Source organism: Asterias rubens, chromosome 9 (assembly GCF_902459465.1).
Source record: "Asterias rubens chromosome 9, eAstRub1.3, whole genome shotgun sequence".
NCBI lineage: Eukaryota > Metazoa > Echinodermata > Asteroidea > Forcipulatida > Asteriidae > Asterias > Asterias rubens.
Window position 1 is genome coordinate 16,077,102 of NC_047070.1, and position 144,179 is coordinate 16,221,280.

The following is a 144,179-nucleotide window of genomic DNA, read 5'->3' on the forward strand; positions in this document are numbered from 1 at the left end:
GTTAAGAAAGTTTACAATAATTAATATTCCTAAATTTTAGACAGTTTGAGTTTATTTCTCTCGTGAGCAGATCCTCGTGGTGGATTTTCGTCTTCGCCATCTTGTTTTGCTTACCGTCAGCTATTTGGTTCATCTTGGGCGCAAACGTAACATTGATGTGTACAGCTATGGTGGATTATTCCATTCTGGACAAGGTAAATCATTATGAGGGTGAAACTTGAAAGATGGTAATTTTGGTTTTTACACACATAAATGCACTTTTGTTGCACTGTGTACTCAATATTTATCGAGCTCTGTGAAAAAACTGCAAGGCATAGTACTTCAGTTGTTGAGTAGGATTCGAACCCATGACTTTGTAATTCTAAAGCAGTGTCGTACCAACAAGACCACCGAGATTGTCCGGTAGCTAGAGGGTGAAACTTTTTTCTTCAATTTAGTAAGTAGGTCTACCTGACATAAATTCTATTGGAATATTTTCATAGTGATGCCTAATGGTTGTATCTTTTCTTTCATTTTATTTGTAATAATGTAAACATGCGATCATGATCGATTTCCATAATCTTCATCGATAATCAATCAGTCGATAGTCTTAATCCCCCCCAAGTTGAAAACGTTGTTCCGTTCTATCAATGATCGAATTGCCTTATCACCTATTCTTGCAGACTCTCTTGATCGTTTGTATTGTCTATGATTGTTATCTCCTTGTCAACATTATTTTATCTTTGTTCGCGTTTTCGACAGGTTGTCGACAACCCAGTCCTCTGGGGTGGTTCTACGCTCCTAGACTCCGTAGTGCAGTTCGGCGACGCCCCGCTCAACTTAACTGCTCGACAATTCATCAAGTAAGTCTTCTCAGATCGGCGGCCCTGGTCATTTAAACAATTTCAGATTTTGTCTATACACCTTGCAAAATAACGGATAGTGTTGTTTCTAAAATAGAGGAAAACGGGCAGAAGTTATTAGAACAAAGTACCAATAGCTCAAAACACAAACGTTACAAACCAGTTTTTTCCTTCTCATCATTCTAAATTACACATGAAAAGTTTTCAAAAAATTTCCAAATATTTGAGTAAATAAACAACCATTTTTAATTTGAAGGGACTGTAAGCAGAATCAGACCGTGTATTCAGCACTTCATCTCTCATCGGCCGGACTCCTCGATGGGGTTGACGACATCGACATAAATGAGGTTCGTTAACCATCGATAGGGAGGTTTAAAACCCTCAAGTAATATCCTCATATTTTCTTTTAATATTAGGGTGTCTTCAGGTACTAGTCTTGCATTTTTAGAAAATAGAATTATCTGTTGCAAACTGCTTACCAACCAAAAGAAAATGCACCCATAGTGGCCTGGCATTTCGACCCTATAGCAGAGTGTTCCACGAAGGTCAAGTTTCGTTCACAAGTTGTTCGACTCTTCCGTAACCGGTGAACGTACCCGTAAAGTAGGATCTTCAGTCTGTTTATTTGAACTCACTATTTTCTTAAAGAATATAATCACATGTGTTTTTCTTATGAACGGAAGTTACAACATATTGAAATCGTTCAGGTTTTTAGTAGAATTTTTACCCGTTCTTAGATCATGCCTTTTGTCGACACCTTCACGAGCAACATGACCGATGTCATTTCAGGAATGACTCTACTCGGACCTGTCGACCTAGACCTGCTGATTGACGCTATCAAACCGCCTGCCTTTCCGATCCACTCGCTAGTCTATTCTACCGAGATCGTATGTGGTTTATATTTTACAAATCAGTAATGCAATTTCTCGTCAAGTTTCTCTATATTTTTAAGGCGCATTCAAGTCAGTAGTGTTAAGGCTTACTTACTTGCACCTTTGAATGTTTTTGAAATATAAATATGGCGCCATACAAATGCTGTGAATCATCATAATAGGGTGATACAAAATAAGTTAAGTTTGAAAGACACAAAACCAACGAAACAAAAGCTGTACAACTTTGGAAAGACCACTCATAAGACAGGGCCTGTATCACTAATAGGGCAATGTAAAGATGCCCAATACAAAAGGGTGCAGTGGCAATGATGATCTTTACAATCATTATGATGTAGTAGGTCTTATGTCCCAATTCCTTTCAAAATGAGAGGCCCGTGGAAAAAAAACAATTATAACTGTTGATAATTAATACACCCCATTAGTTGAAGGAAACTACGGAGGCCTTGCCAATACAAGAAACCATCAACGAATTGAATATTTTCATCAACAAGACCTGGGAAGGTTATCAAGACCATGGGGCTTCGGAACCAGACTTCCAGGTACAGTCAAACAATGATCCCTCGGCTATATTTCATGAAAGTTCATGCTTAGCATAAAACTTGCCATGTTTACTGTGTTCTTATGAGATTAGGCAAGTTTGTGCTTAGCAATGAGGAGAAACACATTTTCTGTCAACTAATTTTCATAAGTTGAAAAATTGAATTATAGCAGTTGTAAAAAGATGTGATTTGATAAAAAAAACAATGAACAATTAAGTTCAGATTGAAAGAAACAAAACCGACAAAATATAACAGTATAATTTAGAAAGATCACTTAAGGGAGGGCTTGTATCACTAAGTAACAAAGCAACGTAAAACATTTCTTCAGCCCAAAACGGGCTATATGCAATATTATTTTCCCATCAGCTGTTGAGATATTTGCTAAATAATGTCTCGTATTGTACATGTTATCAAGATATTAATGCATTGTTTTCAAAGTATAACTATTTGAATTGTCTGCGATATTAGGCACAAGTTGACTTTGCGAATGACGTCATCAACGAGTTAAACACGCTGGAATCCACACGAACTGCTTTGCTAGCTGTACTGGTAAGTGCCCCAAACCCCTTGACTTGCTGAGACAAACTTACAAAACTGCCGACTGCATTTGTAACTAGCGAATTTGATTCAATCATTCCCAATTACTTTCCGATTTCTTTACAAATCTAGACCAGCTATGGAACAGTGGCAGATTTCTTTGTCGCCTCTTACTACGAAATCGGGGTAAGAAATTTATTGAATGATTTATTTCCATAACTTACATTTTTCATTCTGTATCATCATTCTATTCTGTATCCTTTCTTTGTATAGTGATTTGAGGGCGTCCTTCGCAGCAGGGTGCATTTCGTTTAATCTTGTTGACTGCGTTCAGTTAAAACATGACTAAAAAGAAGATACAAGATGTTTGGGTTAATTCAAAAGCGGCTGAAACATATGTGTAGTCTACTATAGCTCACTTTGCCCTGTCATGATAAGGAGCGAATTCCACTATAGGTGTTACCACTTGTGGTGTGAATTCTTTATCACTGTGTTTTAGAACCCGAAAATAAACAAACAAAAATTGTGTTGGAACATTTCCCCTCTCGTCAGTGGGTCCGTGATCGTCAGTCAAGGATCAAGAGAGGGCGACATTTTGGTGCTGAAGATATGATTCTCATCAATTTTATTTTTAACAGAATTTGACTACTGGTGCTTTGATCATCATCTCAAGTGGATCACATGACCTTCAGGCCATCTCAGCAGATGCTAGCAACATCATCACCTTGGTAACGGGATGTTTACTATTCACAAAGAGCAAATGAAGCAAAGTCAATGTTCTTTCTCGTTTGAAAACCAATAAGACAAACTTAAATAGGCCCAACAAGTAACAACATTATTTTATTAATTACTTTACAGTCTCTTGGCTCGTACGTAGGCGGCATCGTCTCGCAGGCAGAGGGCTTGATCACAGAGCCCATTAGCAAGGTAAAACAACAGTTAGTTTAGTGTTTTAGTATAGTATATATATATAGTAAATTGTTCCCAGTCTAAAATTTAACATTCATTGTTGCAATTTCACTGACAGATCGAGAATGACATCGGAAAATGTGGTGTGGTTGCCCGAGCCTACGACAATGCAGTATCAGAAGTCTGCGTACATTTCTTGATGGGATTTGTAAGTTGACAATTTACTATAAAATCACGACATTGAGTAGAGCAAAGAACATAGATTAACTCTTTCTCCTTCATCTTTTGTGCTATTAATTTTGCTGATCTATGCAACATATTGTATAGATGTTGAACTTGCATATTCATATTGGCTATACCCTTACAACGATGTCCGTTAGCACTGTACTCATATGAAAAGAGTAGTATGAAATAAATGCCGAAATGAAATTAAAGAAACTGAAAAATCTTCTCTCCCTTGTTCTTTTTTTTAAAGAACGCCCTCTGGTTTTCAACTGGCATCATCTCTTTACTGTGCCTGCCAATCTTAATCCTGAACGTGCTTCTTTCAAAGTATGTTCTACGAGCCGAGCCAGCCGCGGGAAGCAGATATGAAGCAAGCTCGCCACCACCGGAAAGGGGGGTTTAGACAAAAATAAAAACAATACTTTACGATCTGTATCAAAACATCAAAATATTTACAACTTGCTATATAATTTTTAACAATGGCGTCTGATACATTAATTGTTCACAACCATGGAATTGGATTACGTAAAAAACATTAACTAAAATGTATAGGCCTACACAGGTCAGGAATTGAAATTTTGAAAAATTTAATCAAAACTTTGTACTGGAAAAAGTTTCATTAAGCATTCACAATTTATAGTAGAACAACAGAACAAAAGTATCGAGGAGTACACCACCATTATAACACAATGTAAAAGGCCGATATGTTGAACTTATGGTGTTCTTAAGCATGACACAATAACAAATTCATAAACAGCTTTAGGAAAATGTTACTTCAATAAAACTCTTCGAAAAAATTGACATTATATAAAATGAGCATACCTCATTTCCCATCTGATGAAAGATAATAAAACTGACGACATCTTAATGAATAACGTTACCTGACCAATAAAACAATATCAAAATCAATTGCTCTGTTCCGCATTTTGGTTTCACTATGATGAAAAACAACGGTAATGGCTCAACTGAGTAATCACATTTGACAGTCTCAATGGTGATAGGGAATATCCTATAGCTCTCTACTTTGAAGGATCGGCCATTTTGTTTTTTCTTCTTATGCAAATCAATGATACCTTGTTCACTTGGCGGCACTTTCTTTTGTTCATCCCTTTGTAATAGACCTTATTGCTAAAGCACTCGGTGCGTGTACGTAATGAGTGAAATGAGGTGCATGCTGGTCTAGCTAGTTCGTCGCTAGCTAGACCAGCATGCACCCCATTCAATAGTTAGCACATGGGGCATTTCAAAAAGGTATCAAGACACAGACAACAAATACGGAACTACCAGTTCAGCCTGGACTATGGGTAGTCACAGGGCATTGTTTTCAAGAGAGACACACGCAAATACTTTGTAGACGAACATTATTTTCGTGACATTGTTTTACTCATTTCTCAAAAACTACAGCACCTCAGCAAGTAATATTTTATGGGCAGCTTTCTACCATCATTATCTTCAAACCGTGTAAGTTAAATGTAAAACTACGGATATTGTGTTTTGTGTCGTACAAAAAATACCAAACCCTTTAAACGCCGGGGCAGTGCCGCCAGTGTATGAGGTCGTATCGTGTCGTATATGGGAGAGAGCAAAGTCTAACCGGTCCAGCTGCCACGGTTTGGCTGATGCGGTCGTCAGGACCAGTTAAAACATAAAACAGAATGAGACAACAAAATAAAGCAGCTTGACATCATGCGGTTAATTATTTCACATCCCATGATGAGAGGGTAATAATACTGCATTGATGACCCTTTTGCGTCGTAAACTTTAAATTAATGAACAACCGTTGTGCTGTGCATTAAAATCTTTAGCCAGATTTGCGTGTACAGATTTTACGTGAAGCGCTTTCACGAGTTGCAGTAACGAGCTTTGAATGTGCGATGAAATTCCGAAAGACTGAAATGCAATATTTTTTAAGGTTGAACAAAACGATGAAAGCACTCAACGATAATTGGTGTCTGACGATTATCGGTCAGTAATATATCTAATGATAAGCTGACATAACAAGTAAAAGCATGTGACTGCAAATTGTCGAATTAGTATTTTGAAGAAACACACTTGAAACGCACTTTTTATGCCGAATATCACTTCCTGTTTCCATCGTTTTGCTTTCAAATTGGGGTGAATGTTTTTGTTTACGATTTTCCAAAACGCACTCAGACAGCCAATTGTACTTTATATAATCCATAATGCTCCTTTATATTTTAAATGCAGAGGTATATCCTGCTTCATAAATGCCAAACCATGTCTACCGGAGTCTCAATCCGTTCGCAGGCACCGCCGCATTTTGTATTGGTAAAGAGTTGATCTTTTTGATATTGAAACTGATGTTAAAACCAGTTGATTTACCAGCATAAAATTGCCATCAAGTTAGTGATTGGGGAAAAAACTTTTCAATATTTATTTGAAATGAGTTTCGACGTGACCAATTTATCAGAGATTTGGTGATAAAGTCTGAAGTGCCAGAGTTGCTACGTCACAAACCACAGTGAGCAACACCGACTGTGTGTTTACATGGCAAGTATTTCCTCATATATTATACAACAAGTCCATGGTCGTTGGTAGTGTCCTCTTCATTTAGTTGCGCTAACACGCTCCCCAAACAAGGCATAGTCAAGGACCCGATCCCCCTTGCCATCGCGTCAAATTAACGGCCTGGACCGTCCAGCCAACAACAGAATCTCCAGGAGATGTTTTCCGTCCAGGGAAATTAAGGAATACTATCATCTCGCTAAATCAGTGGAGTTGTATGTAGTTTTGATTGCCAGATACTGATGGTTGGAATTGCACAGCGGCAACGTAAATAATATTAGCTAGAAATGCGTACCTTATAGGCTGACATTACGATAGTTGAGTATTCACCAATGAGTGCCATCGTTTCTTCAAATAACTGATTGATCTATCAACAAAGTCTGACTTCTATAACAATGCAACGTGCCTCGTCTTGTAATGAGGTACTTCCATGGTGCAAAGTCAGCACGAACTACCGATAATGACATTGAGTGAAGTCGCTACGACATTGACCACGTCCGAAAACCACAGGTAAGATGAAATTGTCAAACTCAGTGATTGTAGCTATTTATTTTTTATTATTTTGAAAGTTTCCATTTAGCAAACCTTGTTTCATGGGAGTCTCTTATTGACAAACAGTGGTTTGTTCTGTTTTTAGTTTTCAAATGCAAACCCTGCTTTGGGCAGTGTTTAAAAAAAGTATATCTTGTTTTGGGGAAATCTTGAACTTTCGTTTTAAACATATTTTCTTGTTTTTCGAAGGTCTACGGGAACAACCCTTTTATACCATTTTGGCAGACCTTGTTGATTGGAAGTTTTTACATAGCAAAAGTTTGTACAAATCTATAAGGCTGCAAAACAAAATATTTGAAAAACCTCAGCCCGGAGTTTTGCATAGATACATGTATATAGGTCTATATTTCTACTTGTGAAAACAAATGTTTGCAAAACAATCCTAAAACTCAAAAGGGGTTAAATCATGGAACCCACCCCAAAGGATCAACAGCTATCGCATTTGAAGTTAAATATTTGAAGGGGGATTGATTGGCACACATTATTAAGGCATCATAAATATGCTGACGTCGGCAATTCACACACCCTCAGTTTTGACTAATGTAATTTTCTTCCTTCATAGTTATTGGTGTGTATCGAGCTGCTGCAAAGCTGGATAAATACGGTGGGGAAATTTTTTTAACGCAAATACACGAGGCTGAGTCTACGCTGGAAAGAGCGGGGACTATTCTCGGTGTGAGGTTGTGAGGAGCAGAGCCAAGAGAATGCTAGCTATGGATGAGAACGGGACATTGCCAGTAGATACAGGTATGTAGTGATGTGATTGTGTAACTGTATCAATTTCACTCTGGATGGATTGCAGTATATAGGCCCAAGTTTTTTGCTGATTGTTTTGTTCGAATTCCCTCATTGTTTGTTTATCGGGGGTCTTTGTTTGTGTGTTGGGATTTGTTTGTTTGTTGGTTGGGGTTTGTTTGTTTGTTGTTTGTTTTGTTCGCCATTTTGTATTTATTTGTTTATTTGTTTGTTTGTTTTTGTTTGGGGGAGCTGTTTGCATTGAGAACGCAAGGCAGACGCTATACAATTGGCTTTTCTAAGTTTTTGCTTGAACCAGAACGATTTAGTAGATTGGGATTTGAATTTGTAAACGCCGGATTAACGTGCCGGTGCTTTACCTACTGAGCTATCTAAATAGAATCACGATGTTGGCGGTCTCCCTATTTTGTCAATAGTTGTTCATGTATCTGTGTTGGGGTGCCAGTCGTTAACACAACCGTTAACCGCCGTATAGCGAGGGACCACACCCAAGTTTACGATACACCATGGGAAGCGGCACCAAGTTGTTTGTTGTCAAAATCTGCAAAAATGCGAACTGACATTTAAAACTTCACATTTCTTTTCATAGACCCAACGGATTACCACAATTGCAGCGGTGTTTCAGTCACTCTCTCCCCGTGTTTATCTGAGACAGAGTGGTACAATTCAACCTCGTGTCTATGCCAGACGTTCCCTTTGAATTATCTAGACCTTCTCGACCCGGCAGGAATAGTCTTTCTCTCCGTTGCAATCTTCAGCACCTTGCTGGATATCTTCGTTGTGGTCGTCTTCATCCGATTCAGATATACACCCATCGTCAAAGCAGCCAATCGGGAACTGAGTTTCCTATTGCTGTTTGTACTCCTAATCTCATTCATGTTTCCATTGATTCACATTGGTCTTGTTGAGCAATGGCGATGCCAGGTCCAGGCCTGGCTTGAAGGACCATTGTCTACCTGTATGTATGCCATCTTCCTGATCAAAACCCACCGAGTACTGAGCATCTTCGAAGCCCGTCTCCCTAAGGTGGTGCACCGGCAGTGGATCCTTGGGAGTAATCTCCAACTAGTCGGAGTTTTGTTACTGACACTTGTCCAGCTTATAATAGTCGCCATATTTGTAAATATCTTCAGTCCGTCGGTGGAATACATGACCGACCCAGAGTTGAAGAAAACGTACGCACAATGCAAGTCTGACGCCACTGCTGATATTATTATGTCAGCCTATCCAACACTGCTTACCATACTGTGTTTCTGTTTCGCGTTCCGTGCACGTCGCCTACCTGAGAACTACGGCGAATCACGGCACATCCTAGCTAACATGGCCGTCAATTTGACCGTGTACTTCACGTCCTTCGGTTTGAAGCAGGTCTACCAGGGCAAGGCCAAGACCATCGTGGGGAATGTGTTCCTCAGCGTGTCTCCCCTTGCTGGACTAGTGCTGTTATTTGTCCCTAAGGTGTGGATCATCCTGATCCGTCCGGAGCGTAACACGGTGCAGGAGCTTAGGCGAATGACTCTTGCTCACATGCAGAGGCAGTCCGAGTTCTCACCGGACACCGATGGCAATGTCCGAGGAGAGGAGAGGAAGAAGCCAGGGGAAGACACCCGTCCCAAGTCTCTACTACGGCGAGGAAAAAGTGGCTCCATCACCAACAAACACCCCAACGAGAACGGACTGCCCGGAAACGGCAGCAAGAAATCAATACACAGTGTTGACAATGGAAATATGAACTCAAAAAAAGGAAATTGTGAGGTGAACCCTTCTGATGACGATGGAGATAAATCACACAACAAGACTCTCAGTAAAGTCCCCGCAGTGGAAAATTCCACTGACCGTCGAAACGTAGACTTACCCCAAAGAAAGGGAACTAAACACGGCCTGCAAAAACGCTCAAGCAGTCTCTTTGTCATCCAGATATTGGATGACATCGAGGAAAAACAAAACGAGGAATCCTTGAAAGTTCGGACAGTCGCTGGCGACCATCCACTGAATTTCAGCCTCCATGAAAGCGAGAATGAAAAGGAGTTAGAGGGTGATATGTTTGTGGTATCAATGTTAGGCAGGACTCTGACTTTGAAAGTTGACGACCGGGATGCCGTGGGAATTCCTCAGACACTCGGAGGGGTGTATGTTGGATGCAAAACCAATGGGACATCTTGTGTACGAGAAACGGTAGACAGTGACCCCATTATAAACGATGAAAATGATGGCAAACAGAACCAAACTTTAGTAATTGCCAAAGAGCAAAGCGAAGGCCAGGAGGGCTATGGCGGCAAGACTTGTTCTGACGCCCAACGTGTTAACAACATCAGTGCTCCTGATGGAAAACAAGAGTTGGGTCCTGCCGTCGGATTTGTAGACGTATTTCAAGACGTCAATGACGCGAATCTCAACAAACACCTCTCCACTACAGACACTTTTGAAACATCTGATTACGTCGAAAGCCCTAGTTCGGACTGCACCTTTAATGCTGAAACCGATACCAATGGAAAACATATCGTGCCTACGATCAATCCTAGTTCCCAATCAAACCAGGAACCAAAAGTTCCCGTGATAAAAGGGGAGAAAAACGCGGTTTCTGACGATGTCTGGTTTGAAGATTACACTTCAAAAATACCACAAAGAAATTTAACTTTCCAAGTTGGAGAAGAAGACAGTAGTTCTGAATCTCAACTCCACATTCTTGAGATGAATGACATATTGATCCAAATGGAGTTAATAAATCCAAGTGGCATACACGAAGCTCGTGATCTGGCTGAAAACACAAAACCGCAATTGGGTAATTTTCTAACTGATGAAGACACAGAGCTTTAGTAGTCAGAAGTGCTCAAATTTATAGGGTTGTTCAAGCTAAAAACATTTACTGCTGTGCAAAAATTGAAAGGATACCAGTCATATAGACTGTTCATTGGAAATTGTATTTTGGCTGGTAACCGTATTCTGGTAAGCATAATTTTGCTGTACTTAGGTACTTTAAAGCTCAATAAAATTGGCCTGGTCAAATCCTTTTAAGAAAAGATAAGTAGATATCAATCTACCTGAGTATACTGTATTTATCATTCTGAGATAAGGTCACATTGTCAAGTTTCTAGATATTGGGATGTGAACGAAATCAAGTTTGGAACCTTTTGTTTTAAATGTAAATTATATGCCTTAGTATACCCTTGATTCGAAACTGTAATGTGCAATTTTGAAAAAGTATTTGTGTTACAATATGTAACCATGTCTTTCATTCCATTCAGTTACAAAGGACCAAATTATTGTATTTGACACTGAGAACAAATTGCATAAAATATATGAAGGAGTTCGTTGCCAGAATGGCTTCTAAAACTTCTGGTTCAGAGTTGATCCACCAGGGGGTCACAATAGATCCACCCGGGGGTCAGAATCAATCCACCAGGGGGTAAGAGTTGATCGGCCAGGGGTCGGAATCGATCAAACATGGGTTAAGAACCGATCCGCACCGGAGTCAGAGTTGATAAACCAGGGGTCAGAATCGATCAGCCAGGGGGTCAGAATAGACTGCCGAAGGGTCAGAATCAATCCGCCAGGGGGTCAGAGTTGATCAGCCAGGGGTCAGAATCAATCCGCCAGGGGGCCAGAGTTGATCAGCCAGGGGTCAGAATCAATCCGCCAGGGGGTCAGAGTTGATCAGCCAGGGGTCAGAATCAATTCGCCAAGTCTTGTGGGGCCTCAACAATTTCTTGTAAGAACATGTTGAACCAGGAATGCAGAATGCAAGTTCAAATCCCATTGTAACCACTTTCCGGGTCAGCTTGATCCAGAAATGAGTCAGACCCCCTGGGATCAGGGGTTGATTTCACAAAGATAGTCCCTACTTTAGGACTAGTCCTTACTTAGGGCTTGTCCTAGGACTCTTTAGGAGTTATTAATGATGATAGTCATATGTTAGTAGCTCATCCTAACTCGAGATCAAACTACTCTTTTGAAATTCATCCAAGCAGTCTTGATCTTGACCTAGACATTTTTTAGAGTGTATAGTTTATATAGTATGATAGGTACTTCAATGTGACACAGAAGCTCGATATGTCATAGAATATTTTGGAAACAATGGCTAGAGCCTCGATTTGTGCACCGCCTGTTTAAAGTACTGTAGCGAAAGTTCATGTTTTCAAATGAAGAAGCCCAAGCAAGAGCTGCAGCCAGAGTCGCAGTGTAGGTTTTGGTTTTGAAACCGCTGTGTATTATATTAGTACATATGTCTCATGTTATGACATGTTTGTACATGATAATATATTTATCAAATTTTACCAGATAACCATCAAGTATTTATGTACATTTTAACATTCACACATATTTTGTCATCGCTTTTCACAAAGCAAGAAGTAATACTCGCTTTGCTATTGAAAATCTACATACAAATTGTTTTAGTTCCGCAGTTTATATGCTTAAATACTGTATCAGTATCAAGATATAGAATAAGGAAAAAACTTACAGTAGGCTAATAATTGAAATAAAATAACGGCTGTAGAATTGTAACAACAAAACCAATATTTATTAACTTGATTAGTTGTCAGGTGTTTATATGGTGAGAAAACTTTGTTTGATTTTCAACACAAGAACATCATTGCCTGAACCAATTTTCACTCCTTCGCTCTGTGGGAGTAGTTTGTGTTTATTCCGTGTCGTGAACCAAGTTCAAAGCAATCTATGCTGCGGGATGCGCTGCCCTTTTTCACCCTGCCATTTGTTATTTAATGCAAACAGTGTAGTTGTACATTAAAGCCATTGGACCCTTTCGGTACAGAAAAAACAAATAAAGTTCACAGATTTACAAATAATTTACAGGGTTTACAGAAGGTAATGGTGAAAGACTTCTCTTGAAATATTAGTCCATGAAATGCTTTACTTTTTGAGAAAACGGTAAAACAATATAAATTCTCGTTAGCGAGAATTACGGATTTATTTTAAACACATGTCATGATACGGCGAAACGCGCGGAAACAAGAGTGGGTTTTCCAGTTATTTTCTCCCGAATCCGATGACCGATTGAGCCTAAATTTTCACAGGTATGTTGTTTTATTTATAAGTTGTGATACATAAAGTGACTTGGACAATACTGTTTACCGAAAGTGTATAATGGCTTTAATGAGGGTTATTAAATGAGGTATGCTTTACTTACCTCTAGATCTATTGATTCAATTGCGGTTCAATCGTGCAGAATGTTTTATCAAGATCCTAGATTAACACGATGCAGCATGACGAATAGTAGATTGAACATTGTGTTCATTGTATGCCTTTAGTTGTGATTAGAGGAGAAAACAAATTTTGTTTAATCGAAAAGTAAATGATGTAGCGTGTCATGGATAAGTAGACGATTTTCATGTTTCGAGAAGCCAAAACTGTCCCATGGATACACAATATTATCCCTTGGATAAGTTTTCATTAGGACAATTATTGTTATATATAGAATCAACTATAAACCAAACACTTCATTTGTAAAATTTGTTCAATCAAAAGTAAATGATGTGTGGCATTATAGGGTAGAATTACTTTACTTAAAATAAACTTTCACGTTTCGAGAAGACAAAAGTGTCCCATAGGAAACACTATATTGAACTCGGATAAGTTTTCATGCAGCGATGTTTCTCAGGATGATTGTTATAATAGTGTAAACTTTAAACCAAACATTTCACAATTTAAATTAGTGCTGGATCGCATGTCCCAATGACTCAGTATACCAACATCACAGCTGAGTCCGCTCATGAAACGGATATCCGAAGGCAATTAAGCAGTATCAGTGTTCTGTTCGACAGATCAACATGGGTGTGCACTAGATGGTCTTGAAGGGCAAATTCGAAAGAAAGAAAAAAAGTTTGAATCCAACCCAGCCGGTCAATGTCATTGTCATTAAGTCATAATTTGCTACCCTTTATCTAGGGGAACTGATGAGGACAAGTATATGGCTCAGCAATGATAAACCTGTGTACTGTTCTATGCAGATGCTTGAGGTTGTATGCTCTCTCTTGAAGTTGACAAAAGTTGCAGAGTGGAAATTTAAGTAAATGAGTAACTGCCAAGAGTTGAGAAAACAGTGTACTCATCAGTACGAGAGAAATAGATAAAATAACAAGATTTCTTTACATATTTTGATAAAATAACGGCTAACAACTTTCACCAGGCTTACTTAAAAAGTCTGAATTCAGATAAAAGTCTGAAATTTCTCATCCCTGATTTTGACAGCAAGTTCATCTCACATGGGTGGGTTAAGTAAAAATCACCCCTTCCTACAGAGAATATAATGCCACTGGTTAAACTTAAAGGTTTACATACATGTACAAGGACAATATGAAAGCAGTCGCAGGGAATATGTCAATTCATATCAAGACTTGAAGCTCGGGTCATTCCACAGATTTCCCAAAAGGGGGATTCTGACAAAGATCTACAAAGACTGCTGTGACACTTTGGCAATTCGTTTGTTCACAGCAAGCTTAAAGGGAAGGTATATGTTTGGTGATCACTCTTTAAAAAAATTGCAATAGCAGTTTACTATAGAAGTACAGCAGTTTTCAATAGTATCAAACAATTTGTGACTTATTTTAATAATCTGGTATGGAAAAAGATATGAGTTTTGATGCACCAATATTTGAACATGAGAAGTGATTCTGTCAGTAATGCTTCTCAGTTTTTGTATCACTATTTAGAATTAATCTTCCTGCTCAGACATAATCGCTCCGGGTTTATGGCGATATCTCACAGTGATGCGAGTTCACCTTTTGAAATGAAAATTTCACAGGTTAGTTACATGTATACTGTATTTTTTACATTGGATTAAAACAAACGAACTGTTCCAAAAAGCAAAGGTATACTTTGCCTTTAAATATACATGTACAACATATAAGTTCACAGAATGACATGGTTACTTGCCATTGTGGAATACTCCAGTGTTCGGGACATACCTAATTAGAGAATTGGCAATCTGTTTCATTGTCTTGGTGTTGAATGAGCTCAAAGTACAGTAATCTATCATCACAAGAATGGTTGTCACTCACAACACTTATCGTACTCTTTGTCCATCAAAATTTCAGTCTATTTTCTACTGGCATTTCGCAGAGATAATAAACAGTCAATACTTTCACTGTTTTGCATATTGACTTTAATGATTAATTATATACACTATACACACAATTAGTTTTTTCTTAAATTTAAAACCAGTGGTATAATAATAGGAACCAATACTACCAGTTATCATAAGCATCAAGATACAAACAAAGATAACCATTTATATATGAGACATGCACAAAAACAAAATGGATGTACTTTTGCCTGTTCTTAGGGTCAACCCTTTATCACCTGTAACCCCGAAGAAGAAACTGTGCCAGAGTTTCTTGTAGCAGTTCTAAAAACAAAATGGGCGTGTATTTTTGCAAAACAAATGTTTATTATTTGTATGCATTTCCTTTAGTGAAGTAACAAGGCTGGGGAAACTCATAAGCATTTTCTCCCCTATTGCCATCACTCCAAGACAAATTAGATCAAAAACATGAACACTCCACCCCCAAATGGCCATATTTTGATCCTTCATGTTACTTTTCCCCTTTTTCTTGGGGGGGGGGGGGGGGGGGGGGGAGTCTAAACAGTAATACTATGAGATTCGTATTTCAGCTCCATCATAATATTGTAAATACATGACTGTAGCCTCTCAAGAAGGAACTTAATTGGTCTTGCTGTGCCATAAAACTGTTTCAACAGGCCGAGCAAGCATTCTGGTGTAGGTCACTTTGGCCCTTGGGTGCCCTTCTTGCTGGTGAAAAACAAACACAGGTCTTACCCATTCTAATCTAGGCCTAGGCATTTAATAAGGGAATAAAAGGGTAGCCGGCAGGGTCAAATTGCCGTGTGATAAAGGCCCGAGCCGAAGGCGACGGCCTTGAGCGCACGACAGCGACCCTGCAAGGTTTTAAACGGACGTTTAAGAACGAGTCACTACTCTTTTATTCCCATTCATAAATGACCTTTTGTTAAAAAACGTAAAAAAATACAATTACAGACACTTTGACAGTTGAAAATTTGAGGTTTAAATATTTTTTGCAAATACTTTGTGAAGAGTCTGTTGCGCGTGGGTTGTGTGTACGCGTGCGTGGGTTGTGTGTACGCGCGCACGCTTCTAAATAGATTACGCGCGCTCACTCAGAACGAGATTATGCGCTATGAATTGCGTTCCGCGTGATAATATGCGCCTGACACGTGAAAGCTAGCCTGTTGTAAACACTGGTCATTATCAACCGTTTACACACCCCATGTGACGCGCTCTCTACCAATAGGAGTATACAAACTGTCTGGGACATTTATGAATATGTAGTAACGAAAGGGACGTAAACCCTGTGTACCAACTTATACACAATCTGTACATGCTACATTTTTAGTGACTGAGAGTCGTACCAGATGGTTGCAGTTTAAATTGAATCCAAATACTGGTTGTAATTCAAATAACAACCCCACTGTCATAAACACTGCACTTATTCCCTACCATAAAACAAGCACTGACGCACGCTCATCTGTTTGCTAAATCTCTGAAGAAGTCTTTGTAATTAATGCTTTTATGAGGGTCAAGTCTCTATGGATGAGAAGGCCATGGTAAATGCGAACCATAAGGCCATAAAAGTAAGATAAATATTAAGCACATTGGAACTAGGTCGAATAAGTCATTGAGGGGTTAAGTTATAATTATTGGGTAAAAAATAAATGTAACTTCTGTGGCTATACGCTACATACTAAGCACATTGCAACTGGGTTGAATAAGCCATTGGAGAGTTAAATTCTAATGATATTTGGTATGGTGATTTTTGTTTGTTTATACGCTATGCACATTGCAATTGGGTCGAATAAGCCATTTTGAGAGTTAAATTCTAATGTTTGATACGGTGACTTCTTTGGTTACAAGCTAATGTTCAATTGAGTCCTTCAGACAGCTATTCAGTGTTGCTACATATGCCATGGGTCTGGGTACACTTTGGCAAGCAACCACCAGACCAGCGTATTATTTATAGAATGTTGTTTGTGTCTGCAGTCTCTTAAATGTTACTATGCAAGAAGTTGCCCCAAACACGAACAATCTGACTGTCTTGACACAATTTTGAGGAATATTTGTGCGAACCCTTATGTTCTACATATCTTTCCAACCATATTAATTAAATAACAAACGCTTATGTTGAGAGCTCAAAGCACCCAATCTGAAAGCAAACTGTCCCTTTAACACTTACAAATGGTCAACGAATGTTAAATAAAATAAATAATAAAAACTTAAAATATGTCATCTAAAAATGAAAGATCAGGCCCCCTGTTCTCCCTTGTCCCCTCTGGCTTGTGCTCCAATAAAGACTCACCCAAGAGGCCAGTGGTAGAGTCCTTTCCTCCTATAGATGCTGCAGTGAAGCCAGCAGTTTCTGGTACTGTTGAAACTGTGTCAGGGACGATACATTGTGATTGGATGGAGGGACTTCTCAATGATTTCTGGTTTTGCTGAGGAGCTCTAGGAGTTGAAGAAGGAAAATGTTAATTGTTTGGGTACGTTTTGGATAGAGGTCGAAGGAAAATATGTCAAGAAACAATTTGTTCATTGTTACAATTACCGATCCTTGTTTTGAATTGTACGACTAGAAGAAATGGAGTAGGAAGGAAGACACTTTCTGCATGAGAAACTATCAAATCTTGCCTGAATAGACACACCTTCTTAAAGGCAATGAACACTATTGGTAATTACTATAAAAAAATTACTAACAATATTTATGCATATGTTGGGATACACCATGTGAGAATATTGGCAAAAAAATCAAGAAAAACACTAATGTAGGAAAAATATCATGCCTGTATATAATATTACCAAAAAAAAAAAAAAAAAAAAAGACAAAATACCCAGCTGGCCATACTGTGGCTGTCATCATTCCTGACTAAACTACAAAGTTGTTTGTTTTAACCATTGAAAACGACTGATGTTGGAGACCTTTGATCTAAAATATCTGGTTCATTTGCAGCACTACTTTCTCCATCAGTGTATATAAATTATAGTTTTTTTGAACATTGACTTTTCTGAATGGCCCCTAGAGTCAATACAAGTACTCTTCATTAATCTACTTCATTAATCAGGAAACAATTTGCATCATTTAGAGTAGGGGGCCAAGCAAGTCTAACCAATAACACCTCTTCCTCGTCATATTGACATTGGACTTATAAAGTCTCTTCCATTTAAAAACAAAATAAAATAACAAATCAAGACCATTACGTCTGAAGCACGATGACGGAGCTAATATTGATACTTCATACCCCGCGGAGTTGATGGCCACTGCTGTTACTATCTCAATGACACTCACGACCAGAAAATTACTCTACCTCGCCACGCTCGCAGTCCAAACGCAAACAACCCCTCAGCTCAAATTTGCACGAAATTCGGCCACAACTGTGCTATCAGGCTTTTTATGGGTCCAATTTTGGTCGCTACGATTGACTTGACATAACTTTGATTTCTTTTTAAGGATGCTAGATACATATTTCCAACGCTATGTCGGCCATTAGGAAGTAACTGAATCGCTTCCACGGAATAAAGACTCAAATTGGCCGGAAAACAAGAGTCAATATTCCCCACTCTAGCACGCTACGTATCGCGTCAATCAGCATACTGGGAAAATTGATAGATTGCCCCAGCGCTGGCGTCGGACATTAAAAACCAGAACACGTACAATAGCAGTGATTTGTTATTAGTAGAAGATAACACAGGAAGATTGGATGACGACTTTGAGTGGAATATTGTCAAGCCTTGACCAATCGGTCTATTTATACTGTGACGTCAGTGCAATTGTTGAGTAACTAAAAGCAATCTCTACTCTATTTACTTTTGAAAGTTTTGCTTTAATCCCTTCTGCAACAAATAAATGAAAATGTGTATTCGGTTTACGGTAACCCCACCATGTCCATCTGTATGTCTACTTTGCTGTGTAGATTAGTTGCAATCTGGCATCTACATAAAACAAACTACAGATAAATGCACATTATGGCAATAACTAAGACAGGAACACCTCTTAAGATAATTGGTTTATGTATCAAGTTTGTAAAAGAAAGCTTTGCGTTTTAAATTTCAGTTTAAACAACCTGAGTAGTTTTGAAGTTCAAATGTAGCATCCTTACCCAGGTTTCACCATAAAGAATGTGATCATCAACAAACCACCACATTATATCAGGATTAACCATCTAAGGATGAACTTGAATATTAATACTGAATTCAAGAAACTTGTAACAACTCCTGTGATTAGCTCCAAATTCCCCCAAACAGCCCCTCCCTGGTGCTGAGTTACTCCATTCAACACCGCGCTGCGAAACCAGTCATCATGTATTAACCTTTCCTGCACCCCCCCTCCTCCAACCCCAACCTTCTTTACAAGTACTCACTTTATTTGTTTTGGTGGCGGCTTGACCCTTGAAGATGGGCTGAAGAAGATGTCATCCAGTAACTTGGCCCGTCCTGTTCTAGTTGTTTCATCCAACTGATCCGAAATGGTGGTCTTGGGTGTTGACCCCTGGGGTGTTGACTCCTGGGGTGTTGACCTCTTGGCAGTTGACATCTGAGGAGTTGACCTCTGATGAGGTGGTGACTTCACAGGTATTGACCCTTGTGGCACTGACTCCTGGGGTGTCGACCTCTCATGGGGAGATGTCTTACCTCCCTTGGACGATGATGGGGCTACTTTCTGGGTATCTTGGTTCGAATCCTCCGCCTTAGCTTTCTAAAAAAAAAAAAAATAATAATAATAATAATAATAAAATAATAATAAGACTTGTAATGCGCACGTACCCACCCTGCTGGGTGTTCAAGGCGCAGAATAATTGCATGTTACATAAGTTACTTGTCCATATGCCATAGAAAGTGTAAATTAATGTATAATGATTTCAAGGCACTTCTTGTAATTACCTTCTCCACCTGGGAGTACCCATGGGTGCTGGCAAGAGCTGGGGAGTAACCTGCGATGGACTGGCATCCTCTCCAGGGAGAGTACAAATATTTTCAGTTGTTAAATGCCAAGAAAACTGGATAGAAACACCGGCTTGTGAGCCATATTGGCTCGGGACAGACTTTTTATCCAAGTTTTAAGCATTACGGCTGGTTACAGGCATACTTGGTCTTGGGAAAAAAGTGGGACACTTTATCAAGTATAAAGGCTGGCCTAAATTGTACACATGGTGTAGGTTCTAACAGACTGTTGAGGCCTTGCTAATGACCATATTTCCGACTTCTCTTAAGGGTATAAACAAATTGGAAAACAGACTAAAGAAGGAAGAATGTCATGCCTGTTGTTAGCAGACAAAACACTAACAACCATCGGGGCTGAATCATCACAGTGATGACATCCGACAGAAAGAAATTGAGATTGCATCTTTAAGATGACGCAAACACCTCTCATGACGTAAGCCTTCCTCGAAGTGTGTGAATCTATCACTCTTGAGCATCAACTGCCAAACACTTGACAAACTGTCTCCATATAGATTTAGATCTTAAAGGGACTGTACAACATTGGTAAGGTTGAAAATATGTTTACAGATTTGCAAACTACTGGCAGGGTATAAATAAAGATGGTTGTAAAGGAAAACTTCCCATAGAGGCCTAATACTTGTTCAGAGCCAACACTACTCAAAAGAGATATTCGCATGGTGCTACCATGGCAAATCTCACCTTAATACAAACAAAATGGTGGCCAATGAAAATGTTTTTGTCACGCCGGGGCCCAATTATAAAGCTGTTAGGCAGAAATTATTGCTTGACAAATTTCTTTGCTAAGCAACAATTGAGTCGGGCAAACTCAATGTAATTTGGATTGGTAACCTGATTCTGCTATTGCAATACTATTCTGTGTTTAGCGAGTGTTTGTGCTTTAAGTTCCAGGCTTTATGAAATTGGGCCCTGGTCAGCCCCAGGTAACACGCTCCACAAGCAGGTTACTTGGGGCTGACCCAGGCGAGTCACAACAATGACGTCAAGGCTACTCGAACATACTGGGGGTTAGACCGGGGCCCACCCAGGTATGATCTAATATATTCAAATCTTCATACCTCTTGCAAGATGAGGACTGCCGTCTCATACAACTCAGCTGGACTCATGCAATAAACAGTGGATCGTAACGAAGAGTTGACGTTCTTCCTGTTGGGAGATAAAGAAAAAAAATCAGCTGATCTGTTGCTAACTAACGATCAACTTGATTGACAAGAAGTGTCAAAAGTTATCCGCTTTATGTTTTGTAGCCAACTAGGTTCTTTCTGGAAGCACTTGACTTTCAAATAAAGCACATTAGCACCATGTGAAATAGCCCTCTATTGAAATCTGTTCCATGAACAGGACCAGGACCTGAACTTAGACAACTACACCAGGGCCCAATTTCATAGAGCTGCTAAAGCAGAAAATATTGCTCAACAATTGTCTGCTAAGCAGAAATGAGCAGGATATACCAGTCACAAATTGAATATGTGGCATGGTAATTTAGCATGTAACATTTTTTATTGTGCTTAGATTCTTTTTGTGCTTAAAGGCCCTGGACACTATTGGTAATTGTCTTCTCACTTGGTGTATCTAAACATATGCATAATAAACAAACCTGTGAAAATTTGAGCTCAATTGGTCGTCGAAGTTGCGAGATATGAATGAAATAAAAAAACACCCTTGTCACACTAAGTTGTGTGCATTTAAATGGTTGATTTCGATACCTCAAGTTCTAAACCTGAGGTCTCGAAATCAATTTCGTGGAAAAGCACTTCTTTCTCAAAAACTATGGCACTTCAGAGGGAGCCATTTCTCACAACGTTTTATACCATCAACCTCTCCCCATTACTCTTCACCAAGAAAGGTTTTATGCTAATAAATATTTTGAGTAATTACCAATAGTGTCCACTGCCTATAAGCAGCTCTATAAACTGGGCCCAGAACTTGAGTTTGGTGCACAGCCACTACATGGATGCCACATTTTGGTCATGTATCGTACCTTAACAGTTCCTGAGGACCGCCGTCTTCCAGAGATTCACTTGAGCTGAGCAATCTGTTGGCTTGTAGTTTGTTTCTCTTTAACTTCTTCGTGCTACATGGGGCAGTAAGCCATGATGGAAGCCCTCTTGTGGTCTGTTGTACTCCACTTTTGCGGACTGTTGGTTGAAGATGTGTGTTCTGTCCACCTCGGATTAAAGAGCCTGCACTGCTGGAAGTGCATAAAACAACTTTAAATAACAAAATTCACTCAATGATTGTTTGTACATACACATTTCGTTTAGAGAAAATAATGGCACATCTCTTTATAATGTATATATGCGGAAGTATATGAAGTATATAGGCATGGAATTACATAGAAGCAACTGTCTCTGCCTCCTGTTGGCTTGGACTTGGTACCAAGCTGCCAACATTTGCATCGATTTTTTAAAAACTACATTCAACATAATAGGGAAAAGTTTCCATTATCAGGGAGACTTCCAAATTTGATCCTTAGAACATGGACAGATTTGGCAGCTCCGTTATTGGCAGCTCTATATTAGTATTATATCCATTAAAAAAACAAAACTAAGAACTATTTTAAAAAAAAATAGGGAGGAATGACTCTTTTGATGTCACCATCACAGGAGCTTTGCCCTCTTGTGCATATTTTGCTTTTGATTTGTGTGTATATTTTAATGTGTGTGCATTGTATTTTATATTTTATTTTTTAGAAGGGTCAAAAGCTTAGAAAACAATTATGACATCAATGTCAAAAACAACTGTCAGCAATATTTACCTGTTCTTACTGTCATTGTCACCGCCACTGTCAGTGTCAAGCATCTTCTGCAGCTAGCAGTCATGGAAGTGCAGAACATCCAAGGCACTCTTTTATGAGCTCAATGTCTGTGAGTGTGAGTCAACAGAAACAAAAAAGATTTAATAATAATAGCTGATCATAAAAAAAGCAGGGTATACTTTGGTTAGCCCACCTAGTTTGTGTGTTTTAGTGCTCTCTTATTGTCAGTCGTATGTCACTGTTACCATGGCCGATATGTTAAAAGCGAGCCTTAACCAAAACAAGGTGGGCTAACTTTTGGTAGTATAAGTTACCTGACTTTTATTTACATTCTAATTCTACAGACTACATAGGATAGTACATAACTTAGAGCCATTGGACCCTTTCGGTAAACAGTATTGTCCAAGGCCCACACTTCGTGTATCACAACTTCTATATCAAATAACAAACCTGTGAAAATTTGGGCTTAATCGGTCATCGGAGTCGGGAGAAAATAATGGGAAAACCCACCCTTGTATCCGCGCGTTTCGCCGTGTCATGACATGTGTTTAAAATAAATCCGTAATTCTCGTTAACGAGAATTGATATTGTTTTACTGTTTTCTCAAAAAGTAAAGCATTTCATGGAATAATATTTCAAGAGAAGTATTTCACCACTACCTTCTGTAAACCCTGTAAGTTATTTGTAAATCTGTGAACTTTTTTTTTCTGTACCGAAAGGGTCCAATGGCTTTAAGCTATATGATTTTCATAAATAACATTATAAGTGTGAAGTTTTAGATGTAACTAATATTTTATTTGTTATGTATATAAATAAATACACAATAAAGACTAACCACTAAGTTGAAACCTTACATTTCACTGGTTTAGCAAGTTGCATGGTTATGGTATGGTGGTATGACGAATTTGACATGCATGTTTTTGAGGCCCTCAACAAAATGCATTGCTTGTGTGGTAAGTGGGACCAGTATCAGTAAGTGAACCGTGACCATGCCCACCCAGCGCAGTTTGTAAATTAATTATTTATTTATATTCACCTCAGCTCATGTCAATAATGGTGGCACTTTTTTTTTATTTATACCACAGTTCAGAAGCTTAACGAAGCCAATGCCATCATGCGCAATCTGTAGATTAGGCAAACCACTCAACTTTTGACAATGACACGTTCACACACGACGTCCGCTCACCCACGTGTTCACCCTGTGTTTACAATTTTTGTTTGATCTCAAACAACATAAACAAATTGAAATCAGATTCCCGCCGACTTTCTCCTATTAAAACCACGGGAAATGAGAATCTGTACACCAGACTACATTCAATGGGGTCGGCAATTAAAAAATGGTGCTGCAAGTGATATTGACAGTCAGTTCCCCTTATAAACAGGCGCCATCACTTGGCCGGAAATTTCCATGTTGGGGCCCAACTTTGCCCCACCACAAATCCTTATAATTTGATAACGTCCATTGCAATTGATTTTGAATGCGCAACTGCATAATAAACTTATCTCACATTGGCATTGTTGACAATATCAAGGGCAAAATATTCAGCCGTCGACAATTGTACACATTCACCTCGTTACAACAATCCAAAGAGCTATACATAGCTCTATGCAACAAACCAATCGATCTGTTTTTGTATACGTCCAATATACTGTGCATCACCAAATGTTGGCGCTCCATCGCGTCTCTGTTCATTGCTTTGTTCTGTGTACTGTGCGAGGGGAAAAGATTTTGTCCATTTCTGCGTAAGTTATGTGTCTTATTTACTAACTTTTGCAAATAAGAATAGGGTATTTATTGTTGATGAGAAGCAGGCTTCATGCTAAACCTGCTTGGATTTTAAAATGATTTTTTTGAATGCATGTAAACGTTATTTATAATTTTTTTCTAATATTTTTGTTACAGACTTCATTCTTCCTTCAACAATCAATGTTTGGAAAAAAAATTCGGGTTCGGTTTGTAAATTAAAAATAAATGGTAGTTTTTGAATATTTTGCAAAATGTTTTTGATTTTGTTTTGTTTGAAACTGTTGGTACTCTTTATTTTTTTTTTAATAAATAAAAGGAATTTATATTAAAACTATCAGAGCTTGTTTTGGGGTTTAGTGTTATTAATATTAGTCGTCAGACTCGGCTAGATTAGAACTTAATTATTAAAAAGCATGGAACAAAAATGCTTAATTAAATTACAAAATTCTGTTTTAGAATTAAACAACACAATTGTCAATAAATATGCTGTATAGGCTTTGACAAGTAGCTGAATAGATGAATATTTATACTTCTTTCTGTCAGAATATATCTCTTTCATAATATTGTTATTATTCCCCTTACCAATATCGACGTAATTTTGACAACAGCCATGACTGTGACAGCAAGATGTTAGATGACTATAATGAGCATAACAAATGCTAGTGCTACTGTAATCGCGTAGTAAATAATTTTCCTGGGTAAATGATAAGTAAGGATATATTTTATTTACTTTCAGTAGTCATCAACTCGTCAACCAAGACCCTTCAATATGCCGAAACGCAAGGCAGACGTAGCCCAGGCTGAGGAGAATGATAGCAATGAAGAAGCACCCCAAGCTGACTCTCCTGCTCCAGTCAAGAGGGGCAGAGGACGACCCAAAGGCACAGGTAAACCCAAAAAGATAGTCGACCCAAACGCCCCAAAGCGATCCCGCGGAAGACCACGTCTCAACCCACCAGCGGATCCAGACACACCCAAGAAGTCCAAAGTTATACCTCCAGCAGAGTCAAGCCCCGCTAAAAAGGCTAAGGCTAGCCCTGGGAAGAGAGGCAGACCAGCAGGCTCAACGAAACAGAAGAAGAGGGGACGGCCAAGCAAGGCGGCAAAGCCACAGGATGAAGATGAGGAAACAGCCGAGCTGTCAGATGAGTAAAGAAAGCCCTCCAAACCTTTCAGCATTGAAAGAAGTTAACATGTCTTCTGTGGACATCTTCACAGTGGTTATCTTCACAGGGAGGAAGTCGATCCAAAGAAAAAGAACAATAAAAAGTCAAGAGTTTGTTGCATACATGTGAGGTCGGTCCGACACAAATCTCTCCTACAATGTACTTGAGGATCATACTAGGTGGTTAATGTAATTACTACATGAATGGGAAGTATATTGTGATTTACTTTTTTTTTCTGTTTTAAAAATATTCAACCCAGAAACAGTAAATGCTGCAAGGTTTTTTGATACATTACAAGACCCTTTGGTGACAGCCACCTGAAACTGAAATTTGAAAACAAAATTAAGAAATACCGGCTTGCGTTTTTTCCCCTCTACCAATCTTGTTGTGCTTCATTTTAGAAAACAACTCAACAACAAGAAGAACAATGTGGTTTTTCATGTTGCACAAGAGGAAGTACAACAATTTGGAATGTTACAATGCAAACAAATTCTAAGCATAGATTTGTGAAAAAAATGTGCAGGATTCATTAAGATACATTTATCTGTTAATAGTCTTTATATCAGTAAGGATTTTTCAGGCATCGTTGTTCACTTATTGAAACTGTAATCTAATTTCAAGTTTGTATCATCTTGCCTTTCAAGATGCCAGTCAGATTTATTTCCCTATTGACCCCAAAAGTTGTTAAATCTATCTATTTTTTTTATAGATTCAAGAGAGTTGTAACTATGTCGGGATGCAGGCATTAAATCAAGTTTGTCAGACATCACATATAGTACAAACAGCTTTTCATGTTACATTATGCTATTTTTCTTTCGATACAAAACCGCATCAGCTATACAAAAAATTGTATCAAAAATATTTAGGCAAAAATCAGGCCCTGCAACTTTTAAACTCTTTTTTTTGGGTCTAAATTGAAGTTGATTGTCAAAAGAGGGCACTAGTTACCCACCAACTATTTTGTTTTTTATCGCTTAAGTTTAAGAAACTAAAATTTAAGAAATAATTTTTTGTTGTCTTAAACAACTTTTTCATGTATTTTGATGCACTTTAAATTTTTAAACAATTTCATGTATTGTTGAACACTTTTTTATAAAGTCCAGTCAAATGATTACAAATAAACATTTAAAAACAAATAGCATAAACCAGAAATGAACTTATTGTGAATTTAACTTTGTCACTTTTTAAAGAGACTTATCTCAATAAACTGAATTTTGTCACAACTTTCTAGTTTGTCTTTCAAGAAGGACATTTCAGCAATGATCAGCTGGTGACGATAATCAAAAGTCATCTAAAATATTGATTATGATACGTTCTGAAGAAAAAAAATTAGGAACTCACTGCCAAGCTGATGATGAAAGGTTGTTGCTGTGAATTACAAAAGTAGACAAGTTATTGTTTACCTCTTTCAAGATGTCGCAAGGTCAAGCAAGTCCATCCCGAGGTCAACAAAATCCACGTCATTGTTCACTAATCCAGTCCTGTCTTTGTTTTCTGTCATTCAGGATCAAGCCAGGCTTTTGTACAAATTCATTAAAACAGTTTTTACTTTATTTTATACAGCTGGTACTCGATTGTACAATGGTAATTTACAAAACTAACCTGTGGAAATAGGACCATCGCTTTGGTACATCTCGAGGTCCTCTGTGGTATTTCATGGGCCTCAAACTGACACCACAGCCCAATTTCATGACTGCTTACCGTAAGCCAAACTTAAGCTCTTAGGGTAGCTGAAAAGTCCATGATTGAGGTCGACAGATAAGCAAGGAAACTTTGCTTTGTGTGTGTGGATTCTTTATGTTGCTGTTCATTCTTAAATTTCACAGCAAGCACATAAATTTTACCCTAACAAATGTAAGTAGAGTCATGAAGTTGGGCCCTGTTACACAATCGGGTAGTTCCATTGTATGACCTTAGCAATGACTGTAAATTCTACAAGGTACCGTGTGCAAAAGAAAGGACCATCCAATTTTCATAGAGCTGCTAAAGCAACAATAATTGCTTCACAATTTTCTGCAAAGCAAAAATCAGCAGGATACCAGTCACAGTTAGTACAGTTGGAATGTTCTTTTGACTGGTAACCTTATTCTGGTAATCATAAATTATGAGGAGCTCTATGAAAATGGGCAGTGGTCTCCCAAAACTTTCTGCCAGTAATAAAGTGTACATTTTCATTGCATTTCCAGCAAACGCTACCACTGAAACATTAAGTTAAAGTAAATTTTCTTGTAGCATGCCACAATTCTCATCTGTTCTCAGTTCTGGCATATACTGGACATGTTAACATTTCTTGCTTCTATTATAAAAGCTTTGCTTCAGTATTGTTAGCTTGTTAGTCAATTGCGGAACTTAAAAAAGTTGTTCCTAAATTAGAATCGATGGTCATATTCATCTCTGTGTTTTGTGTTTAGCTGGCATCATTTTCATGTTTTTAAAAATTTACTGTACATTTTTAATTATCAAAAGTTTTCTGCCACTGTTTTTAATGTTGTTTAAATAGCTGATGGCCAGTTTCTTGGAAGAATGAGACAGTGCATCTATCTGACATTTAACAATTTAGAATGAAAGTAAAACAGGGAGGAAATCAAGAAACTGTTTTGCAGAAAATGGAAAATGAACAGTTAGAGAGATTCAACTCGGCTTCAACCTCATGTATTTGATTCAGGATTTTTTGAACGTTGAAGATTCCATGTTGGACATTATAACAGAAAACAAAATATTGGGAGAAAATAGTATTGTTTTCTGTACCTTTTTATTATGCACTGTTTTTAATGTTTTAGTTTATGTAAATTAGCATTTAAATATGTTTGACAAAAAAGTAACCTGTTGTGATGTTGACTCCTAATGTTTTGCCATATGACTATTTTGATGTTCTTAAATTTGTCCTGCACAAATATAAATTAACAGTCAACCATGACACAATTCTAGACTGATTTTGTTTTGCCAATCATGCCACTGTGGGAACAAAATCAAAACATTTTGGAGGAGTAGTTTGTTAAAAATAAAACACAGTTTGAGGCCAGTGTGCCTGGGCCCTGGTAAAAAAAAAAAAAGCATTACAACAATTTTTGAAAAAAACCCAAGCATTACAACCATTTGACCTTAATTTGCTCACTGAAAGGACAGTTTGGTGTATTTGTCAGCGTATCAGTAAGTTGTACTCGTGTTTGTGGATTTACTCATTTTCACCACATGCTTCTGTGGTAGTTGATTGTCATGGTTAACGACAAACTTTTTGTTTTGTCTCAATCATGTTTCAAAAACCTTTGTTCTGGCAAGAAGTGTTGTGAATTCTTAGTTCTTGAAAATAATGTACCAATTTTAATTAGTTTTTTTTTTTATACATGTACGTAGATCTGAGAATCAGTTTAGAACAATTGAATGTGTGAGAGAAGTCCAGAGGATTGTACATGTAGATTTAACAAACCTGTATTTTTCTGTGGAGAATTAAATCTCATAGTATTACTAGAGAAAGTGGTGTCATGTTTCTATGTTTCTTCTTTAGAGTGTTTTCTCATGGAAGATGTGTGTAATAGACCTGCTTGCATTGGAGCCATCTTTGATGACCAATAATGGAAACCTGCAATAGACCTTATGCATTGATGCATCCAGCCGCCATCTTTGAGGTCAAACGGTGACGAAACAATCGAAACGCACATAGATTGGCCAATGAACAACCTCCTTTTGACTTCAAGGCGAGGGCGCCGTACTGGAATGACGTCATGTGCATAAGGTCTATGGGAACATGTATGCGCTGCGCACAACTCTAGCCAATGATAGCTCTTCACCCAATGATAGCTCTTCACCCGTACACGTTTCATCAGTGACATGGTGTCCAATGCAAGGCGGTCTATGTCCTTACTCTATGTTCAAACTTTGGTAGTCATTTACATTTGCCAAAGTATTTGAGAATACATGTCTTTGACGACAACCAACCCCTGGGTGATTTATTGGGATCATTACTCAACAAAACCCAACATTTATATTAACTCAATACCCAAACTGTTGGACTCTCAGGCCTGACTATTCCCAAAAGGCCTCCATGCCCCCTGATTGCCTTGGAGCCCTTGAAATGCTCCAGAATAAATGAACAATTTCCTCATAGGGTGCCCTTTACCAAGGAGAAATGCCTTGGTGCCCTTGCTCTGTCAAAGTCGAGGGCATACAGAACAGGGTTGATTTAACAAAGCTTGGGACTAGTCCTAAGTTAAGATGAGTAACTCGTTAGGATGAGTAACTCGTCCCAACTTGAGTTGGTCTTAACTCTTTGTAAAATCCACCCCTGGACTCTGAATATGGTGGTGTGGCTGATCATGTAAAGCATAAACTGTTTAACTGGTGCAGTCCAACAGGACTAAACAAAGCGTGCTGTTTGAATATGATGGGTTAGGGATGGTTGGGTTAAATCATGATTGAAACAATGATCAAAATAATGATAAATTTGTTGATTTATTTAAAGTGTTAATGCGGTTAACATGTACCTCAGACACTGGTTTCCACCTTGGTTTTGGTCTCCTTCTAGAGCACTTGAATAATACACTCACAATGCTGAAAAATATAACTTTGAAAAATCAGTTCCGATATTTTTTATTGTGACTGTTTATACATCATAATTATTAATATCACATTCCAGTGACACCTTCAATTTGAGTACAGTGGTGTTGTTATTTAGTACAAAATATTTACATACATGTTTATTCCTTTCTTCCTAAAACGTGGCAAGCAGTCGTATCTTCCGAATAAAATTACTTTATAGAGAAGGAAGGGGCATGAAGCAAGGGTGGGTTTCCACCTTGTTCTTCAAAATAGAGAAACTACATCAATGAGAAGATTGAACAAAGCTGGTGCAGTTCATTCAGCTGGGCCTAATGTCATGCTCTAAAACAAAAAGTAAAGAATTGAATCTAACAGAAGCAGGGAATTCTCTGCGTTACTAGGTATATTTTGCTTACACGTCTAGTGCAAAAAATTTCGCAGAGCCATGAAATTGGTCCCTGGTCAGCTAAGCGACTCAAAAAAGAAAAACGCATTAAAAAGTTTTTGCTGTGTTAAGAACTTTCCTTTTTTTTTCCTTCTTCTTCTCAAATACAATGGCAAACCTGTGTACCGCCAGTACAACTTTGTTTGCTTGGTGTAGGAAAATGTTGCTCATTATAAAAGATATAATGTTGCACATTTTGTTGTTTAAAAGCAGGTCACCAGCTCAAACGCAAGAAAATGGATCGTCCAACACTTACACACATACATTACGGCTGAATGAAATTAATACCATTAATTTCATGGCTTATCTTCACAACTTCGTTTTCGTGCATGTAACTGAGATGGTTGTTCTATGCGAAAGCAGTTTCCTTTCTGTTTTGGCCCTTTTGATTGTTTCAGCGATAATGCAGAGATACTGGATGGGGTAGGAAGTCCAATTCTGTTGAGGTTTTAAACATTTGAGATATAGTTAAACTGCACGACGAGTGGATAGTATGCACAAAATGTCTCAGCCAAAATGAACAGGGGGCTGTGGTAAAACAATCTTGAATAAAATAAAACATCCCATAGAAATGTAAACAACAAAAATGCTCTTATACATTCATCAACACCAATATTTGGTTGGGTGATACAATTAATTAACTAAGCTTGCCTTAGTATACATTAATAATATTTATTTAAACAAATAGCGAACAGAAGCATAATTATTCATTGTGATTGTGAAGTGGAAAATCCTTGAGAACTTCATTGCTGAATCTTGAAATGTGTGCAAACAACTAACTTCACAATGGCAGAAAAATCCATAGTAAGTTGTTTGAAGGAGTATAAAATAACTTTTGTGATAACAATGAAAAATATATATCTATTTAGAATCCTTTCAAAGAACAACAAAGCAGCCAGAAACCTTGATAAAGAACATCAGAGGTAAGGATAATGAATATCGGGTGCTCAAATTTCTTTTCTATCCAAGTTTTGTTTTGTGAGTGTCTTTACAGGACTGGCGTGACTGGTGAAACCAGCATCGTTTAGTTCGAGTCTGAAAGCTTACTGATTGTGAAGTTCATACTAAAACCATTTTGTTTTGTGAAGTATCTCCCTCTGAAATGAATTCATATTTTGAGTAAACTGTAACTCAAAACCTGAACAAAATGCAACAGCTGATTTCGGATGTGACAACCTAAATGAAGGACCTGTATTACTTGCTTAAAATTATGCATGGTTTGAAACCATGGACAATTTTAAGCAAGAAACACAAGTCCTTATTTTGAGTTGTCATACCCGCCCATTGGCTTCTCACTATTTTCTCCTGACCCATACAAAGGATTTTGCCCAATTTTTCACAGATTTGTTATTTCATGTATTAATATGATTAATCACCCAAAACATGCACATTGTCTAAGGCCGTGTCCGAATTGGTGGCTACGGCTGCGGCTACGACCGTTGCCAGGGGTGTTGCTAAGGGCGTCCTATACTTGAATGCATGATGACGCGGCGATCCGGCCATAGCCGTAGCTGTAGCCGCCCATTTGGATCCGGCCTAAGACTGTGTCAGCTCTACCAATCCTGTATAATGTCTTCAAAACAATTGCCTGTGTAATAATGCCATCTGAAAACAAGTTTCAAAGTACACTGGTAAGTGCAACTAACGTCTTTGAGGGGATATAAGTGTGAACTCAGCAGCACTTTATAAAAAATAACCACATGATTCTTAAAGTGAGTGTCAGGCAATAGCCCAAAATATGAGTGAAACATAACAACCCAAAATACACAGACCATGGTTCAATATTTTACAATGTTAAAATATATTATTATTTACAGACTAACAATAACAAATAGATAGAATAGAATAGCAGCCCATTAATCAGGAAGAAATATTTTCTCAAGCAGTTTACAAAAACAATCACAGAACGAAATGAAAGGTCTAAGATATGAAAAGAGCATTCCGCTTCAATTACTTGTTCATGTACTCATGCGTACCCGGCACTTGACTGACTCAATTGACTAACTCAAGTACTTGAACGACTTCTAGTTACATTACCTTTGATGATACTAACGGAAATCTAGAACAAACATTTGTCAATAGGCAATTAATTTGTAGCTCTAATGATTGTTGCAATGAAATGTTCATCCTTCGTCTGTGATATTAAACAAAAAAATGTGAGTGCCCTGAAATCATTCATTTAAGTTGACAGATTCTTCCCATCTGATCCTGCTTCTGCCACTACATGGGCATTCCACCTTAAGCAAAGTTTGTTCAAACAGACATTAAATGTGCATCTCAGTATTTACACATTGCAGCATAACAATGATACAAATTTAAGTTAAAAACTAACCAGAGAGTGTACCAGAACCAATTGCAACATTATTTGTGTGAATGAAGTAAGGGCAACAGGATCAAACTCCCATAATCGGCCTTTTCAGGTCATTTCTGAATATTGCACCTCTAAGCATTTCAGAAAAATGCTGATAAATCACAATTAACCAGGTGAAGTGTTCTTCTGATCCTATGAGGATGGCCCAAGAAAACTTTTAAGCAAGTGTTTGTTCATCGGTTAACCAGTGAAGAAATTTGAACCCTTCCTGGTTAAACACTCTGTTAAGACACCCCTACAAATGTATGTTCCTAATCCTAATCCCCACCCTAACAGATCAGGAGGGATTATTGGAACACAGGGGTATCAGCCCAGGTAAAAATTCCAGTTGACCCCCTGGGGTCAACTGGTTCAATTGGATAGTAACCAAACTCGTTCATTTTCCATATTAACCAACTGGTTTGGACTAGGTTTAACTGTGTTCAACTAGGGTTAAATTTTAAACCAGTTTCTATTCATTTTCCATATTAAACCAACTGGTTTTAACTTTGTTTAACTAGTTTATCAACTGGTTTTCAAATAGTTCCAGTTAAACCCAGTTTAACTAGGTTCAACTGGAATTTTGACCTGGGAGAACATAGAGTAGTCACCTCCTTCCCTGATTGTAACATGGTGACTGAGTGTACTCATGCAACACAGGTTATAATGGAACATATATATGTTGGCTGGCAACTTTTAAAAACCTTCAACAGTCTTACTTCGCTATCTATAGGCACAAGAGTTGCTGTGCCTGAAAAACTCTTGCTTAGCAGCACACATCACCAGTCAAAAACAAACTATCCACTCCATTGCTTGACACTTTTTCCCTGCTAATAGATGATAACCAAACAAATTTGATTAGCGTTTAAACAACATCTCTTACAAAGTGTGCCATAACAAACAAGCTGCAAACAGTAACACATAGAATGTTCTTAAACACAGCTATAACTCAACTTCAAGGAAAAGCTGACTTGCACGATGAGGATTTTGAAGAAAAAATGAGAGATGTTATATTTTGTTTGTATTGGCTTAAATATGTATGGCATTGTTTAAGTAATAAAGGGCAGTTAGGAGTTTATGTTGAACGCCCAAGCAGATAGAAGGGAAGATTTTGTTGTTTCTACAAAGATAATAATAAAGTTGCACATCTACACTATAATGAGTACTACATTTTATTGCATTGTGCGATCTTTAGAAGGATACAAAATACACAGATTGACAAAAATCGCTTCCATACAACTCATAAATGAGTCGTTTAAGAGACAATAGTAAATGATAAATACACAAAAGAAGATACTGTGTCGGTATATATACATGTACACACCTATTGTATAATTATATGAGTATATAATTGATGTAGGCACGTCAGAATTGTCGCATTTGTATAATAATCCATGATAAGTGAAAATCTTTGCATTATAAGTATAACATGATAATTGAATAGTATTTTGAATGTACTTTTTTTTATAGATCTATACGAGGTTATAGCAACACAATATCAGAGAGTAAGTTACAACTGGCCATAAATTGTAAATGCACACAAATTGAACTTATAACTGATTATAATACTTCAAGAGAACATTCAACCAAAACAACAACAATAATAATCAAAATCAACACAAAAACAACACCTCCCTGAATGACATCCTTAAATAAAAACAACCCACAATTTGAAATCAATTGTTGAATAGAATGTTTCTATATTTCTCAAATCAATTCCCCGAATATTCCTTTTTATCCAGTTGAAATACCCAAAAGTATAAGTCAGGTATTTCGAATAGCAAGATATAGTTAATTCTGTACAGAACAAATTAATTATGCCATCTTATTCACAAGGCACAAGATCATTTTGTTGCTCTTTTTTTTTAGACACATATTTTTTTCTTAAAAGCATGAGTTTCTATACAAGCCTGTCGTCCGCATTAAAGAAAAAACAAAATGTACGTAATGTGAACTTTCCCTTATGTTAATTCTTCTCGTTTGTTTCTCCTATGATTTTTGTTTCGTTTTACAATTCACAATCTTGTTTTTCTTGGGTACACAATTATCTCTCCAAGAAAGAATGATGTCGGCTTGGAAAAGAGCCAGTTACGAAAAACTAATTTTTCAAAGCCAACACCTCTTCCTATTGAACCCCTGCAGATGGAACACACCTCCTCAAAACGCATCATGCCAGGGGTCAATAAAGGAGAGAAAAAGTAACCTTGTACCGAAAAAAAATTCAAAATGGATAGATATCCTACAAAACCTCAACCTCTTAATCCAAAACCATAGATGAACATGTTTAACAAACCTTGCAGTCAAAAAAGTCTACAAGTCATGACTATTGAAGTCTCTCACTTTCTCAGTGTGATACTTGTTACTTGATGACGATGATGATGGCAACATATCACTCATTACTCACATCCTCAAGACACGGACCAATCATCTGAAGAGATAGGGAGAAACTGGATGGGTGACTTCTTTCTTGGTGACTCTAAAAGCAGAACCAGCACTGAAGTTATGCCGCAACAGCAGGAACTTTTCTTAAAGTTATTCCGTCGTTGCAGGAGATTCTGTGTCCCCCCCCCCCATACGGAGAACTGTGTACAAACTACTTCTGATAGCGCCCTCTTTTGATACATCCTCCTTCAGCTCACGTTAATTTCCTATATGGGGGACAGAATCTCTGGCGGACAGATTTCCCTGGACACCAGAAAACTTGAACCCATTTACCGAAGATCCGATCCCTTTAATAGACACAGCAGGTCTTTTGTTTGAGAAACCACTTGACTGTAAGAGCTCAGTAGAATTGAACAGCAGCATACCTCCTCGCAACACATAGAGATCTCCTCTAAAAACTAGGCCTCCATATAAAAAAAAAACACTTGTAGGATGGCATAGATTTATAGCACGCAAAAGTAGGTCCCTGCAGATAAAAAGTGTCTGGTTTCACATCTCTTCTTTTTTTGTTTTCTTCAAATGTTTCGTTTGCTGGTAATATATAAAAAAAGGATCTCCTTGCGGTACTGTTTACAGGTTTCATAATATCGTATCAAAGACGTGCATGGACTTGGTGATAGTCTCGTCCTGAAAATGAGAAACAAAGAGAGAAGAAGACAAATAAATCATTGCAAGAAATACTTCATTTTACAGGCATTGGATATTTGGTTCTTATAAAAATGTAGGAAAACATATATATATATTATATGGTATAGGGTTGACAACAACAACAAAATCCCCCAGAAAACTTCCAGGCCTGTATGTTTTGTTTTTGAAAGGGCAAGGGCACCAAGGCATTTTCTCCTTTGTAAAAAGGCACCCTATGAGAAAACTCTTTTCTACTGGAGCGTTTCAAGGGCACAAAGGCAATGACCAGGGGGCATGGAGGCAATAGCATTTGTTGCCTCTGTGAAGTATCAACCCTGCACTTCCTCCCTGTCAGTTTACAACATTTACATGTGATTTTAAGGGGAAAGTTACGACACCTACTCAAAAGTCAAAAATTTTGTACGGACGATTTCTTACCTACATTTCACATCACACTTGGTGTACAGTAAGTTCAGGGCTCAATTTTATAGAGCTGTATCAGCACAAAAAGTAGCCAAGCATAATATAACTTGCTTGTCAAATAAGATTACCAACCAAATTACCATTCCACACTAACCATTAATGAGTGGTATCCTGCTTCTTTTTGGTTAGCAGAAAAGTTCTAAGCAAAATGTTCTGCTCAAGTAGCTCAATGAAATTCGGCCCTGGTACTAATTTTCTTGAAAACAATTCTGCCTTTTAAGTTTAATTAGTGGGGATTCTATTTTATAAATGTCAAAATAAAATATCAAAAATAATAGGAAAGTGTGACATCATACTTACAGTTCTGCACGAGTCAATAAACTCATCTATTGTTACAACACCATCCTTGTTCAGATCCATTTTCTGGAAGAAAAAGAGCAAGCGTTCAGAAAATACTTCATTAAAAAACAGCTGGACTATAAGATCTATTTGACCTAGCTTCCCTGGGTCGACCCCGCAGTGCTCATCACTCGGGTGATCCCCTGACAAGAGTTAAACGAACGATCACACTCGCCCTCTCGTGGTAACATTATGCACCCCGGGTCACCCCCAAGTGACCCAAGTGACCCACTCCACAAGCAGGGCACTGGGGGCTGTCCTAGGTTAGCCCCGTCAAAGCTATTCGAATGTACCGGTGCAGACCGGGGTCGATCCAGGGAAGCTAAACAAACACACCCACAGTATAACCTGCAAGGTATGTGGGACTCATAATAGTGGCTTTGAAACAACGCACATCCGTCACTCAGTGACTCTCCTCGCGCTGTAACATCAGTATAACCCGCAAGGAATGTGGGACTCGTATAAATAATAACAGTGGCTTCGATACAACGCGCATATCAGTCACTCAGTGACACTCATGGCAGGTAACATACAGTATTTCCTGTAAGGTTAGTGAGACTACGCTTTGAATTATGAGATTTAATCCTATGTATCGCAGTATTTCAGGAGACTGGACCTACAGGTGTTTCTGCCTGGACAGTATTTCTGATGTATGGCTTGGGGGGGGGGGGGGGGAGAGATCTGTATACCTGGAAGACTCTTTCAACATGTTCGCCCGGGGTGATATCCTCTGACGTAGGTTCTGAATACTTGCCCATCATGTCATATATCGATTGGATGATACTCAGCATCTCCTGTAACAATCAGTCAAGAAGAAGAGACAGGTTAATAAACTTGGTTTGTGTTGTTGTAGAGAGACTGCTAGTTTTTGTTTGGTAAATTGTCTGGTCTTCAATTAACTAAAGCCTGCCCCAAAATGAGTTTGATTGGTGATTTTAACTGAAAAATCTTATTGCATTTCAAGCTATGTCAGATGCAAAATGTCACTACAGGAGCTTACCCAAATATGCTGGGCCCAATTTCATAAAGCCTGTAAGCACAAAAACTTGCTTAGTGCAAACAAACTTTGCTTAGTGAAAACATGTGACCAGCCAATTCACCATACAGTTACAATTGCTGCGATATCGGTAATTTCTTGCTAAGCCGAGAAACTTGCCAAGCAGAATTTTCTGCTTAACAGCCTGGACTGGTACATCGGTCATTTCTTGCCTAGCCAAGATATTTGCTGAGCAGAACTTTCTGCTTAACAGCTTAAAGTCAGTGGACACTATTGGTATTTGTCAAAGACCAGTCTTCTCACTTGATGTATCTCAACATATGCATAAAATAACAAACCTGTGAAAATTTGAGCTCAAACGGTCATCGAAGTTGCGAGATAACAATGAAAGAAAAAACACCTTGTCACACGAAGTTGTGTGCTTTCACATGCTTGATTTCGAGACCTCAATTTCTAAATCTGAGGTCTCGAAATCAAATTCGTGGAAAATTACTTCTTTCTCGAAAACTACGTTACTTCAGAGGGAGCCTTTTCTCACAATGTTTTGTACTACCAACCTCTCCCCATTACTTGTGACCAAGTAAGGTTTTATGCTAATAATTGTTTTGAGTAATTACCAATAGTGTCCTCTGCCTTTAATGAAGCTGGCCCCAGTAAGTGCTCCTTGCTCTATGGTCAGTGTAAAACACCATTGACTGAGCCAAAAGGGTACCAAAAAAAGCAGATCGTTGCAGGGTATGTGGATCTCAATGAATAGCCCCCTCTGCTGGTGGAGTAACTCACTACAAGCTTTGTAAACCCACAGGTTAATTGCTTTCCGTAGACGCTACCAAAGCATGAGCCATTAATTGTGCACTTAATGTGACCCTGTCTTACGACTAAATTGACCCAAATGCAACTCCGAGTAGCTGATCGGGTTTAGAGGACTGATCATCAGAGTTACCGAATATACTTTACACGATACAATCTGCAAAACCATTAGTCTCGTTCTTAAAAACCTTTACGTCATTGTCATTCCATTATATCCGACCCTCAACTCAATTATGATGGAAAGACTTTCTCCTTCTAGAATCATGATGCACTCATTTCATGCCGTTCCAGTTTTTTTGTTTGCCGCCAATGTTTTTTTTTTTTTTTCGCTCTCCGTAAGATTGCACTGAAGGACGTTTTGATACTGTTAATAAGCGATCAATAAGGACACTATTAATAGGAGGTTTTTATAGAATAAGTAGCAGAGGAAAGTAATGCAACTGAGGGAAGTGCTGCTGATGAGTACCTCCTGCCAAGGTTCCCCTCTAAACCTGAAACCTCTTAGATGCTCAGGGACCAATTTCATGCCTTTGCTTCCTCCGAATTCTGCACTTCTGATCATCATTCTTTGCTTATACATGGCAAGTGATGAGTTTCTGTGTTAGTTGTGTAAGCGAAGAATGCTTTAGTAATGTTAAGTATGCAAGCTAACTTAAGAAAACTGCTTGATGTAAGCAGGGAATTCCCTGCTTTCTTAATTGCTGATGATTACCAGAGCCGTGAAATTAAGCCCAGATGATTAACAGATTGTATATCATTGGAAATACAAAACTACAGGTTTGAATGTGGACTATTTCTGTCTTCCTTTGGTGCCTACTTCTTAAAACAAAATTTTAAGGCTCAAGAAGCTTTTGAGAAAATCATGATGATCAGGAAAGTTCCTTGAAACCAGACGACTGTCCTACTTACTTCTCTCGTTATGTACCCATCTCCGTTGATGTCATACAAGTTGAAAGCCCAATTAAGTTTGTCATTCAATGAACCTCTTGATAGTACTGACAAACCTGTAACAAATTCCTGTATGGAGGAAAAACAAGAAAAGAAAAATGAAGCTATTGGGTATTTACAATTACTTTTTTTATCAAGTATTACTATAATTATTATCTATTTCTGGAAACGAATGAAGGATGCCTTATAAGTGAACTTAATCGCTGTAGCTAACAAGCTTGAGGAAACCTGTTAACAAGTTTTGTTTTGTTTAACAAGACACTAGGGTTAACCCCTTCTCTTCTGTGATAAGTGTTCTGGGATCATTTACATCCACTGCCAATCTTAGTACACAGGACCTTCAGCTCAACATCCCGTCCGAAAGACAAAGCAATTACACGACCAGGACTCGAAACCACACTCTCTGCTGGTATAAGAAACACCATATATTGAGTCTGGTGCTTTTAACCGCTCAGCCACAACATCCTACAGGTTTGTTTCAAACACCATCTACATATTTGTTTTTATTCTTGACAATTTCAATTCTTTTATTTAGCAGGAACAATGGAACACTAATTGCTGTCTGAATGGTTTTCCCTTCTTAGCTTTATAACTTGGGCCTAAAACAGTAGAGGGTAATGAACACAAACTGTTTTATTCAATTTTTTAAAGCCTATCCTTGAACAACTTGCTTATACACCGACTCCCTCAGTTCTTTTCTTCAAGTTCTGTATGGAAAGCTCTTCATAGAACTAAGCGTAAATCCGAATCCAAATGATAGACGCAGTGATCCTAATCGAAATTGATTCTTTGTATACAATGTTTCCCCAAAGTATAGAATCTCTACTCTCTCGGCTATTACAAGTAACTCCCTCAATAGGCTACAACATTCAAACTATAATTGGATATATATAGAGGATGGATGAACGAGTCATTTTATGAGTAAACCACAAAGTATTGATGCAAGAATAGAATCTGACAGCGGAGGACAGACCAGAGGAGTACATCCAATTTCTGGGTCTATAAAGTAATGTGAGTTGCCATCAATTCATCAATTGCAGGCCCTGCAGCAATTCACAAGTTAATAGAGACAGAAAATAATTGTTCATTTTAGCTTTGTCGGAATTGGTGCCGGGGGTGTTAGACAACCTGTGCGTTCCAAAATTGAGTTTCAGTTTCTTTATTAAAGGCAATGTTACCTTTGGTTTTTGGCAGCATTTGATTGTTTTACACCTATCTAAACGTGGATTTATACATCTTTTTTCTCTCAAGGTGGTCATGTTTTTGAGATATCGGCCACCAAAGAATAATAATAATTTGTAATTGGAATTTAAAATCTGAGAGATGTAGCTGACAGTTAACACTTCCCTGATTCGATGGTATCTTTTAACATCCCCACATTACTCCGAAGTAAAATGTTTCTCAAAATGCTTTATACTATATTGAACGCTGCTGCTGGCTTCTTTACCAAAAGTTTACATTGCCATTCATTTTGAGAGTGATAGCCAAACAAATACCTTCCCTTTAAGTATGTCAATGTGTTTCAAGGATTCTGAGGATTATTAAATATTTGAAATACTTTTTTAAAATAAAGTGCAGTATAACTGCTAGCATATAAAAATAAAATTGCAATCATGGATTTAAGCAAACCCTTCAAATCCCTTCCACTTTCATGAAAATATCCCAACTTGGTTTAGAAATACGGTCAGACTTAATTCTCTCACCTCTAAAGTAATACAAAATTAACTCATTCTGAATTTGATGTTCATAATTAATGGAGTTCCAGTTGACCCAGAAATAGTTTCAGTAGTTCCTCCGCTAAATTGAGCTAGAGAGAAGGTAGAGCGCCCGGTGCCCGCAGCTAGAAATTGTACGTGATCTGCATAAGGGAAGCTCATACTTTTAAGAAACCTCTTGCCTTGGGATGCAATCAAGAGATATATTAAAGCGCCGGCGGAGAGAGAGTAAACGACCTCACTGGGAAGAATCCTCTCAATTTGTATATCTTTCAATGATTTTTTGATTTTTTAAATATTTTTTTATAATAATAATAATATTGAGTTGAACTAAATTGAAACTGTCATCTCTACATCATGATAAAATGAGGAAGGGATCCCATTGCTTGTTGAAGTGGTTTTTAGTTTTTTGTTTTATTCATTAAGCCTTTCAAAAAGTATTTCATATACAGCCCTCTAGCATCCTGGATGGAGCCTTTCATAAGACACACCTGTGGGGCAAAAAGGTGGCCATGTTTCGATGAAACAGCATGTACTTGTTTTTATACAACTTTTCACCCTTTCTTGTCTAATGCAAGCAATAGACCATTCAAGCATTACATATAATATCAACATTTTGAAGATAGGGCCACCATCTGCATAACTTTGATGTGTAAAGAAAACAAATTGCCCACTTTTACCATGTTTGAATCTATATTATGATATTTTCAAAATTATTCTGGTGTTTTTCTTCTTCTGATTGTGAGTGCAGAAATGTTGAATTGAATTGAATACAACTTGCAAAGGACGCATTTCTGACAGAATTACTTTTTAAAGAATAGCATTTGAAACTTGGCATGGAAGATACGATAAGTCTTTAAGAGACTGTAGCCCCTAAACCATGGTTTGTCACATTTCATGGACAACACAAATTAAGTTTTTTAGAAGGATGTAGGCCAGAGTCTAGTTGGTATTTCCCGAGGGTGTCTCCATGGTTTTTCATGTAACATTGGCAACATCAATCAGATAAGTATCTAAGAGACAGTCCCAGAATCTAGTTAACATTTTCCAAGTGTAGATCCATTGCTTTTCAAATTGTATGATTTAAAAGGTTGCTTGCAGCCCTGAATCTAGCTTATGTTTTCCAAGTGTAGATCCAGGGCTACACTTAACATTGACAACATAGATAAATCTAATAGATTGTAGGTCATAAACTAGTTCATGTTTATTCAAGGGAAGAGTCATAGCAGGCCTCGAATTAACCCACAGTACCCACAGCAATAAGCCATTTGCGTGTTATATTTGAATATTGTCTGGTACAATGACGTGCTAGATCACAAGTTACCACCAAAATTTGAGTTCTTCAGACTATTGCGACAGTTGCTAGTATGTCACTTGATTCGGGCAAGCTTTTGCTTAGTTTAGTTGAGACGAAGAATGAAACTCAAGGCCTGCCATAGCAAATGACATTACATTTGCAACATCAATTAGATGAGGTTTTTTTTAATGAAATTCTATAATTTTTCAAATTGGAAATCCGGTTTCTTAACAACTTTTTATGAAGGTGATTCAATGATTTCAAAAGGCACATAAGTCACAAAAAAATCGTTGTGAAAAACCATTTTCTTAAAGTTCGAGTGGTCGATGAAACGCAAGTAACCACATGATTTACCCATAAATGGGTGTTGTACAATCCCTTTACTCATGGTTGAGAAGTGCACACAGAGCCTGAATACATTGCTCAGGGTTTCAGGATAGCTTTACTGTAATTGGATCGCCAGGATTTCATTCCCCTCAATTTTAAGAGATGTGAACTTCTTGGAGGCGTTCTTGTTTCTGCCACTTCGGTTGGTTAATCTTAAGCCATTGGATATAACGCTGATGAAACAGTGCGAGAAACATTGTGAAAAAAGGCTCCCTCTGAAGTGACATAGTTTTCGAGAAAGAAGTAATTTTCCACAAATTTGATTTCGAGACCTCAGAATTAGTTTTGGAGGTCTTGAAATCAAGCGTCTGAAAGCACACAGCTTCGTGTGACAAGGGTGTTTTTTCTTTTATAGTTATCTCGCAACTTTGACGACCAATTTTATGCATATGTTGGGATACAGCAAGTGAGAAGACTGGCCTTTGACAATTACCATTAGTGTCTTTTTTATAACAGGATACTATGCTTATAAAACTGCCTTGCCAGCTATTTTCATAGCTTGACACAATTCTATTATAATTTCATCTCACAGTCAGTAGCACTTCTTACAGAAACATTTCCCAACATGATCGGTTCTTTGACTAGTCTTGAAAGGTTATTACAGAACCAAGCGTACAGTTTCGTGTGATCCAAATCTTGTTATGAACCAGATAAACCTGGTCTCTTTCCACTCTCCTGTGATTATGAAGCCAGTTATATGTTATAACTAACTTAACAACTTACCGTCACATAAATGTTTTGCACGGTATAAGGTCTATTGTGCGGAGGTGTTCGTCAAAGAAGTAGATTTAACCCCAGTAGAGTGCCAGGCCGATTAAAGAGGCCCACATTTGGACTGAGTTATGGCAGAGCCATTTACATCTGGCCTCTTAACAAACTTTTATTGGTTAGAACACACCAACATTACCTTAAAAAGGCCTTTGTGGATAGGGTTTAAAAACATAAATAATAATAAGTGATTATAAAACACTTTTACAGGGAGATCAAAGCACTGAACAAGAGTAGAAAAATAACTATGGTGAAGTGAATAAGAAGTATTTAGGACGCTTCCTAAAAACGGTGATATATAGTGATATATGTTCCTACAAAGTGTGCGGACTGTGTCAAGAAAAGGAGTTATTTACAGGTAAAAAAAATACATGGCATTACATGTATATAAAAACACACAGGGCAATGCGAGGGTTAAGGAGGGGCGTTGAGTAGAGGGGGGATGCATATAGAGGTAGACCATGGAGGGGTCTAGAATTATTTCTTTTTACCTCAAAGGTTATCGAGCCATTGTGATCTGTGTCAAACGAATTGAAGACAAAATGAGCATAGTGGCTGGAATCTGCAGGAAAACAAAAACAAAGCGCAATCAGGAAAATTAGACTAAAAAACAAAAAAAACAACCCAATTTTAGTTTTTCTCCTAAAATTCCATCTCTCCTTCTGTTGTGTTATTTGCTGAATCAACATTTGTTATGACACGAGTGAGTAAATAAATACATTCTATATAATAATATGGTTTGGAGGCATGAGTCAAGGGTAGCTTAAACAAATAATACACCATGAAACGGCACAGGAACAAGCAGGCAATGTCTTCATATGGATGGTTTCATTTGCTGTTTATACTGCGGATATGCAAGGCCCTTCCATCATATGTTCGTGGCAAAACAACCCAACTTGAAAATCATGGTGTGTTTTTTTATGGGAGATCAATACTTAGTAAATGAGGGAGCTTTTCCTATTTCAAAATTTTACAGGCATAGGCCCTACAATGTACGAATGTGAATAGTACAGGTCTTATCTCTGCCTACTTTTACACTTTCGTCCCGTTTTTATGGCAAATGAGCTTATCTCGGAGCCTGACTCATACGAGCGGCGACGTGACAACTTGGGCCAACTGAGTGAGTGAGTGGCTTATCTCTTTACTTACTTTTCTCAAACTTTTCTTTTGAGTTGGCTGTTTTGCCATGGAAGGGGTGAGTAGTCAGTGAAGTCTACACTTGTGTTATTTTAGAGTTAGGAACAAACAAATCTAAACTCGCATCAGATACAATAACAATGTCTTCACAGTCGGAGGAACTCAAATTAGAGCCTTCATTTATGATCAAGCAAGTCATAATGTATGAAGAGAAACCGAAAGGTCTTGTTAAAAATTTAACTCACTAATGCCTTTTTCATCAACTAATACAAAGATATATCAATTTTTTGCTTTTATCTTGATTTGAAGGGAAGAGAACTCAGAGATGTGGATTTCAACCTTCCAACGTAAATCAATTAACTGAAATGAGCTGAAAGAGCCTCAGGATTTTCCAGAGTTGTTTTCATTTAATCCGAGTTAGAATTGATTTATCAAAATAGGTTTCCGCCATATGAACTTTAATAACATGACAGTCCAAAAAGAAGTACCATCATCTGAAAATGGTTTTGTTCAGAAAAAAGGGTATTTTTGTGACTTATGAAAATTTGTCTCAGGGTAAAAAACATATACAAATTTTCGAACTCCTCATGTGAAAGTATCCTGGCCCTAGAAATGTTTAGCATGAATGGAAATCTACATTATTTATGTTAGCAACTCAGAGACATCTATCACAGTCATGAGGTCATGAAAAATCAAAAAACAAACGAGACAAAGAAATTGATGGAGAAACATAAAGTAGTGACAACACAAGATGAATCATTCATGGTCAACAAGTCTTCAATACTGCATTGTACAAGGTACAAGTGCTCATGAATGTACATTGAACACTATACATGTTGATGAGTAGAACAAAAAAGTGGAATTTGAGGCATTGCATGGTGAGATATCAATGTACGCTTAATCCTTTGTATTGTTATAAGTTGCATCCCTCGGACATCATTGAGTTTGCATAGAGTCTATTCTGTGTTAGTTGAATATCGTACCTCTCACTTACTTGATAATGTTCATGTTTAGTCCATTTGTGTTTGTTTGGCCATGCTTCCACAAGCTTTGGCTTTTCTGGTTATGCCCCATTTCCAATTCTCCTCGACTCTTATTTCTTTGTTATTGTTACTTTGATTATCTGTTCGAATGGAAACTAATGTCTTGAAGCAAAATGAACAAATATTCAGTTTGCTGGAACACCTTTGCTGGGACACTTCTCTTCTACCGCAGAGAAGATTTTCGGAGTTCGGGTCACTTCTCTTCTACCGCAGAGAAGTTTTTTGGAACTCAGGAGACTTTAATAGCCCAAATCGGCTTGTATGTTTTAAAGAATCTTCAACTCCGTCACTCCATCAGTAAGTGACGATTCGGAGGCTTAAGCTGATTTAATCTCATGCAAGTTCTTCGCGCAAGAGCTTGATCCGAAATCAGCAGTAGGGTTGTGTATTGCTGAGGGATTTTGTTTTTTCAGATGCTGCAGTTGAACTGTCTATTCTTAAGATTATGGAGTGATGCAGCAGTGTATAGTAGGTGCAGAATATTCTCTCTCTGTGACTTAACTCCAGAGTTTCCCGTATGCGGGCACTCCTGCAGTCAAGTTTGCTATGAGTGTGACACTAAACATAGTTACTTCTCTTTAGCCTGGAGTATACTCGAATAAAATTCATGAGGTGATGCTGTCAGTGTTTGATTGAACATGTTACACTTTGCACACATTGTGACAGCTCCAGTTGCAGCCATGAGAGCTGAGGTGCTTCTAAATGATAGATCTTTGTTTGTGATTTCTTCATAATATTCATCAGAATTGTATTCACACACACTCAAAAGATCACAGTGGAACACTGACTGCTTAATAGTGAATAATAACTTTTTGTTTTGTCTTTTCACCGATGTGTGTTAGCATTGCATATGTAATTCATATTTAAGATCTGCTAAATAGTGTGTTCCTACTTTTAAAGCGCAAATCTAAGCTGTGCATTTCAACTGTTGAATTCTTACAACGGCGTAAGTTCCGTCAAATATTTTAACCATAAATTTCTGGGCTCCACCCAGGAATACACGTAGTCTGGTAAACGTAAACTGCTCACCAGCAAGCATGATTAACATGCTACCACACATGCATGTGATGATGGTGGGATATTTTGTGTGCCATGCCCTTTGTATGTAAACTTATTTCTGCCCCTTTCGTTTGAACTGTTGTTTGTTGTTGTTTCGTGAGCGAGTACACATTTATCAATGTCTGTTGTAATGACAGTGCTGAAATGTAGGGTGAAACTTGCCAGTTTGACTCATCATAAGTGTCCCCAGTTTCACTAATAATGGGTGGTGCAACAACGCACAAAAAAGAACCCAGTGCACTAATCTAAAAGAGAAGGGGCTCACCCACGTGTTCCTGGTTTGATTGGCTGCAAATTGCGCCACAGCACCTTGTTAACCATTACATAGTGCTATGTAAAGGAGTAGGTCTCATATTTCAAACGTAGTCCCACATACCTCAAGAGCCTTGAGCGTCACAGAGTGAGGGATAATGCGCGCTACTTTTTGTTAAAGCATTTTTACTGTTTGGGAAGTCCTGTTAGTGTCTTGTGCTTTCATTTTTGGGGGATTGTGGTATTTCCTTGTTGTTATTATTATTATTATTATTATTATTATTATTATTATTATTATTATTATTATTATTATTATTATTATTATTATTATTATTATTATTATTATTATTATTATTATTATTATTATTATTATTATTATTATTATTATTATTATTATTATTATTATTATTATTATTATTATTATTATTATTATTATTATTATTATTATTATTATTATTATTATTATTATTATTATTATTATTATTATTATTATTATTATTATTATTATTATTATTATTATTATTATTATTATTATTATTATAATCATTAATATTATTATAAGAAGCCACTATTTTGTTAGATTTTTTTATCACTAATGTGATTTGACGAGGGAAATGGTGTTATTACAAGTGTTTTGCTATATGGTATTACACAATGAGGTCCTTTGATGAATGGCTTGGTGGAGATCGTGCAGATTCAGGCACTTCATCAGGCATCGACTGAGACCTGTACACCTGTTTCATAGAACTGTCTACTTTAAAGGCACCGTGGACACCTTTGGTAATTACTCTCAATAATTGTTAGCATACAAACTTACTTGGTAATGAGCAATTGAGAGCTGTTGATGGTATAAAACATTGTGAGAAATGGCTCCCTCTGAAGTAATGTACTTTTTGAAAAAAGAAGGTAATTTCTCACTGAAATATTAAAAGAATTTAGGCCTGAAGCCTTTTATTAGGCATCTGAAAGCACACCAATCTGTGCAACAAGGGTGTTTTTTTTTTTTTTTCATTATTCTCTTGCAACTTCGATGACCAAGTGAGTCAAAACTTTCAGAGATTTGTTATTTTATGCATTATATATGTTATGACACACTAAGTGAGAATACTGGTCTTTGACAAATACCAAAAGTCCACTGTCTATAATTGTACATTTTGTTTAGCACAAGAAACAAGGCACCAGCCAAAATGATCATACGTGTATATAGCATTTGTAACTGGTTCCTTGATAGTATTGCGCTTAGTGAATATTGCCCGTTTAGCAGATCTATGAAACAGAGTCTAGGGAGTGGCAAGCAGGAAGAGGGAGGATGAGCCCTTGATGAAGCTGGCCATACATCCCCCCTTCTCCACAGATGCTACCTGGGACAGGCTCCAGAATGCAATGTATCACATCATGATGATCACATTATCAACATCGTACATACTTTTGGGTTCTTTTGATCTGCCGTAAATAGGATGTCCGGTGTCTGAAAGCAGTAAGGTAGTGGATAGATCAGGGAAAAGATATTAGAGGTCCACAAAACAAGACAATGAACATACAATGTTTGTCAACAGGTCAATGATGATTGAATGACAGTAAACAACAGTCAGAAGTAGACAGTATAAAGAAAAGTGCTTCCACCATGATGTAAAGAATCCGACTCCAATAGGCCATTTGCGAGTGAGATTTGAAAATGTCTGGTACAATGATTTGAAATTTTAATTTCTCAGACTGAACAAGATGCTATTGCTATATATGTCACTTGATTTGGGGCAAGCTTTTGTGTAGCAACCTTGATCTCAAGATGAGCGAACCCTGGTCCCATTATATGCCATTTAATCAGAACTGTGAATGAGAGCTCTACAATATCTGCGCAAAAGCTTGTATTGCCCAAAATAATTTGACACAGCAACTGTCTCTTAAGTTGAGGAACACAATTATGTGGTAACTTGTGACTAAGCAAGTCATTGCACCAGCAGGCATGATATTTGTTTCTTTGGGAAAAAAGAAGGAACATTTTAGCAAGCATAAGGGCTGACCTAAACAACACATAGTGAAGACTGTACAAGACTTTTTTAGGGCAAGAAGTCTTTGACATTTTTCCCAATGGCAAAAAAATCTACAACCAGACATAAGTATAAAGAATATCATGCCTGACCTGAAATTATTCAAATCCAACTCGCAGATGGCATATTTCATAACAATTGTTTTGAGCATCAAGGAAATTTGAGTTGACTGGTTACTATCATGCGCATTGCCTCTGTGTTAGTTCACTTCCCTCTGTTGCAAAGCAAATGAACATCAAAGTATGATTTGAAAATTTCTCTATGAGTTATGGTGGTTCTAAATAGAACCAATGATCTGAAGAAGTATGAAACTTGTCCCACTTTATAGGATTAAAGATGAATCGTCACAGTCTTCCAAGAAAACTTAAAAGATTTATTCCATTAAGTGGTGTTTGAAGGTTTGCATGGTGTGAATAATAATAAAAACTACAATAAAAGGAAACTTGCGGGGACAACCGGATATTAAATTTCTTTAGAGAGAGTGTTGACTTTGAAAAGAGCCGGTTTGGTCTTGAAATTTTAATCCAAAGACTTCCTCCAGAAGACGAGCTTAGAGAGTACAATGTCTAGTGTTCGAAAAACATCAAGACCAAACCAACCGGCTCTTTTCAGAGCCAACACTCCCTCGAAAGAGATTTAATACATGGTTGTACCCGCAAGTCTACTATCATTTATAGTTTTTCTTTTGTTAATCCATTATAGGATGGGTTGAATAAAGAAATATTAATAATAGGGTCAGCACTTTGTTGCTAAGCAACAAATAAGCAACAATAACCCATTTTACCCCAAAAAGATACTTTTCTGAAGTAAATTTCTTTTTGTTCCCTTGAATAAACAAAAAAGGCCAAAACATCTTTATATTTTGATTTCAAAGGTATTATATCGCAGGTTGGAATAAAATTCAGGCCTTGAACTTAATACTGATAAAAGACGCAATCGTCATCAAGTACGAACTAGACTCCATTTCCATAAAGCTCGTAACTGCAAGAATTTCCTGAGTATGGCGAACACATATTGCTTTGAAAGTATAACAATCAAGGAATTCTGAGATGTGGAAGGCGTGGGGGAAGTAAATCTCAAAAGCCTGCCTCATCTACTTTCTCTTTGCTTTTGCCAAATACACCTTTTTCAAGCTGTCTGCACACGACTCAAATTTCTGTTTTTGCGAGACATTTAGCGAGGAAAACTCGCCTTGCTCTTTCAGAAAATATAGTTCAAGGCCGAGGAACTTGTCTCTTGTAAGTAAAAAATAACTGGATTACCTCCTTGAGGAAAAAACTGGGAATAAATCTCTTTGAATGTTTCTTCGTTGACGAGACCCGACGGACACTCCTGTGAATAATAAGAGAGAGAGAGAAAGAGAGAGAGAGAGAGAGAGAGAAGAAAAACATGTTGAAAACAAAGCCGTGTTTATACAGTACAATATATATATTCACAAGTTTGAAAATAGTTTTAAGAAGAATACAAAAATGTGAAAATATTTAGCAAATTGCTGAGGACTACAGCTAGGTGTATGAACAACCTCCAGTGAGGGTGGCACACACATACAAACTCTTATTAAAGGGGAAGCATTAATTGCAAAGAATGGCTTTGTGGTATTTTTTCACCCTTACAAATATTCCTGACCCAATCTCATGGCTCTGTCCACGGCTGATTTTTTGCTCACGGCAAGCCGAGCCAAGAAATAGTACCCTAGTTATTCTCAACCAGCATTTTGTTCTCTATGATTCTTGGTAGGGCATTGACATTCCTATTCAACAGAGTTATATTGATCCTGCCCATTTCTCTCCAAGCAAAGTAAAAAGACAGAGTAAGAAACAAGAAGCACTTTGGTCTCCACATCATAGCGGTAACTTTGGATATTTAGCAAGTCTTCCTTCAAGCTACATTCCTGTGACGTATTACGTGGTGACCTACATCCGAGGGGTCAAACAGGACGGGTACACCTATCCTAAGGGGTGCGTTGCAGGCTCGGAGGGTACACAACATAAATATAATGCGGGAAATGTGACATTTACGATTACAAAACTCTACTCGAAGAACATCGATGGTGTGTATATGGTGCTTGTCATGCTTTGGAATAGATTTTTTTCTTTCCGGAAGTATCTTTCATTAAAAGGTAGTTTCCTGCGATACTCAAACCATAGATGGGACTTCAAGATAAAAACATGATATATCTGTGTGTTTTGATTTTTTTTAGCAATGCAGAACGGCTATAATCTTGCAGCGAGAAGGTTGATTAATGGTTTCAATCGTGGTTGTTCACGATTAGCTATTTATACGTCCTTTATTTCAACTGTGCCGCACAGCAAATAATCACACCAAAACACATTCCATGTTTTGCATCCCCAACGATGCGTCTTTTGTTCTGTCCTTTGTCCCTGTATTTTGGTGAAAGTGTCGTGGCGGAGCGGTTATTAAAAACCGAATTCAAACAGTTTGAGTCCCAGTCATAACATTATTATTACCGTAGTTAAGAATCTCCCATAGACATTGTCACAAACTTTGAATACAATCAACCAGGAAAGTACACACCATAAATCTGACAGAATGGACAGAAAACTTCACATGTTCACAGATGATGGAACCTGATTTGTAGGCCCTGAACAAGAGCAAGTCAATAAAACGCATGACGTATAAACACCCACCTCACATGTTTCTACCAAATAACCCGCACCCAGGCGGTACTTCCCTCAGACACACAAGCCAAGGCACTGTCAGTGTGATTAACTACGCCGTGTAACGACACTGTGAAATCCATGAATTACTGAGTGGTTTTTGTATCATATGGCGGGCTCGACTATAAGTCAGAAAATTTACCCCCTCCCCAAGATGCTCTATCTCTCCCCTGTGTATTCAAACCCCCAACTCGCCATTTTTTTTCTTTTCTTTTTTTGGCGTCTTGTGAGCTTCGGGAGCTTCTGATGAGGAGCTTGTTTTCCCGTAAAGCAAGTGCATTATTTTAGAAGAGGACGATCTGACAACCGCTGGAGTCTCAAAGTGCTTGAATATTTCATGGGTTTTGAAGAGGCCATTCTTGGGGAACGGTTCTCGACAACTGCGATCTGATTTATTATGCATGTGATTGTAGAAGGGATCAAAACAATCAAAGACTCGGATCTAAAGGATTTGACATTTCAAATGTGTTTCTCTCTTAGTTTTTTCCTCACAAAACAACCAAACAAATAAGAACCAAGTTAATTTCATGAATAAATTGCTTGTTTATACTGTTGCCTTCATTTCTTGTTGTAATCCGCATCTTTGTTTTCTCCAACCCTCCAGTTCTTAAGAAAAAACCAAGAAGTTAAGGCTTCAGGTCGTAAGAGTTCAACACTTTTGAACCCTTCTCACCCTAGATGTTTTCTTTTCTAAAATTATAAAGTGGTAGTATTCTACAATTATTCTGTGAATTATTTTATTGTGAAATATTGATCTAATGTGTAAGAACAACTTTCTTAAAAACACCCGAATCCTATTTATAATTGCCTAAAATAAGCAGATTACAAAACCCCTGACAAACGAGTCAGCATCTGCTCTCGAATGGCAAAGAATTCTGGATTCAAATGCCATCTAAGTATTATTCCTGAGTATTTTGTTTTTCACATGGACATTGGTAGGCCACAGTGCTTTTGTTCAACATATATTGATGTAAAGTAAAACACAAACGGAATTATTTATCCGTGGTGCAAATTTAACTAACCTCTAGTGAATATATAATAGAAACGTGTCTAAACTACAATCCTTACTTGCCATTAATCATTTCTGTACATTTGTGTCTCTTTTTGCTTTAAATAAGGAATGACTTAGATCGATGGATAAATTGGATCACTCTACACACACCATGATTCATTCAGCACTACTGTGATAATTAGACCTTCATTGTCTCCACCAAGTCGTTAATTTGACATCTGATTACGATATGTGAATAGCAATGATATGAATAGTATGATATATAAAACAGCAATGCTATATGAATAGTATGATGCATGAACAGCAATAACATATGAGTAGTGTGATATCGTATGATAGTACAATGATACATGAATAGTATGATATATGAATAGGAATGATACGAATAACATGATATATGAGAGCAATGATGAATAGTATGATGTATGAATATAAGTAATATATGAAAAGTGTGGTATATGAACAGCAATGAAAAGAAGAAGAAATAACCATGTTTTCTTGCAACTTCTATAAACCAATTGACCCTAAACATTCACCGGTGTTGGGATATACAAAGTTAGGATACAAAATCACAAGCATACTACTGGGGTGGGATATGAACCTACAACATTTGCCACTCTAAAGGAGATGTCTTACTAACTGGACCAAAAATAAACTTTAGCTAATAATAATAATAATAAGACATTTGTAAAGCGCCTAATGCAAAAGCCTCTAAGCTAGAGGCAGTTTGAATCCTATAGTTTAGAAGCAGGTACCGCAACAATTTAACAGAAGTTAAATTGGAATATACTTTGCTTTTACCCTTTCACAGAATCCAGGGAAAGTGCTGGAGTGTGAACCAAATTATATACTCTTTATCCTGGTGTAAAATTAATATCTACTGGTTCAGATTTGTTTAGTGTACATAATCATCTAGTTCTAAAGACTCTTTACATCACCACATATAAAAAAAAAACTACAAGGGGTTTCTTTCTAGTAAATTGGGCTTGTCTTTTGCCTTGATAGTAAGTTGGCTATTAAAAGGCACTAGCAAATCTACAAATCTTGAAATATCTGAACTAATCAAATTCCTGCTGTTAAGAAAAACAAATTTGCTTAATCCTTGGCACTCCCCAGGGTTACAAAATACGCCCTGCAATGAAATTGACAACGGCCAATAAATAAAGCTTGTTGTGCAAGTATTACCGTGATTCACATCCGTTATGCGTAGGTGAGAAGTCTGGCCTTACTTCTTAAACATGTGATCATCCCACGTATCGTCCAACAGACGCAACTTGCGGAAATTGATTGGAATGAGAAGACTGGGGGATGCGATGGGGGGGGGGGGGGGGGAGGAGGATGGACTTGTAACAGAGTCCGTTTCCCCAATCTTAAAGTGTAATCAAATATAACCTGACTGTGTGTTACCAGGTTGAGTTCTTCTAGAGAATATAAGTGAAATAAAAACTCTCCTCAGTGAGCAATTTGGTCTAAGAGTGTTGGTTGGTCATTAAACAGTCATCATCATCACTCAACAGTGAAGGCAGCCATTATACAGTTTGGCTCAACGACAAAACATACTTTGGTTCAAATAAAAAAATAATAATAATAATACTAAATTTGCATGTATAACCTTGCAATAATTCTCTTTTGAAGGAGTATTAAAGGAGTATTTTAATACTCCTTAAAAGTCGGTTTGGTATTGATGTTACAAACCTCTGCTCGTCTTCAGGAGAAAAAAAGATACCACGGTTCAATTTGTCTTGCTGCTAATAAATTTGTCTTGCTGTGTACCAGCTGCTGCAGGAGAGATCATGTTCCTTGTTCTAAACACACTTTGGCAGACCATTCTTTCTAATGTACTGGACCTATTTATTTAGAGTGCTCTTCCACAGAACATGTATCTAGAAGACACTGTCTCCAGGTTCAAAACTAACTTGGAGGGATGGGATAAGGATAATAAGGTTCATTATTAGGTTTCAGTGCTGTCATTAGCAGAGGTCTTTTTCTAAGGAAGGAGTGTCTCTCTGAGAGACATGGCGTACAAGTACTAGTAGCAATTATTTATCATTTAACTATGATCTTGGAGAGCAGATTTGTGTAAATCAAAATCATATTACAAACATAGACATGGGGGTTTGAATGGTGTATCAAGTTACCTGTTTGAAGCCTCTGTACATCAACTGAAGTTCTTTCTTTGTGAACTTTGTTGACCTGCATAGCTTGTCAATTCCTTCCGGCTTGTAGCGGACCGTCTGCATCTCCAGATCTTCCAAGTCATGGTCTGAGAATGGAAAAGGAGGAAAAAGACTTTGTTAGGAAGGTATATATACCCACTCAAATCAGGGCTGGAAGGAAAAGGGGTTAATCCGGCTTAGAGCTCAGTCTCAAACAATCCCAATGGGATACACCTTCGCACTCTGATGTGAATAATCTGAACCCAAAGTCAGATAGCATGAAATGCTTGGGGGATTATGTTTCGCTAAAACAAAGAAAGTTAACACATCATGTTGTGTAGTCCATCAAGCACACAAAGTGAATTGCAAAAAAAATTACAACTTCGCTGAAATATCCTGATGTAGCTCATGGTCTGTCTTCAGCTTACTCACTTAACTTAATGACGTTTGCGATGTTCCCCATACTACACAGCACTGTTGAATAATATCAGCAACCCGGCAACTGTGTTTTTTTGGAGATTGTTTCTTTACAGTAACAATCAACAGACATCCTCTCTCTCGGACGTTATTATTCCCATAGACTAATGTTATATAATAAGTCTATGTATTCAGTGCAGCATTGCGGAAGTCATATCATTGCAGAATGGTAACGATAGCTCCTCATCACTCCAAATTGGTTCCCATGTATGTAGACCGTCCACAAGCAGAGATTCGTAACCAAATTAAACAATGCATGAACTAGTTGCCTCCGCCCATGGTGTTACACAGTTCAAACGTGGAGCTCACAAATTAAAATCACAATGGGCATGATTGGTGAAGCAAAACCCCAACGGAGCACACACACCCACATTCAGACCAAATTTGTTAATCTGATTTGATCACAATCAAAGACGACACTTCCGCTATGTTGTTACACTGATAGGCAACCCCTGACATAAATAAATATGTTTCTAAGCAAATTTACTTCCGTAACATCATAACACACCCACACACTTCAACAATGATTTGTGTGTCTTTCCAAGACAAATAGTTAAACAACATTGTTTTGGTTGTTTTATGCATGAGGGGGAAAAGGAATATTCAAAGTGAGCATAAACATATGGAGCCCCACACAAAGTATTCAACTGTTGTGTAACTACATCTTTGGAAAAGCTGCCCAGCTATCACGGAAGGTTAAAGGGATAAACAGTCTTGTTTTATGCACAACTCTCATTCCAATAATAGTTTTCAATAATCTCCAAGTCAGTGAAGACTACAATGACAGTTGTTCTCTAAGGGACTTTGTGAACAATCTTACATCTTATTTTGCTTGCTGCATTTTAAATAAGCAACGGTAATTTGTGAAAGTTTGTTTGTGTATTTTCGTTTACAAAACTATTTTCTAAAGAACAGTATTTCTGATGAAAATCTTTCTCTGGAAAAATGGTACTATTGTTTGTTTTACTAAATTTTTGTTAGTTTTTAATAATTAAGTATTTTTCATGAATCCCAATCTTCTACTTTAAAGACATTAGTATCCATTCAGTATAGGTAATTACCAGAAATAAAATATATCGGTCTGAAAATGAGAAGGATAATGTCAAACAATTTGTACTGGTAGGTTTATTTGTAAATCATCCTAAGTAATATATCGCTACACTGACATTGAATCGAGGTCACTTTACAGAATCCTGTATTAATATGCAAATTGCCTCTCCTGGCAAATTAATTTATCATATATTAAAAATTTTACTTATCATAAAAGAACAAGGACTTGTTATCAGGTGAAGTTTACGACAGCACCAGCAGAGAGAAAATTCTTTTATGAGTAGAGTTGGTTCTGAAAAGAACGTTTTGGTTGACAACTCAACATTTCGATCAGTATAGCTCTGATTGTCTTCAGAAGGATGCTGCAGGACCTTTGGTAGCAACTTAATAGTGTTATTCCACTTCATTAGTTTAAAAGAAATAACATACATATCTTTCAATTTTTACATAAATTTTGTAATATTTATTGATCTGCCTATATTATAATGTGGTATGAAAAATAACATACATATCTTTCAATTTTACATAAATGTTGTAATATTTATTGATTAATTCCAAGTGGTTTTGAAATACTAAAAATTAGTTTTGGTACAAGGGGCTGCTTACAACAATGCTATGTCCTGTTGGCCTATATCCTTCTACACAAGGCCAAGGAGCCATCATGCATATAGGTCAGGTGTTGTATTACATTCCGTTCATGATGTTAAAACCAAGTAGCTATACATTAAAGAATCTTGCACTATTTACCCTACCCAAAGGTAGATGTAACTCGGTTACACATTCTCACCGGTAACCAATACCTCCGGAGCAACTGTCACTATGGCTAGGCTATAATGATAGCCATGCTGCCAAAAGCACATCTTGCTAATTGCACCCCTGCACAGAACCAGGACAGTTGGCCCGACCATAAATTCATGATCCTGATTAATTATTCTTCACCCTTCCCCGCTGACTCGCTCGGCGGTATATTTTCTTTCTTCCTACATGGCCCATTAGCCAAACTTGTTGTCTAACTGAGCAGAGGGACTTTGACCCCCTTGCTGGATGGAGAATTCATATCGCTGTTGTTGTAAGTGTAATGGTAGAGGTATATTAATAACACATTCTGATCCAGTGGACGTTACACACTCGCAGCAAATTAAGCAGATGAGTTTGAAGACAAATTGGAGCAAACTGTTCAATAGACTATAAACATTCATAGTATGGCTACATATTGCGCCAGAGCACCTTGCAAACCAATACATGGTGCTATGGAAAAGGAGTAGGACCTCAATTCGAAAATAGTCCCTCATACCCTGAAGGAAAATACTGAATGTTGAAGCACCTTGAGCCTAACTAAGTGATGGATATGAGCATAGAGTAAGGACAGAAGCCACTATTGTTATTGCATATGATGGATTAAGAAAGAGTGTCCCCCCCCCCTACTTCAGCAGTCATTGCAATTTCCCTATGCCTCAATCTATAAGCTTCTACACAAATTTGTCGCACCACATAAACAAGAACAATTTTTGCTGTGAAAGTGAAAAAGGAAAAAGTAAGAGTGTTCTCGTTCTGAAGTTATGGCTGCCTGCACATTTTAGTTTAGAGGTGGCCACACGTATGCACTTTGTCCTCTACTCTGTTGGTTCAATGCCCTTCTCAAAGCTGTAAATTTATTTCTGTTTATAAAATAAGTGAATAAATTAACTGATGTAAGCAGCTTGACAACCAAAATAACCCATTACAGAATAATACATAAATAGGCAATGGCCTCATCATTTGAGTCTTTCTCAAAATCGAAAATATGAAAGTATGTAACTAAAAAATAGAAAAAAGCCTGAACTGTCAAAGCAATTTATGTTTCAATCTTGTTTTGACTTTGTGTCCAGTTTATCCAAATTGTACATCAAGAAAGGTTTGAAAGGAAGACGGATGCCTCTTGAATGACAGTCCAGTAGGAAGTTCTGTTCTGCTTTGGGTCATGAGGGATTTCAGTAATCAATACAGATGTACTACAATGAATCCTCTGGGTTCCAATTGCTGCAAAAACTTCCTGCTGCTTGAATTCTTCATTTGCCGAGCATCTCGTTTCCGTTTTGGTGGGCAACCGACAATTTGTTCCACAGGACACCTTATATGCTATCTTATCTTTTCAAGTGTAGTTGAACTGAATTTATTACGTACACCATGACAACAGCATTGGTGGATTGGATTGGGTTATTCATGTAGAGGTATTTAGTTGCCATGTTGGTACTTGTACGGGATGATAAATCCTATGCACTCAGTCCTGAGTATTCAATGATTATGTAGGCTCTCGTTTCTTATAAATAAATCACATTTTTTCCCACACAAGCATAATTTATGGTGTCACATTGGCGTAATTGTGACTAGAGCTAATAATGTTGGGAGTGCTTTGAGACCGCCCCTCGGGTGTGTGGTCATTGTTACTAATATTATTAGTTTATGATCTGGTTGTTTTCTTTAAACAATGCACACATATGGCAAAGGAAAAGGTCTTGCAGAAAGGAATTTAGGTATGATAATGCATGAACGACTTCAAGGGGCACAACCAATTTTTTTAAACCAAAATTACAAGAAGAATGTTGCAGCTGACCCCTCTTTTCAGAAAAAGGCAAAGAATGACAGTAATTTGGATTTACAAATCAGAGCTTGGTTATTAGTGATAGTCAAACCTTTCGTGAACAGGAAAAGGTGTGCGGGGGCTACTACCAATTTCATAAAGCTGTAACTGCTTAACAAATTTCTATGCTAAGCAAAACATTAAATTAGGCCCTAAACTCAACAAAGATGACAGTAGCATTGCACAGACCTACGCATCAATTATGATTATAACACTTGTCAAAGGTTGTGAAAATTCCTCTTAAAAGTCAAAGCGTCACAGGTGAAAACATAGTGGGCTCCCATCCTGAGCCATCTCGCTCCGTGACATGTGAGAAACAAAATCTAATTTGTCACAGATCACAGAATCCTGAGAGGCTTTCCCTTAGCTAGATCCCAACGTCCGAAGCGATCAGGACAGACGATTGGCAGGTGGAAAGCAAATTTGAAGAGTCAAGGGAAATCAAGTCAAGGTATACTTCGGCAGATAGATGTAATTTAGGTTAGGATTTCAAGCGCAAACCTGAGGCACACTTCAAAAACTGTTTGTTTCCTTCCGGTCAATTTGAAAAAAGTTTGAAATGGTTTAGGAGAATAACACTCCTCTGCACTTGCCTTTACCAGGAAAGTTTTTATTGAGGTAAATCCCTGTTGGAGCAATGCAGACGAATAACATCCCAAGACACTGCCAAATTCATGGTAAAAATAAACAGTTTTCAACCAGGTATAAATAGAGATGTTTATAAATGATTTGTTATTTTTTTAATTCTTTTTTTTTAATGTATGAAGGGGGTTAATGGTGAGTCCTTACATTTCAAACTTGTTTATTCTCTTTGAGAGTCCAGAATAACTAAACGTTGCTTTGTCGACAAGAGCGGGATTTGAACATCAACCTCCGGATGAATGTGCCGGTGTCAGATGCAATTGTGTCCGCCATGCAATACTGTCCGCTCCAGACACTTTTGCTTATGCAATCATGTCAGGGGCTATGCAAAAACCGTCCGGCGGACATGTACTGACTGTATGTGCGCGCGTAAGCGAGCGTGCATGCACTGAACCTACGTATGCAGCATGAATGTTCAAGTATATTTTTGTGATTAAGCAGCGAACCCCCAATGGCCGAACATTTCCCATGTCATTCATGACATGCACTTGGCTTGTAAAAAATGGTGACTGTGTTCCTTCGAACTAAGGGCGTTTAAATTACTGCCAGGACAGTTTTGCACGGGGGCAGACACAACTGCATATGCAAATGTGTCCGGGCAGACACAATTGCATTATGCAGCAGCGTCCGGGCGGACACCATTACAAATGCAAAACCGTCTGGCGGACATTATTGCATATGCAATAATGTTCTCTTGATAGTATTGCATAGAGGACATAATTGCATGCAACACCAGCAGTCTACCAACGGTTTAGTAAAGTTGGGTGTGATCCCTGTCTATGAGGCAGTTACAGGATATGACTAGGACCCATGAGCTCTTGGACCCCACATGCATAGATACTGACCAAATAGGGAGACCGCTAGATTGCTCAGTTGGTAGAGCGCCGGCACCTTAACCCAGGGGTCATTGGTTCAAATCATGCTCTAGTCAAATTGTCTTTGCCCAACCCCCAAATTATGATACAAATTAAATGTTGACTCGAAGTGAACTAAAAATAATGAATGAATAAACGCAGATCAGATCAACCAGTTTAATGGGGGGGGGGGGTGGTAGAATGAGCTGCATTATATCAGCAGTAAGAAATTCATCAAGTGTATTAATATGTTTAGCTTAGCGTAGGTGATGTTATTTAACGTAATAACCACGGGGTCACATCCCAAGTGAGATTACTCTACTCCCCCCTGTCCCCCTGCCCACATACTGTTCATCATGTTTTCATGTAAACTGCGGAGCACATTACTCTAATTATGATTAATGTTTTCAGAGGGAAATTGGCCGGTATAAAGTAAACAGAGCCGGATTGATCAACTCATTGCCTGGAAATTCCGCATAGATCGTCAACAAGTCGATCATTACGCAAGTGAGTATAAAATTTGCTGACTTGTGGGTTCAAATACTGCTGATTAGCAAATGTTTGCAAATGAATGTGTTTGTGCTATGGGCAGACAAAATCAATGAACGGACTTTCATTTTATTCCTTCAGAAAAAGATGGTAATTCTTCAGTTTTAGAGAAGGATACATGAAAATAAATTGTAGTTTCACTTATATAATGCATTTTGGGGACGTTCAAATATACTTTTCAGTGCAAAATCCCTTGCATTTTGTTTCAGAGGCTAAATGCTTTATAATGCTTTTGACTACATGTCACAATAGAAAAATTCATGGCTTTAGATCATAAACATTGTTGACTACTCTGCACCCCCCACCCCTACGGAGCAATAATGGTATAACCTAATTAATGTGCATAGGGTTCTAATCACATGATCACCATTGCTCCTCCGAGATGACGAACAAAGTGAATGAGCAGATGATAAAGCCATCTGTCTTAAATGTGGAGGGATGATATTTTCCTTCAAATGCCAGACACCAATGCCAGTCCTCAAATAAATACTTCTTCCTTGTGTTTTTGCTTTTTTTTCTTTCTTATTTTTCTTTTTTTTTCGGGGGTGGGGGGGGGGGGGGGGTTTGAGTACTACCGGGCAGTGAGTGACACCTCGGGACTGGTGCCCTGCACAAATTTTGGAGAGAGGGAGAGAGAGAGAGAATACTCATTATCAGTTGTCTACCTTTATCAGATTTCTGAAGATGGGCACCAGTTGAATGATTGACAGTAATGTCTCATCTTCTACACAATGATTGTCTTATCACATAGTCATATCTGTTAAATGCTGAGTGTACATAATAGGTCTCATAAAGAACACTATTGCATTTCAGTTTAACAACCTGTAATTGGCGTAAGGGTTTAAGACATCTTCGCAGATGACATTAATACTGTTTTTTTTCTTCTTTAATAGCTGACAGATGCAGTGTCAACTAAGTGCAAGAAAGTTAAGGTTAGAGATTCCATAAATTCTGTCCCCCCATACCACACATTGAGTAAATATTTTGTCAGATAGCGCACTTCTTTGAACCGGTTTCCTTCAGCCCATGTTAGCTGACCATATGAGGGACACACAGAAGGGACAAAGTCCCACATGACCAAGTAGTGGCAGATGCGATCTTGAGCAAGATGCTTTACCATAATTGCCTTGTACTTCAGATGGGATGCTCAGCTGTAGGTCAATGCACTAGGATTAATAGTCCAGAGAAAAGAACACAGAACACAATGAAAGAGTAGGGGTTAACCCCATTTTTCCAGGCATGGAACTGAATCTTTGAGAGGGCAAGACCATTTTCATTTTGCAAAGGGCACTTCCATTGGAAAATATTACAGTCTATGGGAAACTTTTGTAGGAGCACCAAGGCCATGGCCCCCATTGCCCCATGGCCTCCATGTAATTCCAGGATTTGACAGGTTTACTTAGGCTTGAGACCTACAATGATCAAGTTTACTTAAATAAGGTATCCTTGGTTACATTACCAGAAATACATAACAGGCCTTGAACTCCGCTCTTGAAGGGGTACAGCAATTTCCCTCCGGTAAGGGAAACCTCTATGAGGAAAATGTACAAATTGTACAGGAACCTTGCACAGAGCACTACAGCAATTGCTGTGAGTACCATAGGCTACTTTGAGGCCAGACATATCAATAACAGAAATAAACTATTAATAAAAAGATGGAAAGTCTGTCACTAAAACAAAAAGCCTTCCTTTAATCTTTCTGTGACCCACATCTGTCCGACTCAATAATCTTGGATCCCGACTCCCATCCTCTCTGGATGGGAATGTATCAAGCTCTTACTAGCAATCACCAGGGAGATAATGTGGAAGTAATCCAATTGAGGAAATGAGGGGTGAATCTTTTACAAGACGCAGCCTTTTCTTATCACTCAAGGATTTCCCATATCAGAGGGTAGATGTGTTGACCCGCTCACATTATTGAAGCCTACGCAGTATATATTTTAATAAGTCATTGTCGCAGCGTTGTGTTTATATATAATGAAAGTTTAAGAGTATAAGCTCACATTGTTGAATCCTGCGCAGTGTAGATTCCAAGTGGACGTCGTCGTAGCGATACTATATAAATTATGACAAACTGAAGGCACAAATGAGTTGGAGACAATAATATGTAATGTGGTTACAGTGAATTATTTGTAAGATATTTTTAGACAAGTATTACTAAATTTTATGAACTTTTTAATGCTTTGACTATGGCCGTCATATATTACAATTTGTTGTTTATAGAATGAGTAGGGTAGATTGCCTTAGCTTTCGATCCAAACCGGACCTTCTTTAGAGGCATAAACAGGTACAAACAAATACATATCCATTTATAGAAAAAAACAGGGGAAAAGGATTAGGTTTCCACAATAATCTGTACTTTTAATGCTGACACAATAATTTATTTTATCCTAAATTTATATATTCAAACACGACCGTCCAAAAGAAAACAGACCCACAGATGTCACTGTAAGTTCGGACCGGCTGTTAGCACAACAGCTTTTTACAGTCCAGAAGGGGGTCATTAAAAATGGATCCCAACCCAATCAACTGAAGAATATTTCCAACTGTAAATATATCATTATTTATAAAGTATACAAAAACTCAACACCATGCAACGGCATCAATTACATGCATTTACTGATCACGTATTTGCGTAGAGACTGCATAGGAGCAAGTGCTTCAGCTCTAGCCCTCGATATTGTTATGCAGTATCAACAGACGGTTGAGGGATCTCAGATTTCCCCCCCTCCTTCATTATGGATGTGATGAAGCAACCCAATGGAAATACGGCAGACCCATCTCAAGTTCCGCAGCGATAATTAAAAAAGTCCATCTATTTTTTTATCTTTTGCATTGCCAGCAGCAGCGGGGGTCAGATGAGACGGTTTGTGCCATCCATGGGATCTGAGCTTGAATATTCCGGCATGTAATTATTACTTATGGAATGCAATTAAGAATCCTAGACGCAGAAATAAATTTAAGTAACTGGTTCATTGTCTTGCTGAGGCAAAGTCATGATTGGACCAATTTGCGATTAAGCCAAGATTTATTCAGCAAGTGATACACAAGTACACATAAATTTCATTAGACATGGTAAATTGCGGTACGGATCACAGACGATAACTACATATTAAATGATTTTTGCTTAGTTTATTCACAGACAGCAACAGTTGTTTTCTCAGTGATTTGTTTAACACAGTTTTTAGCGTTGTAACATTTGTTTAAAGCCATTATACACTTTCGGTAAACAGTATTGTCCAAGTCCCACACTTCGTATATCACAACTTATATACAAAATAACAAACCTGTGAAAATTTAGGCTCAATCGGTCATCGGAGTCGGGAGAAAATAACGGGAAAACCCACTCTTGTTTCGTGTCATGACATGTGTTTAAAATAAATCCGTAATTCTCGCTATTGAGAATTGATATTGTTAATGTTTTCTCAAAAAGTAAAGCATTTCATGAAACAATATTTCAAGAGAAGTCGTTCACCATTACCTTCTTCTGTAAACCCTGTAAATTATTTGTAAATCTGTGAACTTTTTTCTTTTTTTCTGTACCGAAAGTGTATAGTGGCTTTAACTGGCGTGGAAAACTTGGAACATCAAGAGAGAGAAAAACACTCGACCAAATGAAAGTCAGATTAATATGCCAATTTGGTGTCATCACTCACTTTAATCTAGCCCATTTTTACATAAGAAGTTTCACTCAATACTTTTCCCCCTAAATTTGGTATTATCTCTTCAGCTGTGCACAAAGATTTGTGCATGTACGCTATGCACATTATTTGAAAGTCTGTGTTTTTTTTGTTTAGAACTCAACTAGCATCTGTCCTAATGCCTCGTGTGTGAGAAAAAGGTTTAGAACAAATTTTACTTTGGCAAAAATCAGGCCATGCATCTTTACCAAAAGACCAACCAAGCTCAGAATCTACGCATGTGCACAAGGTAATATATCAGTGTGTTACACTTTCTTTAAAGGTTGTCGGAACCATACTATTGGGAATCGTTGAAGATGAAAACATCACTTGATTAATACCCTTGGCTTCTCCACCTCTCCACAGAGACAAACCAAGCCAAGCACAGAGTTTGAAAATAATCTGCCCTCAATATCATAACAAAGATCAATAATCCTGAATAATGCGCATAATGAAATCAGACCTCGCCGGGAAAAAAACACAACACAACCGATAACGATGCATGATTTTTTGTTTACCATCCGCACGGACATTTGTATACAGCTTGGCTTTATTCATTATGATTTCCCGAAACATAGCAGGAGCATTCACGGGTATTTGCTGTGGAAAATTCATAAAATTATTGTTTGTCTTTACTGTGAACTACCAAGTGTTTGTTCTGATTTTAAAATCAATCAACTGACTAGGCTTCATTCTAGTCAGAGCTCTAGTCTGGATGTCTGTATAAAGCAATTCATAAATGGATGGGAAAACATTGGTCTATAAAACATGGGCCAATTTTTTAGAGTTGCTTAAGCATAAAGCACAATATAATTATGCTTACCAGAACAGGTTGACCAATTTGTTACTGGTATCCTGCTCAATTCTGCTAAGCATATATAGTTGTTCAGCAATTTTTGTTCTGCTTCATCAGCTTTATGAAAATGTGCTCTGGTTGACTGGCTTCATCTGTAGCTGAGGCTAGAATACTACAGACGTCTTTTCATTAACATTGTTGCATCAGCCGATAGCCAAAGCCCTTCAAATCACACAAATGACATCTACATAATTCATGGTATCTGATTACAGACACAAAAGGTGCATCTCAAGAACACCCAACACAGAATCAAGTCAATTTATTAACTTAGTTATGTACAACTATAAATCACTATCCTATCAAGTATAAATCACTATTCTGAACTACAACAAATATATCTTCAGAAAACGATGAAAAATCAAAACAAAAGCACCTACATTTTTTGTCATTTTCCCCAATAATGGAAAGACTCATCAATGATTTGGAGAAATCTTCAGGAACTCCTAGTCTTGAAGGATCTAGCATCCTGGAAAAGTCAACTGGGCAATGATGTACAATGGTGATAACGCCACAACTCCCAGATCAGTTGAAAGCATGTATGCTTAACCACTATAATCTATGTCTGAATATGCAGGTATTACCTCACGTATTAATTACACAAATCATAATACAAGTGTAGAATATTATTTTCCGCTTCAATTGATATCAATGCAAAGAAAAAGTAGAGCCATATGGTGGTACTTCAACAGCTACGGTCACCAAAAATGCATGTCACTTAAAATTCCAATTATATTTAGTTCTTTTTATATATCTGAGTAATTGTTGATAACAGTTTTCTGTAAATGTGTGAGTTTATCAAACAAATATTGAATGTATTTCATTCATGCATTGTCACAAAATTATCTTTCTAAGAAATCTGGCTGACCCATTTCCGGCAGTTTCTCATCGTTAAATGGAATAGTCCAGATTTCACCTTGTGATTACATTCCATGAAAATACATTTTGAATGTATCCATTGTTTCTATGAAGGACGCATACTTAGCAGATATGTTTGAGGGACAAATTTGTTTGAATCTTTCTTTTGTTGTTTCTGGGTTTTGTGTTGCGCATAGAGGCTCCTGTATTATGTGCCATATGAATGTCTCGTATTAAAACTTTCATTAATAGAACCACTAACCAACTAACCAACAGCCACAACCACCAGAACCACCAACCAATAAGGAGAACATTCCCGTTATCCAATCACATGACCACAATAATGATGACCAAGAGCAGGCCAAGTTACATGTCTCTACAGCTTTTACTCAGGTCCTACAAAAAAATATTATCAAAAATCCAAGCAACCTCAATGAATATGCATCTCTGGTAGGTTAATCAACTGAGTTCAGATTTGACGATAGACCCCTTGCAATACGCGCAGTATACTCACATGTGCCTATCCTGGGTGTCATTTTGGGTGTCAAAATCGTATAAAAACATGCACAAAAGAGAGTTGTCACCAAAAATGGTGTGCATTGTTCTGAGGCGCATTCTGTATTGTGTCAGAAATCAACAGCTCCCCTTGCATAACATGAAACGCTACAGGTATGCTGAGGTCATGCGCATGTTTGGATCTGCCTCTATTTTTAGAGGGTGACGTCATATGCTATGGGTCTATTTCACATCTGTTGACATTGAACATGTTGTTTTAAAAAAAACATGGCTAGGCAAACTACAATATGAGTTCATAACTCCAGATCGTTAGAACTACACAAGTCACTAATGGAAGATGATGCACTGAATTTCATACGCTTTAAGATGCTATGTAGAACATCTGCATAGTTGATTTATTTACCACACTTGTCAGACTCAAAGGTTACAGGTGACTTTGTAGCGTTTAACGTACATCAAATGACGCAGGATTATTCAAGCTTGGCTGATGACCATCATTAAGGCAAATTTTTTGTAAATTTTAATGCAATTACTATGATCATTATCAATGTCTGGATTATGAGTTACACTTTCATTTTGCCCTATTTTCCTTGTGTTCTGTTTCCAATGAAGTAAGTAATCAGATGAAGAACTTAGCAGTCAGGTTTTTCTGTGTGTTTAGAAAGTCAAGTAAGAACGCCACTTTAAAACCAAACCAAATTGCAATCAATTTGTCAATTTGGTGTCATCACTCACATGCATAGACCTCAGTTCTACAGAGGAAGTTTCACTGGGTAGTTTCTTCCCTAAAGTTTGATAAGATATGGTATTACAAAGTTAAAAGAGCAAAGAAATTCAACATTATTTTTGTCTGACTGGGCGTAATGAGATAACACAGACATGAATGTTCTCTTAGGAGATACGTTTGAATTTTGCTTTAAAAGCTCCCGCCATAAGTTGTAACATATTGTACCCTCGTATTTCTTTCCTCAATTCATTTTCACATTCCTAACTAAAAATTATTGATTTGTGTTGACTTCCTGGTGACTTTTGTTGTTGCTGTCCTCAGCGTTAACACGTCTTCGGTGATTTTACATTTTGATAATCAATTTCACAAATCCTTCAGCGACAGCTGCTATACATCCCAATGTTATCACAGGAAGATGGCATTGAGACATGCATGATAGGACAAAGACTGAAAATCATTATATTTTTAGTTTTTAACTGAAGTTAACATAAAATATTTTAAAGGCGGGGTGCACTTTTGTTAATACCTACTACAAGTTAATGACCATGAAAACTTAACTCGTAAAGTGCATTATGGAGAGCTGTTTAACAATGTTTAGAAATGACCTCCTTTGAAGTTATGCATGTTTTGAAGATGGAGGTAATTCTTCACCCAAAATTTGAATCTTAGAATTGCTTCAGGCATGAAGCACTTCTCAGGCATCTGAAAACAAGGGTGTTTTTCTTTCTTTATTTCTTTGGAAGTTCAATGACCGATTGAGTATAACAACCTGCCTTTAAAACCAGAGACAATGCTACAAACAAAGCGTTATCATACAGTGTGCCGAGCACATGCTGATTAGAAACTAATCTGTACCAGCCAAAATACCATTTTCAATTCTATTGAATAGAAATGTTTTCTATGCAAATCTTCTTGGCTTAGCATACAAATTTGATGTTATTGTTTTTCATTATCATTGTATTTTCTTATAATGACATCAGGGAAGTACACTAAAAAGTGCATTGCACTTAAGTGCATTGCATTGAAATGCGCAGGCCCAAAGAGACACGTGTGGAGAAGATGATGAAGAAATCTTATTTTTATTTAAGATGTGGGAGGAAACCCCTACTGGGAAAACCCACGCAATCAAGAACTAAAAACCCAATCCACATGCAAGGTTTTTGGTCTAAAGTGAGATTCGAGCCAGGGTCCACACGGGTAAAAGGCAGTACAGGGAGAGAAACAACTGAGCCAACTTGATGGCCCAAAATGTCTCAACATTTTATGAAGTAAAAGTGAATCATTTAATTATACAAGACCAACCTGTCCAACTCAGCATTCATCATGGACACCATTTGTACTTTCATAGATGAATATTAAAAAACACATAAGCATGGCTGTAAACGCAGATGTAGCAACTGTAACTGTTTAGTGAGTGGCAGGGAGTTTCTAGAAAAAAGTTCAGCATCCAATATCTCCTTAATATATAGATTAATAATGAACTGCTGGTGTTAACAGGGGAGGGGGGGGGGGTTCATCACAAGTAGTAAACTCCTATTCATCCCTGCTCAGCTGAACTTTCTTATAATTTTATGGGGAGCAACTTAAAGAGGCTTATGATCTATGGTTTTGAATAAACTCATTACTATCCTGGCCTAAACAGGTAATTGTTTTCGTTCACCCTGCTGAACGGAAGCGACTATGACACGCACAACTTTGGCAGGATTACAACCTCACTCCAAGTTGGCTCAATTATTTGGTGTGAAAACGTTTTCATCATTTCTAAAAAACTACAGCACCTCATAATATTTAAAGGGAGGCTTTCTACCATCATCCGCTTTAAACCACATAAATTTAGTGTAAATCTGTGAAAATTTGTGTCGTACAAAGAGTAACAAAACCCATTAGGCTGAACATGTTACTGCTTAACAAAGAAAAAGGAGGACACTAGTCACCAATAGTACAAGGGACATTGCATCTAGGCTAGTAACCCTATCCTCTTCTTTGTGCTTAAAGCCATTATACACTTTCGACACAGAAAGAAAAAAAATTAACAGAAATTACAAATAACTTACAAGGTTTACAGAAGGTAATGGTTAAAGACTTATCTTGAAATATTATTCCATGAAATGCTTTACTTTTCAAGAAAACATTAAAATAATTATCAATTCTCATTGTGGAGAATTACGGATTTATTTTAAACACATGTCATGACACGGCGAAACGTGCGGAAACAAGGGTGGGTTTCCCCGCTATTTTCTCCCGACTCCGATGACCGATTGAGCCTAAATTTCCACAGGTTTGTTATTTTTTATATCAGTTGTTATACACGAAGTGGGGGCCTTTGAACAATACTGTTTACCGAAAGTGTCCAATTGCTTTAAGTACCTGTATAACACTGGGTTTTGCCAACGGTTTCTATAAAAATGCTTACATCCTCTATGATTATGACCTTCCTAGAATGAACTACACTTACTTGAATCTGATATACTGGTGGGTGGTGGAAGATAGGGGGCGGAGGCGGAAACTTGAAGACAACACAAACAAAATACTCTGAGCTACATTTGAAGTGAGATTGCCCATATTGCTCTCCATCAAGCAGCATTAACCAATTCATTGCTTGATAAATTCCACTTGAAAGGCAATTTATTTCCTCCGTCTCTGTCTCATGTGTGACAGCACTAAACAGCAACTAACTGCAAGATATTGTACATAATTGGTCTCCGAGGATTAAGAACTCTTGAAGGAAACTGACTTGAATCCACTCATGGGACAACAAATGAAAGCATGAAGTATATTAGTCAAGACAGTCATCAAAGGAGGGTATTGAGTTTCGACTTCGGCAACTTTCTCAGCAAGAAACTTTGAGACAAGTTTAGTTTACAACATACTAGAAGGAATGCAAAAATGTATCTATAAGAAACAGATGCTAAATCAGATTCACAATATCATTTTAATATTGTCCCATGCTGTTGTTTGAAATTACATTTTCAATCATCGCAGCACGGCATCAAACAATATCAGCGTAGTGTAACGCAAATTGTTGATACTTGAAGGAGGAAATAAAAGGCGATTTTTAATCCAGATGAAGAAGCCATCCTTTGATTGCTCACTCATACCAAAGTGGCATTTTTCACAATAATTTCTATGGGGCTAACCAACAGATTTAATCACATTCATCGATTTTTGTATTTATTCCTCTACCGTCTCAACACTTGGCACTATGATAAACTTGATAATATCACAACAGAGTATTTACTCAGTGAGCAAGTCACAGAGCCTTGAAACTGTAATAGAATATGGCTGCAGCGTTCATCCTAACACATTCTACTTCTCGGTATATTCATCGGGTGATTGGTGAAGAAAAAAGCTGATGGGGCTCACAGCATTGAAGATACAGATGAGTCCAGTGAGACAGCATGCAATATTTACAACCGCATAGAGTATCAGGCTGGATGTAGTAGACGTGTGGCCGTATACACTGCATGCATAGACTGAACAACATGGGGCACTGCATGAGGGTTGCATGCAAGCACAAAGACTAACTAAAAAATAGCAGAAATACAGTATAAATGCAATAAGAAACCTACCTGAGGTGATGGTAGCAAATACTGTTCCCATTTTCCCGCGTGTGGCCAACCCAAAATACTCCTGAACCCGGGCCAGGGTCGATGAGCAACCGCTTAACTGTTCCCTAAACATATTTCATCTAGTTTGGCCAAATACTGGCCACAGTGTTTTATGTAAGAGCGGATATGCATGGCTTGTTAGGGGCACCTCTGTGCTCGAGGGAGGTTCTAGATCATCATCAGCCGGGTGTGCTCAAACGTCATCACGTATTTTTTTCACACTCACCGTGGGGCCCAACCATCTCTCTCACCATGCTGTTTTCTTTTCCTCCATTAACTTTTGTTTTGTTTCTTCTTTTTTTTCTTCTTATTCTTCCTTTTCCCATCTATGGAGCCAGTGGCAGGGTTGGTCGTATACTATACATGACAGCAGGGTGGAATATGACATAGATCATAGGGAGCTACTACTGAGGAAGATGGGGAGATGGTAATCAGGATTGTGAACGTGGGTCTCTATGTGATGGGTGAGTGGAACCCTTAAGGTGCTGACTGGAAACAATGAGCCGTGACCATCTGCACTCTTGGGGCCAAGACGGCCAATCAATTATTCATATTTCTCAGGAAATTAGTACAAGTTTGTTGATGTGGACAGAGGGGGGGGGGGGGGTAGGTGTATAAGGGGGGGCTTTCAGGATCGATGACTTGCAAGGGATTAAAAGGAATTTTCTTGATGTATAAGGGTAGGTGTGATGTAGTGGAGTGATTGGCACCAGATGTTTTGCAACAAGTATACGTAGGAGTATTTATTTCTTACAAATCCTTCAGTATTTAACTTGGTTTTCTCAGAGCTAACCGAGTCCTGTCAACAAGTAGTCCTTTTATGTGTACTGTGCTCAAATTAGAATAATGAATAGATTAATGTTTTAAACATGTTTACAGAGAATTATTTTCTTCCTTTTTCAGCCAACTTACGCAAGGCGTTTACAATATTAAAACAAATTTTAATCTTTCCTAAGTTAATTTTGTTTACTTGCTTTTCTCTAAATAATAAAAAATTTAAATAAAATTATGGGGCAAATTTATAGTGCAGCTAGCTATGTTTTTATGAGTTTATGCATTGGAAATTAGTTTGGGATATTATGTTTTTCAGACCTATGCAAAATGTTCACTCTTAGTCCAGATTAATTACTGTTTGAAAATAACATTGGAAAGAAAGGAAGGTAGCGTCACATTCACTCAGCCACAACATGACTCAAACTGTTACATCTTACAGCAAACTGTCAAAACTCATTACAACAGGGACAAGGATAACTGTGAACTCGGTGTCATTTTATTGGATGATTGGATTTTGTGGTTTTTGCCAATCAAAAGATGTAATGTGAGACTGTGATTATGTATTCAGTGTGATATGAATGGGGTTAGAAACCTCTGCTAGGATGTGAATGCCCATTGTTAGACCTAACTGTGAACTGTTAAGTAGCTCATAACAATGAATTCACACTATGTAATGTCACACCAATGATTGTCAGTATGCTATACTAGGCTTGACCATTAGTCTTTCTGTTTATTTTAGCTAATTGATAGTGTCTCTACTCTAGACAATATGACTAAATACAACACTGTTGTGTCTAGTAAATGGGACTGTCCTTATGATTATAGTAGACTGGCTTCAGGTCTGTATGCTTCATATGTTTCAAAGGGCAAGGCACAAAGGCATTTTCTCTTTGGTAAAGGGCATCCTATGAGGAAATTTTCAAGGGGACCAAAGCAAAGACCAGGGGGCACGGAGGCAATCGCCTTTGTTGCCTCCATGAAGTATCAGACTAGCGGCTTTATATGTAATAATGAACTCTAACCCTGTTACTGGATGCGCGCACTGGTCCTCACAACACAGAGGGCGCCGTCATTATTATACAATGATAGCTCTTTCAGGGTATAGGCATTTCAATATGAGAATATAAAATTTAAGTATTAGACTAACATGGATTTTCAAAGGAGAAGTTGAAATTTCAATATGAGATTTGAAAAAGTATTGGAATTTCTTAATAACAAAATGAGAATTTGAAAATTCAATATGAGAATTTGGCATTTCAGTGTCAAAATTTAGCATTAATATTAGTTTAACATTTCACATGCGTCATAAATTGGCCCAAATTTTCACAGTGGGATAAATTGGCCCAAATTTTCAGTCTCATGCATTCAGGCCGGGCTAATTAAATTGACCTATTTATAATGCATGTATTTATTGGAACACACCACTATGTGACCTTAATGACCTTTTTGGAAGTTCAAGTGATAACCAAAATAAATGTTTAGCCTTCGAGAAAGACTCTGCTAGGGTCGAAACATCAGGCCATTAACAATTCTTTTGCGAAGTCAATGTTTTTTTCCGTCATCTTTGATCCTTGTGTGTGTGACTTGACTGCAGTTGTTGTTTCTTAAACATTTATCCGAAGTAATTATTCACAGCTTGGCTTTACACACATTTAGTTCTCCATCTGTTCAAAGTGAACTTAAATATGAATTGCTATCAAAGACAGCTGATGGATAGATCAAGGTCTTCAGTTCATCTACATTCTGAAAAGCCGTCTGAAATCTATTATTCTTTCGTGAAATATAATAATTAGAATTTCTGCCTTACCATCACGTTAAACGGTGGTTAAAGGCCATGGACAAGTTTGGTATTTGTCAAAGACCAGTATTCTCCCTTTTGTATCCAACAGCTCTCCATTGCTCATTACCAAGTAAGTTTTTACACTAACAGTTATTTTTGAGTAATTACCAATAGTGTCCAGTGCCTTTAATATTTGAGTGAGAAATTACTTCTTTCTCAAAAACTACGTTACTTCAGAGCGAGCCGTTTTTCACAGTGTTCTATTCTTTCAACGACTCTCCATTGCTCGATAGTTTTTATGTCACCAATTATTTTGAGTAATTAGCATTACTGTCCAAATCATGTTTTAAACAATATCCTGCATCATATTCATAATTCAAGTGAGAAATTACCTCTTTCTCAAAATCTATATTACTTCAGAGGGAGACGTTTCTTACACTGTTTTACACTATCAACAGCTCGTAACCAAGAAATGTTTATATGCTAACAGTTATTTTTGAGTAATTAGTTTACCATTTGTGTCCACTGCCTTTAACCATTGGTGTGCTATTAGACTGCATCTCATTCATAGCACTATTCTCAGCACCACCACAGTGCCTGAGAAAGACATTCAAACAGACAGCTATAAAAACGTAAAACGCTTTTGTTATCGTCCTTGTAAATGTCACAATCGTGACCGGGGGATATTTTCTGACCTGTGCCCAAGAGGCAGGAGTAATTCCATCAAAACTATTTTTTTCATGTGAAGTGATCGGCAACAAATAGGCACAGCTGTAATGTGGGTCAAACCAATAACAAATTGTTGCCAGGTTTGTTTTCCAATCTTCGGGGACGGTAAAACGACGAGGGTTCCGAGAGCTCTGGAGTTTTAAATACAGTATCCAACTGAGGCCATGATAGTTGTGTTGGCCTTTCATGCGTGGCTTTTCTGATCCATTAATAGCAACTTCAACAGTATCTTCACCAGGGGTATCGCATGATGCTGAGGTCTATTTGAAATGGATTCCCCAAGCTCTAACCACAGTCAACATTTGTATTCATTTCAGTCAAGTGAAGAGCTATACTGTATCTACAATTCATCAGTGTGCAAACTGAAATGTCCCAAATTGTCTACAGCAATTATTCATTCATTTGATTTAATATGAAGTGAGTTGTCCACAATACTGATTCATTTGATCTAATTTCCAAGTTTTGTGATTCAGAATTGTGTATGGGTGTTCACTGTCTATTACGTTCACTGTCTATTACGTAACTACGCAAAAGCTTGCCCCTAATCACGTGGCATAGCCCCTAATCAACTGTCTCGATAGTCTGAGGAATTCAAATGTAAGCGGTGCATCATTAATAAGCAAGTCATTGTATCAGACATTATTCAAATCTAACTTGCAAATGGCTTATTAAGATTAAGACACATCTATTGCCATAGATGACACTAGAGGAATGTCAGTGGGAATTCCAGTCATGTGGTCAATGGTAAAGATTAACCTGGGATACAGTGCGGGGCATCTTTCCCTTCTTGTTGCATTGGAAAGCATATAAAAAGTGCATTATCCCAGTGTTCAGAGCTGCATGTATTGGTAGGGTTTCCATTGGGTGGCATTTAGAGCTATGGATTGTGTGACACTCATGTGTGCTTGAAATGCAGGTCAAAAGTAGATTGACTTCTAGTTTATCGCAATGTTTTGGTACGGCGTCCAGCAACAATGTGACTTAAGAAAACTGGTCCCTCTATGACATAACACAAAACTATAGCACTGTCAAAGAGTTAATACACAAGTTTGTTGATAAGTCTGCCAACAGTTTCCAACAGCTTGATTATTACACTATAAATGAAATCTCCCAAAATACCAATCTTACGCAGACACCTTTAAGAAGTTCGCATGGACGATGTGAGGCGCGCATTATGCCTACAGGATTAAAGACAACAACAGTAGAGGCTCTCCATTGCAGAGAGAAAAATCACTCAGCAACTCTTGGTCGCGACCGACAAAAACTCTATTCCATTAGAGACAGGAAAAAAATCAATTCAGGAGTGTTGACAAAATAGGCTTTTTGGAGAGCGACAAACAGTGGCTGGGAGGGAGGGGGAGAAAATTAAGAGCCTTAGAGAATCTGGCAGGTGAATGAATTCATAGACTTAACTAATACAATTTTGTAGGGGGGTGGGGTGGACACAGCGCCAAAGAAACAACTCCTTTTTACTCTAACTTCACTGAAACAGAAAAGAGTATATTTGTTTTTATAGGTCTATGAGTCTTAATCACGTCGGTTTAAAGTGGTGGTGAGAAGAGGCAAATAGAGTGTTTTTCCATTTAACAAAATGTTTTGTTCAGGACGTTTCGATGTAAACAAACAGTGTTTGTTGACTCATGTTAAAGGGGATTTCTCAATGCATTATTCCTGTCCATTGCAGAGCGACAAATGACATGTCTTTGATACTCTAGAACTAGCTGCATTAAAAGCAGGACAGTTCTCTTCAGAACTGAGAAGTCTCCCGCATTCAAGAATATCTACTCCGAGTCAGAGGTAGTAGAACATAAAGCAAAACATGTTCTCAATATAACCTAATCCACTTGGCAAAACACACATGGTGTTACCCCAAACCAAATATAAAGCATAACCACTGACAAGATTGAAAAACCTTTAGAACAATTTGAAATCTGAAGTCTTTCCATGAAACATGGCTCCAGTACCAGTATATTCTTGCGATTCTGCCAAACTAACATAATAAAATCATAAGCACATAGTCGACCTAATTGATGACATTCTTACTGGTTGTTTGCCACTGAAAACCTGACAAGACCGAACGATGACAAGTTTTGTGCCTTCCTGGGGACAATTTCATAGCGCTGCTAAGCACAAAAATTTGCTTAACTTGACATTTCTCCCTTGATAAAAACAAGAATGCCAACCAAATTTCCATGTGATTTTCAGGACAAGCAAACAAAAGCTGAACACCAATAAGAAGCAACATGCAACAAATGGAAATTTGGTTGGTAATCCTGTTTTTATCAAGGAAGAAATTTCATGCTAAGCAAATTGTTGTGCTTGACAGTGCTACGAAATCGGGCCCTGGTCTCACACACACAACTAATTTACAGGTACACATAGGGCCTAGGCCTTGCATTGGACATTGTGGCTGTACTGTGACAAATAGAAAGACCCATTTTAACGGTTTCCTTACACCATTCAATGTGGTAACCTTTAGAAAAAACTTCAGTTCAATTCTGGAAGTAAGTAATGTCAGCAGAGACCGCATAATTCCTTTTAAAAATAACATGTCATGCTGGCTGCCTGTCACTGAAGGCTTTCCTTTGATGTGTATTAGCCAACGTCAATATTGTAAGCAAGTGTCATTGGCCGTACAATGGTAATAGAAATAGCGAAGACTTATAAAGCGAACATATTCATCAAAGGTGCTCAAGGCTGTAACAAGAAAACAAGAAAACCGAAGGGAACAGAACCAAAGGGAACAGAACCAAAGAAAATCAGACCAACCCAGAAATGATGTTGACGTGAGGTGTGTTTTGAGAGTTTGAAGGAGTCAATAGTATTTGTACTTTTTATTTAGGGTTTTAATGTGAAGAGATGTGGTGCTTCACTCAAGGATAATGTTCTGTTCCCCAGATGCCATGCGGTTTTACTTCTAGAAGAAGATATTTATTTCCAGATTGAAGGTTGCGATATGGTTTATAGATGTTGAGCATGTCCAGGATGTACGTTCATGCTTGCCCATTAAGTGCCTTAGAAACAACCAGCATAATTCTGGATAATATTGGGAGTCAGCAGAAATGTTTAAGTACACGTTTTATATGAGTGTGTTTTTTCCTTTAAGTGACAGTATTCAGTAGGTGTTGAAGATGATAAATTTGGACATCTGGAAGACCAAACAAAATTTCCCAACGTCACGACAAGATACAACAAACGGAAGACAAGCTGCTCTTTACAAGGGGAATATAGCCTAATTAATTCACTGATGGTAGATATGTATTTATTTGGAACAGAAATACAGATATAGTAAAAAATACACAGAATATAAAAATAAACTCACCTATTACTCCTTGCATAATTCAAACTATTTCTCGCTCTCGTTTTTTGGCTTGTGAACTAAAATAAAGGTGTACGCCAATAAGCCTGGATGCCATGCGTATGCTAACCAACCCACCTTGATCTTTAAGTGTCAAGAAATGTCAGGTAAATTTCAAAGCATTCAGCATAATGTCAGGCTATTGATCATTGCAAAACAAGTCAAAGGGAAGTAAACTTTATGCAAATGTTTATTCAAGGATGACCCAACAAAATAGTTTCTATTGTCAAACAACAATAGGTTACGCTCCATGCAGTTCTTTTCTGTTGAGCTTGTTCAATGTGACCTTTACTTGTTGCATTCTTTCAAAACATAAAAAGTTTTTAAAAAAAAATTGTTGACTTTCCCAATACTCCTTCCCCCCCCCCAAAAAAAACCCCAAAACAAAACAAAACAAAACAACTCTTGTACCATGCCCCCTAGCAAATTCATTTCATAACACATGGGTAAATGCATAGCTTGTCCTTAAAGTCAGTACAAACGCTGTACAAAAATGGTGAAATACCCGTTGCAGTCACATTTTGTCCGTTTCTAGGACTGGATCTTTTTAAAGAATTTTCCAATATTTGAAGCACATATGACACTCAATATGACCATGATATGCAGAGCCTGTTGTGTATTGCAAAACACGAGAAAGCCACTTCTCCAAAAGTGAGTTATGACACTCACTATCACACTGGCAGAGAAAAAGATCGAATTTTTTCCCTAAAACTAGAACCATAATAATAATAATAATAATAATAAATCACTCTTGTAGAGCGCATTCCGTCAAAGACAGACCCCAATGCGCTGTACAGGCATGATAACAAACATACAAAGAAAACTACTTAAACTACATTAATATATACAACTATAGGCAAAGGAAAGTACACCAATGTGAGATAGCTGGCAGGATATTGAAAAAGTCACTGAGTGAGCAGATGAGTTTTAAGTGATTTCTTGAATAGATCCAGTGAGTGAGCATTTCTAATATGTATTGGAAGCCGGTTCCAGAATTCGGGAGCTGTGTATGAAAATGATCTCTGGCCATATGTGACAGTGTTGACAGTTCTACGTAGTAAAATGGTTGCAGCGTTTGATCTTAGAGTACGAGAAGGTTCCTTGATGCAAATGAGTTCACGTAGGTAGTTTGGTGCTTGGCCATTGAGGGCTTTGAACGTTAAAAGCATGAGTTTGTAGATGATGCGTTTTTTCACGGTCAGCCAATGCAGGTCTTGTAGAATGGGCATTGTATGATCACGCTTCTTGCTCAAGGTAACTAACGGGCTGCAGCGTTTTGTTGGCGTTGGAGTTTGTGTATTTGGAAGTACATCATTGTACCTTCAATGAAAACACATCATTTCATTATCATCTGGAATTGTTTTAACACAACTCAGTTATCTCTTTCCCGGACATGATGGATGGAAAAGTAAAATTATTCATATCATTATGTACGAGTCAGCTACAAGTGGAAGTAAAATATTTACATATAAAAAAGGAGAACAAAACTAAAACAATTTACTAAAGCAGTCTTTCACTTCAGTTAGGTGTGATCTGCCTTTTTTTTTCTCATCCTAACTTCAGTAATAAAAAAAAAGAAATTAAAAAAAAGACACTGTTCAGGCATTTCGGAGAAAAAAATCAACAGCCGCATTTCTTTTTTTCTTAACCTCAAATTCCAAATAAATCTGAACGTTGTAAATCTGAACGTATGACGCAGTGCCAGGCTAGCGTAACTTTGCTCCTGGCCATTTCCCGGAATATCAAATTTGGATTTGCATATACAAGTATACGTAATCTTGAATGATAATATAGCCTGGTGCCTCTGACATTTATTGATCCCTTCAGCTTGGGTGCTCAGAGCGCGGATACTGGGTGTAATAATCAAAGCTACAGTGCTACAAGACACTGGATCAAACTGACCCTCATTAGAAAGTGAGAATTTCTTGAACATTATTATGACAGAGAGAAAGTGGTTTCTTGTTTCAAATTTGCATAAAGGTATATAGCTGTATTGTTCTTTAAGCTCTGCTAATGCAGATATACGCTTCGTTGTTGGACAAAGGTAGACAAGATTGTGTGCTGCAAGCAGCGGAAGAAATTGATCCAAATTAGAAATAGAGAATTTCTTGAATGCTATTACGAGAGAGTGGTTTTGTTGTTTCAAATTTACATAAAGACACATAACTTGTTATTTAAGCACTGCTGACGCAGGACAACACTTTGTTATTTAGATGAGCGCTATAGAGGGTAGTGGAATAAATTGACCTGAAAATGAAGTGCAGAATTCCTATAATATTTATTTAAAGTGTTCTAGGTATACATAAGTGTAGCTGTATTTTTTTAAGCACTGTTGGTGCAGCAGTGATGTTATGATCAGATTCAGGATAAGGATTGAGATTGGTGCATTTATACGACACTGGGAACAAATTTACCCCAGTGGCAAAACAGAATTTTTCTAATATTTATTGAATATGGGAAAGATTTGGTTATTCAGATTTACAGTGCAGCTGTATTGTTATAAGCACATGCTGCTGCATACAGATGTTCATGAATAGACAAAGATTCAAATAGTTATTGGGCTGAATTGTATACGATTTGTCAAATTTACCCCAGTGGAAAGCACAATATCTCTTATAAATATTGAATATGGGAAAAATTGAGATGTTTAAAGGTTTACCTTGGTACAACTGTATTGTTGTAAGCACCGCTGTTGCATACAGATAATCATTATTGGGTAGGTAGATTGGGATAATCGGGATGATGGGGGTGGGCATTGAGGGTGCACAATGAAATCTCATCTTTTTTTTAAGGAAAAGTGAATTGATTTTCAAAATTGAGAACGGAAACCTCAAAGAATTCTAAAGAAAGCTGGTGGCACTCGTTGCAGATGGAACTGTGAGTGCTAATACGTTGGATCAAAGGCACGATGAATTCCATGTCAACAAACAAACCTGATTTTCATGTGGGTCATGCAACCGGATTCACTATTAACCTGCTCCATAAAACTGTTTCGCCAATTATATACCATAATCAGGAGCTTTCAAACAAATCCTTATTGTTAACCTTAGCATGGGAATTGGAAAGATGTTTTTTGGGGTAAATCTTATAACCAAAATGGAACAGGTATGCCATTTTCAGGTACCATTTAACTGCTTAAGACCGTCTGTTGCTTGGACAAAAAGTACTTTGTAAGCCTAAAGCTGTGAGGCACACAACGATTTATGCATTAGTTTCACTTGACCTCATACGCTCAGTTCACACTTGAACGTATACTACTACTATAGCATCAGGAGCAAGAATATGACAACGCTTGCTCTCTTTTCTGAATGAAACGCTGAACCCAATGAGCCATTCCAAGGATCAAGTCAGACTCAATTGCAATTGATTTACCCCCTCTATTGGTTAGTTCAGGAGATGCACAATATGTTCTATTTTGTTGCTCGTGGCAAGGATTCAGTGTATCAGGGTGGATCCGATCCCATTATTTTATGGTATCTCAGCATTGCCTTCCATGTTGGGTTTCCCTCAAGGTTACTCTGAAGTGTCTATTATGTATGTAGAAAAATGTAATTTTATGTCAAGATCCACATTGCCGGAGTGATTTTATCTTGCTTATATTTCATGGAAGAAAAAGAAAAGTGCTTGAACTTATTATGTACATGTACATGTGACCTAACAATGGTTAAATTTTTGCTTTGCATTATGGTCTTGCATATTGTAAACAAAGAAAATTTACTACGGGCAGGACTTCAACATGTTGAACCCACGACCTCCAGATTAACATGCCAGCGCTCTACAAACTAAGCTATCCCTATCCCTAATTTCCCTATTTTTGTCAATATCTCCATATGGTGTCAGTCATAAGCCATTCAACCCGTAACAGCCATGTAGCTAAGAATCACAAAAAAGTTTTCATTTTAGACATTTTCCCACCATCCATGGGAACTAAAACACCTAATTTCAAAATGCTATCACTTGACTGTGCTCCTAAGTGCATATCTCCATCAGTCATTAGCACTGATTTTGATTAGAGAGATTCCCTACTTAACATAAACCCCTCAGTTGGCCTAGCAACCAGTCTCTGAACAACTCCCCTCGGAATTCTTATTTATACCACCTCTTTATTTTGTTTACCAAACCGGCGCTCCGCTTCTAATTGCCAATGGGATGATTGATGACATCATAGGCTGCATTTATTGCAGCCATATTCTCCTCTCCTTGGAAGATACGGAGGACGAAGAAGAAAAGGGAGGGCTGTGGCATCAGTTCCTTGGCAAGCTCTAACGGAACTTGATCCCAAGCAGAAAGAGAAGTGGCAAGCCAACACATCCCACTGGAACACTCTGTGCTTCAACGTGGTATTCAATGATTAAATCAACACTAGTGTTGGAGGAGTAGAAGTAGACGAACAGAAGAAAAAAAAAACGTCTAAGATATAGTAGTTGTTTGGAGATGGCGAAGCCTTGCTGTGGCTGATACTACCCGGCTAATTTCCTGTCGGGTAGGATGTAACAATGCCCAATATATTCTATCACTGGCGAGTTTAATAATACTTTTCAAAGTGTGAGCGGGAGAGCGGAAGAAGGGAGTGGGGGGGTAAAAGGCTTTATAACGTCAATATTAAATTCACCTTATTTAATTGAAAAACAAAAATTTATCTATGATTTTTTTATTTTCTGTGTTGTATATTTAATCAAAATTAATATTTATTTTCTTGCTATGTTGTGTCCAGAGAAAGGAAAGGAATTCAATAAGATGGCAGGCACAAAAACCATATCAAATGGGCAAAATTATCTATGAATTGTGTTGTTAGAGCAGGGTTGAGCATTCTTGGTCAATGACCGAAGTGGCTTACAGGGGGGGGGGGGGGGTCATAACACAGGTCACTGATAATTTATTATAGGAGGGGGTCGTGGGAGGGTGGCAAGAGGCAGCTTGGTGGACTACAGGTGGGGTGGGGAAGGTGCACTGTGGCGTAAGTTTTAATTAAACAAAAAATAATAACTAAAGGTCACCATAATGCGCCACAGCACCTTTCAAAGCATTACATGCGGGTGCTACGTAGAAGGAGTAGGTCTCACTGTTCAAACATAGTTCCACATACCTTACAGGAAAATACTGGTGGCGCCATGACTAGCGTCACTGAGTGATGAGTATCAACCCTGATAAGAAGCCACTATTATTATTAAATAGGCCTATGAAGAAATAATGAAGATGTGTTTTTTAAGGTTTTGTCAAGCAGGCCTGTATACTTCGTTTGTGAAAAAATCATGGCTTGTAAGTTTTCCCCTAAGAAACAACTTCAACCTACATGTAGGATGATGCAGCTTGGTCTTTAGGGCACCAAGGCATTTTCTTCTTGGTAAAGGGCACCCTATGAGAAACATTGTGAATTTCTACTGTAGCATTTCATGGGCACCAGGGGGCATGGAGGCAATGGGAGACTTTCTGGGACGACAGAGGGCAGCAGACTTACCGGGTAAATCCATTGTTCTCAGAATTATGCGCATGTTCAGAACTACGTAAACAATGGAAATTTACCCGGTATGTCTGCTGCCACCTAGCGTTGGAAAGTCTCCTATTACCTTCATTGCCTCCTTGATGGATCAGGCCTGATCAAGGATGTTGTGTATGCTCCCAATTGACTTGTATCATTCACACATCTCCTTTCCAGGATTTGTTTTCTGTTATTTCGTACATATATATTCCTCAAGCTATTAGATTAAAACAAATCAATTTGTTTTTCTAATAAATACCAACCCAGAGCATTTGAGAAACTTGTGTTTGTGGCTAATCTTTTAAAATCTTGGATTAGCTGCCTAATCCCGGGTTGTAGTTCCTCCTGAGGAGAGCACTATAAGCCTTGTTTTTTTTGTTTTTTTGTGTATAAAGTTTAAAAGCCTATAGATCAACGAGAGGGAATACAAATGCCAGAGCTGTAATCTATTCCTATAGCCCAAGGAGGTATGGGGAAAGCCTTGCTTTAAATTCACCAGAGCTTTGTTTTGTTATTGCAAACCCTGTGTTTTGATGACTGTATCATAACAACCTTTTGGGAAAAGCAGTCAGCTTTAAATGAATGATAACTAGGGATTAGGATTGCATTTAGACAGATCATTCAAGGGGGATGGACTGCAGGAAGCCAGCTCTAAAAAATGCAATGCTGTAGTCACCACTAAAGACTGAAGAACTTCTCTAAAGACTATATTTTGCAACATCACAGCCAAAAATACAGCCCTGGTAAAAAAAAAGCAGGCAAAAGCCAGGCCAGGAATTTCAGTCTTCATGTTGTGATATTCTAGAGATGCTCCTACAAGGCAGGCTTGACTTTCATCTTTGAGAGGGCAAGGCCACTTTCACATTGCAAAGGGCACTTCCATTGGAAAATCCTAATGTCTATGGAAAGCTTCTGAAGGAGCATCAAGGCCAAGACCAGGGGCTACAGAGGCCATGGCCTCCGTATAATTCATGGCCTGAACAGCTTCACAGCAAAAATAAGAATAACAATTTATCACTTATTAGAACTCTTAGCTCATAAAATATGAGTATTAATGGAAAAACATTTCATGATCACCAGAACCTATATAGACATGAAAACACACCGACAAAACTTTCACGAGTCATTGGGAGTTCACGAGAAAACATCAATAGTTCGTAAACCTCTTTCACTGCAAAAAACACACTACCCCCTCCCCCCCCCCCCCCCACCCCCATCATTGTACTCTTCGAACAAAAAGGCAAGAACAATGAAATTGTAGTCCGTCTATTCACACAGTTCATTGCGTCTAGTCCCAAAGAGCAACCACAACATCTCTCAAGCAATATTTTTAAAAAAGACATTGCGCTCCATAATAAAATTAAATCTATATTTTACCTTGTCACTTCTCATATATACCCTCATGATGATGCCTATTGGATTACGTTGCCATTAAGTCAAATTCAATTTTAGACAACAATCCATCCATCGCTAGGAAGATATTTCTTCCTCCTTTGTTTCGATGTATAGAAATGCACTGCTCTTTAATTGCATAACAACCACAGAGTCGTACAAACTATTCCATCCCAATCTGATATCAAAATCAAAGTACAGCGTGTTGACAAGTTTGCATTACTTCTTCACTCCATTGTGAGCAAATTACAGACAGCGTGCACTATCAAAGCTTCTTACATCAAACTGAATGACTTAAATCAGGGGAAACTAATCAAACAAATCTGGAGTTTACTGCAATTGAACTCACCCATAGGACTAACGACTACACGATTACAATTATTACACTACGCGTTTTACAACAAACAGCAGCCATAAGTCTGTCTGCGAACTTCTTAGGAAATATCTTTCAAAAAACAAAACAATGATAACACACAATATAGTTGAAGATGATGAAGACATCTGATGAGTTAATGCCAAACTCATCCATAAACAAGAGTTGACATTCTCAAAAGCTCAAAGTGTTTTTTGATTTATTGATGTAAATTCCTTCTTCCAAATCTGTAATGTGATCCATAGAAGACAACTACAATGCTATTAGAAATTCAAATGAGTAAACCAATCACAGTTATCCATTCAAAACATCTAAACTGAATATAATGTTTAAGAATCACTGCAAGAAATGATTGAGCATAAAAAGAATAAATAACTGGATACATTTTCAGCGTAAGGTTTTTATCGCCGTAAAATTAACTCTGTAATGTTTTTATTGTTCTAAAATAAACCTAAGTAAGGTTTTTATTGCTCGTTTCTCAAATTGCTCACTCCATTAGACTTTCAACTTCTATTTCTGTGAAAGACAGGATTAAACCTAAATACAGAAATGTAATGACAGTGAAAGACACGATTTAACCTATATACCGAAATGTAAGGATTTTCTTTCATAGGCCAGACAAGAACTCTTTAAAATACAATCATGGACTAATACAAAATTTTTCAGTCCAGTTCCTCCCCGCTCAAAACCCACCTTGCCAAACAACAGAAGTGCAGTCCACCTGAAGGGTGGCTGGGGAGCCTGGAGAGAGTGTCCGAGCTATTATCAGTATCGCTGTGGCAACTGGCCAATTCTTTAACGGAGGGGGAAAATAGTGCAGAATATAAGGTTAATGTAGTAAGGAAGAGGGCCAGAACATGCCATGTGTGAGGACTATACAACCTTTAGAGTAGACCCTTGAGATGCAAGATTTTTTAAGATGGGTGACATTCAGAAAGGACCTACGTGCTCATGGGGAGCAGACAATGTGCATGCTGTGTGACTCATTGATTATTACATGTATATCAGCAAAACAAAACAGCACAACAAATAGGACAGGCCATTGTTTTTGGTTCCCCTAATGGAGTATTGACATAAAAGAGAGAGGGGAAAAAAATAATTTAAGGGAGTTAACCATTACAAGGTGGTACAAAACAATGTCTCACAATAAAATAAACAAAAATTATAATAATTCAAAAACCTGTCTTACAATGTTTCCGTCTGTTCAAGTGCCTTAGGTACCTTATTTGATTAATTTCATATCATCTATTATGGTTGGTTGTGTAGCCAAGGACTCTCATCAGAAAAGTTAACTTAATCACTGTACTAGCCAAGAACCCCATGGAGATAAGACAAGGAACAAAGTTTCAGTTTTAGATGTGGGAGGAAAACCACAAATTATTATTCCAGTGGAGAATCCACATAGTGACTGAAAACCCAATCCACATAGTGCCCCAACGGGATTCGAACCAGAGTCCCAGAGGTGGAAGGCAAGGAAAGAAACCAGTTCACCAACATGCTCTATCAGTAGATACGTGCACTATATATTACTGTATGTGACAGAGCGACATGAGTCTGTAAGTAGACCCAACTAGTACATTAACTAACTTGTAGAGGATTTATGTTCAGGTTGTTGACATAAAACAACATTTTCACACTGCAATGTACACGCGTGTTTCCGTATATTCAAGAAATTCTACAATAAATGCAGGCTTTATATTCTTGAACCAAGATCTGTTTAAATAAGAGCACATTTAATAAAAAATAGTAACTAGTTCTTATATAGCTCATTTTACAATAATCATATCAATGTGCTTTATTTTAGTGCCCTGGTCATTGGGCCAATAACATTCCTTTTTCAGCCTGAGCTGCCATGCGCTCAGAAGGCTTTTTCAAACACAATATCAACATCAACCCTCACAGGTACTATACCCCTGGGTGGAGAGAAGCAATTATAGTAAAGTATCTTGACCGGGATTCAAACCCACACTCCGATGGCTCAACCAGCAGAACTTGAATTCAATGCTCTTAACCACTTGGCCATGACACCCCATATTTCTGTTCACCTCCCCCATAAAGAAATAGCCTTTATTTTCTAAGCCATTTCCTGCTACTTTGTCTTTGATACACAACATGCCTCTAACTCAAACAGCCCCCCTCATTAATTTGATATTTTCATTCCCAACTCCTCTCATTGTAAGATTGGTGGCTTTTCACAGACAACCGGCCACAGTGAAAAACTCTCCCATCCCTCAAGTTGTCTTCAGATATTAATGCAGGCTGTTTTTTTTCATCATCCTCAATACACTTTATTTTTCCAGCAGCTGACTTGAGGGCTTTGTAACAATGTGCACACATTTTAATTTCACATCTATAAGTATGTGATTCGCACGCTATAAAGTATAAGTGCACAAGAAGAGAATTTATCATCTTGCAAAGTATAAAAGTTAAGGGTTTTTTTCTTCTATCTCCACAAAATTTCACAGAGAAATTAAATCACCAGGCCTATACTTAGGTTTATTTTTCTTGCCGGCTTTTTGTGTTTATAGATGTTTTGAAATCAAATCTGTTTTAATTATACAAAATAAAAAGATTGTGACAGTGCTGTTATACAGACAATACTGGAATCTCACATAAAAAAAAAGATAAAAAAAGAAGTAACATAAACTGAAAAATTCTTCTTTTTGGAAAAACCGCACATTAACTCTTTTCTTTTCTTAAAACAATTTGATAACAGTTCATCTGAGAAATTCAACTCTTTAAGGGAGAATACCTATTGTCAAGTTTTCTGTATAGACAAAAGAGCAACTCTGATTAACCGACAGGCTGATTTTGCTTAGGTCTCAAAACCATACAGCTTTCCTTTAAACCATGTGTATATCTTCCCTTTAATTAATATTTAAGGGCACTGGTGTTGATTTCACAAATAAATGCTGACTTAAGACTAGTCCTAGGACTCTGTTGAGGTTTTGTTAAGGCTAGTTCTAAGCCAGGACGGGTAACTTGTCCAAACACAAGATGAGACTAGTCTTAACTCCTTGTGAAATCCATTATTTTCTAAACTCATCGCTAATTTCTATAAACACCACATGCAGCAAGCAAGAGTTTTGCTAAACTCCTAGCATGATTGAGCAGTGAACCACCTGACTGTGTAGCAAAAGTTAGTACGCTTAACGCAGCTTAAAGTCAAAACCCATGTAAAGATGGCGCCTGACAGCATCTACCTATACGCTGAAATCCTACAATTTGTCTAGACAGTGGCATGAACAACAAGAGCCAGAAACAGAGTGAACATAATTAGTGGTTTATTTTGAGATGTGATAATGTACTAAACTTGACAGCTGCATCAATTCATTATAAAGACAGACTCAAGGTCAGCGGTCCCGACAAATGACTATTTGCATCTAATTTGAATACTCCAAAAGTCGCCAACACTGGAGGTAGCTCTATTTATTTTTCCTCTGAAAACCTCTCCAAGACTTAGTCAAATCCATCAGCAAAAAAAAACAAAAAACTACTCAACCTGTTGACTTGTGGGATTATGTTGTACTGAATCCATTAAAACATAACAAATTGTGTAAGCATAGCTCTCCACATAATATGCAACAATAAATAACTTGTCCGTTATACAATCAGTGTACTCTTGTATTTGAGTACGTTTATGTTAGTAGAGTAGGTTTTGCGTGTTTCCGTTACAGGTTCATGAGCTACGGTTCAGCCATACTTTTAAGAATTACAATTTAAGATAAAATATGTTTTTAACAAACTTCATTTTCACAAACTCCATTTTCACAAAACTCCATTTTCACAAACTCCACTTTTCACAGAACTCCATTTTCACAAACTTCATTTTCACAAACTCCATTTTCACAAACTCCACTTTTCACAGAACTCCATTTTCACAAATTTCATTTTCACAAACTCCATTGCACACAAACTCCATGTTCACAAGAAACAGCAGACATTAATAAACAACCTTGGTTCATGTTTGTTGTGTTTAGCTTTTCGAGAAAGACTTTGCTAGAGTCAAACTGTCAGGTCTATTTTCAAAAAAAAGAAATGCTTTTATGAGCAGTAAACAGGGCTCCAATTCAAGTGGAAAAAAAAAACGTGTGGGTAATAATGGGAATTTAATGTGAAAACCGTTAATGAGTTAGTGATCTATTTTATCAGGTTTGTTTTTTTATGCGCATGTTGGGAGACTACAAGTGAAAATACTGGTCTTTGACAATTACCCAAAGTATGCCGTTCCTTTAAATCAGTGTATGTGAGACAAATGTGGTCCTTAAAATTGTTCAATATACCTGATACTTGCAAAACGAGTCTGGCTCGTTTCATAAACTTTTAATGCAATGTGGTGAAGAAACACTTGAATGTCATTCAAACATTTACACTAATAATTAGAACCTCTGCCTCCAATAAGTACAGTCAACAATGCCGATAAGCTTTTAACAGCAAACCTATTACTCAATATTTACTTTGTTTAGATTTCGATTTAAAAATGTGTTTTTCAATCTATCCGTTTAACAAAATTATCAAGATAATTTCCCTTGTCGGACCTAAATGGGAATCTTTTAATTCCTAGTCATGCATTTATAGAGGGTTTACATATCCGAACGATTGAAATTATTTTGATTATATTTGAATTTGCTTTTGGGGCTTTTGCTTTTGCTGATATTGTACAAACACAATCCTGTAAGCTAATGCATGTGTCAATCAGTATGCTAATCAATGAGTGCGGATAGTCTTTATCATCATAGTTCTTAATTTCACAGTGAGGTAGTTTATTTTTTTTTTATTTTTACACAGATGTCACATTTCTGTCAGCTGATGGAAACATGAAGTCTTTTATGACCTAGCCATCCAAAACCAATCAACAAATCCACAAATCCTACTGAAGGCTATCGAAAGCTGCTGTACTTCTAACCGAGTAAGTTTGCCATTAAGTTAAAAGAATGACATTCCCTTTAAAAGGTGACACTGAGAATCCTATACTGGTTTATTACAAGTTCAAAGCCGGCACAGACCTCAACATGGTATGCACTTTCACAGGAATCTACTGTTATTATTTCATATCCGAGTTTGGCGCAATATGCAGTTGCCTATCAGTCTGGTGCCATTGGTAAATTTCATTTGCTGCATTATCTTTGGCTCTAGACGCTCCTGTGTTTAAGATACCGCCTAAGACGCCATTCGTAGTTAAAAATGCACCAAAGTGTGACATGTTATACGCTGATGGTAGGTACTTGTGTTGAGGCGCTGTCTGGTTTCCACCGCTTCACAAAGAGTACCAGTCAGAGAATTACTGTTTTTGTTAAAGGTGCTTTGACATGTTTGAGCTACTTTGATTCAAGTTTAGTTGGAAAAAAAGAATGGAAAAAAGAAAACAAATTCTATGGAATACACAGAAACAACAAGTATTTGGCTGATTTGTGTCTTCATATTTTGTAGAGCTTTTTAGGCTTTAGAATCAAGGTTCTGGATGGGTGGGATAAGTAATGCATTGCACCAAAAAGGGGAAAGAAGAAGCAACAGGTTTAATGTTGGTCTGATTGTTCTTGTTTTTGTTTGTTTTAGGAGATCTTCATCCTAACGTTGCTCCCTAGGCAAAACAAATTGCTCTAGCTGTGTCAGCTTATATAATCTTAGACTATCTACCCATGGAGGACCCTCCATGATCTATCTAAACTGGGCCCAAAAGTCCCTATTCAACTTTCTCAACCCCTTTCTAGTCAGTCAGTGAATTATTTCCCTTGTATAGCATGATAGGAAAATGCTACAAATATAGCAGTTGCTGCCCCAAAATCAGCATCCAATGCTCAATATTAGCATTCAGCGTGCACAACACAATTCACCTGTCTAAATATTGTTGCTATGCAAAACTGCCGGACAGAATCGTCAACCGTCATTCTATGCTATACTGCTCCATTCGAATGAAAATGAGGACAATCTCTAATGAGTAAATGTTATAATGCACCATGGGTTCTAATTAATTACTTTAAGAGACAAGTTACCATACATAACAAGACATGCGTCTCTTTGATACAAAGCCAAACGCCTGACACTAACTTGTCTAATCATGCACAGCCAAAAGCTTTCTGGCAATTAATTAAATCAGCGGACTTGGATAAGGAAACATATTTACATAATCAAGACTCCATTTTCCTGAGAGAATCGATGGTTGTTTTTTTACCGATGGCGTTGGTTTGTTTAACTTGCAAACATCAAGTAGGTTCACCACAGAGCTCTACAGGCCTTTACACGCAGTGGTCCCTTCTTGTTTTTCACCGATACCAATCAAAGCAATAAGACAAAGCTAGAAGCTGTTTGAGTCTGGCAACTTTGAACTGCTCAGTGCTATTACATTTGCTTCATACACATATAAGTAGAGGGGAAAATAGCTATGTGACAGACTATTACTTCGAGCAGCTATTTTTTCAAACATTTGTGCGTCATCTTGTCTTTGATAAATTTGTTGAAATGCTTGCTTTTAATGAATTGCTAATTTTTGTAAACAGGCCTGGTGCTACACACATCATCAAACACGACAGCTTTTATTCCCTCTAGAGTAGTTGTTTATCATACAAGACCACACCATAATGTTTTACAAATATTTAATCACCCATGCTGGTCCCTCCCTAGGTGTGTAATTACAGAAATCTTTAGAGACACAGATGTCTTAAGGCCATATCACGCAATACAAATTACAAGCAACCAGCTCTAGGCATTCTCCAAGAAAGAAACAAATAGTCATATTTCAGCTTTCTCATTATTTTCTCTTGGACAGTGAGTTACAGCTAAAGGTCTGTCTATTGTGCTACCTAAGGGCCTTGTCACACTAGGCAAGTTTTACGGGCACCTTGGAGGCAACTAATTGCAGTACATGCTACAGGACCACTATTGTACCACACAAGTCATTGTTTTGAACATTGTCTTACGATCAACAACAAAAGTATGTGAATGTCTTTTTTTTCTTCTTGGAGATTGCCTGGCACTGGTTCCATGAAAATTGCCTCATGTGACAAGGTCTTTAGTGTTCCTTTAGCTTACAGTGCAATTGTTACCTGCAAGTTGCCCGAGGAATAATTGCCATGTGTAGTAAGGCCTTTTACTAAGGCACTTGAATCTGATTTTTGCATGAACGGCCATCAACCCCATGTGATATACATATGCGATATAATGTGGTGGGTGAGAAGACAGAAAAACTAAAAATAATGCACAAAAGTGAGGGAAAACTTTTAAACACATGCATAAAAGTGACCAGAACCTAATTAATGGCGTGATATCAATATTAATGGAGTGCGAAGGTAAGCGGTCTATAGTTCACTGGACTCAAGTTCAGGTATTGTGATTTCAGTTACAGTTCATGGCACTTGTGTCCCTGAGCAAGACACTTAACTGTATTGCTTCTTCATTCTTATAGGCTGTAAGCCTCACATCTCATGTGTTGAAAATCATTCAGTACACTTATCATAAAGAGATTGGGCTTGCCTCAGTGCTTCTGGCATGGTTGGCAACAGATTGTGACACATCACCTTGTAAAACCTTACAGCACCTTTACGGCACCTTGTAAAACCTACAGCACCTTGTAAAACCGTACAGCACCTTTAACCCTTACAGTACCTTGTAAATCCTCACGGCATCTTATAAAACCTTACAGCACCCTTACAGTTTCACCCCAGTTCATCACACACTTCCAGATCTCAAATAACTGAAATTAATAATTACAGGCCTCAAGTATTGATAGTTCAATTTATGAATTTTAATACTTCTTAAGGATCTGCAAAGCCTGCTACCAATCACCCACTCACGACACACAGCCAGGCAACCATCCGCCCTAGACTCCAAGCTAGTCATAGGTAAACTATGAGTTAAAAAAGGGGGGCTACAATTTCATCCTATTACATATCACTTATCATTATATTTCTGGAAGATTCTTTTCCTAATCGCCAGAATCTTTGATTTTATATCAGCAGTTATAAATCAATGAGTCCAATAGATTGCCATTGTGGCAGCATATGGTAGTCATAGTGTGCCTTAAAGACAATGGACACCTGCAATAATAGAAAAAACACCATGCAGGGATGGGTATCTGTGCTATGGAGACCTGTTATATCAGCACGGAATCGATAAGGGCCATACAAGCCAGACGGGAAAGTTCAGAGTGGGCTTTTGATTAAGAAATCTCAGATCAGGGCGCAGCTCTTGGCTTACGGTATTTTGTTCCATCTTGTGATGGGGTGATGAATGGCTCTTTGAGAAATTCAATAAATGCTGCTGTAATGCAGAGATGGATCTTGCGGCTTAGTTTCACAAAAGCTGTGTTATTTGAGTTGCTGGATGAGCTCGTGACTGTCATATGGATTTTGGTTGTGTTGGTTGAGCTTAACACGATTTTTTTTAAATCAAGTTTGATATGAAAAAAAATTGGGTTAAATACTGGGTGATGCCAGTTTGAAATGGCATTGATGACCGTACTATAAAAACACTTTATTATAAGACATGTGCCACTTGGAACAGAAATAATTTGGGTTTACAATTTGCATTTACTGGGAATGAAAAATTAGCTTTGGGAAAAAATAAGAAATATAAATAGCTGACTGATCTTAGTGTCTACCTTTCAAGCAGCATTATTAATTTATCAGGATTTAAAATATGCATCAATAAAAATGGATTCAAATAAGAAAAAGTAAAAGTAAAAAAAACCTGTACAGCAACTCTAAAATAAAAAGATAACCTACTCTGGATGATTTGATATGCTTCAATATAACTGAAATGACATCGCTGAGCCCCGTCCCCCTACAATAATATGTTTGTATATAGTTTACATAGTTGCATAACTAGCAATAAACACCCCCTCCCACCAAAAAAAAAGACCCAAGCCCAAAGATCTGCAAAATACATAGAAGATTGGTTAGATACAAGAAAAAGCCCCCAAATTTCATCCATGCAGATTTAATTAAAAGAGGTGTTTGCACTTTCATTGCAAAAGAGATGGAAACACTGTTCAGAATCGGTATCATCTCCCTCATCAAATCCGTTCAAGCATATCAAACTTTTATGTTCAATGGTTGATTGCATAAGGACAAAATGCTTGTTTCCATTAATGCCTTTATTTAATTGCTGTTTGTACTGTTTCGAGTAAAGCGCTGTGACACCCTGTGTAAAAGTGCTCTATAAATGCCTGTCATTATTACTATAAATATTATTAACCCTGCATAATATTTTTTCTAGGATGAATAGCACTCATATTTAACTTCTACAAAGAAGAATGACTTCACAGACACCTCTTTCAAAATGAATCACTACAAACCCGAATGTGTGTATTATAGACTCACCTGTGATATTGCAGCACCATTTAAATAAAAACATTCTACCAGCACCAGAGCTGGCTGGTGGCTCGGGTTTGTCCGCAGTGTACCATGCATAAAAGGAGTTACTGGACTCTGGTGGCATAAAGTCACGTTGGCTCATCCCTGCCCATCGCATGATAGTATAACCCCCTTGAACACCCCCACTGATGAGGAACCAGATTTCTTGGAGCCTTGAGAAAAGATGGAAGACTTGGTGTTTTGTAGGTGGGGGTAGTGGTGAAGTTACCGGCCACAGGTGAGACGTTTCATCAAGAAAGTTGTCGGCCCGACGACGGTTATTAAAAATGAATGATTTTTTAACGTGGCGTATTCAAGCATGGATGAGCAGATGTTGCCAGTTGTTTTAATGTGGACATAGTCTTGGGTCTTATCCTCTTTGTTAGTAGTCTGATATAGTTGAGATAAACAAAATGACATCTAATGAATGTTCCAAGTCAACATCAAAATGTTATGCTAGCAGCGGTGTTTTATCTCCACTTCTGACCACTCCAAGGACGGCCCCAGCATGTGATTGTAGACGTGACTTTTTTTTCTTAAAGGTAGCTCAAACAGCGATGCACCAAGTTAGGCCACACACACACAGAGATGAAAGGGGGAGAAAAACATGGGTGAAATCAAAGCCGTGACCACCGGTTAATTGGATTTCATCTGGATGACTTTTTCTCTTGAGATGAGCAAAGCTGGCGCTCAAATCCAGTTAGGTTTCCCCGCGGTGACAACCCAGCTGGAAGATCTATGCTAAATACTCCTTTTTGACGGTTGTTACAGGTTGTAACAGGGGGGACCGTTCTGTACGACACACTGTATATCCCCATGTACATTCATGGAGTCAGGATTTCCTGATGGGATTTGAAGACGGTGAATCTGCTCTGGGCATATCTTCTGTTTGTATTCGTCGCTTTCTTGTGGTGATGCTACGGTTTAACTGCCACAGTATAATAAGCCTTGGTAATCCTTCCTTGATGAGCGCTTATTAATCCAGAGGAGTAGTCCAGGCTAGCTTATTAGCCCCCACAGTCAATCAAACACCAAACCACCTCATCCGAACATAGCAACAAAAATTATTTAAAAACCGACACACTGCTGTATCCAACTTCAACGTTTTTTCGACATGCACTAAGTGACGACTATCCTCTACACAAATTCATTACAATGCCACCAGATTTGGTTCATCCATGGCGGGAGCCGCTAATGCTGCGTACACAAACTACAGGGAGTGTTATGAAGTCAGGACTACTAGTAGTAGTAGTAGTAGTAGTAACAGTCCTAAAAAAGAAGACACACCAGCTATCTAGATTCGGGGAAATGATTGAAAAGCCTGGCAACTACAGGCAGTCATAGCGCCAGCAGCAAGCAATATATAGGCTGCACGCTCCTCTGGACTACAACTCACTTGTAATGGACTTCTCCCAGCAGACAGTGCAAAGTCATCAAATAAACGGTTTGACAACAACGTCTTTAAAGTAACATAACTTTGGGTCAATGCTTTGCCACTACCGTGAAATATCAAATCCTCAACGATGGACTAAATAAATAGAAGCATAAAAAAACAAAAAAGTTAACAAAATGTTAATGTTTAGAAATTGTAGCCGTCGTCGAGGCATGTGCGTCCGCGTGGTGTGACTTTCTACGGTTCAATTGACAACACACAGTGATTGGGGAAAAGAATGCATGTGGAAATACAGAGCAAGTAACACAGGAACCAGCCAATGGCACGCCTTGTAGACACCGTGCAATTGCCTTCCTGGATGTGTAGAAACTGTGTGTGTGGGTGAGCTGTGTGTGTGCACGAGAGACAGGGGTTGACATGATGACGCAGTTAACATACACACACACTAAATTCTCCTGAACATCTCATTTCTGGCTTGCGATGAGATACATAAGCTCTGTGGTTGATATATGTTGAATTACAGGTCGATGGTATACCAGAAGTGACAGGCGCAATTAGATAGGGTAGGGGGGAAACTCGTGTAATTACATTTCCAAAGGGAAAATTTCATTTACAGAGTAGTCATGTATATAAGATGATTTAAACAAAAAATACAAAAAGTAAAAAAAATACAAAAAATACAAAAAATACAATATTTATCTAGGAATGCTCTGATTATCATTTTATATAATTTTCATTTTGATTACAGGTGAAATATTAAGTTTCGCTGTGTGTATCTTGTACAAGAGATACACATTAAATCTTAACTGTGTTTTCATGCAATCTAAACAATGGGAGATATATTTTTCCTCAACAAATATTCTTAAATACTTAAGACAATTATGATGGGTCGAGAGAAGATCATGTGGCTAAGTTAAACATGCGATGTAAACTTGGTGAGAAGTGTTTTTAAAAACAAAAGCTTACGTCTGGTGATAATTTCAGGCAACGCAAGCAATACATACCACTAATGTTAAATACGCTCCTGTGTGTGCGTACGCATAGCCCTGAAGTCGCGTATGCAATTTCACTCTTTGCGTATTGTAGCCTGAGTACATGACAGGATTGAACGTTTACAGAAAAGGTTTACAGATTTTTCACTATTATTATGCTTTTAACAACAAAAAGGATTTATGAATGGGATTAAAAGAATAGTGACTCAGTCTATAATGATCATTTTAAACCTTGCAGGGTCATGGCCGAGTGATAAAAGGCCGTGCCTTCCGCTTGGTCCTTATAATTTTACTTAATCACTTTATATATTAAGGCTCTATACATGTTCGATCAAAGAGGAGTTTTAACTATCGCTTGGCAATCAAAACATTTTCATACAAAGTTTCTTTAACCTTGACGTTAAAAGGAGAACAAAGAGCAGGCCTGATACTTCACAGAGGCAACGAAGGTGATTGCCTCCATGCCCCTAGGTCATTGCCTTGGTGCCCTTGAAATGCTACAGTAGAAATTATTAACAAAAGTACAGAATAATTGTGTAGTATCCAGAAATATCTATAAGGGCTTCCTAGACATTAAAGTGCTGAGGCAATTGACCATACAGACGGGTTAACCAAGGAGAACAACTTCAGCAAGTGATCTGTATAAAGTTAGTGAATATAATGAGTGGCATGGTTTAAATGCTAGAAGCAATCAGGTGAAGACAATGTGGCCGAGCGGCTACAGTGCAGTGTCATCCCAGGTTGCTAGAGGGAAAGATGGTGATGGTATACAACCTGCATTTAAAGGCAAAGTATACCTCTAGTTTTTCTTAACCGTTCCATTTTGTTAACCCTATATAAATACGTTTCAACCCTTGCAGAGTCTTTCTCAAAGGCTAAATAATAATATATAGATCGATGTAGATATACACAATAAAACTAACATCCAGAGCGGTCAAGTCCAGGCAGGAAGAATAACTGGACATTGCAAACCACAATCTGAGAAATTTTCGAGACACAAACGTTTCTCAAGTTCAAATTTGTTGGGATAAAACTGGATATCTCTTTCCGTTACTACACAACTTCGAAGTGAAGAGGCGGATAATACATAGACTAAGTCAAGACGCTAGACCACTCACAACAGCACAGGTTATGGCACACCATCATCGACTATCAAATTGCTTCATGAGGCTGAGGCACTTCTAACTGAGTAAGTTTTTATTGCCATTAATTTTAGAAGTGGTTACCAAATGTCCACCTTTCCTTTATTTGGAGATCCTTCAAACAGATAAAACAATTTTCTTTTTACAGCTTCTTTAGATACAATCAGCAAAAAGCGATTCCTGTTAAATCTCTTTCCAAAGTGGACTTACAGATTAATACATTTTTCCTAACACGATTAAAATCAGAAAGTGAAGGTGGGAAGCACTTTATGATATGGATATTCAGCATCGGAAACAAATAACATTATCTTCTCAAACTGCAAGCCTTTGTCAATAACTGCTGGGATCTTAGAATCGTTTTTCTCCTAAGTTGGTAATTACTCAAAATAATTATCAGCATAAAACCTTACTTGGTAACGAGTAATGGGGAGAGGTTGATGGTATAAAACATTGTGAGAAACGGTTCCCTCTGAAGTGCCATAGTTTTCGAGCAAGAATTAATTTTCCACGAATTTGATTTCGAGACCTCAGATTTAGAACTTGAGGTCTTGAAATCAACCATCTAAACGCACAAAACTTCATGTGACAAGGGTGTTTTTGTTCTTTCATCATTTTCTCGCAAGTTCGATGACCGATTGAGCTCAAATTTTCACAGGTTTGTTATTTTATGCATATGTTGAGATGCACCAACTGTGAAGGCTAGTCTTTGACAATTACCAATTGTGTCCACTGCCTTTAAAGCCATTGGACACTTTCGGTAAACAGTATTGTCCAAAGGTCCACACTTCGTGTATCAACTTATATATAAACTAACAAACCTGTAAAAATTTAGGCTCAATCGGTCATCGGAGTCGGAGAAAATAACGGGAAAACCCACCCTTGTTTCCGCACGTTTCGCCATGTCATGACATGTGTTTAAAATAAATCCGTAATTCTCGATATCGAGAATTCCTAATTGTTTACATGTTTTCTCAAAAAGTAAAGCATTTCATGGAATAATATTTCAAGATAAGTCTTTCACCATGACCTTCTGTAAACCCTGTAGTTATTTGTAAATCTGTGAATTATTTTTTATTATTTTTTTCTGTTCCGAAAGTGTACAATGGCTTTAAACAATAAAGTCAAATCTTTGTGTCATGAGCAAGTCATCAAAGACTGCTGGAAAGAAGACCATGGGGGAACATAGGCATTTGTTACCATTCTGTCGTGTGTATTTCCCTCCCTCCCCCAACACTCTATGCCCCAACCAAACTGCCATCCCCTCCACGAGAAGGAACCTTAGAGATGCTGTGTGCAAACAGTCATGATGCATCTCCTTGTGAAGAGCTGTACACCCCCCCCCCTCCCCAGATCATGAAAAGAATACTAAGATGCACTAAGTAGCTGAGATCTAAGTGCTATTAACTCTTATCTTTCTTTCAAAGTAGCCCTTCCTCCTCCCACAGCAACCTGTTACTTAAAAATAGGAGAGAAAAAAGTATCTTCCTCGAATCTCTGTCAATCAACGCAGGAACGCTATTTTCCCCTTTCCCTGAAGATCCTCATCTCGGGCGGCTGGGCAAGCTGAGGCACTCGACTATGGTTTAAGTGGGTTACTCAATATTAACATACCTTTGGAGAGGGGGAAACTACATTCTTTTTTGTGTGCTTTTGCTATTGCCCTTGCCCTACAAAGCTTCATTCCATGACAGAAGGAGTTAAAGGCACTAGATATGTTTTGTGGTTGTCAAAACACCAGCATTCTCACTTGGTGTATCCCAACACAGGCATCCAATAGCAAACCTGTGGAAATTTGGGCTTAATTGGTTATCTAGGTTGAAAAAAAAAACCAGAACACTGAGTATACAGTGCTAACAGTAAACATCGATGTAAGGGTAAAACCAAAATAAATAAAAACACCCATTGTTGCACAAATTGGTGTGCTTTCAGATGCCTGAGAAAGGCTTCACGCCTGAAGTCTTTCTCAGATTTCAAATGACCTCTTTCTCAAAAACTAGGCTACTTCAGAGACCTCTCACAGTACTTTTTACGATCAACAGCTCTTCATTGCTCATTACCAAGTAAGTTTGTATGCTAATTTGAGTATTTACCGAATGTGTCCAGTGCCTTTAATGCAGGGACATGGATGGGTAAGGGGGAGGGATTGCCAGTTTATCCTGGGATCGTTGAGACTCGTAATGGATTTTGCAAGGTTGCAAACCTTACTCCTGCAGATGTAATCTCAAGGGCAGATGTGCAGTGGCATCCACCATAGATTACATGGTTAATATTGAAAAGCACTGGACCATACTAACATCAGCAACAGACCACGTGTAATTGTCACATATATGTCTGGGGATAGCAGATCTAGTACGAACCTGCAATACTCAAAACCAACATTGCTGTCCACAAATTGGGGTAAATTTTAAATATTGTTTATGAAATGGCGATCATTTTAACAGATATTAGTTATAATCATCAGGCATGATGTTTGGGTTTTTTTTTGACAAAAAGTAGGAATGTTTCATGTGTACATAATAAGTGTAGGCTATAATAGACATTTCAGCCAATTTAATCACATTTTTCCCCAGATTTTTCAAAGGGCAAAACAAAAATCAGAAAACAGACTAAAGTAGGAAGAATATAAAGCGGCATGCCTGATTTATATAAATTTATTATGGTGGAAAAAAAATGCAAATTTGGTTTGTGGCTGATATAATATCCGCAAAAAAGCAGACTTGTTTATCAGATTTTGATTTATCACTTCATTTGAGACAATACAGATGGAATATTAAAACAATCTACATCCTTTTGTTGATTAACACAAATACGGAAATCAGCGATAAGTGTGTGGTGTGGGACAAATATTTTATAAATATCCGGCTCAACGAGTGGAAGTTGTTGAGACTCCTCCTGCGTACAACTTCAATTCTTAGAATCAGTAATGAACAATTTTGAATAAACTTATCTCCGCTGTAAAATCAACACCTAATCTGCAGTCCGTGTGTCAACCCGAATCTGATATGCCTCCCGTGAAATCACAATTTTCTTTTTCGTTACTACTACTACTACTAGAGACCCGTCCCTTTGGGGCACAAAGCTAAATTAACCTGGACATTTCAACAGAACGAGGAGGGAGCCCCTACATATTATTATTTATTATAAGGTGTTTCTTGTAGAAGTCACTGCACTTCTCAATCTCCTCAATAAAACAGTCTTGACTGGATTTTTTTCCCTCCCCGCAGATAAACATGTCGGACATATATATACTTGCTAAATGATTTTTTTGCAGTCGAAATTGAATTCTGCACTCGTGTGTTTATAAGATACACGGCTTCATTAGATCACATAGAGTACGTGCATGAAGATACTTTTGACATTTAACAACACAGTCAAATGTAATAAATGTACTGACAATTAGTGTCGATAACAAATGAATTTTGTTAAATAAAACTAGGGTTCATTTTCCACCAGATTAAAGGACAAACTGAATTTGTTGGTGGATTTTACAAGTTATTTTCTCGTAGGTTTTTTCCTTGCTAATGTAAAACCATTGAATATGTTTTGAGTGCAACCGGATGGGTTTTAGCTTAATTTTGCTTTTGGAACTTTGAAGTGAACTTTGGAAGAGTCAAGTTTCACTACAGAAAAAAATGCACAAATAATCTGACAGCATTTCACAAATGTTGTTGCAACAAATGGAATCATCATCTAGATCACCATGTTTTATTTACCCACTAATTAGGGATTTGACCACTGGAGACCCTTAGTAATTGTCAAAGACCATTACATGGTCTATCCCAACATGCATGAAATAACAAATCGGGGGGGGGGGGGTTTAAAAAAAAAAGGGACCAAGAATATTGAGTGTAGCCGGTCATTATCAAAGATCAGTGCAAGGGGTAAAAGACTAAATTACTACTATATCAAAAAAAACCATATCACTCAAGTTCACATCTACAGTATTGCACTTATATGGACTGAGGTTTAAACAACATTTTAAAGCTGTCAAATTGGCAGGTTTCGTCATGGAATTTCTTCCGTAATTAAAACTTATACCAGATCGAGTTTCCAAGGAATGGAACACTCAAGCTGATCAATTTCCTTTCCTATCCTTGCGTAGGTTATTTGATTCAAAGAAGGGAAATCAAGCTGGCTGTATTGTGATCAACTGGTGTAAATGTACTCTCACCCGACAAAAAAAAAAAGTCTATACTTGAACAGTTTCCTTTGCGCTGCTAAGTGCTGAAGAGTTGTTTTTCTTTCCTGGAACTAAAACATCTTAAAGACTATTAAAAAAAAGAATCCAGACTGACTGTTTTTACATGGGATGATATGAAGAACTATTCAACGTTGTTTAGAGGAGATCCCTTGGTCCAAGGCAAATCCTCTAATCACCTTTATAAGACATGCATAAATCCCCACCTTCCAATTATCCAGGGAGGAAGGGGGGGGGGGGCTACACTTTATTTATGCGGGATGATGAAACACTAAGTTGAGTAAAAGGGAAGTACAGATTTTTTTCTTTTTCTAGTACTCTCAAATGAAATGAACATCAATCTTCTGGTTAGCTTGAGCTGTGTACCCTAAGGGACAGCCCTGAGCTTGTGTAGCACACCCTTAGAACTTGGCGTCAAAGTTCCTGTCGCAATTCCCGCAGCCATGGAGGGAAGCGCTTCCCTATAAATCAATTCCCTCAGACGGGCAAAGCGAAGATCGCGATGAGAAAATACGAGGATGACGAACGGTTGACCATGAATGCAACAAGTGTGTTCAATGCTCATCCCGGAAACTTGTATTCTCAGAAGAGACTTGAGCCTTAAAAAATACTCTGCTCTCAACTTTCCTACGTTGGCATGACGTCAGAATCAAACTTTTAAAAAATACTCTGTCACAATTTACAGCATTAGAAAAGAAATCAGCGCACTTCCATGTTATTGCATGCTTTGACTTGATAAAATGCGGTTAAGTTGTGCACATTACTTGCACAGACATGAGCGTGGGAAAAACACATCCTTCACCAAATACTCCCCATTCCCAAGAGATACAAAAATGTCAACCTCATATTAAAATGTTTATTGACCTAGACGAGTTTATGATGGACCATCCTGATGAAGCTATTAATGTTTGTTTGTTTTTAGTTTTTAGTTTTTTGGGGTGTTGTTTTTTTTGACAGAGTAGTCTCCAAGATAGACCGTTTCAATTCACCTTTATTTTTGTCCAATGTTGTCGAGCATTCAGCTGACTCAAAAAAGAGAGAGTTCAAAAAAGGTTTTCTCATGCAGTTCAAATTATCAATAGCCATACAGGAAAGTTGGTGTACAAATGCGTGATATGCGAAGGCAAATGTTAAAGGTCCACAAGTATATCTACCCATATCAAAAGATACTGAATAATTTCATTCATCAATAATATATCTTAATAATATTTTTGAATTAGATGTGTCATCCCGAGAAAAATATCTACTTCAGAAAGACATGAGGCCATCAACATTTTATTCTTCTCCTTTGAAATTTAGCAATTACAGAATGACAGAAATTGTATTCTTAAATCAATAGAAAACCACTCAAAAAGCTTTTAATGCTTTCAGAATGATCCCTCTTCATGATGTACAAGTAGTGGTAGGCAGGACAGCTTTGGGCCTTAAAGGCACTGGACACATTTGGTTAATGTCAAAGACCAGTATTCTCACTTGTATCCCAACATACGCATTAAATAACAAATCTGTGAACATTTTGAATCATTGATTATCAAAGTAGCAAGGGAATTTTGAAAGAAAAAAACCACCCTTGTTGCACAACTTTGTAATAAAATTGAGCTATATTTGAGTGAGAAATTACCTCTTCCTCAAAAACTACATTACTTCAGAGGGAGCTGTTTCTTACAAAGTTTTATAATATCAACAGCTTTCCATTTCTTATTTTCCAAATTTTATTCAAACAATTAATTTAGCGAATACCGAAAAGGATCCCCTGCCTTTAACTTATCATCAGCCGAATTTACAGTCATAAAAAAAACACCATAAATGACATGGCAGCATAGACTGGACAGAAATTGACAGACTAAAGAAAAATCTTTAGAATGCTTTAGGGAGAAGGTAACGGCATAAATGTGTAAAATAAACGGGGATAATGGACACAATCATATCACACCGTCACACTTTAAAAACTTTGGGTTGGGTCGTCCTTGTATTTCTAGGTCGTCCTTGTATTTCTGGATCATTTGCTGGACCGTATACAGCAAGTTCCAAGTCAAGTCCTTGATAATATGGATCATTAACTTTTGTGCAGGACCGTTCAGGGTAAGATCAAGTCAAGAATTTCCATCGCGTAATGCTTGCCCTTTGCCGTATTCCTTCACATTGACTCATTCGTACAAATGATCAATTATCAAACAAAGATAGTGTCAACATTTTCAAATCTGCAGATGATACAACGGTTCTTGGTGTACTAAATTCAATGGACATATATTGGATCTAACTAGAGAGATAAACACAGACATGATACTTCACCACGCAAGCAACGAAGGCAACTGCTAGAAATTTACAATTTCCTGATAGGGTGCCCTTTACCAAGGAGAAAATGCCATAGTGCCATTGTCCTTTCAAAATCAGGCAAACAGGCCTGCTCAACAAACAGTCTGTACAAAACAACAGTACTAATGCTGTCATTGGTAACTTTATTGACCTCTACACGGCTACTACCCACTTTCTAGTGCCTCCCCAGGGCTTCATGTTTTTCATTTTTGTTACTTTTGGCCGATCTTCGGTGTTCCACAAGGAGATTGCACTTATATACACAGTTGTGCATGGTTGGTTAGAACTGAACACGGCTCATGCATGATCGTACAAACAAGAGTTGCAACCCTTTCATTTCCTTCTCCAATCTATTTTTCCAATATTTTCATTTCAGCTAGCATGAAATTTAAGCCCCTGACTGGTAACTGGAGGCAGCGCCTTGCGGATCCGGTTCGGACACTTCAACCCTTGCAAGCGCCCTCGCGGGGTTGAGAACTGACACAGACATTGTCACTTTGGGGAGCTACAGCATTAAAGTTCATCACAGTGAGCTGTTGTTTTGCAGGACAAACAAGACATAATGCTCAAGGGACATTTCCGGCCTCTGGATGAAAATCATGGCAATATTTTTTATGTAAATATTTATTCAAATATTGCAAAGCCAGGATGCTGATGAAAAGTATTGATTGATGATTGACGTTAAAGACGAAAAATAGACAAATATGAAGCAAAAGAAAGAATTTGGTCTAGCTGAGAAACAAATGTATTACTTGAAATAAGTAGTCATGTTCTGAATATTTTTTGTCCAACCGACTGCTGAAGAAGACCCCCCCCCCCCCCAATTTTTTTTTAATATTTCCCCCAACAACAACAACAAAGATCTGATGAGTAAATCAGAGAGTTTTAAAAAATAGAACGATGGGACATCATATAGCTCTTTATAGGGGATAAACCCAAAATATTCAGGTTGGTAATATTTTGAACATAAACATATAAAAATAACTATCCTCTCGGGCAACGTTATCGTATCGCTGTTTATAGTTACTCATATTATTTCAACGGCAAAATGTACAGTAAACACCTTTACAATTTTGACATTCCAGCTTTGACTCTAGAGAGTGCACAGACGCTTACTATACGAGGGTTGATAATCAAGAATTCTTAATAATAACAATAATACTAAACATTTATAATGCGGAAAAATCAGCCTCCGAAAAAGCTCATGGCTCACGCGCTTGTCACATGACATTTACAACTATTACAATCTGAATGTGCATATATATCTTGGAGCTTCTGGAAAATGAAATTTAATTATCAAAAGTGGTCTCTTGAAGTGATTGTTTAGCAAAAAGAATCACTTATGAAGACAGGTTTTGACATTTTTATGAATTTTGAACATATCAAAAATAAATTTGAGTTGATGTGCTATGCGTATAGGGGCACATAAACCAGGTCAGGTTGTTTTTATCAACTTGTTTAGAAGCTGTTTCAACCCTAACTTCTTTAAAGTAGAAAAAAAATGTTATCTTCAAAGTGCCTCTACACATTGGTAATGAAAATCAAACATGAGTTGTGTTTTTGTTTGGAAATTGCCAAAATGAATAAACCTACGAAGAACCCTTGGCAAACACTTAATTAACATATAAAATAAAATTAATTTCAAAAACAGAGGAAGGAAAACAACGATTATTCTTTCGCCTCCTTATACTCCCTTTAATGTGGCTAAATGCAATAACAACGGGGGACAGCTAGATGTGTATCACCATAAATTCTGATCAGATGAAACTCAAAGACAAACAGCCGGTGTTAATAAATACTGGCAACGTCTGAGATTGCCAGAGAAGATGTATGCCCGAGAATCATAGAGATACAATCTTTTGGGTTGTTAAATTGGTTTGGCTGAATTTGCCCTCTTATGTGGATTAAGAGTCCACTTTCACCAAATGATTTCCGAAATGAGGGAAGGTAATGTTGCGAGGACAAAATTGCTATGGAGACATTTCACGGACACAAGATAAACCCGTTATTTTAAAGGAATGGTAAATTATGTTCCATTTTAAGCATATATAATATCAGGGCCTTATATATAAAGTGTACCAACAAGGTACTTAAGGTACTTAGTAGATTTATGAATTCTGAGACCCAATTATGTAGCACCTTATAAGTATTGACAAGGTGCTATGGCGCATTCAGCATCCAAAGCCAGGAACACCCTTCTCTTTTCGATAAGTGCACTGGGTTCTTTTTACATGCGTTACACAACACATGGGACCAACAGCTTTACCTCCAATCCGAAGGACAAAGTAATGGTTTAAGTGTCTTGCTTAAGGACACAAGTGTTTCGGCTGGGTATTCAAACCCACACTCTGCTGATCAGAAACACCAGAGATTGAATTTGATGCTCTTAACCACTCAACCATAACACTTCCATGGATGTAATAGATGTGGAAGGAAAATGTTGCGATACCCGCAGCTAACACATATGATTCTAAATTGCCTCTAGCCAACTGGCTAGCTAGATGGTCTAGTGGTAAGACAGTTGCTCTAGCAATGCAAAGGTCATTGGTTTGAATCCCACCCAAGTGGATTTGTTTTCACAGTTCTTGAGAAGAATTTCTAAATTCCATCTGGTAATTCGTACAAGCATATAAAACATAACAACACATATAACATATCAGTTAAACATATGGGTTTTTTTTTTAATGTTTTGATCAAATTTAAATTGTATCTGCCTCCTCCATTATTCAACTGGAAACAAAAACACCCACATTCGCAGGAGATTAATGTCCAACACACAGCAAAGGTGAAAGATGTTCAGGTTTGTAGCTCAGAAATTAACACAAACCTGGGGGGGGGGGGGAACAAATGCAGTCTGGTTCTAAATGCCACCTAGATTCTGATTTTTTTTAACCCGAAATACAGAAATTAAACAGCTATGATACATTATGCATGTACACCTCTTGTCCATTCACTGTTGTTTACAGCTATATTTTAAAACTGAATTTATAAAATACAAATTTCTCTGGAAGAAGTGGCAAGAAGTTTTCAGAATGCTGACCTGTGGTAAATTCTTAGAAAAAACACTTTTAATTGTAAAACAAATACAAACTCAAAGACTGAAGACAAGCAGAGTGCACTGTTTAAAACATCAAGACCACGTTTGAATCCACACCAGTTCTTCTCAGGGTCAACACTCACACTAAAGAGATTTACACATGGTTGTACCCGCAAGTTTACTATTTATTTATAGTTTCTCCATATTCATCATTCAATGCTTCCAACAATACTTAAATACAACCTCATTCCCACAGGCAGTGAGGTCTATCGATCCGTCTCATCACTAACCCCTGGAAGGGAGACACTATAACAAGCAAAGACGAATCACTCTCATTCGCTTGAGGACAACTTTTGATGGTTTTTGAGCACTAAGGGCGCTTAGCATGCAGGTGTGAAAGATACAAGTGTTTGACACCACCACACTTCACATAAATCATGTTTAATGTAGTCACCCGAAACTCCATGCATGTAAACCATGAAGAATGATCCATAAATGCATGATCTTAAAGGGACTAGTTGCTCTCGACTTGGTGCCTCTATGGCCAGTCTATAATACTTGTTGAGCAGGCATGACTTAACTGGATTCACCACAGGCCTTATTAAACTATGCATACTTCTGCACACTTAAATACACACAATTACACGGGATACATTTAGGAATTAGCTTGAAATGTTAAGGGAAGATAGCAGACCCATGGAAACAAGGTTGAGCTAAATCCATGGTCAGGAGTAGGGGTGAGCATGACAACTCATTGGTTTCCTAAGATGGGCCTAAAGCCATGCAGGCACATGACGACATCTTAATGTGTTTACAAATAATGCCTTAAATAGTACAACAATACATGTAGCATACATTTGAGATTTTAAGCAACAACAAAAGCAATAATGGAACTATACAAACACTCGGACACATTTGCAAAAACGAAATTGGACTTACCTGTTAGATAATCGGAGGAGAAATGTCATAGTTGGCGACGAAGAAGAGGATCGTCAAGAAAAGAGCCGGCCGGTCAAGAAGATAGATGATGATGCATCAAGGTACATGTAAGAAACGACAAGAAAGAATAATGATCACTTAGCGACAATAAAACCACACTTGGAAACTACGTTTACAAGTAACACAGACGGGCATTAAAATGCTTTTAAGGTGCTCTACTTCTTAGTCTCATGAAAAAGTGTTCAAATCAAAAGCGACAGGTAGCCTCCTCTTCCCTTTTTCCTTTCTTTTACTTGGCAGCCTTTTTTCCGAGGAGGAAAAAATTAAGTCTAAATTCCATTAAGGGGCAATAATCTAAGAGGATCGTTCCCAAAATATCAGAAGCTAATGATCGGGAGTAGGTGCTGAAGTGATGAAACGGACCACATAATCATTAGAGAGGTTCTCAAAATGAAGAATCTACTTTCTTGAGAAATTCGTCTGCCACTTGGAGTGGTCTTTCCTCCTAGCGGGACCTGTCTTACATAGAATGGTGAACCAGAGTATAATGCTCAATAAATTCATTAATGCAAAACATCAAAGTGATAAAGTCATTGTCATTGTTTTACTCAGTACTTAAACACTACAGCACCCCAGCAAGTATTATTTGAAGGGAAGCTTTCTACCACCAGCATCGTCAAACTGACGACGCTTAATATCAATCTGTTGATATTGTGTTTTGTGTTACAAAAAGTACCAACACCCTTTAAGGTGCTGAAAGTGAGAACACAGCTCTGTGTTGCAGACACGCTGTGGACATTTCTTTGGTACACTTCCTATTCATCAACACAGTAAACAGTGAGTAGATATGTGTAAGTCCACAAAGTGTTTCAATTCCCTACACTATGTTCGTTCTCAGGTCCACACTTTGTATTTAGCTTTAAAACAGGGTATCAGACATAACTTTCAAATGGTACAACAATAGACCGATCCAGTAGGCTCCGCCCACGATGCATGTGTGAGCAAGAACACGTGGGGCTCTCAAATGCCTTTCCGCACAACTCTGTCGTGCGGGCCAAGACATGCGCGCATGTCAGACCTTATTTGTTGGACCTTCGTTGCGTTGTGATTGGTCAATACGCAATGGGGCGGAGCTTAATAGTGGATCGGTCTATTTATCAACCACAGCCAGATGGACAAAATGCCAAGCATTTCAAAGAATCAAAAGATTCAATATGAGCCCCCATGTCCCTGATTAGTGGCCTTCATGTCTCCTAAAAGTGAATATGTGAAATTTTGTGGTAAGTAGTTTCTTTCCTGAACTACCAACATTTTTCCAGTTAGCGTCAAGGCCAGAACCTGGTTAGCAAGTATGCTACATTCATTGGCCTAATTTAATGGTTCCGCTTACCTTTGTCAAAGAAACACGCTTATAAAAACACTATATGAAATGCTACATGTTTTGTTTTTTTACAGCAAAACAAATTCCCCAGTAAACAATATTAATTAAAAAGACATCTATCCATGGAAGAAGGTGTTATTACTTTTAACTGATACTTTTCCTAGAAATGAAACACAAACAAGTGTTACAATTCACATTTTGTTATTTTTATCAATTGAAGCATGACACCTTATAATTGTTTTTACATTCCCAGCTGGATTGTTTCACAGAGCTGGCAACATTTGGAACTTGCAATCAGAGAGATTTTGTACAACAATAAGGGAGATAGTTAGAATTACATTCAACATACATGTGTAATAGGAACACGCTTCCTATATCAGCGAGATTTTCAGAACAGGTTATCAGAACCTGGATAGACTTTGTTTAATTTCAGAGAACTCTCTGCAGAATCGAGAGAACTAGGCAGCTCATGTTGTTTGTTGTTTTTGATCCAATAGGCCCTAGTACAAAAAATGTTTTATCCACTTGTAACACAATCCTACGAGAGAGGAGTAAATTTGTGTGCCATCCAACACTAGCACTCACAGGAGGTCCAGCGGTGAAGATCACAACATGATCAATTTTAGCCGCCCCTGGAGTTTAAGTGTTCAACAAGTGTAATAGAATTTCCTGTCATTGTTTAAGAAATAGGGGACAAAAATCACCTCTTTTTTTTTCTTGTCTTTTTTTTGGGGGGCTGCTTGCGGCTCAAGTTCGTTACTTTGATTTCCCATGACGCTCTAGAGTGTCCGTGCGGAACAAGAGAGGCATTTTGACATCAAAGTGAAGCAGAAACCCAGAGTATCTGATAACCACATATCACCTTTCGCAACAATTTCCGGAACCTGTCACAACTGGGAAAGTGTTGTTCTAGTTGATGCCCTGGATGGTTAATTTCAAACTGGTCAAAAAATGGTTCTCTCACACACTCTCTCTCTCTCTTCCAATTGACAAAAAAAAATTCTGGTTACTGGATAATTTAAACATCAAAGAAAAACCTTTGAAAAGAGAACAATGTAACATGAAAAATAGACAAAGAGAAGCGCAAATGGCGATTGTACTTTTCTTTCAGAGGTAGCCATTTCTCACAATGTTTCAACAGCTCTCCATTGCTCATCAAGTAAGTTTTTATGCTAAAAATTGTTTTGAGTAATTACCAATAGTATCCAGTGCCTTTAAATAAAACTGTTACTCATAAATGACATCAATAAATACAAAAGCATTCATATGGGTTTGGCGGACACAATACTTCTCGCCCTCCTTAAATACAAATAGCTGTTGTGCGAATAAGTCAACCCTAAAGTTGATTAAAAAATAGATGGACTTGAGTGGCCATGATAAAGATGCTTAATAGTGGTTTGATTCATGAGGTATTGCTAATGGCTTTCCACTCATGACAGATTTGATCGATTGCCGAGAAGGTCATCTCGGAGCTCTCTTAGTATAAAAAAAAAATTAAGACATATCTTTCCTGGCAATCATATGCTAGATCAATCAAAAGATTGCAATAATTCTTTCATCATCCAATTTTGCATATTAATTATTTTAAAAAGTAAAGTGGTGGTGATGTATGTGGGATTTTTGAATTATGCACAAGGAGAATCAAACAGAGGTATGTGCTGGTAAAAAGTGTCAACGATGTCTGTGGGCTTTTGAATTATACAGAAGGAAAATCCATGACTGAACTTGGCCCTACATGTATATGCCAGATACAAAATGTGACAATTTTTGATAGCAAAAACTGCTTAGCTTAAATACTGAAGGTCATCAGATAGCAGTATGAGTAATATCTTAAAGCAGTTGTGTTTATCTCTGAAGCTTGGATCAAGTTCGAGCGAAGGACTAATGGGTGATTTTGCCTGGTACCAAGGATGATTGTATTGCATGCGTAGATAACCATGGAATATTGACTAGTGATTGACAAATGGTCGCCACTCAAACTCAGCCTATGTTGTCAAAGACCGGTGTCTGCAGTTTGTGTGACCCAACAAGTTAAAACAGACCTATTAAAGTTTCGTCTCAATCGCTAATAGGATTCAGGTCAAACATTACGCCTTGGAATCATAAGTATTAGTGTTTCAGGCAAAGGAATAACTGAAAGTTTTGTGCAAATCTTTTATGTATTCCAGTCTTACCAATGTTTTGCACAACCTTTAAGCCACATACAGTCAAATATCAATAAACCAAATAACTCAACAAAACCATGCAAAGATGTCACTTTAATAATAATACAAAATAAATAATAATAAAGAGTATTTATAAGGAGCCAAAATCCACCAAATGAGGTGCTCAAGGCGCTATATAATATTATAAGTTAACAAACACTCCCAATAAATAAAAAAAACCTCATAAACCAAATCCATTTGGTTGAGGTCACAGAGTCAAAAGCGAAAGCCATAGTCAAATCTCAATAATCCGAATAATTTAACGAAACCATGCAAAGATGGCACTTTAAGATAAAATTAAGTTTACAAACACTCCTAATGAATAGCTCAGACAAAAACTTCACAAACCAAACCCATTTGAGCTCCATACTTAAGAAACCTATCCATCAAGCAAACATTCAATTGCAAGAAGCCAGTCACAGAGGCAGAAACTGTTCCTCTAAATAATAAAATAACCAAGGAGAGAGTGCATGCATTCATAGCTAATGAGAAGGTATCATTACATTGGAACTGGTGGCTTGAGATGGATTACACATTATCTCCACCATCTTGGTTGTCTTTATATCCTGCTATTAGAAATGGGTTGTCTGGAAAATTCCTCACAGTTACATTACATGTGATTGATTAACTGGGGAGGCAGTCGTGTATACTACGTGACTGGAGTTTAGAATTCCAGAATGCAGCAAGACATTTTGCTTCTAAGATACAATACAAACAACTTCCAACTGTTCATTTCCCATAAGAAGAATGTGATCAGCGCATCTGCTGAATCCACAGGAATTAGAGCAGGCTCGGTATATATTTCATATAGGCCTATAGTTTAAAACAAATAGAATAATAGTAAATGGATTAATCAAGCGCACATTTGAAAATGCATTACTCAAGGTGATACAGAAAGATGAAAACAGATGCACACTGATTGAACATTGTGTAAACTCAATGCTATGAAACTAGACACAGTATGCCTGTGTAAGAAAAAAAAACTATAAAAATAACTAGAGAAAGAAATATTTTACAGTACTTCTCTTCATTTTAAAAGCACTTGACACCTTTGGTCATTGTGAAAGACCAGCATTCTCACTTGGTGTATCTCAACATGGTGCACAAAATAACAAATCTGTCAACCTTTTTTTACTCAATGGTCATCGAAGCTGCAGAGAAAAATGCAAGAAAAAACACACTTCAGATGCCTAAAAATGGCTTCATGACTGACATCTTTTATCAGAGTAAAAAATTACCTCTTTCTCAAAAACTACATTACTTCAGAGGGAGCAATTCCTCAAAATATTTTACACTATCAACAGATCTCTGATGCTCTTTTGTTTGCTAATAATTATCTTGAGTAGTTACCAATAGTACCTTTACCAAATATTGTCCAATAAGTTTAGACACAGAATAGCTAATAGGTTTACAACTTTCACCTATAGTTGCGTAACTAACAAAATTGATTGAATTTGATACCACAGCTGCCACTTGTGATAAAGTTAAAGGTAAATTAGATTCAGTTTGAGAAATTTCATAAAACAGTTAAGTGGACGGACATAGGACTCGCGAAATTTTTCATCATTATCCACGCTGACCACTGAGGGTATAGAGCAGTCATTAACACCCAGCTGTCACCATCATCTATCTTAACAATACTGCCACTAACAACACCATTCTACACTATAGTCTTAAGTGACAGACCTCACAGACTCATAATCACGTTATAAATCAAGAACATGAAGAAGAAGAAGAAGAAGAAGAAGAAGAGAAAAAAGGCGGGAAAATATAAAGAAACTAAATAGAGAGAGAGAGAGAGAGAGAGACCTTGTTGCTGGGATAATTGGCTTCCGAATATGAGCGGTTTGAATTTGATTAGGTTTTTTTTTTCTTCAGAGGCTTGATGAGCAACCGCTGCAGGTGATAATCAAGATGGGATCATACTACTTGTGGTTGACCTTCATGGTAAGATGGAAACCAAATCACTGTATGTAATCCTTCAAAAGGGGGTAATCAGGTTATCATATGGGAGGGAGGGGGGGGGGGTCACAAATATCTGACAATGTACTAATATTTTGTTACCGATGCTGCATTAAAGGCACATTTGGTTATTGTCAAAAACTAGTGTTCTCACTTGGTGTATCCCAACTTATGCATAGAATATATATCCTTTAAAATTTTACCTCATCGAAGTTGCAAAAGAATACAGAAAGAAAAAACATCCTTGTTGCACAAATTTGTTTGCTTTCAGATGCCTATAAAAAAGGCTTAGGGCCTGAAGTCTTTTAACATTTGAGTGAGAAATAACCTCATTTTAAAAAACTATTTTTACTAGGTTAGCCGGTTTCTCACAATGTTTCATATTTTTCAACAGCTCTCCATTGCCCTTCCCAGTAAGTCTTTATGCTAATCAATATTTTAAGCCATTACAAATAGTGTCCAGCGCCTTTAAACAAACTAAAGTTATGCTTCTGTTTGGTCCTGTAAGAAAAAAAATAAGGATCTTCACCATCCACTTTTCACACCCTTTCATTCTTTTCAGAGAGACAATAAGTAACAGGGGTGCTGACACTGCGATCCAGATCTTAGGAGCTGCTTCATAATCATGGCGTTTCATAACCCCTGAAATTATAGAATCCCACAAGCTATTAAGAAAGATCTTTGGTGCTAGAAAAGTAGATCAAAGAGCAAGACTTCTCTAATGCAGAGAACATTACAGCAGTTTTTGTTTACCAGACTTTTAACAAAGTCTGAAATCAGATAAGAAATTTCTCATCCCTGAAATATAACCTGGTATGAAGAAGAAAAAAAACATGAAGTACAAAATGTAGTAGGAGCTTAGCACTAGGAAAGTGATATGTTAGCCAACTCCCCCACCCACACATACAGACTCATGAACTTCCGCTCCATTGTCCCAATGCAAATCAATTCTTCTTCCTATTACTGCATCATGTCCTATAAGAACATGTTCAAATGTCATAAGCTAAGCCAGGTTCTTATACAACAAAATCTATTAAACCGTTGCGTCACCTGATGCTAAAATATAAGATTCAAACTGCCTATAGCTAATGCGCAATCTCTGTGGTCTAGTTGGTAAGATAGTATTCTAGAATTGCAAAGGTCAGGGGTTCGAATCCCACTGAGATTTTTTATTGCACAGAACTGGAGAAAGAACACAGGAGTATACAGTGCTAACACACATCTGTATAAGGGTTACAAAACCAAAATTAATAGTCAGGTTCTTAATAGACTTTTTGGGGTACACTAACTCAGCAAATTGTAATTCCACATTTTACATTCCAAGTAGCTTAACTGAGGCCAAAATTTGCAGCTTAAGCTTTGGTTACGACTGTTACTAAGGATGTTGTTAAGGACGTCCTATACCTCAGCGCATGATGATGCAGAAATGTAATCGTCTTGTCTTATAAAGCAATTGTCATGCAAATTATACGCAGCGATATTAAATCAAAGATAACTATGCTATTGAGTATGCATTGTTCCCTTTGCAAAAGTCCTTGGTTCAAAATGAGATAGACAATCACACCACTGACGCATAATCAGTTGCTGAAAAGTATCTGATTAGCCTTAAGAAGTTATAAAGCCAACCGCTATTTTAAATTATGCACAGAGCACTTTCACGTAAACACAATTTTCCCTAAAATACATATTTTTAGACTAAAGTGTAAAGCAGAGACACTGTGAACTTAAAATGGCAAAGAAAAAAAATACCTTGTACTTTCAGTAGTGTGTTCTATAAAGAACCCAGACAGTTTCAAATCTGCGCACTTTAAGAAAAAGAACGGCACACAAAACATTTCTGCATAGACAAGCTGTAATGAAAAATATTATCCATACAGACAAAGAAACATTTGATTGATTGTCAAATGTCATTGTGTTTTTGTTCATAATTTTATCCATGTTTGAAAAAAGGAAAGAAAAAAGTCCTTCGCCAGAAAGAACCTTTGAGCTGATTGGTCATCACCATGACAACCATGACGCACCGACTATGAACCATTTGCTAGTGGCTCAATAACAGCCACTGAAGTTGTCTGGAGTCACTGTGTAACTTATTATTCTCTAAATTAATTATCTTCTTTTGTCTGACCCCGAGAAGTATTTTCGTCACGTTCTAGCCAAGAAAACTACCGACGGCCAGCAGAGAAACAGATTGGATTTGGACTCTCTGAGCTTTGATCTCATTAGGGAACTTAATGGGATTTTTTATTTCATTTTTTATTTTTTATTTTCCCCTTTTCTTTACTTCTTTGTGGAACACGACAACGAGTCGACACACAAGACTAATGCATGGATGAAGTAAAATAAAAACGCCATTTGCAGTAATTGGTTTCTAGAACGAGAAATTGTTTTTTACATGCGAGAGGAGAGACGAGTGGCATCACATATCAAACATTTCTCCCTGGCTGAAAGAGGAAAATGACTGTCGAAACAGAAAAAGAAGAAGAAAAACCAGTGTGCATTGCTGGCGGCAAAATATGACACCACTTTACAGAAGGAAAAACGTCAATGTCGCATAATGCTTTCAATCTTCTTTTGAGGACTATCAAATAAAGACAACTTGTGATCAATTCGGTACAACCGAGAATAAACTGTGAATATGTTTGCTTTTATAATAAAGCCATTATACACTTTCGGAAGAGAAAAAAAAATTAAAAGTTCACAGATTTACAAATAACTTACAGGGTTTACAGAAGGTAATGGTGAAAGACTTCTCTTTTATTCCATGAAATGCTTTACTTTTTGAGGAAACATTAAAACAATATCAAATTCTCGATATTGAGATTTACAGATTTATTTTAAACACATGTCATGACACGGCAAAACGTGCTGAAACAAGGGTGAGTTTTCCAGTTATTTTCTGCCGACTCCGATGACTGATTGAGCCTAAATTTTCACAGGTTTGTTATTTTATATATAAGTTTGGATACACAAAGTGTGGGCCTTGGACAATACTGTTTACCAACAGTGTCCAATGGCTTTAAACTGGCACTTCTATTTGCAAAGTGCCTTGGTCGAGCGGTTTAGTAAAACAAACTCAAGTTCAAACTCAAGGCATCACATTAAAAATGGAACCATTACAAGGTGCTATAAAATAAAGTCATAATTCAAGCGTAGCTCGTAGACCAAATATATAATATATATATATATTAAAAAAAGGGATTGATTGGTTGGAATATCTACAGCTGGCTGCTATAAGAATTTATACATTTCTTGAATCCCCCCCCCCCCAGCTCCCATTAGCATTTGGTTGTTGTTCGTACATCATTCACATTTTGTAGGGGATGGAGAAAACATAGACGTTTATGAAAATCACTATATATTATTTAGCCCTCTTCATTTGTTGTCTGTTCTATCTTTCCTCCGGGGTTTGACATCAAAGTATATAATCTAGGCCACACATTGTTATCTGCAGAGCGAATTCAGTAGAATTCCCTCCGCCTTGAAATCCGACACCAAACATCATTACTGCGCAGGCAGACAGTCTTTATCCCTTCTATATAACGGAGATTTCTAAAAACTTCATACAAGACAAGAACATAATCCAAACTGCATTGAAACTGTCTGAATGGAAACTCCCCAAGGGAAAGCTTATGTATGCTTTGAAGCTTAACGAAATAGTGGCTAGGTCAGTAACTTATGCTGAAATGAGATTTATGAAAAACAAAATCGACCGTTTTGAAAATTTCAAGTTTATCGATCAAAAATCAACATCCTTTGAATCATAATACGGTGATATTTTATTGATTTGCACAAACACCTTTTAAAACTGAAGCTGTAAAATCATTACAAATTTGACCAGAAGCCTTAGATAAACCGATAATTCCCCCTCTATCTCCAACCACTTCTTGATCAAGATAACAGCAAAGGAATCAGAAGCCTGAGGAAAATAACAATTTCCTCTGTTCATTTTAGACCTGGATCAAAAATGCAACAAGTCATACTTCTCGAGAGAAAAAAATAATCTGCTCAAAAGGTCAACCCCCCATCCTGTTAAACTTCCCAAGCTTTTGCAGATAATTCCATCAAAATACAAAAAAGTAGAGATTTTAGACTTGATCCTAGAGACTAAATAATGAGTCTGTCACTCATCCCTATCTCACTCTCTTTCCCTCTACTTCCCCCACCCCACCCACCCCAAGGAAGAGCTTCTATGGCTATAAAAGAAGATGATCAGAAGTGCAAGTGTTTTTTCGCCAAACTGATGTTACAGGACATTGACTTCTTAAATTGCCAGTCATGTTATGATAGGATTCACAATGCTGAAATTATTGTCTCAACAAAAGTCAACAATAAACTTGCTGATTTAAAGCCATCATTATTTTAAGATGTCTAGGTAAGCAGTCTGTCGATTTGACCACAATTGAGAACAGATACATGTACTGACATAAGAGCAAGGATGTGTTCCTTTCTCTTCGGTACTGATCGCGAACAATGAAAGACGACTGATCAAATAATAATTACTTGCTACAAGGAATACTTAAAAACACAATAATGAACTTGAAACATCCCATCTCTTCCCACTATATGAAAGTAACTGAAAAACCCAATATGGTTTGGTTCATATAGTGATCTATGAAGACCGGGAGCCAATTGAATTCCTCTGCTTACCAGAGAGTTGGACTTGAACCTGTGGTCGCTGGATTAACGTCGCAGTGCTCTACCAACTGAGCTACACAGCCCTAAGTTGGGTCTCTAGGTTTTCTCAATATTGTTTGGGTCGTCCTGGTCAGGTTAGGAAATATAGTATCTTTCCTCGCCTTCCAACTCTGGGACCCCAGTTGAAATCCCATTGGGAGCACCATATGGATTGGGTTTTCAGTCCCTTCCTGATTGCATTGGTTTCCCTGGAACTCTCTGGGGTTTTCCTCCCACATCTGAAAACCGAATCTTCCTTCTTTGTATTCCCTACATGGGGTTCTTGGCTTGTATAGTGATTAAGTACACTTTTCTGAGAGTGGTTGGCTTTTGCAACCAGAATAAACAAAATGGGAAGCAGAGATAGGGAGAGAAAGTATTGGACAACACACAATATTTAGTGTGCAGGAGAGAGCTGCCCTCACGTTCCTTTTAAAGGGACTAGTAGACACCTTTGGTAATGTCAAAGACCAGTATTCACAAATGGCATATCCCAACATATGCATTAAATAACAATTCTGTGAAAATTTAGGCTCAATTGGTCATAGAAGTTGCAAGAGAATAATGAAAGAAAAAGACACCCTTGCTGAACAAATTTGTGTGCTTTCAGATGCCTACACAATTACAGGGCTTCAGGACTGAGAATTTGAGTATTTGAATATTTGAGTGAGAATTTGAACCTCTCAAAAACTACTTCCCTATCTTTAAAATGCAAGTGGAACTAGCGCTAATTTGATTGATGTCATCTTCCCACTTGCTTTCCAATGCTTATTAGATCATTTCTAATGATATCTTGTCAGAAGTGAGGGGTCCTACAGGAGTTTAAAGTAAAGTGGAGCCTTCCTCTTTGAAGTGCCTCGATAAATCATAACAAAATTATGGCCTGTGTATCACATCAACTCAAAATTAACTCGGTAGCCTACTTTGTCTTCATCTCAGGAGAAGCACAGGGAGTATATGTAGACATCCTTAGAGACATTCAAGCACCAGGCATAATGTCCATCGAAAAAAGTAGGAACATTTTGTTTTTGTGGCGTGTCATGGCCTAATGTTTAAGAGCACCGAATTCAAGATCTGGTGTCTCTGATCAGCAGTGTGGATTCGAGTCCTGGATGTGACACTTGTGTCCTAAAGCAAGACACTTTACCATGATTGCATGCTTTGTTTAGTTGGGGAAGTAGTGCTTTCTGCTCTGTTAGCCAGGCTTCTGATGGATGATACTCAAGCCTACATCTGTATGGACTGTAAAGAGGGAAATAACCTTGCTTTAGCCCCAGAAGTAGGTGGCATCGAGCCCCGAAAAAAAATAGAAGGTTTGTGGCCCAAAACCTTGTAGTAGCCTTAAGTCCTTGTGTTTCTGGCGACTTGCATAAAAACAAGTTTTAGAGTACAAGGATGTCTGACCTACAAATACACATGGTGTATTCTGTTATAGATTTTTCAGGCGTTATTTTGATAAATAATATTCTACAAATTTTCCAAGGGCAACACAATTGAACAACGGACTAGGCAGGAAGAATATCATGCTTGAAGTACAAAGGGAACTAGATTTTCATAAAAACTTTCAGCAAAATCCCTTCAATCATTAAAAACAACAATAGAACTTGGGTGTCGATGCAACAAAAATGAAACCTTTGCATTAACACAGCAGGCAAATATTTACTCGGTCTATTTCTTGTAATTGAAAATGAAAGGAGGAATGGCAGAATAGAATGCTTTCAATAAAAAAAAAATAGAGTTAGAAAGAAAAAGACACCTGTATTTCATCATGTTAGCATGCTTGAGCGCACTTAATAAGGACAGAATTTAATTATCTGCAATTTAAACTCGGTGCATTCGCCACGGAGGTTGTCAAAATAATATCCGAGCCAACACCATGTGTTCAAATATTTCCAGTTGTAGGATTATAGATACTTAAATGCCTTTGAGAGCTTGATGGAAAGAATTGCATCTGAGGCTAATTTCAAAGAGCGGTTAAACCTAAGAAAAACATGTTTAACACAAATTAGTATGCTTTATCGGCCGGCATTTACGATGGAGGTTGTCAAAATAAAATCTGAACTACCATGGCACCATTTCATAAAGCTGCTAAGCAGAAAATACTGCATAGTAAATTTCTTTGGGAAAAAGAAAAAAGGGGGAGGGGTAACAATCGCAACAATGTAATCTTTATAGCATTTTAGCTGTTAACCCAAATCTGCTATACATATGATTATTCCCTGCATATAGCAAGACGCATGCCTTGTATTGTATTGTGGGTTATTGACATTTTGCTAAAGTCATGCTCGTTTATGTGTTACTAATCTTCTACTTACTTACACTAAGAATATAAATTTGTTCTGCTGTTGCTTCTTGAGAGCATCTCCAAGAAATTGTTTGCTTCATTTGAGCCTTATCTGACAAAGATGCTAATAGCAGAAAATATTGCTAACCAAAAGTAGCTGCTAAAAAAGAACGTGCAGGTACACAAGTCAAAATTGTTTAGCACTTTGGCTGGTTGCTGGTATCTTCTTAGACTGCAACACTATGTTGCACTTGGTGAGTTTTTTCCCCCACGAAATTGGCAGAGGTGTTGATTGAGGTGGAAGCCTCATCAACAAGTAATTTCCAGTTTTCAAGATTTTATATACATCTGCAATGTAAGGCATCCATGTAACTTGGCATACCTTCTCAAGTCTGGTGATGTTAATAAGAAATTGAAATATTGTCCAGCAGAGGGAGAGAACGGGAAAGACAATTGGGCATGAGAGACAGAAGTCTCTGGCCATCTGCGCCAGTGTTTCCTTTTGTTCTTGGCAATCATAAATCATGAGGGGAAACTTCAAGACGTCATCAAAACTTAACAATGACATCATGATGTATGACATTTGACATTAAATATGACAAGTTTCCAGGAATGACATCACCAAAGGACAAAAGAAACATATGTCTGCCAATAATAAAATGTACCTGTTACTGGTTACAGACTGTATCAAAATGTTTTGTACTTTATGATCAATCGTTGCTGCTGCTTACACATGGGATTTGTACTGCCTCTAGCTACCGGGCTAGCTTGGTGGTATCATGGTAAGACATCTGCTCTAGCAAGGCAAAGGTTGTGGGTTTGAGCATGTTTGAGACGTGATTTGCCTGTGGTTTTGTTCCCTATAACTTGGGAGAATACTAAGTATGCAGTGGTCAGTACACATCTTTAGGGTAATAACAAAATAAAAAATCTCTAAAAAAATAAATCCCTGGGTGTTTGGAGTGAAAAATATACACAGAACATTACCAACCAAAATGGTAGTGTATTGATTCTGTTGCTTGCTAGGGTGGAGTGAGACAGTGTGAAAGATGGAGGAGTTACACCCATCCCCCTACCCTCAACCCAATTGGAGGCATATGTGCCTCCTCTTTCAGGATCATCACACAGGGTTCAAAAAGGAACAGATGCTAATTTCAATGCAGGCACCTGCAGGCACCTGTAAGAGAGTGCCTGCATGTCCTCTCTGTCCCAAGGTGGAACAAAGACCCACCACTGGATAATTTTACTTGTGCAGCAAGATGACCATACAGGCATGTATGCTTCGTTTTTGAAAGGGCAAGGGCACCAAGGCATTTTCTCCTTGATAAAGGGCACCCTTTGAGGAAATTGTCAATTTCTACTGGAGCATTTCAATGGCATTGATGGCCAGGGGCATTAGAGGAAATAGTTTTTTTTTTGTCTCCGTGAAGTATCAGGCCTGACCATAATGGGCATCTGACGCCCTGTGTCAGATTTGACAAAATGGAAGCTTCTCTGAAATTGGATTACAAAACTGTGGACCCAAAGTAGACCAAGCCGGAAGAAAAGATGAAGCATTGGGGGTGCTGAGGCTATTTAAATCTGGAGTAACAAGCGATCCGAGACTGCACCTGGCAGGTCACAATCTTGTATGGCTGAGGGAGCTTTGTGCTTTCAATGCAGGTACATTTCACACACAAAATTGTAGGATTTTTAAGGCTTTGAAAGATTACTTTTGTGATGAACCTGTTGGTGAACCTGGTTTATCTTTTTTAAGTGAGTACTGAGAATTGTAAGTGAACTAAGAGGCATAGCCAGGAGAAGGAGGAGATGGGAGGTGTTTGTAGTGGGCAAGTGACCACCCCCCCCCCCAAAAAAAAAAAAAAAATCCTTTTGCCCCCCCCCCCCCAAAAAAAAAAAATGTAAAAACCAAAACCAAAACAACAACAACAACCATCTAACAGAAACAAACAAACAAACACACCAACAAAAACAAACAGATACAATGTACTTTTAAGGACCCCAAAGGAGATGAGTCATTGGCTTTTTCGGGCTTTGCTTGGATAATTTTGTGCAGTATTTGTTTTCTGCTTTTTGTTGTTTATTTATTTACATTGTTATTCTCAAGTTACTTTGTACTTTTGCCATGCTGTTGCTTTGCTTTCCCTAAGTAAATTTAAGTCAATCAGTTCCCTGTAAAAACAGTTAACATAGTTGGCATGTCGGAGAAGCTTGGTTATCTGTGTGTTTCTACCAAAAAGAGAGAAGAAAAAAAAACAATTTCTTGAAGATGACCCTTTGTCACACTTGGGGATGCAAACTACATAAATAAAAGCATTGAAGCTTGACAGAGTCAAATACTGTTCAATGCTCATGTGGTTAATTTGATCAACTTTACATTACAATGCACTAAACTGCTAACAATATTCTGCGAACCGAGTGTCATTTAAAACCTGGGGTGACTCATGCGTTGCTCCTAAAACCAATTATGTATCTTCCGGTTTATAGTTGCAATAAAACTGACAAGCTGTCTCAGAGAGTATCAACGCTCGATGCAAACTTCCTTTGCCCCTTCCCATGATAAGACAGTTCAAACAATACAATGGTGCGTGTGGAAGCGTCCAAATGTCCCAAAGCACATATTCCCCAAGCAATCTTGGACATCTTTCTCAATTTGCAATTCCAGTTGGTTTAGTGAGTGACATCGAATGACCTGGAGCTAGTAACTCATCTCAATGTAGCCCAAGGAATATCACTGATGACTCAAGTACATTGAGAGGTTTCCGTTTGAGAGAGTCCGTACCGAGAGTTTGGCAAACTAAGATCCGCTGGCTGCATGCCAACTAAAACTAGCCATGGACAAGTCAAAATTCTTTGAAAATGAGATTGAAAAGACTGATCAACTTATTTCATTAGCTTGCGGATGTGTAACGCTAGAGACTTAACTTTCATTAAAAATGATAATTTTAAAGTGTCTCTAATAACCATGGAAGACTTCATACACATCATACACAAGTATTCATTGTTTAAATAAGTCAATATGAAAACGATTTTAGAGTGTAAAACAAATTCCCGCAGAATTGTGAAGTAACATTATTTTTTTTTAAACAAATTATTTCATTATTTCTGATTTTTAATTTTTTTTTTTACCAAACTTAAACATAGTCTATCTGATCTTCATTGAAATTGTACTTCTACTAAAGTTCTCAGAAATGTGTTAAAGTTTTATTCTAATAATTATTATGAGTAATTACCAAAGACAAGTATTCTCACTTGATGTATCCTTTAGAACATATGCATAAAATAACCAACATTTGGGCTCAATTGGTCAGTTGCAAGTGAATAATGGAAGAAAAAAACACCCTTGATGCACAGATGTGTGAGCTTTCAGACGCCTTATAAAAAGCTTCAGGCCTAAAGTTGTTCATCATTTGAGTGAGAAATCACCTCTTTCTCATAAAAAGTTACTTCAGAGGGAGCCGCTTCTCACAATGTTTTATACTATCAACAGCTATACTCTACTCGTTACCGAGTAAGTTTTTATGCTAACAATTATTTTAAGTAATAACCAATAGTGTCCAGTGCCTTTAAGCTGCTCATTTCTTTGTAAATTTTTAAAGCTTTCATCGTTTTCAAACAAGCTTCTTTAAGCCACCAAGCTGTAAAGTGCAAAGCACTTTTGAGCTTCTCTTAGATCAGTTAGACCCAGGATGGCAGAAAAAGATAAATCAATTTCCACAATATTTTTCTGCAATTACTTTAACTTTAAATCACAGAGGGAAATGAAATGTATTGAAGTCTGCAACCAATAATCATTTAAAAAAAGATATAATGCGATGTATGAATAGTCGGGGAAAATGCAAGGCAAGTAAATATTCGGCTGTTTGGTTACTAAGCAACCGCAGCAATTCTCACGGCGCAAGGTATCTTGTGACTAATATAAAGGTAAGATGCATCAATCGTGAATACTGCAGTATATCCATGCAAAAATCCATGCACAAAAAATGAAATGAGCAATTTGCACATCAGAGACTTTATGATCAGTCAAGCAAAAAAAACCATCTAGTGTTCAAAGAAATTGGCAAATTGTGCAAGTACATGTAGGCCTTAGAAGCAACACATTTGAAACATTGTTCCAATCTCATGAAGATGCTAAGCAGAAGTTACTGCTAAAAATTGTGGGGCACACAGTCACAAACATTCTAAAATTGATGGTATTTTGGCAGGTAACCTATTTCTACTAAGCAAGGTTATTCTTTATGTAAGATAAACTCAAGGAGTGTACCGTTCCGGCTGTATACAGTATACTACTATGCTAATTTTATGCAAGCTGTATCTAGTCTGTGCGGAAAGACATGGATGAGCTATCACCGACTTCAACAGCAGGCTGAAGAGGGCAGCAAACATAGTGGTTACTTTTGCAACAGAGATCCCAATGTTCACAGCCCCAATATGATAAACTGTCGACTACATAAAAGTCTGATAAAGGTATACAGTGCCCTCTTGTGGTGGGGGTGATAAGAGGTAGAGGGTGATAGCCAAGCAGCGTGTCTCCTAGCCTTAACATCTGACATCACACTTTGAGGCTTGTGAATAACACAAGAGATCGGCTTCCAGCCAGAGTGTACATGCACCTTTGACCTACATTCATTTCACATAGAGATACGCAGTCAAGTTCTATGGCTGACGTGATAGGAGTGTACTGTTTGGGCGTCTATAGAAAGCTCATGTCACTGCCATCTATCCAATGATATCATTGTATCCAATGGAATCACTGGATCTGAGTAGCAGGTACCTGTCTTTATCCCAAGGATAAAGACAGGGGCCTGGTCTGCGTGTCTCATTTCTTGCTTTAGCTGCTGACAAAATTCGCTAGGAACAGCCATGTGGCCAAAGCAAAATGTTTCATCAGGCTTGGGAATTCTGAGTGAGGAACAGCATTGGTAAAAGACTTGCACAACTATAACCTTAGTTTCAAACAATTGGTACATTGATTGGGTGGTCATGATGGTGGTAAAGGCATCATCAATCTTAGAATTGATATGGTGCAAGTTACAGCTTTTGAATTGAAAGTTCTGTGCTACATTAACACAATGGCAAAGATATTTTTGACTCCTTAGTGCCATTATGATTACAAGTATGATACTTTTAGAGCAGTTTTTTAATCATGTTTTTAGAACCACCCCAACGCATTTAGATATTATTATTATTACCTGGTGTTTAATTACCGCATACTACATCTTTTTTTGTCCACCATGCAAAGTTTCAAATCCTACTTAATAATGTTCTTGTATAATTACAATAAAGACAAAAGTCTGCAAAGTCTCAAGTCCAGAAGACAGCTGTTGCAAACAATATTTAACCTAGATGTCTACATACCATTATACTGGGCAGTCCTTGATTTAATTACTGCATGAATGGGATCTGCATGACGCCAGGTCCAAGGATTATAGAGCTGTCAATCATGGCCCATCAGAACAGAAGCTAACATTTCAAAATTAATCTACTCATTTATACAAACTTGCAGAAAACTGATTGTAATTATAAGGTCAATGATATGTCCTGGGAAGTTCCCTAAATCTGCTATAGTTACAAATTGTGTCACTCGCATGTATGTTGAAGTGACCTGGGATATTTCACAGAGAACTTAGAAAGTCCTATAGGAGATAGTAAAAAACTAAAGCTAGTCCTAAGACTAGTCTTAACTCTTTGAGAAATCCACCCATATCCACTCCTGGGGTGGATTTCACACAAAGAGTTAAAGACTAGTCTTATCTCAAGGTTTTCAATAACTCCTAAAGAGTCCTAGGACTAGTCCAAAGATACGACTACCCCTGTGAAATAATATCGACCGTTACACTCCTTCATGGACAAGGTGAATACAAACTTCTGTATTCCAGCCAACATCGTGGAAAAAGGGCAGGCTAATCACCTCAAATATATTCAATCTCACAATAATTTGTTTCCCAATGCTCATATTAACTTTATTAGTTTAACCAGCTGTACCAGTCTGGTTCCCCCTGGCTCAGTCTCCTAATACTGTATTCAATTACCTGTAGGCATTGGTTGCAACAACAAACATATATAGCTCCTATTGCATGATGCCATATTTTACTGGAATAACAGTAACTTAAATGTAGTTTTCCCTTATTACCATGCAAATAGGTGCCGCTAAGTGAGGAGAGTGGCAGAGGCAAACAGCTTTACACAAATTGCTGGTTTAGTTTAGAAAGGCTAACCTACATTAAGAAAGGGTAACTTGATTCGGGACTTATTTTGAATTCCAATTTGCTTCTTAAAATAGAGCAATTTTACACAAACACTGACAGGTTTTTATCAGAGCCATCGCCGACAGTAATTTCAGTTTAAGATTCTTATAAAAGATTTGTAAAGATACATTCAGCATTCCGCAGCTTCAGAGATTTGAGTCAGCCTATTCATCAGGCCCTTCAGAATTGTCCTTCTATTCTTCCATTTGATTTAATTGTTTCAGAAGCGGACAGGGGTTTGTAGATCATTAAAGGATGTGATAAAACTTAAAAGGGATTTGATGAAAGCATGGAGGAAGGGTCTATAATATTGCTTGTCTGTTTTTTGATGTGAGGAGCATTTGTTTAAATTTAGCAACCAAATCCAATTATCGCCATGCACATCTTGAAATTGATTTGATTGTCTCAAAATAGGACGGGGGGAGTTGTTTTGAGGAATGTTGGGGATGGGGGTAAACCAGACCATGTTTTCAGTATAAGCATCGAGGAGTGACACATGCTCCAGGGTATTCTCTACTGCATCTTTTGAGTCACAAAACTCAATTACTACCCACTTGCACAACTTAAAGCTGTGTCTGCATTGGACTAATGTTTTACCAAGACTGTGGTCAACATTGCAATAGGTGAAACTTACCAACGAGTGCACTTGGATTAATGACATGTGTAAATTAATCGACTTGGCCAGGAAACTAAGGAAACTGATATTAGTTTGATTAACTTGTTTTGAAATTACTAGGCGAGAAGGAACAGCCCCCCCCCCCCCTAAAGACAACACCCCCAAAATAGTTTTTAAAAAACACCAACAAAAACAAACTAATTATTAAACAGTAACTTTTGTTTATATGTAGCCAACCAAACACTTGTAGCAAATCTTCATTAAAAGTCATACAAGCTTGTACTTGGTGCTACATAAAAGGAGTAGGTGTCTCTATTCGAACATAGTCCCACATACATTGCAAGAAAATGATTGTGTGTCAAAGTACATATGCCTGCTACATAATAAGCCACTATTGTTATTATTATTACCTAAAACACAGAAAAACTCTCCAGAGATCTCGGCATTCCTGTTTCAGTTCAATATCAACCTCAAAAAAGTCTATTATAACAACAGAGGCTTCACATTATACTCCAGCTTAAGCGGGTGCTAAGCCCACCTACATGTACACCATGCAGCGCTAAGTATGCAATCAATGTGTAATTAAACCCCAGTACACCCTGGTAGACCTTTCATCACAAACCTATCCCGGCTAGCTTCTAGACAAAAAACCTTGTACACTCATTCCTCTTAATCTGCTAGGCATTTCAGGGCTCTCATTTACACCATCTTGCCTCCGCTATATAAGAGGTGAATTAATATGTATTAATTACTTCTGCAGACATGTATCAATGTTACAATTAAAAAGACATGGAATCTTTCTGTAAAGATGTTTGGCATTACTGTTGCTATTTCTTGAATTTAAATAACTATGACCAAAAGCCTCTCACTCCAATGCCACTGGCTTCATAATAATATACAAAAATATGCTCAACTGAAATAAAGATTTCTTGTTACTCAAAAGGTAAGGATTTTGTCAAATTGTGGTTGCCAAATCTCTAAAATCAGTAAGAAAAGATCCTTGAAATGAGATTCAATACTTGGAAATGCAAGTATCATTGTTTTCGGATGAAGCTTGGGATTCAGTCAATTCAAGGTCATTGTCAAAGACCAGTTTTCTCAATTGATGTATCCAAACATGCATAAAATAGTACATCTGTTGAAATGTTGAATAAATTGGTTATTGGAGTTTCAAGAAAAAAAAAGATCCTTGTTGCACAAATATGTGTTCTTTCAAATGCCTAAAAAAAAAGGCTTCAGGCTTTAAGTCTTTAATTTTTGAGTGAGAAAGTACCTCTTTCCCAAAAACTACGTTACTTCAGCAGGAGCTGTTGCTCACAATGTTTTATATGTCAACAGCTCTTCATTGCTCAGTACCAAGCAAGTTTCTATGCTAACACTTACTTAAAGTAACAACCAGTAGTGTCCAGTGCCTTTAAAACTTTTCAGAGACTAATCTGGACAAATCAAGATTCCCACAATTGCCCAAATCTGAAACCAAAACTACACCATTTCAAAATCACTATTACTCACCAGCATGAAGAAGAAACATGCAACATCCAGCCCCAAAACGATGCTGAGTTCAACTGGAAAGACACACGCACCACAACCCCAAGGCGACCATCCCTCACAATGACAAGCCTCTTATTACTAACCCAAGCTTTGATGGCAATGAAATTTATTACAGACTCCTTTTTTTTCCCAATGCGCATTCAATGGGGGGTGAATTACCTTAATTAGATCATTACCTGGTCCCTAATGATTCCCCTTCCATTCCCACATGCTCTGCTTTCTATAATTTGCCTATAGATAAGTAGTCTGCATAAATGAATACAGAAAAAAACTTAACTACATACTCAAAAGAAAATATTTGTGACGGTTTTGAGATAAGAATTAATAACTTTTAATTATAGGCCTAAATAGTTTGTTATACTTTCCACAAGAAATCTTATAATATTTTCTATATACAAGTACATACAAATACGTACAAGTAAGTACATGTAGTAAGCATAAATGAATACAGAAGGAAAACTTAACTAAGTACTTCACAGAAAAGATTTTTGAAGGTTTTGAGATATTAAGTACTATCACAACTACCATAAATAGTTTGTGACTTCATAACTAATCCTTTGAATATTCCTACAGACAAATAATTTAGTGCTGCTACAATATAATAAAATCTGACTGGGTAAAACGTGACCGCCTAAAGGTTCCTCAGAAGCTTTTGGGAAATTTTGGCATCTGTCTTTATTGAAAATAAAGACTTGCCACAAAGAAGTCAAAGTATTACTGGGTTTTGGAGAGGGTTTCTTGCTCTGTTTTCAATTAAGTATATTCACTTGTATGTAAATATTTTTCGTTGTTGGCTTACATGATTCAATGCTTCTGTCTAGTTTATTTAATTTTCTTAATTACTCCTCCTTCCTCCTTCATCAACCCACCCAAAAACAAGTCACAAGAGTACTGTCAAAAGTCCTCTTCCCCACTCTGAAAACTGGGTGGTCCTGCGATCTTTACTTTTAGCATCATTTCGCATTTCCTCATCTTTGACATCTATCTTCTGACCCCAATCCTCAGTTTCTGTACAGAGCAGGCCTGATACTTCACGGAGGCAACGAAGGTGATTCCCTCCATGCCCCCTGTTCATTGCCTTGGCACCCTTGAAATGCTCAAGCAGAAATTTAACATTTTCTCATAGGGTGCCCTTATACCGAGGGAAAAAATGCCTTGGTGCCCTTGCCATTTAAAAAAAAACAAGTATACAGGGATGAAAGAGTAAGTCAATATTCAAGCATGACAACTCGGAGTAGTGATATATAAAGCAGATGAGGGGTGGACTATTGATCGGCAAATGCCGGCCCGAGTCTTTGAAATCGACGGCGCAAACACCCTATAACAAAATGATATCGGAGCAGAGGACAGGTGAACGGAGAATGTTCTGATTAAGAATTCACACTGACACTTGCCTTCGATGTGATACTCTGCCAACAGGTGGCTATTTCCTCAATCCAAGACCAACCACCAATTAGTGGTGGTCTCAGACACTTAATTTGCGATGTGCTGATTGAATGACTCAGCTTCATGTTCCCTGATTAGAGGATTCATGTATTAAAGGGAAGGTATATGTTTGGTAATCACTCTTAAAATTAATGGCAAATATTGTAAAACACAAGGGAAACTGACTGGGTTAATTTTAAATGATTTGGGGTTCCATAAAGAAAAATTTACCAGAGTGGGATTCGAACCAGATTAATGTGCAGGCGCTCTACCAACTGAGCTTTCTAGTGTTTGCGGTCTCCCTATTAAATCAGTAGCAATAACAACTATTGATTAGCAGCTTTCGATAGTATAAAGCATTTTGAGAAAGATTTCACCACAAAGTAATGTGGTTATACAAAAAGATACTGCATGTAGTTGTTATGCCAACAAATTGAATCTGAGAAGCGTTACCGTAAAACAAAAATGACAGTTGTATTTATTTGCATTAGTCAGTTGCACTGTTTTAAGAGTGTGCAACTCAAAAGCAGATTTGTTACAAATCTTACAAATGCATTTGACTGGTATATGTTTCTATCATCTTGTCAGGTTCCTTTATTACAAATGCAATCATGGGTACGAATCCTCAACACACCAATAAGACACCAGACTAAGTTTGGTTTAAAGGAAAAAAACCCAGTATGATCACACTATGGTACAGATGTATAAGGCCTGCATGACCCTCGTACAACTGGGTCATTTTGTTAGTTCAAATTGTTTTTCAAATGTATTGTTTGTATGCAAGTCAAGCGACAAGGACGGGTCAAAGCACAATAGAACAACGTTTGTTTGACTCTGTGCTTGCCAGTTGGGTTAGCTGCCGGACATCACGTTATAAGCTTTTCACATAAAAATAGGCCTGCGATTCACATGCAGTCATGTTGCCCCTTCAAAAGTTTGACATTGACTCTAAGGTATTCCAATGGCTCTGCCCTTTCTAAGATAAAATTTCGGGCCCGTAAAAATGCGGTCTCCTTGCTGAAATTACTGCACAGGGAAAAAGTCTTTCCGCATCAGATGCAATATTACCATTAACGCTCTAGGTATTTACTTATTTATTTATTTATTTATTTATCTTTCTGGCAAGATAACCAAGGTACACAAGGAAGGCTTAATTTCACAACGCCGAGACTCAAAGATGAGTTGTCAATATTGCCATAGTGATTTGCATTGCAACATCACAGTTAGCAATTTAGAGTGACCACAGTTAAGATCAATCTTAGCTCTATGTGAGATTGGCCCCTAGAAACCCTTGCTTACCGTGTATGCAGAATGAGCTTGTACTTTGCTGGCTTAAGCCGTGCCAAGAAATTATGCCCTTATCAATGCAAAACTAATAGCACCAATTGCCCAATGGCATAAAGTTACACATGTTTCCTTAGAAATTGTCTCCATTTCATAGAGCTGATGAGCAGAAAATTCTGCTTAGCAAATTCTTTTTGCTTGTAGCAAAATGAGCGGTGAACCAGACGCAGCAATGTCGCTACAATCCTTCATTTTGGTTTACGATATTACTAAAACATTGTAAATTCAACATAGTTCCAATACCAGCCGAGTACTTTGCCTGTGTTTTCTCAGGAAAGCACTGAGTATACAGTGTTAAAACCAAACATATTTTCTTTATCCCTGCTGCAAATCTAACCTCTAGTAAATTCAACATACCTGGTGCGAATTTGGCTTTCTTACAGCATCCAATTGCTCTAGTCAACAAAACCTGCATGCAACTGGTCTTTTTGGTCCCAGCAACAGAACCCTCCATAACGTACAGTGACTGAGACTGTGCTGTACTTGTACCTGCCAAGAACATCTTGTGTTTCTTGTTTCCACTAAACTAGCCACTGACAAATGATTTTCCCACTAACTAGCTGCTAATAAAATGGTCTGTGTTTACAAGTTCAGATTTGAACAGTGCACTGCGCCATACTACTGGATAGTGAAAGTAGTGCAAACCATTGATGTGGAAAGAGTGGCTGTGACTTTGGGATGTTTGTAAATGCGATACGCAACATTAAATATGTAATTGAGAATATTTGCATTTCAATCAAAGTCCTTGACCAAGATCTCTTACCTAATTTTTCAATTCATGCTATTTATGTTAAAACTTTTCAATTGCTAAACACTGGCCTGCGAAATTTGTGCAAGTCAGCCTATAGACTCTATAGTCAATTTTGTACATGTTGTATTGAGAAGATATAACACAGCAGAGTCTGTCTGGCAGGCTAAATTACACCAGCCTTTAAAAAGAGACTGCGCAAGGGTCGAAACATTAGGCCATTAATTTGGTGTGAACTTTGTTTTGCAACAGAGGGGTTTGGAAATGCAGTACTATCTTCTACTGTGATACTTGTGAGGCTTCTTGATAACTTACATTTTATTATGATTTCACACTAAACATCAAGTTACAACAGAAATTTGGAAGAGACTTAAACCAACAAATCCATTGCCTCTCTATACCAAATGTCTCAACATAGCCCACTGAGCCTCCTTTGTGCATTTTCTGTTGAACTTAGAAAAGCACAGTGTATATCACACACTGATGTCGAGAGAAAAACCCAACATAGTAATAACACATCCAGATGCTATTATTACATCCATCTTAGATAGAAACTCACCAATAGCCACGGGATGTCTATTGATGAAAACAATGATAAATACTGCTCGCTTCTAAAAAATCGAAAATTTAAAATTCTAAATGAGAATTCCAAATGAGAATTCCAAATGAGAATTCCAATGAGTCATTTTGAACTACTAAAACCCGTCACCAACAAATCCCAAAGTTATAGGTGATCCAATGTTTGGGGGCATACACATCTTGTTTGATAATAAATACAGAGTTTCTCATTTTGTCTTTTAGAAAGAGGTAGCTATCATTTGACAAGAGATCAGTCGATCTCTGACAAAGAGCAAACAAGTGGTGCTTCTTATTGCTTTAACCCAGAAAGGACCTACAGTCCAAACAGCAGCACCGCCAATGTCTTACTCACCGAGGAAAAAACATACACAAAGAATTGAAGAAGTTCCTCGAAGAAAAGACCACAACACACCCAACGGGTAATTTTTCAGTCACCCCTTCCTGTACCATTCCCCAATCGGTCACAGATGAATGCTGTCATGCCAAATCTAAACACTCTACTCCATAATAACTGCAGGGTGGAGTCATATAAACCTGCAAATTATTTACTACCATGATGAGAAGTTAACTGACACCTTGATGAGAGTCATCAAGGAATATAATGATCCCTCATCCAGGCTTCTTGGCGTGGGTGTGAGAGGTGGAGACATAATCAGCATTTCTATGAGTGACTATTAGAATCCAGGGTTCCAATATGGAAGGAGGGGTGTGGTCATATGATGAGAGTCATTAACGAATACAATGACCCTTCATCCAGGCTTCTTGGCTGGGTGTGGGGGTGACACACACCAGACACAATCAGCATTTCTATAAGTGAGATGTTGGTTGTGTAATCAATCTGAATATTAAAATTCAGGGTTCTGATCCGCAAGGAGAGGTGTGATCATAATAATAATAGACAAATTATCCTGATAAGGAGAGGATGCTTTCTCATGGTCTTAGAGGAATTCTCCCTGATGAGCTTCCATTGATAGCATTTTGGAGAGTCTAGTAATCCACATAGTCAAAATTAAATTCAAGTTGGCGTAGTGGAGTCTCGCCTTCTACATCTGGTACCCCAGTTCGAACGCCGGGAGGCCTATGGATTGGGTTTTCAGTCCCCACCTGACTGCATGGGTTTTCCCTGAAATGTTTCTCTGGAGTTTCCTCCCACAACTAAAACTGAGACTTCTTCATTGTCTTCTCTCCATGGGGTTCTTGGCTAGTAAAGTAAAGAAGCTTGTATTTCTGAGAGTCCTTGGCTTCACAACCAGAATTCAAAAAGATAGTAAGACTAGATGTCATACCTCACACGCTCAGTGCACAGAGTTCCAACTTTCTTTGCAAGTTTAGTGAAGCTCAATTTGCTAATTCAGGAATGCTCATCGAATACAGACATATATAGGACATATGCATCCCATATGTGGCAACGGTGAAAGCCTCATTGTTTATGGGATGTAGAAGTTATTTTATTTATGGAATAAGTAATGATATATTTTGTACCAAATTTGAATTTTAGAGTGCCAACTGTGGGTTGGTTAAAACATCTCTACAATTGCAAATTGCAATGGAAGAATTATTTGCACTTAAAGTAATTTCTCCTGCACAATTACAAAATGCATAGAGCCTAATTAAAGAATGCCTTATCACATAGTGCATAATTACAGAATGCATAAAAAAAGAATGCATAATTAGAGAATACATAATTACAGAATGCATAACTGCAGAATACATAGGGACAGCATTTGATCAAAATAACCCTCTGTTCAAGCGTAACCATGGTTACCAATTCCGAGGCCTTCTTGAAATACACAGTTTATAAGTGCCATTTATGGAGAAACTTTTCCAGTAATTTGGCAAGATATAAACACCAAGGACACTTGGTCTTTTCCGACAGCAATACTATACACAGAGCACGTTCTATTTCCTTCTCCACAGATTGTCAAGCCCGCGATAAGATTTCATGCTCCAAGATGTATTTTCGTCAATTACAAAGGAAAACCAGAACAGAACATTATTACGCTCTTTACTGTTAAATTTAACAGCATAGCATTTTGTCTTTGTCAATGAGTTTTATTGGTAGACAACAGGCTCAGAGTAGGCTAGTATTTGCTTCTTATACAGCTACAAAAAAAAGAACAATGAAGGTAATTTATTTGGGGAGGGGAATGCTAATACAACTGTCCATAACATACAAGATGGTAGTGTGACTGTCACTAATATGTACCAAGGGGTCTGCGAAAATACATATACAATATCATTCATATGATATCTGGTGAGAAAAGAGAAGATGGGCCCAAAAAGACAGAGAATAATCCCCCTTCTTGAATTTGAAAGGGGAGCCATCATCACAAAGTAATTTATAAGCAAAATTGAGCCTTGAGAGAACGCAAATTGTTACCGTTTCTCAGGCATTTATTGATCAATTTTTGCAGACTTTAAACACTGCACAATAATGGAAAAGCGTTTTAACGTAAGAGTAGTTTTGCCAATTCTTTATGTAAGTATTTTTGTTTTAAGTTGTGTTGTGTGGAAACTTCTGCTGGGGTGAACGTTGATCTCAGTAGGCGTACATGTTAGAGCACAAAGTGAAACACAGATTGTACCAAATGAATTGAGTACAACATTGCCGCAGTATGAAAACTGACAAGCATTATGAGTGCCATCATATGCTTGTCAATACTAATACTGTACTAACAAACTGCCAGACATTTTTGGATGGCCACAATACTCCCCAACTAAAATTAAAGATTGCTACAATCTTTGTATTGAAAAGGAAACAAATATATTTGACTCAAGTCTCTGCTGGATATTGTTTTTCAAAAGATAAGGTCATGCTTATCTGACGAGCATTATGAGTGTCATCATAATGCTTGTCAATACTAATACTGTGCAAATAATCACCGCCTTGAGTAACTTGTTGATAGATACGTGCGCTTTTAAAAGACTTCAATATTAATAGTAGTATTATTATTATTATTATTATTAACCTATGTACTTGAAATTGTCGGATTACTCTCCAACTAAAATCAAAGATGCTGCAAAATTAGTATTGAAAAAGGCAAATATATAATAAAGCCTTCGCTGGATATTAGTTTCAAAGAATAGGTCAAATTTATTTGACTAAACATTGACTATCATTTTGTGACAAATATTGTTTTTTTAATCTAACAACTTTTATAACAGGCCGACTTCTTCCCTAATATCATTAATATAACAAATTTAAGAATTAATTATGATTTATTTGATTATTGATTATGTTTTTCTTGTTTTGGGGTGTTTTTTCCCTTATCTTTCGAAAAAGAAAATTAACAAGATCTTCCCTGTCTGATATTCACAAGACAAAAGCCCAGGGGAAATAGGCATTCAGTTCCCTGGCATACTGATTAATAACCACAGAATAACAAATTGTAAATCTTAGCAAATAGATTGGACAATTTTGTCTTTGGGGGAACAAACAGAGAGACAGAAAAAACCTGGATATCTAGACGAATCCTGACTGATAGAAGTAAACAGCATACACTAGCATACACTAGAGTATTCACATCATGCTGTGGATTTGCATATATATATAAGTATATGCTGATAGGTTTTGAGCAACAAGAAACAATAGTCATTTCTTTTGCCGAAAAAGTTATCAATCATTTCAATTATTTTAACAATTAAAAACAAGTTGGATGAGAAAACAAGAAAAAAAAATAGTTTACAATTTGTCTGGGACTTTTGTAGATGATATTTTACTTGACAATGTGCTTATTTTAATTTCAGCCATCAAAATAAGCGATGGTGAGCTTCAAATGCAATCTGAGCTATCCAACCATATGTTTGTGGGTCTCCCTATTAGCCAATCTTTCTGTTCTGGGGTGCCATTACTTGACAAAATGAAATCATTAAAAAACATTTGATCCCCAAGCCCTGAGGAGGAACTAACTAACGATCCTTTTTATATCAGCATCATACACTGGATCTCTGGTATAATTCTCATGTTTTACACAGCTACCGACATTTCAAACAAACAACATGAGTGACGGAAACCCTTAGCTAATGCATAGCCTTCTCCACCGCCTCTCTCTATGATGGAAGACGTCATGGGAGAAGCCATCATCATTATCAGCCACATCTGTGGGACTCCAACCTTACCAATCTTCCCTGTGAAAACTGAGCCAAATTACCACAACACTGGCCAATTAGCAACACTGTTGTCATTCGGGCGGTTGGTCCACATCCTATTCAACCCCCGTCCTTAACCGCAACAGGCTCCAGCCCACTATCTCAACCTAATAAGAGAATCAAAGCGTAGCGATTTGGGGTCGTTACGACAGTCGTGTCTAGGCCAAGTGTACAGAAAGAAAGCAACAGTCAGACTGTCATTCATCTGATTATACATCAGCAGTAAGGTCATCATGGTGTGTGAAATTTGTCTAATCTCATCTCCAGCGCGGCCAGGCTAAAGAGAAACCACCGTTCAATCGATTCTCCTCATCCAACACGTCAGTAGCCAGGAGGTTCATCGAGGTCAACATTGATAAAAACTCCTCTTTGCTACTCTCTTCCACATCTTCGACGATGACTACAGGATTTCAGCTCAAGTTGTGTACAAAACAGAAAGGTGTTGACGTTGGGGAAGTTATAAAAACAAACAGAAAACAGCTTGTCTCCAGATAGATGCTTGTTTTTGTCAACAACAGCCTGCGTATGTATCATACATGATAATCATAACATTTTTACAACTGGAAACCGTTTGTCAAAAGGTAACAGGAATTTCCCCTGGGTGGACAATAAAATTTGATCTATCTATGTATGTATCTATCTTTCTCTATCGATCTATCTATAGTTGGTTATAAAAAGCTACAGACAGGTGCACGATGAGGACACCATTGTTTATTGCAATCAAAATAAATTAAAACATTGGTTGGTGTCCCTGTGCTCGTTTGCCACTGATCGTTCTCTAAACATCAATACATCTTGCTGGTATTTAACTTTTTGTTAGACAAAATGTTGTCTGTGATGTAACATAAGTCAAGCATCTATGCCATGCCTTTACATTAAAATTTGGTATGAATAATATTGAACCATCATTGAAGCAAGGCCGCCATATCGATAAATCAATCTCCTCTGTTACTGTTGAACCAGTGAATATTACCAATAGTCTAAAAGTAAACAATCCCCTCATTGCTGACAGTGTAGCTTTTGTATTTTGTTCTTCAAAATAATGTATTAATTTCAAAATCTTTTTAGAAGTTCCTTTAATATTGTACATTGAAACAGTTTTGGCCTTTGGATTACTTGTTTTGATTTGCATATAAAAAAAACCAGGTAGACAAAATAATAAAAATGGTAATTTGAAAGCCAGGCTGACCCAATAAGCATTTAGCTTTCTCCTGAATACAAGCTTATTACACTGCAGTTCAAAAAGTCAAGACCATGCCAGCTCTTTTCTAAGCCAACACATCTCCAAAAGAGATTTTATACATTTTTGTACCAGCAAGTTTACTATTTATAGTTAATTATTGTCATGCATTATTAAACAGACTCTTCCTCTTCTTGTCCAAGTAGGGGACTGTCCTCTTCCTCTACTTGTCCCAACTTGTAGTTAGGACACTTTAAGGAAACTTTTAGTGAGCAGCACACACACCTGTGTGGCAATGAACTCTTAATAGCCGTTTAGTACGGTTTTGTGAGCAAGTATCATATACTCACATCAGTGCCCATCAGTGCAGACCTTGAATGATAAAAAAATTTAAAAAAATAAAAAACAGCCAAACATGATAGAAATGTATTCTTCAAGCAGCTGTTTGGGACAACAACAAAATCTCTAAATGGCTTTTACGTTTGCAATGGCGCATTCAAATCATTGGCATGTAGAATTGTGACATTGAGCCATACGCATTTGGCCATTGTATCATTAGGGTTTGCTGAGCATGGCAGAGGTCGTTGGTCTCTGTGTTTGATCCACTCTACTTATCATCCAAGGTTTACCTCTAATAGCTTTTGAATAATCATTAAAAATGACTCCAGAATCTATATCCATTGTTTTTAACAGCCACGATACTTGATCTTTTTAACAGACAGTACATTCTGTTATAAGTTATAGGAGATGACCTACATCAACTGTGACGACTTTATTATTTTTTTCTGAAGTAGCTTATTATTCTCTTGCAACTTCAATGAACAATCAAAACTTTCACAGATGTCCTATTTTATGCATGTTAGAATACAAAAAGTGAGCATACTGGTCTTTGACAGTTATCAAAGGTGTCCAGTGCCTATACTAAATTATCTACACTTTCTAGTTTCTCTCTTGTGTAGCTCACATCACAAGTGGGCTATTGGGCCTTGTGATGGGCGACTTCCATAAATTATGAAATATAAATACAAATTAAACAAAATGAATCTAGCTGGCAAAGAATGTTCTTTTTCTGACAGCATTCTTTTGTTAAATGGCCATAATAACTGTGATTCAATGTCAACATAAAATCCTCTACGATACAGACGGCTACATGGGGCCTGTTGAGCCTTGATTATTCCCAAGGCGTCATTAGAACTCATTGATTTTACAACCACAGATAGAGATCAATTAAAAACAGTGTAGTTAGATCCATGATGAGGGACAACCACTCCAGATGGTTGTCACCTCATCATGGCAAAGAGGCAAAGAGTTATTACACCAGTTGTCTGGTTATTGCTCTTTATTTATAGGGATGATATTGATACAATATCCACAACAGGGAACAAATTCGTCTAGAATTTTCTCACAGCAACAAAAATAGACTGAACTTATTTTAGAACAAACTATTTAAAGGATTTTTACCGACCTTCACCATGTATTAAGCACTGTATGTTAACAAAGTTGTCCGATTTTCCCAAAAGATACAAATAGACAACAGATTTATAAAATAATAGAAATGTATTTGTTTGATAAAATCTTAGGTAACTTTTCACGGGGGTCAACAAAAAGTTGCCCTAGATTGCATAATGTAACCTCATCAAACTACAGTTCAAAACTAGAATTAATATGAACGTTCCAAAGGAATGTTCCAACAGTCCAATGGAACATTCAATGAGCATGTGCTGGAAAACTTTTCCTATCCAAGATTGAAATTGACACACCCCTGAACGCAGTGTGTACCCTAGAGTCGACAGAAAGGGTAAATTCTACGTACAATACACAACATTTGCCAAATTAATAGCTGCGTCGTTTATGATGATTTTACCAGTGTTCTCTATTGTAATGGCACAGACTCAGAGCTGCAACAATTGAGTCATAAAATCTAAGAGAACCCATATATTTCAAACGATCACAAAAACATTTCAGTTTAGAATTTTCCCTGGCTTCTAAAGTTGTGTTTCTAATACCTCTATTTGCAAAGGCAGATATTCAATATGGTCAAATACCTCCATGAGTGGAGGATCCTTTTACATTTTCCGAAGTCCCCCGAGAAATACGCATGCAATTTGGGTTTTTATCAATCCTTTTAAGCACTGCATCTTAATTGCTCATTACACGAGCCAACTCACAAAATGTTGAATGCTTAAAGACACTATTGGACACTATTGGTTATTGTCGAAGACCAGTATTCTCACTTTGTGTATTTCATCATATATGCACTAAATAACAAACCTGTGGAAGTTTGAACTCAATTGGTCGTCGAAGTTGCAAGATAATAATGGAAGAAAAAAAACACCCTTGTCACACAAAGATGTGTGCTTTCAGATGCTTGATTTCAGGACCTCAAAATCTAAATCTTAAGTCTCAAAATCATACTCGTGGAAAATTACTTCTTCCTCACAATGTTTTAAACTATTAACAGCTCTACTATCCTTGTTACCAAGTAAGTTTTTATTCTAACAATTTTTTTGAATAATTACCAATAGTGTCCAGTGCCTTTAATGCCATAAAGGCTGCATCCCTACAAGTACTGATGGGATATTCATTCAAATGGCCCCCTTTTCTACCTTCTTCTAAATACCAAATTTAAATTTCCGAGAACACAGAGCAATCTTGCTTAATGGGAGGGGAAAAAAATCCATCAAGTCCAAGTCAATGGCTGGTTCCAGACACTGTTTTGTCAATTAAACTAATTTGATTAGCCCTGAAATATCATCTTCCAATGGACTTTAAGCGTGCCACTAAGATCTCAGTCATGGTTTCAAAATGAAACACTTAAAGCCAACGTGGTATTGTGATTCTCATTTTACCACAGGAGACTCTAGATTATTCTCTTCTTTCAGTCACAGTGTCACCATGGCCAAGGTTATTGGGAAACCAACATCAAGCTATTCTGCCTGATATTAAATTTATACATTTAAGAGAAAATATCTTATTTATTATTTCAGGATTGCTAGTGGTACATTTATTTAACCAATGCTTTTGTGGCGCGTCAGTACTGAGCGGTCTGGTGCACTGGACTCAAGCTCTGGTGTTCTTATCAGCAGAGTGCGGGTTTGAGTCCTGCTCATGAGTGTGGTGTTCTAACCCCAATCTTTTAATATTATTAATGCATCCTTAAAATGGGATGTAAAGCTCTAAATCATGTGTGTTAATAGAATGCACAATAAAGAACCCACTTATCAGAAAGAGAAGGGGTTTACCCTGATGTTTCAGTCTGGTTTTGGCAGCAACATGCGCCGCTTATATAATGTGGTCTCCAACACAGCCACCAAATCTGAGATTTTGAAGCCAGAAGTGTCATTTATGATACAGAACATTATAAATGTACACTAATATTATTAAACAAAATTGTACTCACCTATTTTTTGTTTCAGGAAATCGCGAATAAAAGCCATGGATGATGAAGGATCATGTAAGAAAGGGTAAAAACAAGAGGAAAAAGAAACTTTGTTTAGAAATAAACAGGAAAGCCGTTCAGGATAATAGCAGCAAAACAAGACAGTTATCGTGCAGGGCATCTACAATGAACAAAGTCAGTTAACAGATACGTGTAATTTATTATTTATGACACAGTGTAGAAACATGCAGGCAAGGTGGTCACACAACAACTGTAAAATGTCAGAAAATAAATTTGCATCGTATTTAATCAGTCAACAACAATCTTCTGGATGTATACCTAGTAGAAAAACCTTCAATCCAGGTTCAAAACCTTACCTAGGTGAATATGTTTTTGGTAAGTGACCCGTGACAAATTCAAAAATTAAAGCTTTTTAATTGAGTGGCAACTACCAGCAAGATTTGTCTTCTTGGTGTAGTTGAACAGTTTATTTAATTTTCACATACCATGTCAGCCCAGTATTTTTCATTTTGGAAAGGGCAAGGGCACCAAAACATTTTCTCCTCAATAAAAGGGACCCTAATGAGGAAATTGTAAATTTCTATCAAAGCATTTCAAGGGCACGATGTCAATAACTAGGGGGCATGGAGGAAATCGCCTTTGTTGCGTCTGACAAGTATGAGGCCTGAAATGACATATTTGTCTGTTTTCCCCCTTTCAAATACTTTCAGCCTAATTCTACCTCAAATTTTGAACAAATGCTGCAGAATGTCAATTGTTCATTTCATAGTTCAGACTTAAAGGCACCTTTTAGTAACTGTCAAAGACCAGTCCTCGCTTGGTGTATCCCAACATTTGCATAAAATTGGGCTTAATTGGTCATCAAAGTTGAAATGAAAGGGGAAAAGGCACACTTGTTGCAATTGTTTGCTTCTCAGGTACCTGATACTTTTCCCGGATTTAACTTTGGGGTGAAAGGATACCTCTTTTTCTAAAACCACATTACTTCAAAAGGTGTCATTTCTAATAATGTTTTATAACATCAACAGCTATCTAGTGCTCTTTATATACCTTGTAAGTGGTTATTGTAATTAATTTATGGAGTAATATCGCGAAGATATCCCTTGCATTGGCATAATTAGCTATTTTCAACTGAGGATTTGCAGTAACAACACATTTGGCTTTAAAAAAACAATGTTTTTATCATAAAGCTTTGAACAAAACCTGTGTCCTTCTCGCGGATGAAAATTAAAACGGTCCCTTTCTCTATGTTTGAATTGACAACTGTAGATTACACATTCTCTCAAGATTGTTTTGTAATGGATACAACAACAAAAAAGCTCAGTTTTGTTGTTGAAGCATCGAGGCAAGAACGTGGAAAAATCGTGCAGATCTTGCAAGGCTACCTCAACACCTAATATTCAACACACAATCAGTAAATGCATTAGTGCACTACAAGTCTAGCATATCACAGACACCAGAAATTGAATTTAAAAATATAAATTATTAATGGTATTAGACTTGTATGAATAAATCAAATTACTAGTATGTGACACAACACACACTTTCCTGTTGATTTCTATGAGAATTTCTCTTCTTTTAGAAATGCAGAATAGACGTGTATAAAATGATGTACCCTTGTCACTAAGAGTTTTTGTTAGGCATGATTTGTTCTTCTTCAGTTGGTTATTTACAGTTTACTTTCTTCCTATTCCAAGATGAGCTGATTGCTACAAAACAAAACTCAAGCTTTTTTAAAGGCATACAGCATACATGTAACATCTAT

General features: G+C 37.6%; 5 protein-coding genes across 12 annotated transcripts in view; 3 read left to right on the forward strand and 2 right to left on the reverse strand.

Moving 5' to 3' along the window:
* LOC117294302 (prominin-1-like) overlaps positions 1 to 5,372 on the forward strand; it is a 12,210-nt gene extending 6,838 nt beyond the window's left edge. Inside the window, exons 13-23 of the mRNA XM_033776662.1 lie at positions 71 to 194; positions 742 to 842; positions 1,099 to 1,189; positions 1,580 to 1,729; positions 2,158 to 2,274; positions 2,743 to 2,823; positions 2,944 to 2,997; positions 3,450 to 3,539; positions 3,670 to 3,738; positions 3,839 to 3,928; positions 4,196 to 5,372. Coding sequence (XP_033632553.1) covers positions 71 to 194; positions 742 to 842; positions 1,099 to 1,189; positions 1,580 to 1,729; positions 2,158 to 2,274; positions 2,743 to 2,823; positions 2,944 to 2,997; positions 3,450 to 3,539; positions 3,670 to 3,738; positions 3,839 to 3,928; positions 4,196 to 4,348 — 1,120 coding nt within the window. The 3' untranslated portion in view covers positions 4,349 to 5,372. The remainder of the gene's footprint in view (positions 1 to 70; positions 195 to 741; positions 843 to 1,098; positions 1,190 to 1,579; positions 1,730 to 2,157; positions 2,275 to 2,742; positions 2,824 to 2,943; positions 2,998 to 3,449; positions 3,540 to 3,669; positions 3,739 to 3,838; positions 3,929 to 4,195) is intronic.
* A 32-nt stretch (positions 5,373 to 5,404) lies between these two features.
* LOC117295012 (extracellular calcium-sensing receptor-like) lies at positions 5,405 to 12,196 on the forward strand. Its single transcript, XM_033777574.1, has 2 exons — positions 5,405 to 6,981; positions 7,586 to 12,196. Exon 2 carries the CDS (start codon positions 8,656 to 8,658, stop codon positions 10,594 to 10,596), a length of 1,941 nt encoding a protein of 646 aa, XP_033633465.1. The 5' UTR covers positions 5,405 to 6,981; positions 7,586 to 8,655; the 3' UTR covers positions 10,597 to 12,196.
* Positions 12,197 to 16,682: 4,486 nt separating this feature from the next.
* Positions 16,683 to 23,751, reverse strand: LOC117294872. Of its 2 annotated transcripts, none has more exons than XM_033777416.1 (6): positions 23,578 to 23,751; positions 22,542 to 22,648; positions 21,765 to 21,971; positions 20,842 to 20,929; positions 19,186 to 19,520; positions 16,683 to 17,275 (listed from the first exon to the last, which is right to left on the reverse strand). In XM_033777416.1, the coding sequence occupies exons 2-6, from the start codon at positions 22,583 to 22,585 to the stop codon at positions 17,047 to 17,049; spliced, it is 903 nt and encodes a 300-aa protein (XP_033633307.1). In that variant the 5' UTR covers positions 22,586 to 22,648; positions 23,578 to 23,751; the 3' UTR covers positions 16,683 to 17,046. The 2 variants fall into 2 exon arrangements, with proteins under 2 accessions (XP_033633307.1, XP_033633306.1); XM_033777415.1 differs by having other exon boundaries at positions 21,765 to 21,974.
* A 429-nt stretch (positions 23,752 to 24,180) lies between these two features.
* LOC117294735 (HMG-Y-related protein B-like) lies at positions 24,181 to 28,928 on the forward strand. 2 transcript variants are annotated; one of them, XM_033777248.1, is made up of 2 exons: positions 24,181 to 24,284; positions 25,025 to 28,928. In XM_033777248.1, exon 2 carries the CDS (start codon positions 25,058 to 25,060, stop codon positions 25,439 to 25,441), a length of 384 nt encoding a protein of 127 aa, XP_033633139.1. In that variant the 5' UTR covers positions 24,181 to 24,284; positions 25,025 to 25,057; the 3' UTR covers positions 25,442 to 28,928. The 2 variants fall into 2 exon arrangements, with proteins under 2 accessions (XP_033633139.1, XP_033633140.1); XM_033777249.1 differs by having other exon boundaries at positions 24,183 to 24,284; positions 25,028 to 28,928.
* Positions 28,929 to 30,010: 1,082 nt separating this feature from the next.
* On the reverse strand, positions 30,011 to 78,135 carry LOC117294438 (Kv channel-interacting protein 4-like). 6 transcript variants are annotated; one of them, XM_033776839.1, is made up of 9 exons: positions 78,023 to 78,135; positions 54,966 to 55,090; positions 50,400 to 50,469; positions 48,516 to 48,557; positions 44,090 to 44,160; positions 39,393 to 39,500; positions 37,366 to 37,470; positions 36,638 to 36,700; positions 30,011 to 35,854 (listed from the first exon to the last, which is right to left on the reverse strand). In XM_033776839.1, exons 1-9 carry the CDS (start codon positions 78,036 to 78,038, stop codon positions 35,807 to 35,809), a joined length of 648 nt encoding a protein of 215 aa, XP_033632730.1. In that variant the 5' UTR covers positions 78,039 to 78,135; the 3' UTR covers positions 30,011 to 35,806. The 6 variants fall into 6 exon arrangements, with proteins under 6 accessions (XP_033632730.1, XP_033632726.1, XP_033632725.1 ...); XM_033776835.1 differs by lacking the exon at positions 78,023 to 78,135 and adding an exon at positions 71,644 to 71,697; XM_033776834.1 differs by lacking the exon at positions 78,023 to 78,135 and adding an exon at positions 71,379 to 71,597.
* Positions 78,136 to 144,179: the final 66,044 nt, after the last annotated feature.

Coding starts and splice junctions, on each gene's coding strand:
- LOC117295012 (XM_033777574.1), top strand. CDS start 8,656: ATGTTTCCATTGATTCACATTGGTCTTGTTGAGCAATGGCGATGCCAG.
- LOC117294872 (XM_033777415.1), bottom strand. CDS start 22,585: ATGCTTGACACTGACAGTGGCGGTGACAATGACAGTAAGAACAG. Junction 19,521..20,841: donor CAGTCCTCATCTTGCAAGAG/GTATGAAGATTT, acceptor TTTTTTTTTTAG/AAAGCTAAGGCGGAGGATTC. Junction 17,276..19,185: donor CCGCCACCAAAACAAATAAA/GTGAGTACTTGT, acceptor TTCAACTCCTAG/AGCTCCTCAGCAAAACCAGA.
- LOC117294438 (XM_033776834.1), bottom strand. CDS start 71,490: ATGTTTAGGGAACAGTTAAGCGGTTGCTCATCGACCCTGGCCCGGGTT. Junction 44,161..48,515: donor CAGATCAAAAGAACCCAAAA/GTATGTACGATG, acceptor GTTTTCCTGCAG/ATTCCAGCCACTATGCTCAT. Junction 39,501..44,089: donor ATGGCTCGATAACCTTTGAG/GTAAAAAGAAAT, acceptor TCCTCCATACAG/GAATTTGTTACAGGTTTGTC.
- LOC117294735 (XM_033777248.1), top strand. CDS start 25,058: ATGCCGAAACGCAAGGCAGACGTAGCCCAGGCTGAGGAGAATGATAGC.